Source organism: Odocoileus virginianus, chromosome 4 (genome assembly GCF_023699985.2).
Source record: "Odocoileus virginianus isolate 20LAN1187 ecotype Illinois chromosome 4, Ovbor_1.2, whole genome shotgun sequence".
NCBI classification, from domain to species: domain Eukaryota; kingdom Metazoa; phylum Chordata; class Mammalia; order Artiodactyla; family Cervidae; genus Odocoileus; species Odocoileus virginianus.
The window spans coordinates 69037845-69182023 of NC_069677.1; the positions used below are offsets into that span (position 1 = coordinate 69037845).

Consider the following 144179-nt stretch of genomic DNA (forward strand, 5'->3'; position numbering starts at 1 on the left):
GGTGGCGGGGCACCGGAAATGCAGAACGTCTGTGCAGGTGGTCATCTGCTAAGCTCCGGGCTTGAGTCCAGCGGGTGGTGGTGGGGAGTGGCATACAGAAAGAGAAGAGGAGAGGATGGAGGGGGAGCCTTGGGAGTGGGCACCTGTAAAGGAAAGGGGGCCACAGATGGCTGCAAAGGCTCCCGGAAGCCACAGTTACCCTAGGGCACTAGTCCTAGCTCTGAAATGCAGTCACTTCCCAGCCTCTCACTCATCAAGAATCCCAGGTTTTGAAAGCCAGTCCACATCATCTTCTAATGTTTCCTATTGTTCTAGATATTTGGAAAACAGACTCCTTTTTAGAAGTTGCCATGCTTTTTTCTTGGCTTTTATTAGCATGTGTTAAAATCATATTATCCAAACACTACCAGAAGAACATGGTTTGTTCTGCATAAAGTGCTTAAGGAAAAAAAATGCAACTTATTAAATTGGACATTCTTTTCTAGTTCATAAATTTTGGGTTACAATCAGGGCACAAAAGGAGAAACAGAATGCAGTATTAGAGAGAGCGAGAAGCTTAGTTAAGAACTTGGGTGGAGACACAAGCCCACGTTCCATTCCCCCCACTTCCTTGCAGACAGAACACTGCATCTGCATAAAGCAGCAAACAGCTTTGTTTTAATAAATACATTTTCCTTCATTCAAATCAGAAAAGTTAATTATCATAAAGCACTTTTCCTCTGACCATCTGTTTATAGCCACAGGCAAGATTTATCCACAGAGTTTAAGTGTCAAAGTGTCATTTCATTGGATTTTCAGCTTTCTAATGCTATCTGGGTTCAAGATTGTCTCAGCAATTCATTATTGGTTTATTTATATTTACCTGGTACTTAAAAATACCAACTCTATAGTGTTTTGTGTTACAAATGCCAACCAAGGATATTTTCTCAGTACTAGAAATGTCAGTGAGTGGGCCTAAATAAGGCTTTTATCCCCAGAACACTCCATTTTCTTTAAACTGGCTTCTGCACATTAGCACTCTGATGGTTGTACAAAACCCAAGCCCCTGTTGGGACAGATTTTTAAATCAGTAATGTTCTGAAAGAAAAAATACAACTTGGAAATCTCTGTGTTTGAATCTTGGGTGGTCATGTTGAAAACAGAAAAAAAATGGCGTTAAATACATTTTAAAAACATTCATTTGCAATCAAACATATTTAAATCTTCCAAGGAAGGAGCAGGTTGGTGATGGAGTGGCTGCACCGCCGGCAGCTCCGTCAGGAATGGCAGGCGGGTTTGGGAGCCCATCAGGTGCACACACTCAGGGCAAGCTTCTGAGCACAGACCCTGCTTCCTGGCCACGATGCCTCTGAAATTCTTATAGCCGAGGGACAAGGAAGGTTGGTTGTACCTTCAAACAGTCAGGAGTAATCATGTTGAGTTCACCTTGAAGCTGACCCAGAAGTTGGAGCAGGTACCAAGCTAAGGGCTGCCAAAGGGCAAAGCAGTCCTGACTGGAAAAAGCTGTCATCTTCGGTCCTCCCAAGGGGACCCCCTTCCCTTCTCTCAAACTTCAGTGCTTTGGGCTTCATGCAGGAAAAGATCTTAGCCACATCATTTACTAAAATTTCCATCTCACTTTACAAAAGCACACTGAATAGCAGTCCTGAGTGACAAGTATATAGAAGTTGCTGAGTACAGCCGAGAGAACGGCTTTTCTGTTCTCTGCTTCTTCCTACAGATGCATCTGTAGGACATTCTTTAGTTTCACAGTGATATATGCTGTTTCAGGAAGCACAAGGTGATTGGACTTTGTTTCCAGGAAGTGGTGACCTACTTCAGCTGGAGCACAAGTTTCCATGACTGGATCTAAATCCTGCCATCTATTGCTACACCAGTGACAGGGTTTAGGGCAGCTGGGAGGCTCTTGGTGCCCAGGTCCTGCCAAGTGTAGTCCACCAGTCATGGCTGGGTTTCCACTATCAGTAGTTACAATTCCCTTTGATGTCTGTATTTGTCGCCTCACTCCACTCCAACCTGTCCATCTGACTTGGAAGCCTGAGAGCTTATTGAATTAGGCTGAAAAGAGGCTCTGTACCTGCTGATATTGACGGCAGTAAGATGCTAGCTTACTATTTTGCACAGCACCATATGTCATGCCTGTTACTCAGGCCAACTATAGCCAACCTTTTCTTTTTCTTTTTAATTTTTTTTCTTTTTTTTGTTTTTTGTTTTTTTTATAAAGAAAATCTATGTAAGTTGAGGTTCAGAAATGCATATATTTTTTACTTACAAATATTTATCTGACCAAAATTCAACATAACCTTTATGGAACACTTAACAATTGTTTTGTTTTTAAAATAACATTTCATTCAAACTGTATATAATTCAGTAAATTTTTTTTTTTTTTATACAGCAAGCAATGCTTAAACCCTGGAAAATCTGTAGAAAAGAGATTTTCACACAAAATAAGAAAAGAAAACTCTGAGGTATCCCTCACACACACACATATTCATTCATTCTGACTTTTGTCCACACCGGCGCGCGCGCGCGCGCACACACACACACACACACACACACATACACATCCATTCTCACTCACAAAGTGGCTGCAGCATAGGCAAAAAACTGTAGGTCCAAAGGAAAATAATTGATTGTTCTAATAAAGAGTCCAGGTAGCTCAGAAAGAAACAAAACAAAACACAATAGTCCTCTGAGAAAATTACTACCTCAAAAAAAAATGTTCTCAAGATGAATTTGAGATCTAAGCCTACCAAATTGCTTTTGCAAAACAGCTCCCTGCAGTCCAAGGTGACTTGTGCAAATAGAAGGAATCAAATGAGGCTAGTTCCTGTACTTCCTTTAACAAGGATGTGGGATGCCCGCAGGTGCCCGGGGTGTTCTCATCACGCCAGGTACTGCTGCAGCGCTGTCTTTGCCCTGGAATCACAGAGTTTCTGTTAGCCATCATCTCAGAAGTGTGATCAAGGCTCAAAGATGGCAGCTGGGAAAGTAAAAAAATAGGTTCCCCCAAGGGAACTGGGGTGATGGAGTTGGTGCAGAATGCCTACTATATAAGGGACAAAGATCTGTGGTCAGCACACACTGCAAACTCATGCTGGCTACATCCCCTTCCTGTGGTCCTGCTCTTGTCCTTACAGCTGCTGCAACTCAGACATTCTATAGTTCTCCTTTGTCAAACCTGACCCAGGCAGGGGTGAGGAGGTGCTTATTAGAAAATGCGTGGGAGGAGCCAAGAGCTCAGGGGATGAGGCTGTCGCATGGCTCAAAACTGAAGTAGGGAGGTTACGATTTTATCTTGTCCACGACACTGACTGATGTGGGTTGTTATGGTGATTGGGGAAGGTAGTTAGTTGAAGAGGAAGCTCTGTAACATAGGCCATGCCTTAACCTGTCCTGATCCTTGCAGAAGTGCCTTCCTTTTGAGCTGGGACTGAGAAGGCCTCCTTTACTCTCCCATCATGCACTTGGTCAAGGCTGCAACTGTGGAAGTCAGGTTTTAGCAATGGTCTCTTTCCCCTTCAAAGTTATGGGAAGAAAAGGCTAAGATTTTCTGTCACTATTAGCTGTATACCAAAGCAGACAGGGCATGCAATAAGCAGGACTCAAGTAGTTTCTTTGGTTTAGTAATGGATATAATCCACAGTCTTAAAAGAGGTCAGCTCAGGGATACTCCTGTAATTATTTAAGACTCTATAAAGATGACTGTTGCAAGCAGTCCAATCTATTAGAATAGAAAGCTCCACAGAAACCATTCCAGGTTATGAGCAAGTCGGGTTCTATGAGGTCGTTTTCGTAGGAAACTGTTTCTGAATAATGCCACAGGCTAACTCTCATTGGCCATAACTTCACAAACCGAGGCCCTCTGAGCCTGGGGTGGAGAGGTCTAGTTGGCAATAGCTCCACATCTATTAAGTGTCTGAAAGTCTAAAGGTCACACAGCCTTGAAGACAGAAAGGACCTTAGAGATGCTGCTGTTAGGTCATAGACTGTGCAATGGTGGGAATGTCTGCGTGAGGGTCTTGATCAGAATTCTGCATTACTCTTTAAGTGGATCTTTCTAAGGGTTTGGCTATGTTTGATTATACTGGACCTCAGAGACTGTGCCCTCATGATCTTTCTGCTACCTATTACTATCTAAGGAGTCTTTCCAATGGATGGCTTTAAGGCAAGGTCACCTTTCCTTAAATGGACTGAGTTAGAGTAGCTTGGACCTTGATTCTTTTCATGGGGTTTAAGAAATGTTGACAACATATGCGCCACGCAGATTTTGGGCAACAATACTAGATTGGTCTAAGTAATGTTAGGTCAGAGCTTAAACCTACCCCACTTCATGCTGGTGAGGTCTCTTTTCAGGTCGTTCCAGAGAGGGTTTTAAGCAGAACTATTTTAATTTCTGAACAAACAAAAGAAAAAACCCTGGGAACAGCCTGGCTCTTGGCCAGAAGAGATGGGCTGACAGAGTCTGTTACTGCTGCTGTGGAGGCGGAGGTTCCTGCTCTCAAGGTGGAGCTCAAATCCTGCCTTCAGCATGAGCTGCCCTGACTTCAACGTGCCTTGGATGGGACACTCGTCTGAGCAGCAGCCTGGGGATCTATCTTCTTTAACCCCCTGGAGAGCAAGCTTCAGGGAGGCAGGAGCCCGGCTCTGTGTGCTCCATCTGGCCCAGCCATTTACTCGAGGAGCCGTTAAACAAGTGCCTCTTCCCTTCCCTGGAGCAGAGAAGCAAGCTGACAGCCGCGACACAGTGTGGTGTGTTCTCTGGGTGCTACGGGAGCACGGAGGGGTCCCTAGCAAAGTCTGGGGGCCAGGGTGGAGAATGGATCCAGCAAGACTTTTCCACAGAGGCGACAACCTGATTTGAAGGATGGTCACTGTCCAGGCATTCTCTGCCTTTGCTTTCAGGACACCTATGTGCCCAGGTCTCTGCCTCTCTCAGTGGTTGTTCTTTCTGACCTTTTGCTGGACTTTTTTCATTCTCTTCTAAGTGCTGGGGTGGAGGTGGGTTATCCCAGTCCATTGTCCTTAGCCCTTCTGTCTTCTCTCCTCTTGTTTATTCTCCCTAGGTGATTCCAGGCAGCTCCATGGTAGATATACCATCCCAATTCATATCTTCAGCCCCTCTCCTCTGAGTCCCATGGACAGCTAATAGCATCCAAAAGCTGTCACACCAAATGACAACTCTTGATTCTCCAAGACTTGATTATCCTTCTCTTCTGTTCTTCTTGGCATCTTGGCAAATGATCATCTTGGTAGACCTCTATTCAGTTGCTCAGGCTAAATAAAAACTCTAGGCATTTTTCCTTTCCTCTCTTTAACATCCTACATCAAATCCATGAGCAAATCTGTTGGCTCTGCCTTTATATTAAATCTTGAATCCAACCACTTCTCAATACTCCCACCACTACCCCCCTCCCTTCTCACCTAACACAGCTGCAACAGCCTTGACTGGTCTCCCTGCTTCCATTCCTGCCCTACTGTGAACCATTCTCCACAGAGTTACCAGAACCAGCTTCTAAAAATTCACATCAGATACTGTCTCTTCCATTCAAAACCCTCCATGACCTCCTATTAAACTCTGCATAAAAGCCAAAGTTCACGCTACAGCCTACAAGGCTCTTACTGCCTCCCTATGTCCACTTCCTCTCACTCTCCTGCCCGTTTATTTTTCCCCAGTCCCACTGGTCTTCTTGCTGTTTCTTGAATGCTCAAGCTTATTCCTGCCTCAGGACCTTGAACCCACTGTCCCCTCAGTCTGGAATACTATTCTTCTAAACATCTGCTGGGCAGACCCTCTCATTTCACCCAGGTCTTAGACCAAATGTCACATCCTTAGAGAGGCTTTTACTGACTAATCTATATGACAAGAGACTTTCTTACTTTCCATCCCCTCATCTTGGTTATACCTTCAGTACCTCTCATTATCTGTGATCACATTACATATTCATTTGCTTATTGTCTGTCTTCTGTACTAGAACGTAAGTTCCATGAGGGCAAGGCCTTCATCAATTTTATTCACCCTTGTATCTTTGAGGCCTGAAGCAATGACTGGCAGAGGTCAGTATTAAAAAAACAGTACTTGCTGAATGAATGGGAAGTCAGAGGAGATAGGACTGGGATGGCAAATCTGGTGGAACAGAATGTGTAAACACATGAAGGTGTGATCCTCTAAGAGGGCAGGTGTGGCTAGAGCACAGAGTAGGCACGGGGGCAGGGGGCATGAGGAAGGCAGGGCCAGACCATGGAGCACTCTGAGACCTGCTCAAGAGTCTGCAGGATGAAAGTGAGCTGGAAAGTGAAGGCTGTATTATAAGAAGTGTTCACAGCCAGGAAAAACATTCTTGGCTATCTAGAGGTTAGAGGGGTCTCAGACTGTGACTCTCACCTCCTCTAGTAAACAGTGAGCTCACTAAGGACAGGGACTCCCTACTGGTCACAGCTGCACCCCAAGCAGCCAGGCTGGGCTGGCACAAGGCAGGCACTTCGTGAGGTTCTGAGCTAATGAATGTTTTTATAATTAGCCCTCATTTCTGCTCTCCAAAAAACCACATGCATTTCTATTCTAAGGATCAAGAGACTGAAAGGGAATGGCCTCAGGATCCTTTCCAGATTCCCATTATGGTGGCCCAGGCTCACATTCATTCATAGTGAGATGAAAATCTTTAATAATCTGCCAATTATTGGTTTATCTCTTACTCAGATGTCACACAGTTGGCTCACAGATTACTAAAAAGGGAAGCCAAGAATCTAAAAGACTTTGAGTTTGATCCTGCGGCTTACTAAGCAATTTAAACTTTTTTATCAAAGAATTCAACATACCCTAAAGCAAGGACCTTTAACTTTGATACTCACTTGTCACAAAGGTTTGAATCTGGTGACTGACTCAGTTTGTGTAGAATATCTACGATGCCCATGTCTCGTAATTTATCCTGGCGTTCTTGTGAGCCTGAGAGATGAAAGCTAGCAGGTTACTGGGAACATTACCCAGGCCATTGCTCTTTTTAATGTACAGCCAATAGTCTGGAGCCTTACCAGTGTTCCTGCCCCCTCCATCCCCCCCAAACCGGCTCCCCCCAGTGTAACCCAATCTCCTCGTGCTGGGATTCTCCAACAGTGTTCTAACTGGTCAACTGGCCTCTTGGACCCTCCTCCCTGGGTTCTGCTCCTGGATCAGTTTCTCCATAGACCACAGGGTCAAGATCAGAGTCTTCAGCTGGGCACAAGGCCCTATCATCAGGTCTCATCTTCATCACTTTTCTTCTGCACAGACTTAGCCAGGCTCTTCCTACTTCAAACCAGTCTCGTTTCCCACCCCCCTCTATTCACTCCCACTCTCCTCTGATTTCCCAGCACTTCCTGCTGCCTCTGAGACCATGGCAGCTCCAACTCCACACTGCTTTGTCCTGTCTTCCAACTAGATTAGGCCCTCCTCGAGGGCAGCTTATTTCCCAGGCACCTGGGCTGGCACGTGGTCTCTTGGCCTGCACACTGAACCCAGCTCCTCTTTCTGCTTTGTTCTGGACCCACTGCAAAGTGTAATTCCTCCAGATTCTCTCTTCCTCACTGAGGAGCCCACAGTGACTCACTCACGCACTGACCTCCCTGAGACTCAGTGAACCAGAATCTCCAGGGGTGGTGCCGAGAAATCTGCATTTCACAAAGTCCCTCAGGTGATGCTCATGCAGCCAATCCAACACTGAGGCCCACTGCACTCCTCACTACCTTGGCTGTTCATTGGAATCACATGGGGAATTTAAAAAAACCACTTATGCCTGGAGCCCACTCCCAGAGATTCTGATTTAACTGGCTGATGCAAAATTTGTGGGTGGTTCTGATGCACATCAAGGTAGAGTGCTATAGAGGCTTCCTCACACACTGGTCGCCTCACCAGGCACGGTGTAGTTCTCCCTTCTCACCAACCACCCTCTTCTCCATTGAGCTTACCTGCATGTGGTCCTTCGATGTGCTCCCCCTGCACACAGTGAAAGGTCAACCCTCCCGCCCACTCTCACCTCTCATCTTCTTCAAGTGCATCTCACCATCCTCCTTCTCAGCTGTCTCAAGGGCAAGGGCTGTCACTTCTCTAGGGTCTCCTCCAATCCCCACGCTCAGTACTCTGGAACAGTGCTGACTCCAAGGTGGGGGCTCAATGTTAGCTAAGCCAGCAGATTCTCATTCATACCTAGGAGACTTTGTTGGGTGCTTAGGGCCCAATGAGTGGTGCCTCTACCCAGGATTTTGGAGCAGCTGATGCTGTCCCTGTTTGACACCTTCCTCTCCATAATTTTTTTCAGAACAAATCTCAACAATCTCTTACCTTCCTCTTCATTCCATACGAGGTTTGATATACAAAACATAGCGGCAAGCTGCAATTTGACATGTGAATGACCCTATTTGATGCAGAAACAGAAAAAAAAAAAAAAGGAGGTACTCTCATTTGAGGTAATTTTTTGTATCATACCACAGGCAATTCCAATAGCCTAATAAAAGTCTGAAGCAGGGGCCTCAAATCCAAATGTCTTGAGGGGTACAAAGTTAGTGCTAATGGGTGAACAGGTTGGGCTAAAGACAACAGAGAGTGGTGGGAAATCTGGTACACCAGGGAGTGAAGGCTTGCCAGGACTCCACACTCAAATTTTAGAGACCCTCAGGCTGGCCAAACAAAACACCTCAAGGGCCACAGGTGCAGTCTGCAAAACTCAACCCATACACACAGGAACACTGGCCGAGGTCAAGTCTATGCTTTTGACTATTCTCTGTCCACATCAGGAAGTGTTCAGGGCCAATAAACTAGATGGATGTGCACTTAATATTTATCCTTTTGGCTACTGATTATCTGATTCAAATTGCTCCTGTTTCTCTAGGAACAGCATAAAAAACTTGACTGAGTTTCTACTATTCTTAAGGAGGCTCCTTATTCTTCTAAAACACACTCTCATTTATTTCTCTTCATGTACTGAAAGTACAACCATATTTGCTGAAGTTATTATTTATCCATATAGGGTGCTTTTTCTTAAATGAAAGAGGACCCTAAACATCTTTAGATGATTTTTTTTTTTTGGCTGCACCATGTGGCATGTGGGATGTTAGTTCCCTGACTGGAGGTCAAATCTGCACCCTACAGTGGACAGATGGAGTCCTAACCACACAGGGAGTCCTTCCCTGGACTGCCAGGGAAGTTCATACAGATGATTTTTCAATTGGCCAATTAAAAAAATAAAGTTCTCATTACATTTAAATAACTCATGCATATCAGGAAATACCATAACACAATATATGCTCAACAGTTTCTTGAAGGCCGGGACAGACTTCTTGCCATGTAAAACTGTATCTGAACTAAGCAGAGACAAAGGACGTGGTTTCCTTCATCAGAATTCTATGGCTGGTGATTCTTTTTCCCTCCTGCCTGCCAAGGCTTTTACAGAGCTGTCCAGTTTGCGCTCCACTAAGACAAAACAGAATAAAACGCACCATCTACTCCCAGCATCAGGCCATGAATGAATATTTGCTGAATAAACAAACTTATTTATATTGCAACACTAAGTATTACATCCAGCATTCACTCAGTGAATTTTTTTTGAGAAAACAAATTGCTTGATAGAGAAAGCTGAAGGATGAAGTTTTCACTCATTTTAAGTGAAACACAGAAAAGATCTCTTTAAAGGAGGCAATACTTTTGCATAGGAAGAATAAAAAATAGGAAGGTGCCAGGTATACAAAGATCAAGAGGCACCAAGAAGAAGGGAAAGTTCCTGAAAGGGTTTGCGGTAAGAAGAAATTATAAAGCTGTGCATATTGAGAAGGAAAAGCAGAGTAAAATGTGGAGAAGCAGGCATGGCTAACTGTGGGTCCCTGTAGGCCAGAGTAAGGATGGATGTCACTGAGTTGACAGGAAGCCCTGAAGGATTTAAGCAGTGGAGGGCACCACATCTGATTTAAATTTTTAGAAGATCATCCAGGCTGAAGGGATTGGAATGATAGTGCAGAGGTGTCTAGGAGGCTATTATGGTCAATAGGGCATGAGAGGCTGTGGCCTGAACTAGGGTGAGGGTTGTGGTGACAGAAAAAATTCAACAGCATACAGATTGGTCTTGGGGAAGGGTAACAGGACCTACTGACAAACTGGATTAATGGGGTGAAGGAGCTGGAGAAATTAACATTGACTCCTAGATGTGAGCAACAGCGTAGATGGCAGAGCCACTATACTGAGACAGAAAAGTTCAGGATGGGGAAATTCAGGTTTAGGGGAGATACTTAAGAACTGATTTTTAAGCATCAAGGTCAAGAGGCTTCAGACAGCCACATGGAGATGTGGAGGAGGCAGGAGGATATGTGAGTCTGGAGCTCCGAAGAGAGGTCTAGGCTAGAGGTGTAACCCTCATGTGGCCCTTGGATCTTGCTCCCCTCATGAAGAAAAGAACCAGCATTTGTAAAACTGTAGACACCATCAGAGTAGCTTCTTGTCAAGGCTTAGGAAGGCCATGCTGTTGTGTTTTGCATTGCTTGGTATCAATGTAAATACTGTATGACTATAACACTATAATGACAGTGTAAAAACTATAATGTAAAAACTGTAATGACTAGTCTATCAGAACTGACTACTGAACTGGGGCCCAGAAACCAAACAAAGAATAGAGATGCCAGTAAAAGCCATGGGAGTGGATGAGGTTCCCTAAACCAGTGGTTCTCAACTCTGGTTAAACCTAAGAACTACTTGGGGGACTTTAAAAAAACAATGATGCCCAGGCTACACCCCACAACTATTAAGTCAGAATCTCATGAGGAAAGAGGCAAAACAACAGTCTTTGCAAACTCCCTCCACTATGCAACAGAGGTACTGAACCGTCAATCTCAGGACCATATGAGGAAGAGAAGAGAAGAGGGTCCAGGGTTAAGAAGGGAGGCATAGTGTCCTGGAAGCCAGGGGAAAAGAATGTTTCCAGGAGGAGGAGACAGCCAGCTAAGTTGAAATCTGCTGCAAGTGAGGTAAGATGAGGAAAGAAAACTAGCGTTGGACTTGACATCATGGAGTCAGTGGTAATGTTAACCAGAACAGTTTGAGTTGAGCAATGGGGATGGAGGCCAGAGGAAGAGGGCTAGAGAGTGAATTTAGAGGTGAGGAAGGAGGGAGCACATTCAGAAGATGCTCTTGAGAAGTCTGGCTCTGAACAGCAGCAGAGAGGCAGGTGTCCTTAATGGGCATGGGAATTCCATAGAAACATTTACAGCGATCCTACGTGGATCTGGTATTGGAAAGGTGGTGGAGTCCCTGGTTGAAGTTGTACTTTTCCATCAAACACTTACCAAGCATAAAATCTAGGCACTGTACAAGGTGACAGATATACAACTGAACACAGAACTGACACAATCCTTGCCCTCGTGAAGCTTATGCTCAGTAGGTTCACTAACAAACAACTGTAAGGGGTGATAATTGAGTTACATGCTCTGAAGGGAACAGAATGCAGTAACAAAGAATAACCTGTGCAGACAAGAGTCCAGGAGGAAATGTCAGCTGAGCTAAGATCCAACAGGTGAGAAGGCACCCCATGAAGGAATGGGGAGAAGAATGCTCCAGGCGGAGGGGCGGGCATGTGTGATGGGGCAGTCCTGAGGCAGTAAAGAACATGCATGGCCTCTCTGAAGAACAAAGAGAGGCCACACTAGTGAACAAAGGTATGAGGGGAAAGAAAGGAGCTGGGGGCACAGATGAGCCAGGTCATGTAGGTTTTCACAGACAGCAAAAGGTGGGGGGAGGATGGATTTTATTCAAGGTGCAATAGGGAACCACTGAAGGACTTTGGCTTCTATTCCCTTCATAAAACAAAAGGTGAGGTCACCCCCAGGAGTGATGAGGGAGTGAGGAGGTGAGATCTAAAGAATGAGAAGGTCTAAGAGCCCATTCTTGTTGAGAATGGAGGTCCCAGCGTGCTGAAGCAGAGGGGGACACCAAGCAGTGCAGAGTGCACACATGGGTGTGAATTTAACAAGAAACTAGTCCGTCTGGTTTTGTGCCTTTCTGTATGGTTGTTAACTCCGCCAGGCAGGCAAAGAGAAGACAGGTTCATCCACAGTTAGGGTTTCCCTAGGGGACACTGACAGAATAAAGAGAGGAAGCATGTCTAACTTCCAGATTTTGGCAAGGGGCAGTTTCTGGTGATGACAAGATCCCAGGTAAGGCTTTGGCAGTACATAGCTGAGGTGTCCACAAGTAGGTAGCAGATTATAATTGAAAGCAAACTGGTCAAAGAACAAGAGCCAGAGGTACCAGAAACTAGAGGGTTCATCTGCACAGGACTGAAGCTTTGAGATGGAAGACAGGATTGGGGCACTGAGAGAAGGCCAAGGGCCCAATTTCTTCACTGTGTAAGAAGGGTGCAATCAGATGACAGGGTGAAAAAAGGGGTGATGAGTGGGAACCCTGCCCAGTGGTGCAAGCCTCAAGGGCTTGGTGGTGTTTCATTTTTCAGGATGGAAGAGGATTTCTGGAATTGGTTACAGAGGAGTCTATTCTTTGTTTAATTTCTGCACAATTTGTTTTGAGCTAACAGCGCTACCCATCCTCACCTTCTAATGTGCAGCTAGTTTAGAGTCATGCAAGGGACAAAGGCCTACCATATAATACTTAATTTTCTGTAGGATGTCATCATTGGTCATAATAAGTTCTTTTGCCGTTGTTCCATCTGCTATGTTGGCTAAGATGCACAGTGTCTGGAAAAGAACAAAGGGCGGGAGGTCAGGAAAGTTCTGAAGTCCCCAGACTCAAGCTCTTTCAAGAACCTGGGCAATTTCCCACCTGCAGTACACGTTCCTGATTCTCACACGTTCCCCTCTGAATGCCCTGATTTCTTATCCCCTAAAGACACTGCCCAAAAAAGTAACCACACCTAAGAAAAAGTCTGCCTTAGGTAGACGAGAACCCAAATGTTTCAGAGGCTTCTTTCTGGGCATAAGCCATCACTGTTAGGCAAAGGCAGCCATGGTAATGTTATCACATAAATCAAAGGGAAAATGTAATTGATTATTATTTTCTTGGAAATTTCATTTTTTAAGAGGCACTCTTAGGGTACTAACCCACAAGGTTTCTTCAAAGCAGTAGGCTCTTGGGTAGAAGCTTGTAGGTGTTATAACTCCCTCTACCCCTCCTTTCAGATGCCACTTGTCTCCAAGCCCATGACCTTCTGGATAAAGGCCTGACCCTGTCCACTAGCCTCATGAGATGAGGACCTCTTGACTTTTTGGAATCCTACTGGAGGAACAGAAAGGGAAGCAAAATGTGAGCAGGAGCGGGTTGGCCTAATGTGGAGGGTGGAGGGAGCCTGTGCCACCTGGCACTCTTGAGGACACTGCCCACCTTGGTACTGGAAGAAGAGCCTGCTCTTGTCAGCTGTTATAGCCTCACAGCCAGACCAGCAGGTGGCAGGGATTAAGGTAAAGGTGAAGGGCCTGTGGCAGGGATACTGAGCCAGTGCCAGCCCCAGCAATTCCACAAACACTGGCTGAGCACCTGTAATGTGCCTGAACTCTGCCCACTCCACTGGAACAGGCTGACTTAGGATCAGGACACACCCCCAACTCCAAAGGCAAACACATGGTTACATTTCACTGTGGTGCAACTGAGGTGAAAACAGGACTGAGAAAGCACTAAGTCTATCTGTGATAACACGAGGGCAGGGGAGGGCCAGGGAAAGAAGCGACGCCAAGTCCTTGAGCACAGTAAAGAATCACTCAGAGAAAAGTGACCAGAGGTGGAGATGGGGTCTGAATTCAGATATATTTTCTCCAATTTTAACCTTTTTCTTTGCTAGACTCTAGTTAGTTAAGTTTACAGGTTATAGCTAATTGAGGATGTTTCCTTCCTATAGCCCAAACCCTCAGATATCTTAAAGGGTATATGGTCTTATTTTTCCTGGGTTAACAACACCACAGTGATTAGATTGTTAAGGAGTGAGTACTGAGGTTGTCCCTAGGATACAGGAAAACAGAAAATGGACCATTTATGATTCAAGGCACTGGGGGACTATTATTCTAGGGTGCTTAGATCATAATGAGGAGACCCTGATACGCCCCACATGTGGGAGAGAGATGACCTGAGGAAGACATCAGATTTCAGTGACCTGGTACATGGTGAGCCTGTCAGAAGTCTTGACAGGCACAACACCCTTAAATTTTTCAGGACTGAGGAGGCAGCAAAGGGGAAAAACAGGATTGGACTCTGTGAACAAGAATTTAGACTCACCTAGGGAAGAACTACCTCTCTCTTACCTACTAGGACAAGGGATAAGAGGGAGGATTTCAGGAAACAGCCCTCAGAATAGACTAGGCCAGCAAGATAGGCAAGTGATTCCCGTTCTTGCAGGTTAGAATACACCCATGCATCCTCAGGTTTGTCCAGCATGGCAGAGTGAACTACAGTTCTGCTCTCAAGCCCACACACTCCTACTGTGAGTATTCTGATGGAGACAAGAAACCAAATCTTAAAGAGAACTAATTAGTTCTTGGGCCAAGCCAATTTAACACATAAGCTAGGGAGCAGAGATAAAAGCAACACACACACACACACATACATGTTTTCATGTGAACAACTGGAAATCAATGATACAGAGTAATAATTGGCAAATTATGGCCTGTGGGCTGAATACAACCCAACCCAATACCTGTTTTGGTAAATAAAGTTTTACTGGAAGACAGCCACATCTACTTGCTTACATATTGTTCATACCTGATTCCAGGTTACAACATCGCAGTGAAGAAGTTGCTACAGAGACTGTATAGCCTGCAAACTTAAAATATTTACCTTGCCCTTTGTAGAAACAGTGTGCTAAACCCCTGAAATGGATAATGCAGTTTTAGTATGATGCTGAATAGAAGTGGTTAGAATGGAACACATCTTGTATTCCTGTTTTAAGGACAGATAGATATGTTCACTATCGTGATCACAGTGATTGTTTCATGGCATAGACATATGTCAACTTATCACACTGTATGCTTTAAATATATGTACCTTATTATATATCAATATACATTGGAAGGACTGATGCTGAAGCTGAAACTCCAATACTTTGGCCACCTCATGCGAAGAGTTGACTCACTGGAAAAGACCCTGATGCTGGGACGGATTGGGGGCAGGAGGAGAAGGGGACGACAGAGAGTGAGATGGCTGGGTGGCATCACTGACTCAATGGACATGAGTTTGAGTAAATTCCGGGAGTTGGTGATGGACAGGAGGCCTGGTGTGCTGCGATTCATGGGGTCGCAAAGAGTCGGACATGACTGAGCGACTGAACTCAACTGATACATCAATAAAATAGAAAAAGAGAATGTATCTTTGATTCTTTTGAGAAGAATTAAACTTCTAGCTAAAAAGCAGACAGTTTAAGCCTCCCCATAGTCACCCACACTTCCCATTACCCAAACCTGTGTGAGTGGGCATCACTGGATTCTGCTGAAACACCTTATTGTTGTTGGTCTTTTCTTTTGCCCCCATCCGAATCTTGCCTCACCTTTCTACCTTACTTCGCTTTTCAAGTTAGTGAAATTCTATCTAGGTGAACTGTCTTTATAGACAAATTTCTATGCTCTCCATGTAGAATAGTTTATTTTGAACACTGCGTCTTCTTTATAGAAACAAATCTCATCTACCCTAACTTTAGTGATGCCTACAAGATCATAGTTTTTCTGTGTTCAATTTTTGTTCATCAAAAAATATAGTTGTTCATTACTGAATTTGAATAAGAATCACCAAAAATGTCTGTCTAAAATCACTTTGTCAAATCTATCACCTTTTTTGCTCACAAATTCCAACAAGGCTCCCAAGTCCTACTACTCTTGCCTCCTGGACTGCTCTTCTGAAGCCTGATGAATTGCTTTAACTCAGGAACACAGAGGAAAAGGAAGTGGGCCCTGCAGTTAGACTTTGGGTCCAACTCTCCACAGACGACCTTGGGCAAGTTTCTTCCGTACATGTAAGTGTACAGCTCAATGAACTGTGAAATGAACATACCCATAGAGCCAATATTTAAGTCAGAAAGTTGAACATTACCATTATCTCAGATATTGTGTTAAAAATATGTGTGCAGGTGACTTTTTCTTATGTGACAAAATGTCATATATACTATGTTAAAAATCTTGTAATAAACTGCAGGAACTAGAGAAAAGTAATTCCCAAACTGTTCCCTAATGAACATACAGCTTCTGTATTTTCATGTCTATCCTAAACTTGCTCTATTGAAACACAACAGAAAGAAGGGGTATGGGATAGAAATAAGGAAGAGGGATGTATGAGAGTAAGGAAATAAAAGATGTCTCCAGCATAAGGGGTTTTTCATCAGGAAGCTGCAGGAATTTGGTTCAGAGCATAGTGATATGGAGGGCTAGAAATGTGAATCCTGGGAAAAGGATTCACTCTAAAATGGTCAGAGGTGTCCATCCCCCATAGTGACAGACAGTATGTATAGTGCATGATACAGAAGGTAAAACTATAGACTCTGGTCATGTCTTCTTCCATTCCAGGAGGAAGAATTCTTGAAAAGAGTTTCAGGGGTGGCTGAGGGTCTTTTCCTTCAGACCCTTCCCATGTCTATAGCATTTCTGAACTCAGCACAGTCTTTTGCGACAGAGTAAACTCAGGAGGTTCCTAACTACTATTCCTCTTGGTACTCACACTCAAAAGATATTCCTCAAAAAAGAAAAGGGAACACATACCTGCTCTTTGACTTCAATGTTATGCTCCCCTTCCAAAATAAGGGTGACGGCTTGCATAATTTGCTTTCCATGAGTACTCATTATTTTATCTATGTGCTGCAAAACAATGGGAAATCCACAATTATCATCTGGAGAACAAAGAAAAAGACAACAGGAAAGAACAGAAGGCTTCCAAAAGTTAAAGAATACAGTACAGTACACATCTGCTTCAAAGTGAACACCATGAGTATAGGACCAGAGGCCACAGAACCGTGTTTATAAGTATGTTTTTGCTGTTCAGTCATTAAGTTGTGTCCAACTCTTTGCAACCTCATGGACTGCAGCATGCCAGGCTTCTCTGTCTTCCACTATCTCCCAGAGTTTGCTCAAATTCAAGTCAATTTACTGCATGCTGCTGATATACTGTGGGGTTTTTTTTTTAATAAAAAAAAAAATTGAAGGTTTGTGGTAACTGTGTGGAGCAAGTCTATTGGTGCCATTTCCCCAACAGCATTATTTTTTAATTAGGGCATGTTAACAATATATTTTCTTCTTAAGACATAATGCTTATTACATGCTTAACAGACTGTAGTGCAGTGTAAATGTAACTTTTATATGCACTGGGAAATAAAAAAAAATTCTTGTGACTTGTTTTATTGCAGTGGTCTGGAAACCAAAACCAGCAGTATCTCCAAGGTGTGCCTATATTATGTTGTGAAGCTGTATTTTGCCTTCAATTTTTGCTGTTGATGACTTCAAGATGAAGATAGCAGAGACCTGGCCTGACAAAATATAGAACTGCAATCACTGAAGATTCTTGAGCCCAAAGATACTAAATAGAAAAGAAGCTAAAAAATGGATGGGGGAAGGGGAGAAGCCAGGGACCTGGAAAATATGGTGTAGCTTTACTAATACTCTTTTGGGGCACAAATGTACAGAAAGGACTCAGAACACAAGTGATGCACACAGAAGGGAACCACCCATGTTTCTTTATTTGCCTGAAGGCCACTGACCCTGCTGCTTAGGGAACATTATAGAGAACAGCAAGAAAGACCCCACAACAAGGCTCAGCCTCTCCGGCTCTGACATGTGCCCACCGCTCTCTATGCTGACACCTCTAGAGGTCAGTCCAGTCAATGTGGGCAAGGAGATGGCACTGGGTAGTCTCTCAAGGGACAGCAGCTCAGGCCCCAGAGATAAGTGATTTAGGCAGATGAGAAAACTCATTCTGGCCGGCAAACCAAGTCAGAATAAAGCAACAAAGGCAGGCTCCCATCCAGCACGTAGGACCAAGAGGGAGACAGGACAGGCAGTGCAGGATTGGAAGCCACATGGTGAAGCAGCTCCAGAACACCTAGGAAGGTGACGGGTCTAAATATCAACTCCTGGCTTCTCTGGCAAGGGGCAATCCTTGGATCATAACTTCTGGGCAGATGTTGATGGGAGCAGAGAGGCAGGGCAGTGCTCTGTAATGTATATGCCAGGCTAGTTAATCTGGAAACTGGGGTGATTTTACTTACAGGGCGAGTAGAGAGTAGGTTTCTAAGAAGTCCCAATGTCTTCATCAGCACATTCAAGTCTGAATCTGATAATAATCGGAAGAGCTGTTCAGTACTCAAGCTTCGCAAAATATCTGCTTTTATTTTTTGTTCAGCCTGAAATGCCATATTCTGGAAAGATTAAAGAAGTTTCAAGAATCACATCTACATTTGCTTTATTAAATTATATTTTAATAGTAATTTTCATAATTTTTGAAGTATAAACAGAATCTGCAGAACATCCTTAAGGATAAGCCACATTATTTTTCTAATTCCTGTTAATCACATATAATTCTGTCTGTCAAGAGAAAAGTTAACTGTCACTCCTATACATACTCCTCAATGAGAAATATGACCACTTTCTGACATGGCATTTTCATGTCTTAAGATTTCTCAAATAAATAACAAAATCTACTATTATAATTTTTTAAATTTCATTTATTTAGTTCAATTTATTTAAAGTACAAAAAAAAAAAAAGAACCAGTTCACCCATTTCTCCCATCCCCTCCCTCACCTCTGGAACCACCAATCTGTTCTCTGTATCTATGAGCTTGGTTATTATTTTCAAGAATACCCTTCTGGCTATCAAGTTGCTTTCTGTGCATTTCAATAACGAAATGACTTCTAACAACTATACTGTGACAAGTACTTTGAGAAACACTTAAAGCTACTCCTCTATTATGCATGAAAATAAACTGGGTTTTGTTAACTTTACTGGCACAAACTACCTACTGCATTCACAGTTCTCTGTTAGTGCTGTTACAGTTGGCCATACCATGCAGGAGGTTCTCGGGGGTGGAGATGTACCCAAGACCAGCAGCCCCAGATGGCCTTTGCTCTTTTTTCTCCTTTCTGGACATATTATAGCTTACCCTAGCTTAACCTGAAACTATAACAACATGTCTGAAGGGATTAAAAAAAAAAAAAAAGGCAAATTCCAAATAATTCATAAGTCAACTTCTGGTTTAAAAATCTCTTGTAAACTACAGACTTATACTATAATATGTGGTTATTGCCCTCCAGGAACTTTTTAAAATTAAGGATCTAAGACATATGAAAGATGAAATTCCAAATACAGGCAGCATGTCAGAGCAAAAAGAGTACTGGGTTGGGTGTCAAGAAACCCAGGCCAAAGAGAATTCCAAGGTTTTATATTCTGCGAATGAGAACATAACAGCTGGTAATAAGGAGATTGATGAGAATAAGACAGTTAATATGAATTTGAAGACTGGGGTAAGTTTAGTTTTCAGCATTAAAACTGTACTTGTTACAGAGCCCTCAAATGAAGTCCCGTTAGCCACTGAAGTGACGACCTGGGAAACAGGGAACAATTATTTCTGGATATGCATATTCCAAAGCAACCTCTTCTGTGAGGGGAGCTGAAACCATGAGAGTAGATGAAGACCCTGAAACTATAGTGTAAAGGAAAGTGGAAACTGGGAAATGAAACTTGGGGGAATGTCTCCTGAGAAAAGCTTGAAAAGGAGGCTGAGTACAAAGTGAGGGGGAAAAAAATTCCTGGGAAAGAGTTTCAAGAAAGAGAAAGTCCAAAAGCTGTTAAGAAGAAAAATAAATGAATCTGATACACTCAGTGCTTTCCTGAAAGATGATTATTTCCATTCCAAAATTTGGGTAAAAAGACAGCAAACACAGCACAGTACCAGAGGATGAACACAAGCCGGGGACAGGCCCAGAACCCATTTCTAGCATGTATTAGCTGTGAGGCCCTCTAAATTCCATTTTCCCAATTGCAAGGTGGATCTATACCAATACAACGTAAATAAAAATTACAGATAGCAAGTATAAACTCTTAGCTTAGTTTCTGGAATAATGGATTGAATTATAACTGCTATAATTATGTTTTAAAAATTCATGTAGAATTATGCTTTATTTTCAATTTCAATAGATTTTATTTTAAAAAATTTTAAGGAAAAATGGTTTTCTGACTTCATAGTTACACAGCTTTAGAATTCAGATTATTACAAGTTATTCACTAGAAACTGCTAAGAAATTATTAAGCATGTATACCCTAACTCTGTTACCTTGGGCAAGTTGTTCAACCACTCTGTGCTTAGTTTTATCATCTGTAAAATACGTATTCTCTAGCTTACTTCACCAAGACATTTTAAAGGAGACACAAAACCACCCTGTAAAGTATGTAGCTCTACACAGATATCAATGAGTTCATGATGAGGAAAACTTTTCCCCCAAAATTCTACTTTTCTTAATAAATAGCAGAACCAAGGAACACAGTGACCAAGCAACTTGCTTATATTCGAATCTGAAAGGTGAATGAAATCTTTTAGGTCCTAAGTCTTTAGAAAATTGAGCCAAAAGAGTTAAGATTTTTAAAAAAGAAAATTTCAGACATTTCAAATAACACATTCTTCAGTTTTAACTTCAGTAACTGCTTTCTCCTCTTTGTGAAACATACCATTAAAGCCCAAATTCCATTCACTCGTAAAGCAGGATTTTCACTTTGGGTTAGTCCACAAAGTAGCTCTACAGCTCCTGACTCTAAAATTGGCTGTGATTGGAAAGGAGAAAAAACAGTTTTAAAGTCAGGTTTGTAAATGAAGTGTATATAATACACACAGCCTGGCACTCTGCCTATGATTTCTTTCCTCCTCTTACCAATTCCAAGCAAACTTCACAAGGCAGGGAGCGATGGCCACAAAAAATCACCTTGAGAAGGGCAAGCGTAGGGACAATGACTCTCTCACAGATCCAAAAGCCAAAGTAAAGCCTGTTGTCTTTTTTCCTGTAGTCCTGAAAGACTCAGGAGATATCCTACTTCTGTGTACATTCACTCTTGCCCTTATGATCCGTTACCTAGTTCCACACTCTCCCCACCCTCCTCTGAGACAGCCACTCCCTGCTCTGTGCAGCATGTGTCCCAGTGTTCTTCACAAACTGTGACTACGAAGTGACATGGCTGGTTTAGAACAGAACTAACTTCTTTCCAAACTGTTACTCTTATTCATCAATGTGCTGCAGAATTCAGCTTTTGAAACTACTTTCGGGACTACCTATCAATCATACAAGCAAAATAGTCTTGTACTTTTATAGTCAAGTACAGGTATAAATATTAAGCCAAATATTTTAGGTATTAAAATACCTAAAATAGCATGTATTAGTCTGACAATTTGCTTTATTTATGATACTTGGCTGATAATAGGTTTTGATAGTTTCTAAAAAATTCAAATCTTAGAGGACTGATTTACCATCACCAACGAACGCTTAAAAGGTCTATTTTTGAAGTGGGTTCTAGAAATGTCTTAAGCAATTCAGACTTGCATACTAAGACAAAGGTCAGTGCCTTTCAAGATGACATTTTTGAAGAAAGATACATTTTACTAGTACAAACTGTACAGTTTTAAAAACCTTTTTATTTTAAAATAAGTTTAAACTTACAAGGTAGCAAGACCAATTTAAGGAACTTCCATATATTCTTTTCCCAGACTCACCTATCTTTAACATGTTGCCATATTTGTTTTATCATTATGTCTCTCATTCTATACACCCATATCCACATTATTTATCCTTTTTCTGAACCATTTAAAAGTAGAATGAAAACATCATGCCACTTTACCCTGAATACTTCAATGAGTATGTCCTAATAACAAGGATATTCTCTTAGATAACCACAGAACAGTTACCAAATTCAAAGAAACTGACAGTAAAACAGTACCTTTATTGAAACTATAGTCCATATTCCAATTGTGTCAACTAGCCCAATTAATGCTTATACTATTTCCTTCCCTTCCAGTTAAGAATCTAGTTTATTTTTAATACTAAAAAATCAATCATATTAATGACTCTACCCCAGAGCCCATCTACCTTCCTTTCTAGCTAGACCCTAAATATTCTGAAGGTAGCTGTTCAGGATGATTAAAAGCATCACACTGACTGCAACCACATCATCCTCAGCAGAGACAGGTGCTCTGGTGTCCTATCCTGCCTCTCCTTCCTTCAGAACAACTACCAGTCTCTCCCAATTTGTCCCAAGATTTCTACTTGCTGAATGATGGTCTCTGAACCGCCACCTCATTACTAATGTCTTCCTAAATACCGGTCCAAAGCCTGAAGTATTACAGTGCAGGAAAGAAATTCACCAAAATGGGACACTAAATGCACTTAATAACGGATGGTGTCCAAACTTAGTTCATGATTAGGCAGGCCAGAGATATTGCTGCAACACTGTAAAACTAATTCTATCAGGTAACCTCGTCCCTTTATTAAAGCTGATTTCCACTTTTTATTTCCATTTTCTCTATCATAAAAACAATGCATGCACAAACAATTTATAAAATGCATATAAGGGGGGAAAAAAATCCCAAATGTAAACCCTCCCTAAGTAAGTACCATTAACATTGAAAAGATTACTTTTCAAAATAAAGCTTTTAAAAAAAAAAGATTACTTTTCAGGGCCAGCAGTTATCTCCTTACAATGATACGTAATCTCGGTTTACAAAATTGGGTCTTAATTTATTCTTTAATAAATATAATTTGGAAATAGTCTATGACTTGTGTAATTATTTTCTACATTTACAATTTTAGATAGTTCAGAATGACTATAAGCTATAATATCTTTAAAATAAACTGTATATGCCAGGCAGAGAAGGGATAACAGGGAATGACAACTATATTTTAAAATTAATTTAATCCCCCCTCAACATCCAACATCCAAACAATTCAGAAGTAGTTTTAAACCCCAATCCTCAAATTTTAATGTCAACTACTGTGAAAATTATTTAACTAAGCTCTAGACTGGGCAGAAGTCATCTAGGAAGAGAAAATCAACACTAACCTCTTTGCTTGGAGAAAATTCAAGAAGAAGATTACATAGCATGGATGATGCTACTACTAGGATTTCATCTGGTGCATTTTGTAAAACCTACGGAATTAAAAAAAAGGATACTATTAATAGTTTGCAATCATGCAGGTGAAATCATTAGAATAAATGAAAACAAAAACAATTTATCTTTTGATCTGATTTCTCATCTTGGAGAGAGAGGAAAGATCCACTTGACACTGACTGAGTGAGACTTTGCCTAGTGGTGTCATTATGACTGACTGAGGCCCTCAGGTCTGTCTTGCTAGAGAACTACAGCTCACCGCTACACGGAAAAGGAGACAGACACGAGTCAGGGATGGGGTGCTCTATGTAAAAAGTTAGAAGACCAGAGAACTGCTCTGAGGCAAGTTAATCCAATTGATTCTACCACATCAGGCACTTATGAAACCACAGAACTGCCCGAGGGCCTGAGCCTTTCCATTGCTTCTGGAAGGACCTGTCTGAACAGCAATGTGGATGGATCAAACTATGACACAGGAAGAGCAAGGTGAAGGATTGGTCCTCAGGACTGGAGTCACGTAGTCCTGGCTCCAACCGTCACTCCTCCAGTTACCAGACGTGTGAACTTAAGCACATTTCCTAACCTCTCTGAGACCTCACATTGAAGAAAACAACACTTCCTGGATGGGAATATTTAAGATTAAATGTCATTTGCTGAATAATAAGGGAAGTGGCATAGCATGGAAATGAGAACACAGAATGCCTGAGTGCAAATTTCAGTTCAATTACTTAATAAGTTTATGAACTTCTTGCCTGTAAAATGGGATAATAACAGAGTCTGCTTCAGGGATTTGTACGAAAATTAATACATAAAAGGATTTTAGAGCAGTAACTATCACACAGTAATGGCTATACATAAGTAAGGTTTTAAAAAAGGTAACTCCTTGCCATAATTGCTACCAGGCACAATATCAGACTCATACAAGTTATACAGCAAACTATCATGGACTCTTGCTGAACTTAGAGAAGACAACACAGCATGATGACAAAGGTTAATTGCCATTAGCTATTATCAGAACCCCTTCCTTCTAGATTCAAAGAGAGAAGGCTTCATAAGCAGCACTTCAAAGAAATCCTTTGCACTTGGAATCAGACCAGGATCAGGCTTATGACCCCAAAAGGAATCCTAGGAGTTCTAGTTACACAAAATGGAAATGGATCATTAAAAAAAAAATTCAGAGAGTTAAATGATTATCTGCTCTCTGCAGCTAAATCAAGTCTGAAGTTCCCATGTTAAGAACAAACAAGAATTACAAAATCAAAGCAATTCTCCTAAAATACTGTGTTTTAACTCTCCTGTGAATTGTTAGCTGGATGATAAAGATCAAATCTCATATACTATGCTGGCCAATCTCTGTGTTCGCCATAATCTACCCTAAGACCCTGTTCACCCTTCCCTTCCCTTGTCATGTCCTTCCTACATCTCTATCCATGCTTTAAGGTCATCTTATTCCAGAAGCCTTCCTGAAACCCTTCCAAAAAGAAGTCATTCTATCTTCCTGAGTGTCCACTGCTACTGTCTGTGACCTTTCTTAGGGCCCGTATTACCGTCCACTACTCAAATTCTTTGTGCAGCCCTGCCAATCTCCTTTCCTACTTACAAACTAAAGCTTTTTGAAAAAATAATCTATAATAATATCTATAGTTTAATTTATCCAGGCCTAAGAGGCACCGCACAAAGTAGGCACTCAAAGAATGCTTATGAATTAAGAGAAATAATGATTTTCCAAAATTATACTACTTAGAATCATTGGTTGAAATAAGTGAGTGCCAAACAAGGCTTTAAAAAGTTGCTTTGTTTCTGGTCTATGTGTTCAGGAATTTACAATAATATGAATGCAGGGTAGTGTATTTTAGGAGGAGGGGACATTCTGTGCCTTGTTAAGAAAAAAAAATGACTTTCAAAATGTGTATTTTTTTTAAAAGAACCATTAGTAAATAGTTACTACTTGTTTTACAAAGTTGCTTTACTTTTATGATTCATTTTAAAAAATATTATTTGTTTTACAGAGATTCATGTGCTTTTACCAAGTTTTATTCTCAAATTAGATAACACTAAATGATAAAACAGAAGGGATGCTAGAAAAATTCAAGAAATTCTTGAAAGCATTTACTCAGTACAGTATCAGATATAACACATGAAATTTAGAAGCTGACATCCAACACTGACCAAACAGAATTTCACCAAAAAAAGAACAAAAAATAATCCACAAATGAAAGTTTTAGTTAAAATTGAATGCCTACTCTCCTATAGTTGGCTAATCAACACGTAAAAACACAGACAAGAAAAAGGGGGAAAAGAATCAATAGACATGCAAGCAATCTCTGAACTAAGAAAAACCTAAAAGTACCTGAAATAAATCATTCATTTACTTTCAGGCTTTTAATACTATACTTTAAATGTGCAACACAGTAATAATTTGATGGTAATTACACCCACATGTACCCAAGTGCACAAATCCTTTTAGACTGCTCACCCAAATTGTGCCCAGGCAGAACTAGTCAGAAACCACATGTTGCTCCATTTCTGATTCATATGATAGAGGGGTACTGAGCTAAGCAATCAGAAAATGGCTCCAGAGAAAATATCTAGAAGTTATTTTGGGAAATAGGAAAGCACTTTAAAAAAAATCTTGAATGGACAGAATCAATAAACTAAGGTTAAGTTGCTACAAAAAAGGTGCAATCTAAGAACAAGAAAGAGTGGCAACAGTAAAATCCCTTTCCTGGGGAGAGCACTGGTCCAACCCTTCCAGCTGGTGCCCACTGTGCACCCTCCACCACAGTCCTGAAGGCGAGCTCAGTCCTCCCTCACACACCACGTGTAATGCTCCTGCTCTTCAGGCTGTTCCTCTTGAGGAAATCCTCCTGCCTTCCTTCTGCCTTCAAAGTCACTTTATAATCTGACAGAAGCCTCCCCCAGCTATTCTGACTAAGTCTACCACACAGAAGCCTCTACTGTAACCGAGGTTTTAAGCTGAGGGCAAGAGCTCTGGAGTACAAATTTTTGGTAGACTTACTGTGCCCAGAGGCTTTCACAGTAGGTACTAAAAAGCAAAACAAAAAGCCAAAAACTTAGACAAAAAAAATCCGCAGATCAAACGCAAAGTATACAGTTGCTTTAAAAAAAAAAGAAAAAAGATACTGAGACCACAGTGACCTGTCGTTCTGTAATGTATGAGAAATAACATTATTAGCAGAAACCTGATGCATATTCTAAGTCTCAATTCAGAAAATTCTTTGACCTATACCATCCTTTTGTGTGTGTGTACCCTCAAAGGAAAGACCATTAGGTCTGAACAAAGAAGTCTTTCTGGAGTGGAGAGGCAGGAAGTAACAACTTTTAAAAAATATTAAGGGAGTGCCAAAAGAATAAGAACAGGTTATATCTGTAAATGGCTGATTCCTTTCTTTTTTATAACTAAAAATCACAAAGATGACTCTGGATATAAGTCTAAAGTGTAATACTAGTCACAAAGGGAGATCAATGAGTAACTGAAGTTTTATTTAATGGAAGAAAGCCAGCTGCCTACTTCCTTTGTCACACATGAGATGCTGACCTCAGAAACACAGTCCGCATGTTCTAAAGAGGCTGAGAACATCAGATCTGAGGAGATAAATGTTCACAACGCTTTAACATAAAAATCAGACACACTCCTAGATCAGGGAGAGCTGTCAGCTACCTCGCCCACTAATGGCTCTGCGGGAATAGGTGTGGACTTGATGTTTTCTTACCTTCATTAAAGGTTTCCACACAGCATGATCCTGGAAACTGGTTCGAAGCTGCTGCACAGATCTAGATAAACTGTGCAAACATCTACAAAGAATAATCAAAATTAGCTTCACAAGAAGCCAAAACTTTTCCTTTTAAAACACACTGCTGGGCATTCCACAATTACTAAATACATTTCAAGTTTATCTACACATATCGTTAATTCAACTACTTCAGGACTTCATGGGCTTTTCAAGCTAACTTCTTTGTTAAATAGTGTTACACACTGTATGAATTCACCTGAGAATACTGTCAAGTAACATTTGGATTCTGTGCTTACTCGGTGAAGGTCCGGAAAGGAAACAGGTTAAACACATGGCAAAGGATTTTTATTCAGGCCATTTAAAGCTCATACCTGACGGCAGCTAACCGCACCTTGACACTAGACTCAGACAAGCCAGTCACAATTCGGTCCATCATATTTTCAGTCTCAATGATCTGGAGAAAAAGGTTAATGCTGCATAAATAACAACACGAAGATGACAAATTTCACCGCTTGTAAATGCAAGTATGTTAATGTCCATTTTACGTTTAATGTTGTTTTTAGCAAGAGTTTTGGCCTCTGGAACAATCACTTTGCAGTGGGGGCAGACAGCTGATCAGAAAGGTGGGACTACCCCACCAAGGAACTGCCAGGCAGAATGGTAGGCGTAAGGGGCAGATTATGTTTTCTTTATTTTTAAAGACACTTAAAACAATAATTACATGTGAAAAATACTGTGATGGTGTTGCATAAATTGTTTTGAGAAAAAGCAAGATATAACTGAACTACCATTGGGCAGGTTCCTGCCAGAGTGAGTTTCTCGAAAAATCATAGTCCACACTCAGTCTTTAAGAAATCTGCGGGTTTTTGACAGAGCCACCCTGTGGCCACTCTCTTACCAAGCAAACTGAAACTAAGCTAAACATTTAGAAAAGTAATCTTTGCCAACTTTCATTGTAACACAAGTCCTGCTACTTGTAATCATCACAGTCATGAAGCTTTATTATTTTTTAAATTTAGAAAAAAGACAGCCTATGATTTTCCATCAAGGAACAATGTAGAGGCACAAAATAGTATGTGGAAGAAATTAATTTATGTGGTCCTATGGAAAAACAGCATAGTAGAAAAAGAGCTAATGCAATCACAACACAAATATTAACAAAAACAACTAATATATGTTGAGCACTTCTATGTGGCAGGCATTGTGCTAATAAGTATGTTACATGCTGAGAATTTAGCCTTTTGTAGGCATTATTATTCCCCATCATCAGCACATTAGGAAATTGAGGAGTCCAGATAATTCAGAGTTTGCCTAGGATCACAGAGCTGAGATAGGAATCCAGGCATCAGACTCTGGAGTCCTCATGAGCAGCCACACTTGTAGTACTGCCATGGTTAGAGAAGGGGTGGGTCTGGGCTCATCAGGTAGCTCCTAGTGCGGGCAACACAACTGGAGTCATTATTTTCACCCGGGAGAACACCTGGTTGGGGAAACATGTACAAAGATCACCTGTGGAGTTTAACAAATTCCCAGGCCAATTAAATCAGATTCTCTGTGCTGGGCCAGGCACTCGTATGTTTTTAAAAAGCTCCTCAGTTAGAGTCCAGTGTGCAGCGAGGTTGAGGGTCACTGACCTAGACTAAGACGAGAGGCGTTAGAAGCCTGACCTCAGAACAGGAGAGGATGGGAAATCTCAGAATGTTCAAGCCAAACGGGAAGAGAAGAAAACAGAATTGAAACGGACGGTGCCTGGGAGAGAGACCATCAACTATTAAAAACAGGCAACCACACTGCAGTCGTAGGGCAGGAGGAATACTCATTTAAAAAAGAAAAAAAGGGAAAAAAAGCAATGATTTGCAGGTTCCAAAGTGGTTGATGAAAACTTACATGTTGATCTATTTCTCACCCTAGACCAAATCTCATCTCATCCTTACCTTTGTGCACATCCACCCTCTGTCCTCACTGTCATCTCCAGCCCCTGAACACCACCCTTCTCACTGTTACTGATCAACCTGACCCTCATATATCTTCTCTTTGACCTGGATGTCATGCTCAGATACTCCATACGGTAGACTCCTTTCCACTGTCTCCCACCACTCAGTCCTGCTTCAAATCCCAAAATGCTGACTATTTACAATAGCTAGGACAGGGAAGCAACCTAGATGTTCACAGAAAGATGAATGGATAAAGAAGATATGGTACATATATACAATGGAATATTACTCAGCCATAAACAGGAATACATCTGAGTCTGTGGTAGTGAGGTGGATGAACCTAGAGCCTGTTATACAGAGTGAAGTAAGTCAGAAAGACAAAAACAAATATTGTATATTAACACATAAATATGGAATCTAGAAAAATGGTACTGATGAAAACTATTTGCAGGGAAGCAACGGAGATACAGATATAGAGAATAGACTTGCGGACCCAGCGAGGAAAGGAGCGGGTGGGACGAATGGGAAAAGTAACATTGACATGTATGTTCTATTATGTGTAAAACAGGTAACGAGTGGGAAGCTGCTGTATAGCACAGGGACCCCAGTCTGGCACTATGTGATGACTGAGGGGGTGGAATGCGGGGAGGAGAGAGAGGCTCAGGAGGGAGGCGACTTATGCACGGCCGATTCTTCTTGTTGTATGGCAGAAACTAACACAACGCTGTAAAGCAATTTTCCTCCAATTTAAAAAAACAAAAAACAAAACCCTGCTGATATTAGAATAGAAAAACCACCAACCCTGCCTGCCTGGTCCCAGGGCATGCCACCCTGCTCACTGTGGGCCCACGAGTCTCGCACTCCGCTGCAGGAGACACCATTTTTCTCATGATGTTTATCTCCTCCTTCTAGGACTTCTTATCTCCCTCACACCCTCAGTCCCTCTGCGCCCACCTCATTCTCCAGGGACACTGCTTTCTTTCTGGGACACAAGTTGCCTCAACTTCCCTCTTCTCATTAACATGTCTCCATACTTTTCTTCACTCCTGTTGAGGCTGGGTACTTCCGGCTCAAAGCCCTTCTTGCTTCTCCACTCCTCTTCTTGAATCTTTACTCTGCCCTACCCCACTGAGTCCTCTTCCTCAGTCTGCCCCACTTCCCATTCCCACTTCTATTTAAAAGACATAAGCGCCCAAACTTTAGACCTTTCACCCCTTCCCTTCCTTAAATGGACATGCATCCCAAAGCTCGGTTCATCCTCACTCTACATAAATGAAAAGGTTGTGACTTTGAAATCAGCTCGCTATGGATACTTCTTTTTCCCAAACTCTAGCTTCATATTCCCAACTGCCTGCTCAATGCAAACTTAAGTTCCATGAAGTCTAACCCATTATGTCCCATGCTGAGTTTATCTTCCCTCCTAAATGTGCTCTTTCTCCATGTCTGTCTGTCTGTCACTCTGTTAAGGGTGTTATTATTCTCCTGATCACCCAGGCACTACGTTTGTTAATTCTGACTCCATCTCTTACTGAACACCCAATCAAGTGATTTTGCACTCTACACCTTTTATTCATTCTCTTACTAATCTCACTCCAATAAACTTGTTAGGACCTTATTACTATTTCTTTGGGATTAGTCTTTCTCAAGTTATCTAATCTTCTGTGGTACAGCAAATGTCAAAGACTGCTTGACTGACAGGTTCCTTCAATCAAGCACTAGCCATTGTTCTTGAGAAAGGCAAGACCAAACCAGGACCTTTGGCACGGGAAGGAAATTAAAAGTTGGGGCAAAAGTCTCGGGCACTGAATAGCTAGATGCAGAAGTCTGAAAGCTCCTTCTCCATGACTTGGGAAATAATTCCTACTTAAGAATAAGAAGGGATAACTTGGGAGAAACAGTTCCCTGTATTGAGTGTAATCACATTACCAGAAAATAAAGTGTTGAGGGCTAGGGAAGGCGCAGGGGCAGGGACACCTGATTACGCTCCAAGAACTGAGAAATACTATTAGACTGGCTCTGATGCTTAAGAAACCTGGGCACAGTAAATACAGACTTGTGAGAGGCTCCTGGACAACATTTACTAGCCGCATCCCACCAAAGATGTAAATCTGCCAAGGCACAGGACAGGTGTAGCAATTATGTAGACATACAGATCCATTCCTGCGTGTGAGCAACTCGCTTGACCTCTCTGGGCCTTCAGTAAAACAAGGGGATATAGCAATAATTATCTTACCTCCAATTCTTTGCAGTCAAGGAAATAAAAATCATGTAAGTCTACCTGGGCAAAACTGCCATGATGTTCAGAAATGACATGGGGAGCCAGGTTGGTTAGAAGAGACCAGAGATAGTGCAGGACAGGGGGACAAAATCAGGGAGCAGGCAACGAAGGGCAAACAGGACAGAGCTCCTATTTACATGCCCACATTTACCTATTCAGCAAATATCTGTGTGCCCCCTGAGTGATAGGCATGGTTTTAAAACTTGAAGATACAGTGATGGGGGAGAGAGGGCCCTTGTTCCCAATAAACTTACAGTGTTGAATAAGCAAGTGCAATCAACTATTTAATGAGTGCTACGGCACTTGAATCTATGTCAGTAAGAGCACTTTAGGAATGACACAAGTCACGGGGCTAAGGCAAACAGAATGATATAAGTACAAAAGGTAAGTAGGAAAAATGCCCATTCTCAAGAATGGGAGTTCTATTATCAACTGGGAAGTGGACATTAATTCGAGAAGAAAATGTTCTGGCTCAGACCAGAGAACACTGGAGAACTGTGCTAGTGGTCAGTCAGTGAAACACAGAGTGGAGCTTTGAACTTTCTTTCAAGTTTTCTGGGGGTGTGGTGGCTGACGCTTCAGGGATAGAGGGGAACTATGGTAGATGGAAAACCTCACTCCTGATTTAGGATATAAAGTAGTAGAACTATCTGGAAGTACATTCCCTTCAGACTATTGGTCATAGTCTATCAACATGTCTGCAGTAGGAAGCCCAGATTTGTAACTAAATTCATCATAGTGGAATCCTGCTAGGGTTCCAGAAAGCACACTACTTAAGTGTCTGATCTACCTTTTCCATTAAGGTATCAGTCGGGGAGCAAGTGGGTAAAAATGATGCAAAGTCAGAAGGTGAATGAATCTAGATTTCAAACCCAAAAGAGTGCCCTGAAAGGCTACATGAATGAGAAACAGGATCTAACTTCAACTGTAGCCTTGAGCATACTGAGACATCTGTGCAGGGGTAAAAGGAGCACTGTGGTGAACACACTGACCAAAACGAGAGTTAAAGTATGATTCAGTTCAGTTGCTCAGTCGTGTCCGACTCTGCGACCCCATGGACTGCAGCACACCAGGATTCCCTATCCATCACCAACTCCCAGAGCTTGCTCAAACTCATGTCCATTGAGTCGGTGATAGCATGCAACCATCTCAACCTCTGTCGTCTCCTTCGCCTCCCAGCATCAAGGTCTTTTCCAGTGAGTTAGTTCTTCACATCAGGTGGCCAAAGTATTGGAGTTTCAACTTCAGCATCAGTCCTTCCAATGAATATTCACGACTCATCTCCTTTAGGATTGATGGGTTGTATTTCCTTGCTGTCCGAGGGACTCTCAAGAGTCTTCTCCAACAGCACAATTCAAAAGCCACAATTCTTCAGTGCTCAGCTTTCTTTATAGTCCAACTCTCACATCCATACATGATTACTGGAAAAACCATAGCTTTGACTAGATGGACCTTCATTGGCAAAGTAATATCTCTGCTTTAAAAAGCTATAGCTATATGCTGCCTAGGTTGGTCATAGCTTTTCTTCCAAAGAGTAAGCGTCTTTTAATTTCACGGCTGCAGTCACCATCTGCACTGATTTTGGAGCCCAAGAAAATAAAGTCTTTCACTGTTTCCATTGTGTCCCCATCTATTTGCCATGAAGTGATGGGACCGGATGCCATGATCTTTGTGTTTTGAATGTTGAGCTTTAAACTAGCTTTTTCACTCTCCTCTTTCACTTTCATCAAGAGGCTCTTTAATTCTTCACTTTCTGCCATAAGGGTGGTGTCATCTATATATTTGAGGTTATTGATATTTCTCCCAGCAGTCTCGATTCCAGCTTGGGCTTCATCCAGTCCAGTGTTTCTCATGATGTACTCTGCGTATAAGTTAAATAAGCAGGGTGACAATATACAGCCTTGATGTACTCCTTTCCCAATTTGGAACCAGTCTGTTGTTCCATGTACGGGTCTAACTGTTGCTTCTCGGAGGTAGGAAAAAGTTTGGAATCAAATCCAGAGAAACAATTTTCAGGTCACCTTAGAAGGAGTTGGCAGTGGCCACTGCCATAGTAGCTCTCTGACCCACGTGAAGGTCTAACAGAGCACTGGATAGCTTCTCAGATGTGGGGTTGGAAAGCCAAATACAATAAAACACATTCTCCAAGGTGTCTTTCAACGACCCTAGTACTGTGCTGTAGAGTTGATAATGATGGACAGCCAAGTCCTAGTCCCTGCAAAGGATCTTTAGGTCTTTCCAGGTATAAAAGCAATGCCAAGTGGGGTCTGAAGTTGTTCTGCCTCATGATTCTTGGAGATTCCTCACCATAGCTCAGCAAATATGCCCTGTGGCACAGCTTATTGAATCCGCTCTAAGAGAGAGAAACACAGACATTGCGTCTAGCCAGGAGGAATATTAGTAATGGACTGAATCCTCAGAATGGAGTCATCTCTCTTTCCCTGCTCTTCAACGGGACTGGTTTGTACATTTAACTACAGAATTAAGGCATATAAAAAATGCTGTACGCTAAACTGACCACATTTGAGGTCAGTGGGCTAGGTTCTATGTACCCTCTGCTCGTGTCTTCATCACTACATGCTTTTGGTAAGCTTTCTGTCTCTGACATTGGAGCTCTTGCAGGGGCAGATGAACATCTACTGGAATAGCATGTGAGGTCCCTGTTTTGGGACAGGAGATCCCTATGGCCTGGGGGAGAGAAGGGGTCAGCCTAGAGGGTCATGGGGAAAATGTAGAGCCCAGGTTATCCTAAGGCAGAGGTACATGGCATACATGGGAATATTACCAAGTTAAAGGTGAAAGTGAAAGTCGCTCAGTCGTTTCAGACTCTTCGCAATCCTATGTGGCCTTGGCTTAAAAGGGAATTCCCCAGCCCTCCATGAGCTCTAGTGGATCTATAACTTAGCTGTGGCCAAGTCATAAACCACCTCTTTCTCAGAAAACTGAAGAACTGAAGGGTCACAGAGCTAAAAACAAGACAAAAACAAAACAGGCACAGCTACTCTTCCAGCAAGACTCAGGATGAAGCATTTTCCAAGTACTACAAACTTCAGACTGGACTTCAAACTGTGATGAAACCAGATGAAGATGTGGAAATGGAAACCAGGCAGATTCTTAGTGGCGTCACCAAACTTCTTAGACAATTCAAAGCAGGTGGGCTCAGTTATTTATGCTAATGTGCACAATGGCCAGATAAAGTTAATTCCAAATGGGCTTCTATGAAAGGTTCCTAGAAAGAATTCCAACAGAGGATAACAAAACAGAACTGTCCAGAAAGAGTGAAGACTTGGAATCAAACTTTTAAGTCAGAAGAGACTGCCATCTAAGATGATAAGTATCAAACCTAGAAAGTCTAGTTAAAGCAGCAAGGACTAAGCAGTCGAGCAGACTGTAGCACAAGGAGGTCAGGGAGAAAGAGTGGGTCTGGCAAGGAAAAAGGATCTACAAGAGCCCTGAACCTGTTATGTCAACACTTCAGTCTCAAAGTGTCAGTCTCAGGGCACACACTTGGGCCTTCCTACTTGGGGCCACTTACATAAGGTCCAGCCCCTCATCTACATTATCTTTTTAAAAGATGAGCCCTGTGAACACAAGATCAGATGACAGTGCAGTTGACTGGCTTTGGAAACGAGGTAAAGGCTGGGAGGATGAAAAGGGGTTAAGAGACAACGAAGTAAACACTAGAGTGAGTTAAGTACAGCCAGCTGATCTGGTAGACTGAGTAGCATTTGCAGCGGACTAGGGAGGGATCTATTCTTACAAGTAGAATATCAAACTTCTCCTAGGCTTTAGGATGTGAGCATACTGATTTTGCCACAGAATACTTAACTAAAGGATATGCTGCCATGCATATCATGGAAATGTTGAGCACTTAATATTTATAACTCCTGAGTACATCCTCATGCCATTACTCCTTTATTAAAACAAAGCAAAACAAACAAACCCCCCCAACAGTACATGGCCTGCCATGAATCAAGCAATGGCAGCTTACAGTGCCAGCTCTTAAACAGGTTCAACTGGAAACCTGACCCTCCTACTGCATTCTTCTGCATGGCATTAATGGCAGCAGACATAACTCTCTGAAAGAACTAAATGAATTGATGGATGTTAATTTTTACTTGAATAATATTCAAATCTACACAGGTTTTAGAAATAAACTCTACAAAGGTTTTTAAATCTATAGAGGTCTTAGAAATAAACTTCTTTATTGACAATGAGGTCTTCAAAGTTCAGAAAGATTAAGCCACTGATTCAGGTTCTCTAGGCAAATTTGGGGCAGAGCTGGCAAGTCAACTCCACCTGATTTTCTGACTTCTAGTTTGAGGTCCTTTCTGCTCACTGTGCTTAAGGATGAGATATTTGCTTAGCCTCAGTTATGAAGTTGAGGCCTGAGTTTGAAAATTAGAAATGAAGAGAACTTAAAAGTCTTCAGGGTTGTAGGAACTACAGATAACATATTGACATCCTAGGCCAATAAAGATTAACACATACTATACAAGGCAAGAGAGGGCACTGTTAATAAGCCAGACAAAGAAAACAGAAAAGGTCCAATTCACAACACCTACACAAAAGCAATATGACAAATCATTCAGCCTGGGTTGGGAGTATAAATGCCAAAGGTCAGAGAGGTTGCAAGTCAAAGAAGAAAAGTTTAGAAAACACTGTGAAGAAACCATCAGAGTGAGTTCCAATGACTGAAATTCAATTCCCTTATAATCTGATCTCCATTCTAGAATCAAGACCCAGCTTCAGCAGATACCAACTAAACAGACTAATATGCTACTGTACTCAAGCTGCAAGCCCTATGTGCTCTGGATGAGACCTGCAGGTTTTCCCCAACTACAGCCTATTCTGTCATATTTTTGCCAGTGTTCCAATACAAGATTTTTTGACATTTTCCTCCAGCAAATATTTAAAGAATAAAGGGTAATTTTTGCCAGAGACTTTTTTTTCTCTAAAAGATACACAGTTTCTCTGAAGACAGATTACTGATGAAAACATTATATCCTGGAGTCTCAGTAAACATTTTATAAGGCATTTCTTCCCTTCTCTCAGTCTTCCATTGCTCTTCATTTCCACATTCATACCAAACTTCTCTAACTCCACAATCTTGGGAGGCAGGGGGTTTGGGGAAATAGTGTATGTCCTCTCGGCCAGAGAAGCTGAAAAACCAAACATTGTAAGAGCTGACCTGCAGGGCCTCCTTTTAGTCCTTTCTCTTGAAGGCACTGAACTAAATTAACATCTAAGCTCTCCTGCAGGTCCAAGCCTGGGAACAGTATCACTGCTTTAGGGGTGGAGGACAAAGAGGAGGGGCTTCTTAGGGTGGGCCTTCCGTATTTCATTCTTGCTTTTAAGTCTCTTTAAGTGGCATTTTGTAATTTCTACCTCTGGCCCTTTTTATCTTCTTAACGTGAAAGTAGCTCATCATGTCCGACTCTTTGTGACCCCATGGGTTGTAGCCCACAAGGTTCCAGTGTCCATGGAATTCTCTGGGCAAGAATACTGGAGTGGGTAGCTGTTTCATTCTCCAAGGGATCTTCCCAGCCCAGGGACAGAACCCAGGTCTCTCACACTGCAGGCAGATTCTTTACCATCTGAGCCACCAGTGAAGCCCAAGAATACCGGAATGGATAACCTATCCCTTCTCCAGGGAATCTTCCCTACCCAGCAATTGAGCCAGGATCTCCTGCATTGCAGGCAGATTCTTAATAGCTGGGAAACTTCATTTATGTTAAGTGTTTAAGAGAAACACTCAAAAGTTCTAAACTTTTCTATACTATAGAGAAAAAAATAGGAGAACTCTCTTGGCCCAAACTGTCCTTCTCTTGAAACCAAAAATATAAATACAGTGTGTGAGAAATACTTATAACATCTAAAAATCGATCAACACTTCCTCAGTCAAAAACATATTTCTCTATACATGAGTTCAATTTTAAAAGTTCAACCACTAGCTTTATGGCAGAACAAAACCTAAACAGTTGCTTAGTTACACTTTTATTTTAGCACACAGACAAAATCATTATAAGTGACTATTCAAACAACGGAACTAGAAACTTCCCCTCCATCTCCTACTGTTTTTCCGGGGTCTGAATGATGTGCTGCCCCAAGAACCATGCAACACAATGGCTTGCTCAGCCCCTGCTCCTCAGAACAAAGCTGTGCACACAACAGTTTTAAATATCCTACAGGTTGGCTGGCTGACTTCTGATGTCCAGACATACACAATTTACTCAATAAATACAAGCATAGCTATCTATCAAGTACTGCGTTTATGGAGCTTACATTCAGGTTATGAACATTATAGCTTGATAAGAGATAACCACTAAAAGAAGATTTCAAAATGCTGCCTCAAGTTCAAATCTATCCCATAAGGAAGCTGTCTACAAAATAAAATTCTGAGGTGACATCATTAACTCTGGATGCTTCCTTTCCAGAATATTAATTTACAGTGTAGTCATATCAAGATAGTGGCCTTAGAAACTAACATCTTCAATGGATGCAGAAGGAAAACAGATATGAAGATCTTTCAGTTCTTAATATCTTAGAAGGGAAAGATGAGAATGCTTTTAAGTAAACTTCTTTATAATATATAAATGGACTTCAACTACAGCCTTATTTTAAACATATCTCAGTGGATCACAGCAAAACTGGCTTTCAATGTAGATGAGACTTTTTACACACACACGAGGCACTAGAATTACTACACAGCAATTTAGTGTCTCATTCCTTAACTGCTTTAAATTGTAGGCTCCCACAAGCTACACATGAGTCCAGTGCTTCATTCTTGGGAATACAGGAGGAGGTATATCATAAATGCCACATGAATAAATGGATGTGATTAATGCATCTCATTAGCCACTCTGTACCAAAAACTACGTGAGAGAAAAAACACATTTTCTGAATCTTATACTTTGCAACCACTTAATACAGATGATTAAGTTTTCTGAATTCATAGCACTTTTTTTTTCAGACTATCACACATCTCCCAGTGAAATTTCTTGCCATTTCATAATTTGGCTTTAGTGGGCATTTAACTTTAGATGAGTAAAGTAATGAAGTGGTTAACAGCACAGGCTTTGGAGTGAGAGAGCCTGGAACACAATTTAGGGGCTACCACTTATTGGCAGGATGGTCTTGGTCAAACCACTTGTTTCCTGATCTGCAACAGCTTAACTTACAAGGTTGTATAAGGTTAAAGGGAGATAATGCGCTAATGCACCTTTATCAGCACAGTGCCCAGCACACAGTAAGTGCTCAATAAATGGTAGTTCTGCTAAGTTTGGTTTCCCAAACAGATTATCTCTTGATGTAAATGTCTGAATTACATGATTTTAACATGCCCCCATACCACTGTGCTGCAGTCCATGGTGGTGCAAAGAGTCAGACACGACTGGGTGACTGAACACCACCACCTAACACAATGCTTCAAATGTAGTAAAGGCTAAATAGATATTTACTTAATAATGGAACTGGATGGATCTTAATTTTTCTCTTTGGCAAGGTGAAAAATCTTATTCTGACAACTTTGCTAATCAATACACAGAATCTAAGGTTTCCTACCATAACCAAAAGCTATAATTATCATCCAATTTGTCTGGGATCTGTCACATGCCAAAATCATTCAAACAAGGGAAACAGCATGTAGGACAGCATCCAGTGACAATGTCACACTGTCAACACTTGACAACGCCTCTCTTTCAGGAAGTCAGACAACTGATCTCCAAGTCCCCCCGCCCCCCGCCTCTCCTCTGGTTTTGGTAGGCCCCATTTCTTTCTACAGTCTGATACAAAAAGGCGAATGAGAAATACAGTTTTTCATCAAACTGGTTTATGGGTGTTTCTATTTAGCTATGCAGTTTTAGCACATGGTGGGCAAAGTTTTTCTGCAAAGGGTCAAACAGTAAACTTTTAGGCTGTGTGGGCCATGTGATTGTGCAGAAGAGCCACAGGCAATGCATAAACAAATCAACATGGCTATATTCCAATAAAACTTGATAGATATTTCATCAATTATACCTCAATAAAGCTGAAAAAAGATACAGAGGAAGAAAAACTTTATGGACACAAATTAGAATTTAATTTACTTTTCATGTCAGGAAATATTACTCTTCTTCTGGTTTTCTTCTTCCAACCATTTAAAAATGCAAAAACCATTTTTAGCTCACAGGCTACAGAATTATTACACAGGTGATAAGTACCCACAGGATATAATTTGCCGACTCCTGTGCTAGCATCAATATATGGAAGTGTGAAGCACTGATTCTGGTTCTTCATCACAAACTCAATCTTCTCAAGGTCTGCTGCTGCTGCTGCTGATGCTAAGTCGCTTCAGTCGTGTCTGACTCTGTGCGACCCCATAGACGGCAGCCCATAGGGCTCCTCTGTCTTGGGATTCTCCAGGCAAGAACACTGGAGTGGGTTGCCATTTCCTTCTCCATTCTCAAGATCTACTTCTCCACAAATATTTTATCATCCTAAACAATTCATTCATTTCCAGATAGAACATTCTTGAAAATCCAACCAAGTCATTAATTTTAGCTCTACACAGACCATAATATGGTCTTTAATATATACCATATTTTAGCCCATTTCTTGGTTTATTAGACATCTATCTTAATTATAAACAACTAATGAAAAAACAAGTCTGTACTTCTTATTTAAAAAAAGAACAAGAACTGTAATTCAATGATTTATGCAACTATAATACCACAAAAACAGTATAACTCTCAATTTTATGTCTCCATTTAATGACACTCTAAACTATAAGTTCATTACTTGATTGTATAAATACCTCTATTCTGTATATAGCATTTTTGCTCTCAGGTTTGCTTCTTTCAGTATGTTGAAGGCCAAGGGTCTTAATACTGTGGGCAAGTGGCAAAACCTGGTCCTGTCATGGTGAACTCTTTACAAATACTTACCATCATGAATCAGTGTTGCAGAGTTCATTTAAAATTCTTTAGTAGATTAGCTTTCAGATGATAACTAACAATTTAACCACAGATTAAATCAAGTAATTCTGAATTCTGAATGAATTTGTTGTTATTCAGTAGCAGAACCAAGTCCTGAAGGGTGCTATTTCTGTGGTACCGTCGAAAACCTTCAAATGTTCAAGGCATTTGTTTCAACATGCAGACTAAGGCTTAGAAAGAATTCTCTGCATCTGCCTGATTTCATGGCAGAGACAAATACAGAATTTTGACAGTGTAGTACGTTTTAGATAACCATTTAAAATTACTTAACTTCACAAAATATTTAAAAATATAAACTCATGGTACAATTATACTGTTATACAGAAGACCAATAATAAAATCAAGCTACAACAAATGATTAAAAAAGTTCAAAGTGAAACGCTTATTAAATTTTTGAGATATTTGAAAGATAGTAAGAAAAACTGGACTAAATTTACAAACATACTTTAAAATCATATAACTTCAAAAACACAGAAGATTTACATTTGTTCAAAATTTGAATATGTGCATCTGTGACATGGTTTCAGAATGATGACTCTTTGGAGAAATGACATCTATGGCAATCATAGTAATAATTAATACTTAGATAAAGTTAGATAGAATTTGGCCTCCTTACTTTGCTCAAGACATCTACTACCTATGATTTTAACCAATTATTGATTTATATTGTAAATACTATTTCATTCCAAGAAAATCAAGTGTATTTGTGCTTCAGAGGGCATGGTATAGCAACAAGAAAGTTTTGAAAATTGAGTATTTTAAATATATTTTAAATTATCATTATAAGAGTAGGAAGACAACTCAGTAATAAAAGATAAACTAAGGAAAGAACCTATGCTTCTGAATTATAAATATTCTTTTTACTAAAACAAATAACTAGTAGTCTTAGAAATTTATAGCATAAAAGCAGTCTTCACTATAAACCTTTTTATTTATGCCTCAATATCATTCAATTTTTTCCCATAATACACTTATAAATATATTTATCTTTAATCTTCCAATAAAATTATTCATGGAAGGTATTCTAACAAATGCTTCAATTTACTAAGCACCTACATGCACCATGCTAGATATTTCAAATACATTATATCTCAAACTAAAATGTCCTTGCAGATAAAACTTCCTCTGCTAGGAAAAAGAGGGTATAAGACAAAGTCTCAATCTTCTTTGCTTTCCTTTCCTCATTTTTCTCTGCCTATACTTCTCAAAAAAATTGTTCAGTTTATGAAGAAAATATATCTCACCCTTGGCTACCTTCTTCACATATGTTTTGTAAAAAGCACTGTGACTAGTCTTTTTCCCCTTGCAAAGAACAGAAAATTAAGATTTCATGTTTTTGATTCTTGAAGACAGAATAGGCATTTAGAAAACATCAAAATATTATTCATTTCCAAGTTGATTCAAGGATAGGTCCACTGATATCACCATGTCCACTTTAATTGGTTCCAAATAATTCTTTGAGCCCCTTGCAAATTCTAACTGGCATTTCCTTACTTTTCTCTGACTTACTAAGGTTTTATTATAAATTCTGAATATTAAGGCTGTGTCTTTACTTCTCTTTATCATACCTGCTGTTTTTCCCCCTCTCTCCACCCACCTGACATTATTCATACAATGTAGGGCAGTTCAATCAATCTATGTAGAATTAAATTACTGACCTTCATTAATTATGATTTTCATAAAAATCTGATGTTCATTAATTGGGAATTATTTTATCCAGTTGTATGTCACTTTACAGACTAGGTTGATTTCTAAGAATTGGGCTAATTTCTATAAACCAAATCATACTTTTATCCCTAGGGGAAAAAATTGTGCAGATTCATGTTTCAGAGTGCTAGACATCTTTAAAAATCAGACATTTAGAAAGGAAAAAACTAAGAAATGGTAAAAATTATTTAAAAATTAAATAAGTACCATATCATAAAACATGTTCTCTTTGATCTGTATTAAAGTAAGCAGAAGACATGCCCTTGGAATTGTCTGCCTCTTGAAAATAGAAAATTTCTATATCCTCTCTACGCTAAGTATAGTGAAACCCCTTGCCTATATGATCAGATGTAGGTTTTCTCTATTTTAAATCTCCTCTCTTCACATACCTGTAGAATTGCTAGTAAAGTTATGAAAGTTCTTAATGCAGAGAGGCCCATTTATAATACAATTAACAGTGCTTAACAATGCAATTTTGCAATATGGTTCAATTATCTGCTTGTCTTTTTTTTTCCCATTCATCCATTTATTCTTCAAATACTAGTTAAGTGTCAACTATGAACTCAATAGTATTGTAGATGCTGGGAATACAGTGAGGAACAAAATATTTAAAAAACCCCTGCCCTCGTGGGGCTTACAGTCTAGTTCCTCAAAGGGGGATCTCTAGCTAAAATAAAAGTATCCAAAATCCAAGAGGAAAGCTTTCTGAAAGGCTCCATTAGTCTGATATCTCAAAGGAGCAAAGGCTACAATAAGTACTACATTAACATTTGTAACGTGTTTTATTTTAATTAAAAATAAAAATAACATCTAGTTAAGTTTATTAATTTCCTTAAATTTTAATTTATTCATATTTAATATACTCCTAATTTTCCTCAATTTACACTTCCTAGCTGTTTCTGTTAAATTCTATAACCTCCTTGAAGAAAGTGAGACAATCCTTTTAAATTTCCAACCTAATTGATGATCAATAGGTACCAATCAAGAGGTGGTCTTCAAAAAAGCAACTCTTTGTTATAAAACAATGGACTTCACAATTACGGGACTGTTTGCCACTGCTGCTTCTGCATGACTTAATCAACTGACTGGGGTTTTGATTGGGATACCAGTACTTGAAATAATTTGTTCGTTTCCTAACTTCTTTGTTACCATCCCATTAACTGAACTTATACTTCTTAGACAGCATTACTGTGTGGCAAAGGTTATCATTAGAAACTAGACTTTACCCATGGCAAAGATTACCTGGCATTTTACTTAATTTTTACCTGGCACAGTTGTCAGTGCAGGCACTGATAATGTGCTCTGGACCCTTCTTTTACCGAGCTCTCAATTCCTACTCTGCCCTTGCTTTCTCTAACCAAAATTGTGAATTATCTAAGTTTAATATGGCCAGGCCACATCTGTTGTCAAGCTGAGCAGTCCTTCATCTTTTCTTGGGCTTCTTCTCCCTCTTCATGTCACAGCTAGTGGTAATGTTTTCCACTTTCAACGCAGGACACTTTCCACCCTCTTTCACTGACAGGACACCATAGGAAATCAGGGAATTTGTAGGTATGCCACAGTGATAAAGGATGCCAAGCTAGGAATAAAGATACCAACTTTGTTCTGCATAGGATACCGAAAGATCCAGAGGTATTAAAGGAAATGTCACTCTGCATATGATTTCTGCATTTTCATTTCTATATTTCTCTCTATATACTCATTCAACAATATTAAACATTGAGTGCTTATGAGGTTCTGGGACTGTTACACAGTTAGTTACTTTACATGGGAACACACCAACACTGCTTCAAAGCAGGACTGGTAAATCTCTGGCCTATAGGTCATATTCAGTCTTCAGCTTAATTTTGTGTAGCCCAGAGAGAAGGTATCAAGAAATTAAATCACAGCAGGCCTTAAGAAGTCTTTAGAAGCAGTAAGATAGAGAGAACCCTAATTCCATGGAGAGAGAAGGCCTGTGTCTTTCTCCTTTACTTCTGTGTATACCTCTCACTGCCTCTAGTTTTCTCTTCTTCATTCTCCCTCATTTCCTCAACTGGTCATAAAAAGTCAATGGGATGTATGTTACTTCCTATATTTATTGAATTGCATTGCTATATTCAATTTAAAGGGCAGACCAATCGAACACCTCTTATTTGTATCCTGGAGCAAACATAAAGCCTTTTTGTTGCTTTTGTTTGGGGAGAGGGAAAAGGAGAGGGTGGAAATAGGTCTATAGTCCTTGTAATCTCTTTCAGAGATTACCTACTCATTAACTCAGTAAACTAAAATTTCATCTTGGCATGTATGAAAAGTGCATTAAAAAAAAACCAATGTTAAACATTGTACTTCAAGAATCTACACCGAAAAATGAAATACAATCAAAAGTTCATTAAGGCATAAGTGTAAAAAGTAAATAAATATTTCATAGAGAAAGTAAATAAAAATCTATCCAAATAATTATTTCAACAAAAAATAGAATAGAAATAAATGCATTCAAAGGAAGAGTTATCATTTATCATTTTTTATACACTGACAATAAGAATTCTCCACTAGGAACTGTTTTCATGCAGATTTTATCACAGAATTATTTTATGTTTTTCAGTTTACAATTTCTCTCTTCAGTAGTTGCTATAAACTGTAAATTATTCACTTAATTCCCCACAAATTAAATATCTTCCTAAAAACCCTATAGAATCCCCATTACATCAGCATACCATAGTATCTTTTCTTCAGCACACACAAAAAAAACTAAAATAATTATAACTTATTCTTTATTTGTCATCTTTCTACAGAAATTATCAGGATTTAGCCTTACCAGGAAATTATACACATTATAAATACAAGTTTAGACTACTAATCACCAGACTGTTACGTTGTATTTCTAGAACACGATATCACAAATTAAAGTCATTAATTCCAAAACAACAGTTTATTAACAAAAAAGTACAAAGAAGTACAAATGGACATCCTATTTCCCCCTCATTACGGTCCATCTATCTATCTCCCTTTCAGTCCATGGCATGGCCTTCTTGAGCTAAAAGAACGGGTAAAATACTTCTCTTTCCATTGGGCCCTACTAAACCACCCCCAAATAAACCATTATGTATTTAAGTTACACAGTCCATGTCAATTTTTAAAATGCTTTATCTATATGAATTGCCATAAAGCCTCTCCCCTTGGCAACATACCATGTTCCTAAACTGAATGAAACATATGAACATCAATATCCATAAATCATGCTTAGACAGAGGGAATATCGTATCACTAGTATGTCTGCCTTGAAGTAACAGTTTACAAATTAAAGCTTAGAGGTGTTGAAAAGGATTTTCATAGGTATTTGCTAAAACATATCAGGTCAAAACATCTTGTTAACTAAACTAAATTGAGGTACATGGAAAACATTCAGCTTAGTTGTGTTTTCTGCACAGATTTTAAATCAAAGCTACTTACATATCTAATCTTACTGCTATTAATTTCAATTTTCTTCAACAGTGGTCCAATTTATTTTAATAAACCTAGAGGTAATTCCATACTTCTCTCTCTACAAGCCCAAAGTACCTCTCTAAATCATTTTAAAGTCCCAACACTTGTGATTTCTCTCTCAGGGCTCCTTAAAATACCAATACAGGACGGGAAGATTTAGTAAACTGCCACATTTCGCTTTCTGCTATGGTTCATCAAGACAGAACATATGAATTAATTTATTGATGTTCCTAAAGTTTTGTGTATAATTTATTAGATTATACATTTTTTTGTGTAGTAAGCTCCAGCCTTTTGGTCTGCAGAGGAAGCCAGATCAGAGCTTACAATACTTTACTCTCTGCTTAGAACTATTCTCATGAAGAACATGAGCTCAGTGTTGGACTAGACTGAAATAACATAAGGTGCTATACCAGTGATACATTTTTGGGAGCTGGAAAATTCAGATGACCACTCACTAAACATAAAATCATTATTCCACAAAGATTTTATTCACATCAAACTTGCACAGTAGCAAAAAAAATCAAAACATAACTAAGCCACATATCAAAGAACAATATACAATAGAGATTTGAATTTCTCAATGGCATTGGAAAGGATTTCCATAAATAACATTTACAATTCTAGTGTTAGGTCTTTCAAGGTATCTGAAGCTTCACAGTGCTAGAATTGATTTTTATCAGAACACATGCAAAAATGTGCAACATAATAATCCATATTAATGACACAAAAAAGCACGCCGGTTATTTGTCATTCCAGCACGGCCATGCCACTCTATGTTCTAAAAAAAACAAACAACCCCCCAAATCCGGGTCCCATTCATTCTTCAATTATGCCTTTAGTCACTCTGTTTTATTATATTCAAACAGTCACTGTTAGTGCTCTTCACCACGACTTTCAGGTTGACGTCACTCCCTGCCTGCTGGCTGTCAGGACTGGGGGACGCCCCTCTCCCAGACTCACCTTCTTCCGGATGTCTTCATCGTTTGCTCCGAGAGAGGCATAGAGCTTGAATGCAGCCTGGCGAAGTTCATGAGCATGCTTTAAGTCATGATCAAGCTACAGGAGGAAAAAAAGATGTGTTCCAACCCAATCCACAAATTAAATTTTCAATAAAACTAACAGAGTTGAAGAAAAAAAAATGCTTAACAGTTACTAACATATTAGTGCTGGTTATTTTGGGGTTTGGCTCACATATGACTGAGACCTTGCTGTGTCTGTGTCAGGAAGACCTGGAATTCTTGCAGTTTGCTTCTGTCTAAAATGTGATAACACTGGTATATGAAAAACCTTTGTGATCTTTGAGCCCTAAAAATTCAATGTTTCTTTAGTGGCACCGATGCTTGCTTGCACCAGTTGGGTTTTTTTGGCCATGGCATATGGAATCTTAGTTCCCCAACTAGAGATTTGAATTTGTGCCCCCAGCAATGGAAGCATGAAGTTCTAACCACTGGACCAGCAGGGAATTCCCCAACCAGCTCTTTGAAATGCTCTCACAAACATGGCATACTCAGGCCTTTCCAGCCCTAGAATATAGCTGATAACTTGAGTGCTGCTGCAATCTTTGAGAAGGTTTTCCCAAACATTAATAGCTAGCCAAATTTTAGCATTTAAAAAGCTTTTTAGAAGTAGGGAAATCTTTGTAAAAATACTTAATAAACAACAGAAAATGGTAATCATTACTATCTGTCTATTGCAGCTATCTGACAGTTGTTTTCAGGAGACTTTTTTGGGATAAATTTATTAAAATTACGGGTATGAAATAATTAATGCTGTCTTTCACATACATAATTGGCTTTCTCAGTTATGAGTTCTTCCAAGTACATGATTTATCACCAAACTACCGAAAAGATAAAAAAGAAGTATGTTCTTAGGACACTTTCAGTGACTAAACTATGAACCAGTAAATTTATAAGGCATAATCAATAAATAATTTCACAACTAAGAGATATAACTTACTCATCCAAATGACAGCAACTTTTTCCAAATGAGTTGCCTTGGAAAACTTCACCCTTATGCAAAGATGTAGGTGTTGTTCATAATATTCTGAGACCCTCTTTTGAAAATTCCTAAAGAACTGAATGGCATACTAGCAAGAAAACCTTGACAATAACACAGTTTCATCAACTAAGAGAGTTTTAACTGTCACTGGTGTGTGAAGGTGGAGAAACCCAGCTGGGTAATGTCATTTAGAGTAACAACAAAAACTCCACAGTAAAAAAAACTGAAACTCAGATGGGGTGGTTCTAAAGGCAATTCTTAAGCGTAGCTCCAAAAATATCTTGATCAAAGCAGGCACAGATGGTTTATGGGAGGAATCTCCCAATATACAACATTCATTTTGATGTGTAAGGTCTAAAATATGTGTTCTTATGTCTTAACTACTTTCCAGTCATAACTTACTAGAATACTGACTTGGACTTAAATAAAGTATCATGAAAATCACACATTTATTAACATGCAAAAAGTCCCTTTTCAGTCTAGTATCCACGCTTGTATGTCAGAAACCACTGGATACTCTCTCATCAAAAATAAAGATGACAAAACAAACTAATATTCAAGTTTAGGAGATTTTTAAAAGTCATCATTATTCCAGTTTTACTGTGATGGAGAAACCCTAGGAGAAGGGATAATCTATATACCAGTTAAATGTTTTGCACATATGTAGGCTAGAAGTTCTTGTAACTGTGTCTTCACTCTCATATCCATCAAAGTGTTCTATTTGCCTTGCTGGGATGGTCAACTAAAGGGGTACAAGAGGCTACAGTTAGGACTTGCTCATATATCCTTGTACTGGGAAGTACTGTGTCAGTTTGAGCAAGTTGTCACAGGGAAAATAGACAAGGCAAGCTGGTTCAATATAACCTACCACTTCTACTAGAAAAACAGTACTATTGAAGGAAGTGAAAGTGAAAGTGGCTCAGTCGTGTCCGACTCTTTGCAACCCCATGGATTATACAGTTCATGTAATTCTCCAGGCCAGAATACTGGAGTGGGTAGCCTTTCCCTTCTCCAGGGGATCTTCCCAACCCAGGGATCGAACCCAGGTCTGCCACATTGCAGGTGGATTTTTTATCAGCTGAGCCACGAGGGAAACCCAAGAATACTGGAGTGGGTAGCCTATCCCTTTTTCCAGTGGATCTTCCTGATCCAGGAACTGAACTGGGGTCTTGTGCAATGCAGGCGAATTCTTTACCAACTGAGCTATATTGAAGGAAGGGTAGGCACAAAACTTTAATATATAAAGGGCAGAGTACATTAATACAAATATTAATGAAAGTTATTCTAGGCCCTTTCTGAGACAGAGAAGGTACACCCTTAATAGTTTGTTTTATTTTCAGTGTTAAATGCCAGAAGAACAGTTGCCTGCCAGAGGAAGTTTTTTGGAACCCGAGGGCATGGGAGAGGTCAAAAGAATAGTTTTAAAAATTTACCACTGGGACCAGTGGCATCAAAAACACAGCCACATATGTGAAACAGTACTGGTTACTATTTAAGAGGCAATGCTCTCTCTACTATGACCTCCTTAAATAAACCTTCTCTAGCAGAATGTTTATCTCTCATTCTTAGAGAAGTGCATATAACAAACAGGTTGAGAAAAACAAAGCCAAAAAGAATATCTACCATTCCAAGGAACTGATAGTTTGAGAAAAACTTAACACAATTTGGTCCTTGATGCTTTTAGGTGGTGCTTTACTGTCAACTACCAGGCCCAAAACACAGTATGAAACTGCAGAAAAGAAAGAGGAGATGGCAAAAATTGGAAGAAAAGATAGGAAAAAATAGTGACAGAGAGTCAAATAAAGCCACTCAGTCTCCTGGAACAGAAGATTACCTATGTTCTAAAGAATGAGAATATAGCAACAGAGATGACTCTGGAACCTTGAAAAGGATTAGAGGATGTTGATATAACATCAATAACCCTAGCTTAGAGACCCTGCTATTTCGGGGCCAGGTGGGAATCAGGGATGAAATTTCTTGATTACCTCCTTACTAAAAAACTTAACAAACTAAATTCAAAAACTCACAAAGCAACATCATCTTCGTTACCAAAAGTAAAAGATTTATTTAAAAGGGCTTTGAACTGTAATTTATCAAGTGGTTCAAAGTGGTGAACACTAAGAAAATCTTTTTAAAAACCCCTCTCTTGAGCTGCTGAAAAGGAAAAGAGAACATACCCTTTTAATATCAGTGATGGCACTCACAGAGCTGGGATACTTGAAGTAATCAGCAAGCATGGCAATGAGGTGATCAGTAATGCTAGCAATTCTCTGCAGCTCAACATCTGGTTCAATCAGATAGGCGAGTGTCTCAGCTCCTTCAACTCTCTCCTCTAGTAACCTCTCCTTACTGCACATTCGAACCAAACAAGGCAATGTCTGGAAGGAGTGAAATTAATTATTTGCTTTTTTTGGTAAAGGGAAAAGCACGATGGAGATCATATAGTAACTAAATCGACCCAATGGTTTTTACTGGGAGTCATGTTTGTAATCAAATATTTCAATAAAGACTTTCAGAGAATAAAAGGATTTTTTTTGGAATGTAAAAACAAAATTCAGTGCGCATTAATCATTTACACTGGCACACTAAACTCACATATATTCAAAGCACTTCAGGCTTCTGTGATTGATGAGACTGAAGCTTTATCATACAACCTTACAAAAGACATTCAAGAATCCCTAATATATCACTGCTGATGCTTCTGCCCTATGTATTTATTTACCTAAAATTATTCAGCACTTTAATTAGGAAAAATTTTGCCTTAGAAAAAGCATGCTATCTTTTCCTTGTGCTCAGTTGCTCAGCCGTGTCCAACTCTTTGTGACCCCATGGACTGCAGTCTGCCAGGCTCCTCTCTCCATGGAATTTTCTGGGCAAGAATACTGGAGTGGGTTGCCATTTCCTACTCCAGAATCTTTTCCTTAATGAGTGTGATATGGCTGGGATGACTTTCAATTTTTTGTTTAGAGACTGCAAAAACAAAATACAGCTTTAAAAATTCAGTGATCTTCCCATTGCTCAGATTCTACCAGTTCTCCTCTAATCCAAGTAAAATGCACCAATCACAGTTCCTTGGTTCTCCAAAGAACTCCCTGGAATGACTGTGATATCAGTTTTACTTCTGAGGTCCTTTGAAAATCTTGGCTTGGTAATTAACCTACCTTAAGATAAAGATACGGAGTAGGCAATGGCACCCCACTCCAGTACTCTTGCCTGGAAAATCCCATGGATGGAGGAGCCTGGTAGGCTGCAGTCCATGGGGTCGGCTAAGAGTCGGACACGACTAAGCGACTTCACTTTCACGCATTGGAGAAGGAAATGGCAACCCACTCCAGTGTTCTTGCCTGGAGAATCCCAGGGACAGCGGAGCCTGGTGGGCTGACATCTATGGGGTTGCACAGAGTCGGACATGACTGAAGTGACTTAGCAGCAAGATAAAGATAAAGACAGTGCTAAGTATGTCCAACTCTTCCAATCCCATGAACTGTATGTAGCCTGCCAGGCTCCTCTGTCCATGGGGTTCTCCAGGCAAGAATACTGGAGTAGGTTGCCATTTCCTTCTCCAGGGGAACTTCCTGACGCAGGAATTGAACTCAGGTCTCCCACATTGCAAGCAGATGCTTTACTGACTGAGCTATGTGGGAAGCCCTACATTAGGTTCTCATTAAAAATATCCCATGTTTATATTTCTAAGGCTGAAGAATTAACTGCAAAGGTTGATGTGGAAACTGAAATGTTAGAATTATATGAAGCTTTCCTCTACAATCACAGTCAACTAGGTTTTATTCTAAGTTCCTATCATAGCTTTAGCACAGAGTTCAACACTTCATTGTTCACTATTGGTTTCTTATCAGGCTGGTTCCATCTTTAAGATACAACCTAGGCTTCCAAGAAGAAAGCCTTATTCTTATTTTCCTTTGAATAGTTACCAACATTTATCAATACCATAAATTCATGGATTATTGAATTTAATGTTCACAACTACTACCCAAAGAAGAAACTATTAACCTAGTTTATCAATGAGAAAGAAAAGTAGGGATAGAGCAGTTAAGTAAGGATGTGGAAGCACTCAGTGCTCTATGCAGAGCTACCTACTCAGGGCTCCTCAGGTCTCATTACACCAACTGTCTGCTTCACCAAAGACTAAAGGAAACATTAATCTTAATGGTCTTTTATCCTTGGGTTCATTTTGAACACAGATAATGAGAGATTTCACACTCATAAAATGACACACTATTTACAATTGTTCTGTTCTTTAAAATTAATAAGACATTTAATGCATTTAATATATTATTATTATTCTCAATAACACTGTGGAATAGATGAGCAGGAATTATTGCTTCCATTTTCATAATTAGGAATCTGAGGCACCAAAAGAATAAGGGATGTGCCCAAGGCTACCAACCCAGTCACTGGTGGAAGTGCTAAAACCAGAATCCAGGTCTTAGGACTTTTAGGGCTAGTCTTTCATTTGGGCTTTTCTGAGTTCTAGTTGCATCTGACACACCACAATAATGATGATTGCTTTCAAGTGTTATTTACTTATTCTTTCTCATTATGCCTTTTTATTATCTGCCATGAGGGTGAAATTAAGTCTTCATCTGAAGAGTTAGAAAGCTGCTTGCCTACAAAACTGTGTTGAAAACAATGAATATCAAGTATTAAAATATATTTTCTATTTAATTTGAATCTTACGTATTTTTATAGTATTTACATCCTTCTAAATATGATAAAAGTGAAAAAAGTTTGACAAGTAAAGATTTACTTTGACTTTCAAAACACATCTAAAATCAATTTTTAAAAACTACAAGTCATCCCGTTGAAGAGCATGATGTTTTAATATTATTTCTTGCAGTGTTCAAATGCCATAGTGATAAATATGTAAAAGGAAAAAGGAACATCAATATTTATAGTCAATGCTTAAATAGCTGGGTAATTTTCACATGTTTTTAGAAAGAATTAATTAGCTCACCTTTAATACAATACAGTTGTCATCTGTCCGAATTGCTCCAGCTCTACACATGTAAGTTAAACTGGAATAAGATGGCAAAAAGTAAGTTTTTGCTCGTATTTTAAAACTTAAAAAAAAAAAAAACCTCTACTTGCTTTTAAGATATTATAGAGAAAAAAAAAAGATATTATAGAGGAGAAAAAGGACAACTACTCTTATCGTGAGGGAGAAGGTTTTTACACTTTCTTACCTGAGATTCTGTTAATTAAACAAAGAAAACTATTTGATATATGCAGATGGTAAGCCAGATATTTTTTAAATACCTACAAAATTGTTTTAAAATTGAATGGCCAAATTAGTGGGTAAACATTAAAGTGAGGTATTGGGCACACTCGAGTCCTTTATACCTTTCTCTATACTTTTATGTTTGAAATTTTCCTTAACAAAAAGGAAAAAATTTTTAAGTAAAATATAAAGTTAACAAAGTATCTAAGTTTAAATGAGGTTAAATTGGGATATTTCAAATCTAACAGCAGTAGAATTATCACAGAAGCATTTAACTTGTAATACTTACAGGTATCCCTAAGATATTAACTAACTAGTCAGATGTTTCCAGTAGTGGCTTTGAGAATTAGTTAATGATTTGTTTCTTTTGAAGAAAAATTTACCTTCACAATTATATCTGACTTTGAATATGAATAAAATTACTTTCTCCTCTCTAAGCAAGTACTGAAGATTAAGCACTTAAATTAATGAATTTCCATTTTGAATTAGATTTCTTTTCAGGAAGGAAAAAATATAAAATAAAATACCTCATGTTATGGCTTTGAGGGAAAGCTTTAAACAAACCAGTCAAATTCCTTAATTATATTGTAGGAGTTAAATTCTTTATTACTGTTATCATATCTTAAGATCTGTTACAGTATTGTTTTTTGAAGCCAGTTCCATGAGACCATTACCTTACTAAAAAAAGGCAAATGCTGTTTTGAAGACAAAAAGCAGATGAACAAAAAATACAAACCTCATAAATAAATAGAAAACAGAAAATTCATGATGCAAGGATGGTTCACTGAAAACTCCTCATCTGGGCCAAAATATTAGAGTCATAGCTTCATAAATATTGGAACTAAACCATTCATTTAGCACAGAACCCTATACAACAGGTATTAAGTCTATCTGGTAATGAATTGATAATTACAGAATTAACATGTATTGAGTGCTTACATGAGCCGGGAACTGTGGTAATAAGAACTTCAAATAACTATCTTATAAATGGTCTCTATGAGGAATCCTTGTTTTGTTTTTCTGAAGATGAGGAAGTCATATTCTCTGAAATTATACCTTGGTTATCAACTTCAACTAATTCTGTTTCTTTATATTCTCCTGACAATACTTAGCATAATCTGTTTAAATCTGATCTAATTCTGTATTATTTCAACTGAAATACAAGGAGAAGGGAATATACTGAAGTAATTTTCTGTAGGCAGCCTTAGATATTATGAGAGTTCTTGCTTTGAATGCAAACTGAGTACAAAACTCATAACCGTTTAAGAAGATGTGACATAATCCCATGACTGTCAAACTTCAAAATCCCAAACAAGATGGGGATTCAGAGTGAGCTGACTAGGCCGTCCGCAGTAGACAGGTAAAGTGCTGTCTCTCTCCCCACAGTAGATAGGTAAAGCTGTGTTTTTCTCCCACACCATCTTCACTTTTACCATTTTGCCGATGTCAGCTGCATCTCAATGGGCTTATCCCTTTGTAACATCTTCACAAAAATCTGTGGTAACAACTCTCCATCAACCAAAACTAGAAATAAAACAAATAACAAGGAGTAAGGAATTTTTTAAATCTACAAAGTTCATAAATTAAATCATGTAGGTGCCACTGAAAGTTCCAGCCTACCATTTACCAGGGTCATCGATACCTGGGGGTTTTCAAAAGCTAAAACTGAGAAGCATTTCAGTGCTTGCATTCGAACCTATAAAAATAAACAAAGCATTTATTTTAATTTTGCAAATATGAATTTTAATCTCTCAGATTCTAAACTCTTCTGAAGAAATAACTATTTAAATCTGCTTAAAGTACTAAAGGAAGGGTTTGAGGGAATAAAAATAAGACTTGTATATCTGAAGAGTACAGTAAACTAAAATTAATTATAAAAAGTTAAAATTAATTTTGAAATAATGGAAAAGAAAGAACAGGAAAGAAGTAGCAACTAAAACTGAACTAGATAAATCCTAATTAAATTTAAAAGAATGCTGTAAAAAATACAATGTTGATAAGGCAAAGGGAACTTAATAACAATAATAACTAATTGTTTTTCAAGTGAGACATTTCTTCTCCCAAAACTGCAAACCAGAGAACTGAAGAGAAGACCAAAAAAGTACTCTTATAGTTGTGTATGGCATGGGAAGTGGGGGAAGAGAACAGGAAAGATATAAAAAAGTTCAAAAAAGGACTAATTCAGCTTTAGAAATACTTATGAATTGTGTATTGTTGTTTTTGTTTGATTGCTAAGTCATGTCCGACTCTTTGCAACCCCATAGACAGTAGCCCGACAGGCTCCTCTGTCCATGGGATTTCCCAGATAAGAATACTGGAATGGGTTGCCATTTCCTTCTCCACGGGATCTTCCCAACTCAGGGATCAAACTTGTATCTTCTTTATTAGCAGGTGGATTCTTTACCACTGAGCCAACAGGAAAACCTGTATGAATTATGCTACTATACCTCAAAACTAGGTTATTGGCCTGGGATGACACCACGGCTCAAATTCTTGACCAAACACAACATAGTTTATTAAGCTGTTGTTTCCATTCTTTCTGTTCAGTTTTCACCAGATGACCTAATCCTGAATCCTAAGCCTGAGTAAGGGTCTTGTGTGGAGCCCGAGAGTGGCAGAATAGGCAGCTGGGGTGTGAGGAAGCCCTGGTCCTCATCCGGGTGATGCTCTGCCGCACAAACACAAGCCCACAGATGGGACTGAGAATATGCTCACGACACTGTCAGTGGAGCAAACCTTGGCAAGAGTAGTTATTCAAATCTTCTTCCTTCCACAACCTGTAACTTGTCATGGTAGGTAAGGAAGTCTAGTGTGGAAAATGAAAGAAATGGAGGAAGAACTAGGGGAATTAATGAAGCTAGAGGATGGAGAAGAAGAACAATAGATCACAACCCCAACAACTGTTTGTTGATGTGCAGGTGCTGACTGGTCTCAGCCTACAACGCTCTGTGCAGAGCAGAGGGAGCAGTTCTAGCATATACTTCTTCCCCTTGCCTCTAGCCAGTTTCAAGCTGGTTCCAGTCCCCATTACTATCCTTGTGAGATCTTCACCAAGATCTATTAATAACTTTGGTTGTCTGGGATAGGGAAAACATACATATTAGCAGGCCATACCTGCAATAAAGCTAAGGACCACAACAGCAGACTAGATCAGCATAAATGGATAGAAGACAAGAATGACTGACTGCTTCTCTGCTCTAAAGGAAATTCCTACCATACTTAGTTCTAATGTGACACAAGAAAGACAATGTCCCAGTATTTGCTACAACTTACTAGTGGGACAATAATGAAATGATCAAAGTTTTAACTAAATGCCTGATAGAATATCATGACACTGCTTACCTATATATAAAAGATAGTAAAGAAATTAAATGAACACACCTAAAAACCCTTAATTTTTTTAAACTCAAAATACAAAATAGAACACATTTTAAATGTTGATGTATATGTGGGTATATGCTATAAGTTTTGGAGAAGGAAACAGCAACCCACTTCAGTATGCCTGCCTAGGAAATCCCACATATACAGGAGCCTGGCAGGCCACAGCCTGTGGGGTTGCAAGAGTTGGACATGACTGAGCGATTAAACTACCATCACCATGCTGGAAGTTTGAGTCAATGTGGTTAAATAAAGGTTTCAAATAGGAAATCAATCCAAAGTCTTTCCTGATCTAGCAAGCGAGCCACTGCTCCTACATACTTCAAGGTACATGCAACTTTGGCACTGACACCATACCAGAAGAGACTACTAATGATCACAAGTAAAAATCAATAGCAATTTATACCACAACCATATCCTAAAAAAAGAAAGAAAAAAAAAAAAAGGAAAAGCAAGGTAGACTGTTTTTAAAAGCATTCTATAGGAAAAACAATTCCTCACAACATTTTACTGATAAAATACAATTCTTGATCACAATATCTATCAAAGAAACAACAAAATATGTGGGCCTCTTTCCAGACCAAGACTCTAGAAACCAAAAATAAAATATAAAAATCTGGCCATAATTTTTAACATCTTACTTTGTAAGATACTGAGGTTAGTAGGTGAGCAATATTCTGAACTGCGCCATGGTTAAATAAAATTGTTTGATGATCTGGACCCTGTAAGAAAAGAGAAAACACATTAAGAAGAGTAATAATTCATTCAATACATTTACTTAAATGGAGAAAACCACATTCACTGCAATGTAGAATTTTCAGTTCTACATTTGTATAAACCCATTCCCAAGGACAGACACTGTTTTTAGTCTTGTAAAGGGCTGTCACAGTTTACCTCTCATCTCAGTTCTCTAGAACGGCTTGCTGGCCCCTTACCTCCCCAGAATAAGGAAGGGGGCACAGAATATTCTGACATAGGCCCTCACATCATCACAGCAATAGAAGCACTCCAAATTCTGCATTTCACTTGCACACCCTTATCCCCTATGCCCAAGGAGACAGTGTAGTCATTCTTACAATTTAGGACTGATGACTTAGTCAGAGGAAGTCTAAAACTACTTAACTGCAAGAGAAACTGGACCAGAGCCCAAGCTACCTCAACATATCAGGGAGGTCTGAGCAGTGGATGGTGGGAAACAACACTCTGTAACTGGGAAGTAAATATGTTTTAGTTCTCTCTCATTTCTTTTAAAATTACCACTTCTTAGAGTCAGTAGGTGAAGAAATAGGAAAATTCAGGTATTTTATTCTTTACTGACTCTGTTTTCTACTGATCAATTTACCAAAGATCTTCAAAGTGACTAAAGGTTAACGCAAGGCTTCAATTTTCCCAGTACTTAATTCATTTCTTTTATGTCCCACCCATCCACTCAAATAATGAAAAGCCAATTAAAGCCAAGACAAGGATGGTATTTCATGTTTATTATTATTAAGGAGATAAAAGTGTAGCATCAAAAAGGAGGCTATCTGTCTGGGTTCAACAGAAGAAACCAACTCGTAGTGTAGAAAAAGAGCTCTCAGACCAGCTTCTCCAATTCAGTTTAGCTAATAACGATCTTGCAGATGCTCATTCTTTCTTAGACCAAAATATCCATCATTTGAAGGGGGAAGATTAGCATTTTCTTACCTCTGAGTAGTAAGAGAGCCATATTCTATTTTATAGGCTCCTAAACATTTTATCTATTATTAAGAGTACTTTTAAAAAAGAAAAAACACAGCAATTTCTCTCTTAATTTCCACACATTTAAAAAATTGAAGTTTAATTGATCCTATACATTTTCTAACTTCTATTCTAATCGCCACATAATATTCCACAGTTCACTCATGCAAACCCCCACTACATATTTTAAGTAGTTTCTAATGTCTCACTATTATAAACAATGTTTTGTTGAATATTAAAGCTGCATCTCAGTGCAGATCCTTAGGGTATGAGGACAAATTCCCAGAGTACAATTTCTTGATATTATTTATCAGTATATATCCATTCAGAACAGTACAAACTTGCTTTTATAATAACTGAAAAATACTGACATTCCCAGGGCACAGGCTTGAAGTGTACTCTTTTCCTACCTCATTCTCATCCATGCATCTGCAGTTATAATTACAGGCACTCCTTACTGGGTACCTGCTACATGCGGGGCCCTGCTCTAAATGCTCTACTTGAATTGACTCATTTGAAACATGAGTCTCTGGCTTATTCATTATAAGGGTAGTGGTGGAGACTATGATGGGGAAGCCAAGGAAAAGAAGGGTCTCCTAAGAACCTGATCCATTTTTTTCTTATGCATTAATAAATTAGTAAATACATAACTAGAATAAATTACAAAGATAAGCCTCAGCCTCAGCTTACAAATTTTAACCTGCTGACTCATATACAGGTAAAGGTAATGCTCAGCAGACAGCGACGTGAGCAGGGGGCTGCCTTTATCCCCTGCACTTCACTGCTCTCCCACTGTAGTCAGCAAATCTGCTCCCACTTTCAGGTGACCTAATACTAATAGATTATTTAATATTCTTCAAGACATTTTACATGTATACAAACAAATACCCAAGTATATTCTTTCCTCCATTTTAATACAAATGGTAAACTAATACTATATATTTATACATAAAAAATACTATATATAAATACTTGTATAGTTGCTAAGTTGTGTCTGACTCTTGTGACCCCATGGACTGTAGCCTGCCAGACTCCTCTGTCCATTGGATTTCCCAGGCAAGAAAACTGGAATGGTTGCCATTTCCTTCTCCAGGGGACCTTCTCAACCCAGAGATTGAACCCGTGACGCATGCATTGACACTTGGATTCTTTACCACTGAGCCACCAGGGAGGCCCCATATAAATACTACATATATACACATATAGTTAGACATTTAGATTGCTTGCAGTCTTGGAGTTATGTTTAGAAATTATGGTGAAACACAAAGCAATTCTCTGTACATAACTGTTCTCCATCACTTACAAGGTATTGTACCTTTTAATTCCTCACATTCTTTGTCCAAATTGCAGCAAATATGTTACAAAAGAACCTCTTCCTTCTCTCTGTGGTTGTAGACAGGATTGTGTAAAAACAATTACAATGAAGGAATTAGTGGCTGAGCCAACTAAAGAGGAGGAACTATTGTTCTATTCTTATTAAGTCTTTCTTGAATCTCTCCAAATCAACCTGCATGAACCTGGAGTTAGTAAAGCAGTCTCCTCAGGGTAGGACGTACATAAGCCCTCACGTTCCTAAACTAAACTCCAAACAATTGGTCTCAAAATTTGAATAACTGCTTAGGAAGTGGCAACAATTTAGAAGTTAGGATTTCAATCAATATTATTACTAGCCTTCTTTTGCTTCTTAATATATCAAGGAGAGAATTTCAAAACTTTAATGATGATTAGCTTAGAGCACAAATGTTTTAGAAACCTCTTTCTTTATCTCCCCTGCCCAAAGTATGTAAATTTATTTCATATTGCTACTAGTATATACAAATTTGTAGATCAGTCTTAAAATGCTATTGCAAATTTTACTTGGGGCTTGTATGTAAACAATACAAAAATAAAAATTTTTTATAATTAATGACAATACAGAGATCATCAGATCAGTTGTTTTCAAAGACACATGTTGTTAGTGTATCACTAGGGAAATCAATATTGTATTTTTATTTTTCACTATTGTCACTGCTATATGGGTTTATTCATGCTACGTTTCCTGAAGTCTAGTTATATTTAACTACTTAAACTGATGGATAATCCTGAACAGAGCTGGCAAATGCTACTTATCAGGCTAAGAGAAAGCTGAGTTCTGTCAGGGGCATGAGGGTGCTTGTAAATTATAAAAACGTCTTGCATACAGGGTATTTGCTGCAGCACTGGCTGCACAAGACTGGAAACAAGCTAAATGCCCAAAAGTAGAAAAAAAGTTGAATAAATTATTGTACATACAAAAAAAAAAAAAAATTTTCCTGGAGAAGGAAATGGCAACCCACTCCAGTATTCTTGCCTGGAGAATCCCACAGAAAGAGGAGCCTGGTAGGCTACAGTCCATGGGATTGCAAAGTCAGACACAACTGAGCGACTTCACTTTCACTTTCATACAATAAAATACTATTCATCTCTTTCTAAAAAAGAAAGAGGAAGCTCCTTATGTACTGATATGGAATATCCCTCAAAATGTTAAGTAAAAAATGCAAGGTACAGAACAATATGTATGGTCTGTACTGTTTGTGTCAAAAAAAAAAAAGGGGGGGGGGAATTATATACATAGGTCTGCTTATATGTGTATAGATTAGCTCCAAGAGGACATACCAAGAAGGCACAGCTCCTGAGGGCATAGAAGTGTTTACATTATAGAGAACAGTTATCCTGGTTCTTACTTTACAGCAGTGTGAGAAGATCTGACAGATGTACTCCTGGGTGTAGCGGGACCTGCTAAGCAGTGCCATGAGGTGTGGTATCACCGTGGCATCCTGGAGTGAAAGGGAAGAAGAGCAGAGCAACAGGGAACTCAGACTTGGTGAGTGTCCTTAACACTGATTTCCAAGGACAGATACACATGTAAGCTTCTTATCTTAATGACAGTAAATCAAGTCTGTTTAAGGAACACAGCAACACAAAAGCAACATGTAATCAAAACTGTCTAGGCAAAGGACAAGGAAAGCAATTTTCATGCTTGATAATAAAATACAAGAACAGGAAATTCTCAATTTATCTCCCATAAACATCCCCACAATAAAACAAAATCATTTCAATAAGACTTGACATAATCTATTCCAAAACCAAAATGTGACATAATTAATAAGATAAATACTTACTACATAGCTTATAAGAAGGAATTATTGTATTAAAATAAAAGTTGACAATTTTGAAGTCTGAGATATTATGGTAAGTATCAGTAACAGATTAACACTTCTAATAACTGTAGTGAGCTAATTTCAGTCTTCACAAGACAAGACAGTTTATATAATGCAGCTTCTCACTTACAGCCCACTCTCTGCCTACTATTGACACTTCACAACACACATGATGGTACAGAAGAAAGAAGAATCCACCCAATCTGCCTCAGGGCTTTCCAAAAATCTCCTCTTTCTTTTTTTATTTATTTTTTTTATCCTTTCAAAAATCTCCTCTTTCATGATTTAAACATTCAGAAGATATTTGGCCCAAACCACAGATGGAAAAGGAGACTTAGCTCGAGTGCCCTAGTCAATGCTGTCATAAGTCCTACAGCAATGCTTTTCAGATATGAACATGCATTGCATATGTATGGATTGATTCTGTAAGTTTGAAGTAGGACTTATGATTTGGCATTCTATCAAACTCCCAACTAATGGTTGATGTTGCTGGTCCACAGACCACACTTTGACAAAAGACAACAGAGGGCGAGGAAGGAAACTTAACAGAATACCACTGTTGGGATAAACAAGGTTTGGGGTTTCCCTCAGTACGAAAAGAAGGCCCAAGATACATAAAAGCTAAGTAGGAAAATAGTAGGCTATTTTTGTAGAAGATGTCTACAAATAGAATCTTTTCCCCTTGCTTGTTATAACTCTGTGTTGTCATAAACAGTTTAAACACCAAATGAGGGAATTTCCTGGCAGTCCAGTGGTTATGACTCAGGGCGTTCACTACTGTGGGCCCAAGGTTCAATCCCTGGCCAGGGAACTAAAATACTGCAAGCTGCTGTGTTCCATATCTGCAGTTTCTGGTTGATCAAACAAGGCAAAGAACAGTTACATAATCTCTCCAAAGTCACTCATCTGATAAACAATTTCAAACTAGACATTCTGCCCTCTTCAACAGGATTGTGTGCTCATTAGTTTAGTGCCTGAGTTGCTATGGCAGCTGGTCTCTATACAATCCTACCCACAGATGTCAGTTAGTTACACTGAAATACTACTCTCTGTCATTATCCCACCCAACATTTTTCAGAGTCTCCATGGTCTCTGAGGCAAAAAATTGTTTCATAATTTAGATATCCTATGAAAGTCCCTTAGTCTTAATTTTTCTTGCAAAAAGAAGTTAACTTGGTATATAACAGCATTCTCCAAATTATGCACCAAAATCCATTAGTGGATCATGAAAGTCAATTTAGAGAGAGAGAAGGAAGGAGCTGAATCAATTTACCAGGGTCAATTCCTTCCCCATTATTGGGCTGAGGGTTGGGGAAAAACTTCTAGGGTAAAGAATATGAGTGACTGACTTAATTTCTTTGTAAAAATGATGATCGGAAATCCTTACATAAACAGACTGATATTCAGATGGAGAGTTCTATACAGAATGCTGTGAGAATGCTTCCTCAATTTATAAGTGCTTACGGTAAACCAGTGGTTCTCAAAGAGTGGTCCATGGACCAGCAGCATCTCAGTTACTGGGAAACTTGTTAGAAATGCATATTCTCAGGCCCCATACCACACTGACTGAATCATAAACTCTGGAGGTAGGGTCCAGGATTCTGTGTTTAATAAGCTCTCCAGGTAATTTTGGTGCATGCTCAAGTTTGAGAACCACTGTAGTAAATGGTCTATGGATTTATGAGGCATGGTTTCCCAAAGAATGTTACACAAATCCTTGAGGTATAAAATCGAGATGCTTTATAATTTAGAGGCTTCCTGCTGTGTGAGATGACCCACAAGCCTCATTTACAGACCTTAGGCGTCAATACAGGCCAGAGGAGCAAGTGTCTAATGTAGGAAAAACAAACTCTGGAGGCACATGGCATGTCCCTCTCTCTCTGTTTGCTTTGCCTGTGCCTCTTGACTACTTATATTCTTGGAGTATTTCTAGAACATGACCCTGGACAAGATCTCTAATACATATGTGTCCACTTTGAAACTACAATTCTGCATCTCAGCTCAGAGAATCACAACCAGCATTTTTTAAATTGAAAAAGGAAAGAATTCAAGTCAGAAGGCACCACATCATTTATGCAATTGTTTTGTGAAGACTATCTCAAGATACTCCCACCACCACTCTGCGTCCCCACCTCCACCCCCCACACACAGTGTGGCAGTGGAAAATATAATTCTTACTGTGAATTGTGGATAAGAGAATTTGAAAAATACTAGCCTTGATAATTTTATTAAGAAAGCCCCAGATAAATAACAGATAAAAATACACTCTAATAATCCCTGAAGTTTTTGAAAACCAATGAATGACTCCGAAGATCTTTAGATTCTCTCACATGTATTCTCTGATTCTAGCCTGGTAAGTAAGCCTCTAACAAGTGCTCTGGTTCACCTCTCCAGCTGAAATGAACAATGATTCCCTTCCTGCATTAAACTATTCTGTCCACTGTCCTGCATATTCTCTTTTTCAAAGATGTGTCCTAGAACAGCTTCTTTTCTCTACACTTCTTGAAATCTTACCCATTATTCAAGACCAGGTCAAATTCTACCTTCTCTATAAAGACTTCTCTACCAGATTTAACCTACAGTGAGTGCATTACATGTGTTTCCTTTATGTGTACATATTAAGAAATTAAGAAGGGTCTTTACAAAACAAAAAACAAAAAACCCCAGCTTATATATTTCTCAAGGTCTGAGACTATCTTTCACTGCTTTACAAAGCCTAGAACATTTGATATTTGCAAATTAGCAATTCAAATACTTCCTGAGACTTTTCTATAACACAGTTATCACAGCTAAGATCAGTTATGAGATGCTAAGTAAATCAGAAGTATGCTGTCAGTAAAAATGTAACTTGATGACTGAAAAACACCTAAAACTCACTGTATACAGTAGTTCCTCTGGAGTGACGGGACTGGTGAAGATGGTGCGCAGGCACCGGAGGCAAGCTTCAATGAACTTCAGGTCTGGGGACAGTAGTCCTGTTAAGAGAAAACAGATTTGAGACTCATGCTTCCAACTCATATTTAAAACGCTGCAAACTGATTCTACTTTTTACCTGTATAAAAATGACTTCCTTACATACCTTGCAGTAAGGCAGGGATAATATGGCAATCTAGTAGAGACTTAACATTGTTTTCAGTACCCATAGCAAGACTTCCCAATACCACTGCACATTCAGTTTTCAATTCTGTGCTTGAGGTTTCTTGCTGAAGCAAGTACAATAATCTAAAAAGAAAGAACTTGATAAACAGAAGAGACTAAAAAACTTAAAAGTAAACATTAGCTAAAAGTAATGTTACAGAAAAAGGCTACCAATACATCCCACACACTGAAAATATGGTAGGTGAGTTTACAGGCTGCTAGGAAATGGTCATATCTTTATATAAGCTATAAATTTAATAAAGGAATATCAGCAGTGGAGAGAAATAAAAGAGATTTTCTTCTTTTTGAACAACAGAATTATCATATAATCTTAGTGTATCAGAACTTTGAATCTGAGAATTGTCCACAAGCAATGTCTGTGGAAACAGCCAGCACAACAGTCCACATTATCTGCCACTCCAAGATATGAAGACTCCCAAAGCCAAGTGCTGGTGGATCTTAAAGACTCTGAATATCCACTACTAAAGTTCAGAGATCACAGAGGTCTAGCCTAGAGGGAATACTCAGAGTCCTGGTGCAGCTCTTCAAACAAGGGAATTTCTCTTCTTTCTCTAGTTCTCCTATTTGGAGCATCAAAAGATCCTATCTCTATTCTAGGCTAGCCTGTCAAAAAACTACTCCCCAAATTCCAATTGTCTACAACATATGACTATCTCCTTCATGTTCTAAGGTACATCCTTCATGCTCCCTAAAGCATATTTATATATACTGAGCACTAGTCCCCTAAGAAAGGCTGCTGACAGCTTTACAGTTACCAATGGTTGATTATAATAAAAACAACCAAACCATTAATAATCCTACATTAAAAGACAGAAAAGAAAAAAGAGAAGAGAGAAGACCAAAACATTTAAAAATTCTGAATGAAAAGTTTATAACTGCACATAAAACTTAGTTGTGGGTAGCAAAGGCAAAGAAGCAGTTACACAATTGTCACTGTCTGCCAAAAAGATGCTTAACAGTTTCATCAGAAGACATGAAACTTTCTATGTTAACTTAAAAGCCAGCAAATTCGAAAACTAGAAAAGCAGGGTTAAAAAAAATTTTTTTTTTTCTAAAATTTCAAAAGAGGTTTTGAGAATCCTAAGAAATTATTATCCAATCATATAAAAGTTGCCAAAGCTCTGAGGAGACAGGGAAGAATCAGGTCGATGTACACTGCTTATCTACCCAACGTGTCTTTTTATGGCAGGGTCAATGATCTTCCCAAACATCTAAAAAGTATTCATATATTTGCTTCATATTCCATTCCCTGGTATCTTAATTTTTTTTAAAGAGATGCTTCATATACTTTATTTAAAAAAAAAAGTAGGACAGACAACACAGAAAAAAGATGGGTCTTATGATTGAGAATGAGAACACACTTGAAACTTCATATGAATAGCAGAAAAGAGAATGACAGCAAACTTACCTTGGAACAGCTCCTAAAACAATGAGGTTGGCTTTCTGCTTGTTGTTTCCAATTACAGCATTTTTCATGTCTCTGAATTCAAGGAAAAGAGAAAAGGGTAAGATGTGTTGAGATATTAATTTATCTTTATTTGACAGCATCTCGGATTGTCAAGTACAGATGTCAATGACCAAGTAAAACCCTGATGCTTCTCCACGTGGAGTGCTAAAGAGAAGGGACAGAGACGGGGCTGTGTAAACCTGGGGCTATGAAACAGGAGAGCAGCAGTGGAGGGGGGGTGAGAGATAGCTTGCGTATCAGCAAAAGACTTTCTTTTTTTTTTGTTTGTTTCTGTATCCTTTTTATTTTATTATTACTTTTTTCTTTTATTTTTATTAGTTGGAGGCTAATTACTTTACAATATTGTAGTGGTTTTTGCCATACATTGACATGAATCAGCCATGGATTTACATGTGTTCCCCATCCTGAACCCCCCTCCCACCTCCATCCCCATCCCATCCCTCTGGGTCATCCCAGTGCACCAGCCCTGAGCACCTGTCTCGTGCATCCAACCTGGACTGGTGCTCTGTTTCACACTTGATAATATACATGTTTCGATGCTATTCTCTCAGATCATCAATACAAAGAAAGCTGAGTTCTTAAAAAAAGGCAACCAATCCTTTGAATAAAAAGAAATACAGGCCATCTTCTCATGCATAGCTCTGGGAGTAGGCAGTAAAAGCAGCCAGCCCAAGGAATGGACCTGACCTTGTTTCAGGGACCATGATTTTACTTTCCTCTTTTTCTGACTTCCCTGGACTGAATATTTCTGTGATTCCATTTTATCTCCATTATTTTCTGACTAGCTGTACCTCTTTGGGTTTTGTTTTGCTGTTTTGTAGTGGTAGATTTACAACTTACAATATGTACCTTTTAACTTATCACAGTCTTCAAGGGATAGTGTCCTACTTCATGTGAACTATAAGAGCCTTGCAAACATACTTCCATCTTCCCATTCATTCTTTGACCTGTTATTATACATTTTTAAACTAGTTAGAAACAACATGATATATCGTACTATTTTTTTGGCTGCATCATGAGGTTTGTGGGATTGTAGTTTCCCCACCAGGGACTGGACCCATGACCCCTGCATTCCAGGCCTAACCACTGGACAGCCAGGGAATTCTTTATATTGTACAATTTTTGCTTAAACAGTCACTTATCTTTTAAGGAGATTTAACAACATGAAAACATCTTTTATTTACATTTTAAAGATATTTATTTATTTGGCTGCACCAGGTCTTCGTTGTGGCATGTGAGATCAAGTTCCCTGAATAGGTATTGAACCCCAGCCCCCTGCATTAAGAGCACAGAGTCTTAGCCACTGGACCACCAGGGAAGTCCCAGAAAATATCTTTTATATTTCCCATTTATTCATCAGTATTTTTTACTTTTGCTACATTCAGATCTCCATTTCTCTGGGAGTGAAACTCTTTTCCACAATAAGAGTATCTCTATCAATGACCAGTTGGTTCACAAACACATTTATTCTCAAAGGACAGGCAGAGGAAAAATAAATAGCTCAAAATAAGCCCAGTACTTGGAGAAGGAATGTCAACCCACTCCAGTATTCCTGCCTAGAGAATCCTGTAGATGCAGGAGCCTGATGGGCTGCTGTCCATAGGAATGCACAGAGTTGGACACGACTGCAGCGACTTAGCATGCATGCATGCATTGGAGAAGGAAATGGCAACCCACTCCAGTATTCCTGCCTGGAGAATCCCCGGGACAGGGGAGCCTGGTAGGCTGCTGTCTATGGGGTCACACAGAGTCGGACACAACTGAAGCGACTTAGCAGCAGCAGCAGCAAACCCAGTATTACTAAAATGTTTAATTAAAAAAAAAAAAACTTAAGGTAATTGGTCAGTAGTGCTATCTTAATATAAAAACACTATGGTTCTCAAACCTTCTTCTTCCTGTGGAAGAAGGCATCAGAGCCTCCCAGGGACATTTCAGAAGTTTATGAAGATGTCTGGAAATTTCTGGCCATAGTTTTAAAACAGAAAGCAGTTTCTGCACAATCTTCAAGAAAACTGTACTTTTTAGTATTGTACCTACCTTGTAAATAAAAGGGAGATTAAACTTTTTATCAAAAGTTACTTCATTTTGGAAAATCAAATAAGTGGCACTCATGGTAGATGGGGTCAGCAATACCATACCAATATTAGTCCACAGTTTCAGCTCTTGCTTTCATACCTCATTAAGTTTTCTAACATAATCATGTTTAAGCACTAACATATTGAAACATTTTAAGTCATCTTTCTTTCATATGCCAAAATGCATTCCCCTAGTTGCTTGCTGAGCATCTCTCCTGAGTTCTCTTTTAGGTGGCAGAGCTCTACAACATATAGAAAGTTTTTGTCAACCATTAAAGTTATACTCCTAAAAAAGTCCTGTAATTGGCAAACTATGATCTTATAGAAAAACAGGATAGAAAACCAGGAGGTAGGGTTGGGGGAGTGGGGGTGGAGAGGGAGTTATTAAAATCAATGACTTAATGTTATTGTCAGCTTGTGTTTCCAATACCAACCAATTTCATCAGCATTAAAAACCTTGGTAACGATAATACCCCTCTCCTTAACTATCTTTTTTGATTATTACAGGAAAGTGCTGTTACGATGTGGTGGTCTGCTGAAAGTTGAGCCTCCCCATAAGGTTTTGAATAGCATTTTCACAAGTCTTGAGCCAAACATTGTACTTGTTAGGCTTCTTCCTTCAGCTCAGTGCTTTAGGGCCTTCTCTCCCTCTCTCTCTCTAAATATCCCTCAGATCTTCCATATGGTTTATAGTGGATAAGCAGGAGTATTTTGTTTGTTTGTTTGCTCATGAGGACTAAATTGAATGAAGCTTACTATGGTTTTAACCAAGCTCTGATATATGATTTTAAAATTCTTGTGATATCGAAACTTCACTGAGCAAAACACAGTCAATGAGAGACTGTACATCTAGGCTCCTGCCTCCTTATAGATGCCTGCTGTTTTCTTAGAGACTTACTTCCCAACTGTCAGTTTATAGACTCTAACCTAGCAGTCTGTCATTTTCTTTCTTCTTCCCTTCTCTTAATGTGTTCTGCCTATAGTAACGCAGCACATTTCATTCATCCAGTAGCTTACTGAAAGTTTACTTTTGCCAGGTGCCATTCTAGAGGCTATTATGGAATTTCTAGTTCTAACATTTTCCCAGATTTCTCCCCATTCTTCCTAAACTGAGCAGAAATTAGTGTCCCTAACCTTATAAATACAACCCAAATATCTAAAACCATGCCAGAGTAAATGTTTTTACAGACAAAAGCAAACAAAACTCCTCCAAAACCAATTTTCCAATTTCCTTACTAATTTGCAAAATGGACATGAAGGAGGCAGCTGGTAATTATAGGGTAACTGCAGACTAAAGAGAACACAATTAATAAAATGTGCCAATGGGGCTTCTCTGGTGGTCCAGTGGTTGAGACTCAGCCGGCCAATACAGCAGACATGGGTTCGATCCCTGGTCTGGGAAGATCCCACATGCCAGGGGGCAACCAAGCCCATGTGCCACAACTACTGAGCCTGCATGCTGCAACTACTGAAACCTCTGCACCTAGAGCCTGTGGTCAGCAACAACAGAAGCCACTGCAATGAGAAGCCCACGCACTGTGATGAAGAGCAGTCCCCGCTCACCACAACTAGCAAAAGCCCAAGTGCAACAATGAAGACTCAGTATAGCCAAAAATTGAATAAATAAATAAATTTAAAAATAATTAAATGGACCAATGTCTAAAGAAAACAATTCTTGCTCTGGCTCTAATAAGTAAAATATTATCTATACTAAAGAAGAGATGTTAATGCCCTGCAAATAAATTCTATTCAGTCATTAATATAAAAGGATACCAGATCATTCCTATGAAAGAGTTAAAAACTGCAAGAGACAATAATCAACACATATACTCATTTTTAGCAGACCTCTTAGGTCTTACAGTGTTAGATTTGATTTCAGAGCTGGCCAAATGAAGCTTCTTTCTGTTTCCAGAGTGTAGCTATTCTCTCTCTCATTCCCTATCCCATCCCTCATATCATTCCTTGGCTAACTTTACTCATCTTTCAGGTCTGAGCTTATATGTCAGTGTCATCCTCCAGGAAGCATGCCCTCACAGTTCCCAGGTCTGGGGAGGTATCCTTCCTAGTGCACTTTATCATAGCACACTCATTACTTTTTTCCTCTTCAGGGGCAAGAAACCAGTATGACCTGGAAATATCAGAGAAGTTACTATCAATGGATCACAAAACATACCATAGAGAAATCCGTATTTTTGTAAACTAGAAACTCACAACTATAAAGATGGGAGCACAACAAAACTATACATGATTTATACACTGCTTTGAAGTTTACAAAGCATTCCATATCTATTATTTAATCTTCATCACATCCTTAAGTAATATTAACCCCACTTTACAGATGAGGAAGCTAAGACTCAGGTTTGGGGCACTTCTCAGAGCCCCATAATAAATAACAAAGCCATTCTCAACCCATGTCTTTTATGCCAAGTGCTTTTTCCATCAACTCCAGCATATCAGGCATTCAGAACAAACTGACTGAAAAGACAAAAGAATTCAGTAAATGTATTTCTTTTTTCTCCTGTCTTTCAATTTATACAAAATAAAAGCCTGTCTTTTAGTCAAAGACATTCTTTTCCCAATAGATCAAAAAATATATAATCTCACACCCACCAGTCTTTAATACTGATGGTGGGAGGGGAATGTCCTGCTTATACACTATTGAAATTCAATGATTATTTTTTTTGGCTCAGCACTGTGCAAGGCTCTATGAAGGACACAAAAGCATCACATAATGAGATGCCTGACTTGAAGAGTTTACAATCTTCTTGAAGAGACAAAAGTAACACTAACCACTTAAGGCAGTGCTGTTTTATAAACACTGGGCTTCGAGGGTTGAGAAAAGGAGATAAGACAAGCTTAACAGGTTTTGAGGCAATGGTAGGAACTAAGATGAACTAGCCTAGGAAATGGCTAGGATTTAAATAAGTGGATGAGGAGGGCAAAAGGACTCATATTGGAAAAGGAATATGGCATATTTCTGGGGCAGTACTAGGAGCCAGGACTGAAAAGAAGATTCCCTTTAAGGTGGGAACATTAAGTCTGGAACAAAGTTAGAAAAGTGACAGGGAGAAGAGACAAACTAAAGGGAGATAGATTAAAGAGAAATCATGTTCTTGATCAGAAAAAGGACATGAAGGAAGCAATGACAAAGGAGGATAAGCTGAATGTAGACCAGATTGGAATACAATAATTCTAGAGTCAAGAGTGGCAACTAAATGGCTGACGCCCTTCCTTTGTGGTCCCAAGACCCTCTGTGCTTATCATTTTCATAGCATTCACTAATCAAACTGTAGTGAACTATCTCTTTAGCTATCTGGTTCCTGCATTAGACACTCCCCAGAGCAGAGACTACATTATTTCACCCTTACATATTCCCACATTAGCACAATGCCTGCCTAGCACCTGATTGGCACTCAATGTTTGTTACAGAAACTACTCCACCCAGGTATCTGGTTATATGAGACTGACTAAGTAACAGACACACGAATCATTAATAGAGAGGACATTTTAAGGAAGCAGATAACAAGATGATTTTATAAGCAGAGAAAAAGTGACATATGACATGTCTTAAATGACTACTTCAAGTCTGGGTGCCTGGGTGCAGGGAACACAGGAAGCTTGGAGAATAATTCCCTTCGCAAGACAAGGATCTATCTTGATTTTATACATATTGAATTATCTTTGAAGATAAGAATATCCAGATAGAAAAGCTAAAATATAAGCCTTGGGGATAGTCTACTCTTTGAGGATGGGAGAAAAGGAGCCAATATTAAGATGTTATAGAAATGCATTTATCAGGGAACATTTTCAGCTAACATCTAGCTAAAATCTTAAACCTGCCCACTAATAAGCAGACTCAAAATGTGCCCACTTTTACATGGAGGCTAACCTTTCAAATTCCTTTCTTTGCTCTTTCTGTGAATAATTTTTAGTGTGGTAGAGAAAAAGATCTTGAATATGAAAGCAACATGTATAATGCCTACTATAGCATACATGTAAACCAGAGTATTATGATTTGTGATCAAAACCAAGAGAGAAAGTAAAACCACATGTTGCCATTAAAATAGTAGAAAAAGAAAAATAATAATAATAATTGGAATCTAGACCCGTTGGAAAAACAAAGTCTAAGTCAATCAACTATGAGCACATTTAGTCCTAAAAAGTCAAAATAGCATAAATTTTAACTGAAAACCTAATTAGCATCTAAAAACAGAAAATTATCTTTAAAATCATTGAAGGCTAGAGCCAAAACCTAAAGATCAATGATGTCATTTTCATTCTGAACCAGTATGACTTTTCACTTACCTGAAAGCAGCTCTTATTTGGAATATGTACATTCATTCTTGATCTAATTGGTGTGAAATCGCAAAAAAGTACAGTAGATATGGAAAACTACAATCTCAGTATAAAGTCTGACCTAGTTATGAAAACTAACTTTTCACAAGACATAAGGAAAAAAATACATATTTGTGGGTAGCTACAATAAGGTAAAACATACTCACTGTTCTGACCCTGTAATAATAATTGCTATGATGTTCTTTCTGGAGAATGTAACATCCAAATATCCAAGTACAGTAAGCATTCTAACAACCAACATGGTTAAGGAATGAGATTCTTCATATTCCAATTAGAATCACCATTACCATATGTAAACTGTCAATTTTAAAAGGATTAGATAATGATGATCTATTATTCAAACTAAAGTTATTTTTAATATAAGGCTTTGATTCAGTAGGCACTTGAGACTTATAGTGAACTTCAAGTCAAGGTATTTATTATGCAACTACTGTATATATAAACTGAACAGAATTAAGAATTGACAGTAATTTATTTCATTCTTATAAACAAATTAATCTTAGGTGTATATTTTTGGAATGTAAGGAGTATCAGTTACAGTTTTGATTTGTATAAACACTAGTTCAGAAATTAGGAGCTGTATTTAACTATGTCTTGTCAATATATGGTCACAAATCACCTTACATTCTCCAAAAATGAAAAGTGCAATGTAATAACTGCACTAATAAATGCCAAAATATTTTTACAGTACATTAATATTTTTAATGTATGTAATCATGCCAAAGAACATAAAAAATGTGTTAGAACATTATGAATATGCAAGCATACAGTTAAGTGGCTTATAAATATGAAAAGATATATATACACATATGCATACAAATATTCCACTATTTTTTATGTTCAAAGTTAACATAACATACATATATAAATGGCTTAAATATCTGGACACAAAACTATGTCAATTTGTTCTAATAATGTCTGGAAAATCTTGCTACTCTTTTAACCAGACTAAACTTTCTCAGAATACAAAGTTTTAAACAAGTAACTCTCAGGAATCACTCCATTTCATTTGGTATTAAGGTCATCTTCATTTGTGTTTACCTGTAACACCTTTAAAAGTTAAAAGTTAACTTTTAACTGTTAGATTAACAGGATATTTCTTTTGAATTATCCTAAAACTTATCCTCTAACTTGAAATTTCCAAAAGCCAGAGGCTTCATTTTTATGGCAGCTCATATTTTTAGCTCATGCAAGAAAATGAAAAGTATTTATAGTCTACTGAAACCAGAGGTATTTATTTCCCTGAAACCAGAAAATGATGTACAGAAAAATCATTACCAAATGATTTCATCAGTACAGTAAAACACTTCAGATGATACTTTTTCAAAACAGATACTTGGTGAAAACCACACAATTCTACAGTATCCACAACTGCCTGCCTTAGTTTATCAGGAAGAGTTTGATTATCTAGTTATCTAGTTCTCTACTTTGATTCAACTTTGAAACTATAAAGTTAGCCACATTTGCTTATACTATCTTTTGCCTTTCAACATAGGGAATATCAACATAAGGCCACAGAGGGATACCAATTTTTTTCATGGAGAATCACTAATATAAAAACAAGATTCAGGTGCTCTAACTTAGGTATGTCAAAAAGCACAATGTTTAAGCAGCTTTGACCTAAGATCTACAAAAATATTTCAACAGCTATTCGTCTACAACTATGAGATTTAACATTGGTTGAGCTAACACCAGAGTAACTGCACCAAAAATATCTCTTAACTGTTTTAAGTCACACACAGATCACCACACTAGAGGAAGCTCAAAATCTGCAATGCAGTGTAGCTTATCTGATGTACCCACTCTCTGCTGTAGCTGCAAAGGCTATATAGATTTATGACCTACACAGCTGACCTCCCTGTTCTCTCTGAGCATATCTGTCTGACTCCTATCTTACTTCACAACTACTCAGTTATGCATTTGAAACCTTGCTTTTCAGGACCTAATTCTGTTTTCAACACTTTAATATACCGTCATGGGTGGTCTAGTGGTCTAGTGCTCTCAACCTTTAATATAATAGGACCATTCAAATATATGCTAAATACTGTGCTATTAACCAAAAGAAAGTTGTTCTATGATAAATCCTCAATCATCACTAACTAGGTAAAATGGTCCTTCATAACACAGGTTATTTACAAAGTTCCCTCTGTTTACAAGTAGGGCTACGGCCCTAACTTTACAGAGTAAATTAGCTACTGGTCATGATGAAAAGTTATAATTCATCTTTAATTTCTTCAATTTTGTTTTTCCTACTAATGAAAAATCAGATGAATATTGCTAGAAAAATGATAGAACTCTTATAGCTAAAGCTAGTCAATTCTTTTATGTCTTTCTCATTGGATATTTTAGATTCAAAGCAGACTACTTCAGCCTCTGTTCTTTTCCTTCTCTAAAATTAGAAATCTACCTTTGGTTGTTTACAATCTGTGGTCACCTCCCTTCTACCTGCTTATTTTGGTCTAGTGATGGTCTCTGTGTGAATGACTCAACAGGGGCTGTGTAATGTGTATTAAAAGAAAAGAACTGGTCAACTCTCTATTCCTAAACATCATTTCGGTCCCCTCTTTTTGTCAATCAATACTGTATTATTCTTATATTAGATGAGGTTACTTAAAAATGAATAGAATGTTTAAAATGTAATTCAGTTTTCATTCTCTTGACTATGCACAATTAATTTTCAGGCAGTAACAAAGTTCAGGCAAGAATTAGTCAGAAAAAATAATTTTTTCTCTCTGGAGTAAAGAAAGCTTTATCAAATCATACTACACACACCTCTAGAAGGCCATAAAGTGAAAGGAGTTGGGTTGATCTGTCCATTTCAAACTTAAAATAGATTTAAGAATTATAGGTAGCAATCATGTTTACTGGAAAATGTTATCACTCACATTTTCTTATCTGAATCAAAACTTCTAGCTCTCTCTCTTCTTTCAGTGGGAATTGTTTTATCTCTTTGATATTTTTTGAATTTTTCTTTCTCTTCTTTAAAAAGAATCATCTTACTTTTGAAGTTGTTTTAAATTAGGGCTGATAACTACTAACTACTGAAGTGCCAATTTGTGGGTATCTACAACATACCAGGTACTGAATTTTATATTTCTGACTTAATCCTTAACGACTTGACAAAATGGGCAGTATTACTTTCCCTTTACAGATGATAAAGTTGAGACCCAAGGAAATGAGATAATTTGCCTAAACATTACACTTGGAAAGGACTCTACTACTAAATATCAGAGGCAGGTATTTAACTTACAGTTGTCCAGCCTGAAAGCCCATATCCTTTCCACTCCACTATCCCTCCCTCCCCCAAAATCTTTCTTATCTTCTTAGCTGACAGCTAAGTGTCTGAGACTTGACAATTTCTTAAGAGGCACTAAGTTTATCAAACTGTATGTTACTTGGTTTGTAATAATACACTCTCACCAGTGTTTTTTATGCTTTATTTGATATTTTATCACCTTTCAAGAAGCTATGGTATTTTTGGGTAAATGAGAAATTTCTAACAGTGACAATTAACACTTGAATTAGCTACATATATCAGACACAACTCAAGATACAAGACTTTCATGAAGAATCCTTAACTTAGAAATTTAGCTTTTCTCCTAAACAACCATAGTAGCAGAAATAACGAAAACAACAACAATAACATCTTTATCATTTACTGAACACTTAATGAGTTTGACATTTCCAACTGAACTGTTTATTAAGGAACCTTAAGTGATATCTAGGAGTATCAATTGGCTTTGTACAGGGGGAGTGTCTGCTTGTCTAAGAAAGCATGTCAATTTGACCTATCCCTTCAACTAATTGGTGCGTGTAGGTACACCCAAACTGATTTAACAGATGGATGTAATACCACTTATCCTGGTATTAATCAAACTGACTTAAAGGGGTTGATTAAACCATTATAAAGTCTCCTAGCCTAGTTAAGAAGATAAAGGCAAAGTTAACATAATGAGAAAACAAGAACTATCATCTCCTGTCTCTGTAAACTGAGAAGACGTGAAAAGAAGGTGTCAAATATCCCACGTGGGTCTCTATTCAGCTCCTCCTCACCTTTCCTTTTAGCTCAGTTTGAATGGTTAAGCAGCCTTGCTTGTTTATCTTGCCTCTAGTTTAGAAATAAACCCCCCCCAACCCCCCCCCACTCAAGACATCCCTTATATAGAGCCCTTTTGTTTTTTAGAAAGTGGGGGGGGGGGGTGAGCACTGAATAAAAATTATGGTCCGTAGAAACTTTCATAAACAAAGCATCCTAGCCGTTGAGCAAGAGTTAAGCTAAAGATGCTATCTTGCTGATAACACTAACAGGGTAAGAAGAAGAAAGGGACAAATGAGTGCCCTCACTGCTATTCCAAATATATCTCATCCTGATATTTTTGGGGTCCTCCTTCCCCAGGACACAGCTCACCCCTGTGGATGCTCTGTGTTTCCCAACCCAATGAGTTGTCTTAGGCTAGACCTTTAATGCAAGAGATCTGGGTTTGATCCCTGGGTTGGGAAGAATATCTGGAGAAGGGAAAGGCTACCCACTCCAGTATTCTGGCCTGGAGAATTCCATGGACTACAGAGTCCATGGGGTCGCAAAGAGTCAGACACGACTGAGTGACTTTCACTTTCACTTTTTTCTTTCTTAGAAGTAATGTGACAAGAGCATAAAAACCTGCTCTTAGAAGAGAGAATTCTTTCAATCATTTGCAATCTTACTGCACTTGTACCACTTAACTATTTTAAAGTATAATCACCTCAGATATGTTGCTTAAAAACGTTTCCTCTCTTTAAACATGAGGCAATTCTGGAGAAAAGAAGGACATTAAGGTTATCAAGAGTTTACTTAAATTTTCTAATGACTGCTTTCTAAATCCTGATATTTAAAACATCACTAGGAAATCCAAACCTTAGAGACCATCAGTGAGTAAACCAAAAACAAAACAAAACAAAACCACCTCTAACCCCAATGACCTATTCTCCCACCCTTTTCAAATGATAAAAAATCACCAATTTTACTCTCTTGCTTTTACTGGATAGTAAAGTAACAAAAGCCTGCTCCAAACTAAACATTTTAAAAAACGTAAAGCAAGTATTATACAAAAAATGAAGCTAACCATGTCAGTTAACTACCCAACAGACAATTCTTTACAGGATCATATTAAAGTCATGAATGTCAACGGGTCTTTCCAAAACAGAAAAGTTATAACCCTGCATTTTCAGAATTATAATACTTAACAGATTCAAACATAAAACAAACAAGATTTTTTGATAGACTCTTAAATACATACTACTTACATGACACCTTGTAGAACTTTCTGGGGATCAGGGTCAAATAGCCTGTCAACATAGTGGCGACTGCTAGCTGTTACTTCCTAGAAAGTGGGGGGAAAAATTATGACATCTGAAGCCATGCAAGTCACAAATTCACAGTATCACCTATAACATCAAATAGCTATATAATCTAACTTAAAGCAGAGGCATTCAAATTTTTATATATACTTATCATATTAAATCAATCTGAGAAAATCTTGTGACAAGATAAAAAATAAGATGAGCAAGAAATAGATACCCGGTTCTCTCTAACATAACTAGACAGTGGGACCTTTGTGGTGAGCACTGCAAGCTTTGCCAACAGAACTGGGCCTAAGTATTAAGAAGCAAGCTAAGTTTCTTAATTAAGTGCTGGATGTCACCTACATACGAAAAAAAGATCCGGATGTTGTTTCTGTTTATATCCACTAAAGGGAGGGAAAATCTGATCTCAGCAAGGAAAAATGGGAAAGGACTTCATGAACAGTTTATGAAGGGTAGTCTCAGTGCAAGAGGAAGACCCTCGGAGTGACACAGAGAAGCTCTACTGCTAAGAAGCAGACATATGTAAAAAATAAAAACTAACATAAAGGAGTTGCCACACTTTCTGTGAGGGAAAAAAAAAATTAAAAATTAGGGTGATTTATCAAGTCCAAAAGAGTTACCCAGTCTGAATTGGCTAAAGCTGACCAGAAGAGGGAGGAATTAGAATATGAAGAACAAGGGAGACACTTACCTCCTTTTATTTGTATTTTGGGGTTTGCTCTATTATGTTATTTCCTATAATACTTATTTGGGGGCATACTTATTTTTATATTTAGTTTTCAATGCTTAACATTATTTAAAACAAAGAATATATGTTTAAGAACCAGAGAGAAAGAACTTTTATCCCTTGCTGTTTCTTTCTGATGCCTGCTGGAATATGCTGCTCATATACTATCAACCATTAGCAATAAATTTTTATAGAGAGGAAATAGTTTTCCAGTTTACCCAGAATCCCTGATCAGAAAAGAGTTAACTGCCAAGACACAGTGTCAGCTTAAAATTCTGAGTCTCCAAAATAACTCTGGAAAAAATTTCAGACAACATATAGTGAAGCTAAAATCAAAGTGTATTTTCATATTATGGGTTTGCAATAAAAATATCCTTATAGGCAATTCAAATACCTATTTTTAATACATACTCCATTTATAAAGAACAAACTGGCAGCAAATAAGACAAACTGATGAAAATTCTTATGCCTAATAGGTAACATAAAGTACTTGTTAACGGGTCGGTTTCCTCAAAATAATATACTCTAGAGCAAAATCCAGGATAAAACTGAAAACAGCATTCCCATAATACAGATATATCTTCTCACTTCATCTGAGCACATGTGCTTTCTTGGCTTTCCAACAATGCTAAGTCCGTCTGAGAACTTCAGACTCTTAAGATTCCCTGCTATGTAAGGACTGATCTTTGATTTTACTGTTTGTCTCCACACACTCTTCCATAGCTCTATGTCTCTTGCCTCTCAATGTGGTTTTTAAAAAGGTATTTGGGTTTAAAACCTATATTTTAAATAAATTTCTCCCATTAACAGCAAGTTTACTTCTCTGTACTACTTCTCTGTACATTCATTTAATAAGCACTGCCTATCTATTAATAAGATATGCAAGGTACTGAGGAAAGTGTTAAAGTTAAAAAAAAAAGGTACAGTCTCTCCCTTCAAGAATTCATATTCTATTGTAACTATGCTTACATGTTTATATTCCCTATTAGAATACAAAAGAGAAGTATACACACATAAAGGTAGCACTTAGGAGAGTATTAATAAACTGGGAGAATCAGTGAAGACTTCTTAGAGAAGTTGGTTTTAGAAGATGAGTAAGAGTGCACAAGAATAGATAAGGAAAAAATCAGGGTCACAACCACAGCCATAAGGCAAGTGAAGCCAACACACAAACACCATCAGCAAGGATACCAGTTGCTGGCACTGAAAAAGAAGGCCAGAGGGTAGAAAGGCAAGGGCAGACTATAAAGCAGAAAAAGTTAACCAATAGGTAGCCAATAATTGAAACATTAGATTGCCTTTGGGTCAAAGTTCTATGCTAGGTGCCAAAGGGATACAGGAGGAAGTTAAGGCAGAATTGTATAGAGCTTACACCTACAAAGGGGTCAGTCATTAAGTACAAAAATGGATCCTCTGAGCTGCCTACATAGTAGCAAGCTGAGAGGATATAGTCAGTTTTTCAAAGTGATTTTACTCTATGCTTCTGCTTAACATATTCATTTAATTGTTTGTACAGGACATTTCTCATATTTCACTGCTTTCCTTTGTAGATCAGGCCATCTCTCCACTTTCAGCCCTCTTCTCTTGTCTTTCAAAAGGCAGCCTGGAGGGACTCCGTTGGTGGTCCAGTGGCTAAGACTCTTGAGCTCTCTCAATGCTGGGACCCTGGGTTTGATCCCTGGTTGGGGAACTAGATCCCACACGCCACAACTAAGACCCTGCATAGCCAAATAAATAAATAAATAAATAATACACATATATATTTAAAAAAAAAAAAAGGAAGTCTGAAAATAAAAGACTTTGAGAGAGAAGGCAATTGGTACAGATACTAAATAGGCACTCAGAGAAAAAGTGACACTTGAGCAAAGAGTTTAAAAATGTCAAGGAGTAAGTCATGCAGCTATCTGGGAGCAAAGCTTGTTAAGCAAAGAGAACAACAAATACAAAGGCTCTGAAATTCAAAGTGTCTGAGGGGATCAAAGAACAGGAGGCTGTGACAGCTGGAGCAGAATGAGCAAAGGAGAAAACAGTAGGAGATGAGTTCAGAGAAGAGGGGCCAGATGGTAAAGAGCTGCGATGTCCAATATGATAGCCACTAGCCTCATATGGCTATTGGACATTTGAAATGTGGCTAGAAATTGAATTAAAATTTTTTTAATTTTAATTAATTAAAATTAAATATTTAAAAATTAATGCTGGATTCAATTATTAGAAAACTTTTAAGACTGTTTAGAAATACTTGCGTATGTAAATCTACTTTCAACTGTAAATTTCATGAAACCTAAATACCAATCAAGTATTTCCAAGCAAAATACAAATCAAGTATTTCCAACCAAAATTTGGCATCAAAATTGTGTAAAATACATACCATATTTTTGAAGACTTGATATAAAAAAGTAAAACAATTTCCTACATTAATTGCATATTCAAATAATATTCTTATATAGGTTTAAATTAGGTTTAACATTAAAATTAACGTCATCTGTTTTTTTCACTTTTACAGCATGGTTGCTAGAAAATTTTAAATTATGTACATCCTTGCATTATTTTTCCACTGGACAACATTGGTATAGAATCTTGTTAGTCATTTTAAGAATTTTTATTTTTATGGTGTGAGTTGGGAAGCCATTAGACATGAATTGACTTGCCATAAAAGGACTGCTCTAGTTGCAATTATAGAAACACAAATATGTGGAGTGGGCTAGGGAACAAAGCAAGGAGACTAGGTAGGAGACTGTTTCAATGATCAGAAATGCTATTATTTCAGAGAGATGAAGGAAGCCTGGACTAGGGCAAGAGTTTTGGAGGTAGTAAGAGTCACTCAGATTCCAGATAAATCTTAAAGTTGAAATGACTATCAAATTGGATATGCTGTTGGAATAGATGAGGGATGTGAAAGAATAGAGGAGTCAAGGATAATACTTAAAAGTTTCTGCCTGAGCACCCAGAAAGACTGAGCTGCCAGTTACTGAGATGGGGAAGACTGGGAGATGCAACTGAGTGAGAGATCAAAAGTTCAGTTTTTGTTAGGACTGAAAATGTCATTAGCCTTCCAAGTGAGAATGTCAAGTTACAGCTGAATAGATGTCGAGAGGTTAGGAGAGACCTAAGAGTGGGAGATACAAATTAGGGAGATGAGTATAAACAGGAGTAGTATAAACAAGATAAGTTCACTTAGGATAAGGCAGAGCCAGACGACTGAACCCTGAAGCACCTGAACAAGTAGCCAGTGTGATGGGAAGAAGTCTAAGAAGCCAGATAAGGTAATGTTTTTAAAAAGGGAGTAATCAATTATGCCAAATGCTATGGATGTGTAGCATAAGATAATAACTAAGACCTAAACGTTGGATTGATGAGCTGACTGTGGCTCAGAGCATCAGCTTCTCATAGCAAGACTCAGGCTTAAACTTAAAGACAGTGGGGAAAACCACTAGGCCAGCCAGATACAACTTAAATCAAATACCCTATGAATATGCAGTGGAGGAGACAAATAGATTCAAGGGGTTAGATTTAGTAAACAGTGTGCCTGAAGAACTATGGATGGAGATTCATAATACTGTACAGGAGGCATCGAACAAAACCATCCCAAAGAAAAAGAAAAGCAAGAAGGCAAAGTGGTCATCTGAGGAGGCTTTACAAATAGCTGAAGAAAGAGGAGACGCAAAGAGCAAGGGAGAAAGGGAAAGGTACATCCAACTAAATGCAGAGTTCCAAAGCATAACAATGAGAGACAAGAAGGCCTTCTTCAAAGAATAGTGCATAAAAACAGAGGAAAACAACAGAAGCGGAGAGACTAGAGATCTCTTCAGGAAAACTGGAGATATCAAGGGAACATTTTGCCCAGAGATGGGCACAATAAAGGACAGAAACAGTAGAGATCTGGTAGACACTGAAGAGATCAGGAAGAAATGGTAAGAATACACAGAACTGTACAAAAAAAAAATCTTACTGAACCAGATAACTAGGACGGTGTGGTTAGTCACCCAGAGCCAGACATCAGGGAGTGTGAAGTCAAATGGGCACTGCTGTTAATAAAGCTAGTGGATGTGATGAATTCCAGGAGAGCTATTCAAAACCCTAAAGATGATGTTATCAAAGTGCTGCACTCAATGTCAGCGAATCTGGAAGACCCAACAGTGGTCACAGGACTGGAAAAGGTCAATCATCATCCTAAATCCCAAGAAGAGTAGTACTAAAGAATGTGCTGACCATTGAACAATTGCACTCATTTCCCATGCTAATAAGGTCATGCCGAAAATACTGCATGCTAGGCTGCAGCACTATGCGAACCAAGAACCTCCAGATGTCCAAGCTGGGTTTAGAAATGGAAGAGGAACCAGAGATCAATTGCCAATACTCACTGGATCACAGAGAAAGCAAGGGAATTCCAGAAAAACATCTACCTGTTTCATCAATGATGCCAAAGCCTTTGACTGTGTGGATCGTAACAAACTTCAGAAAGCTCTTAAAGAGATGGGAATGCCAGACCATCTTACCTGTCTCCTGAGAAACCTATAAGTGGGTCAAGAAGCAACAGTTAGAACTCTGTATAGAACAACTGATTGGTTCAGGACTGAGAAAGGAATACAACAAGGCTGTCTGCTGTCACCCTGTTTATTTAACCTATATGCTAAATACATCATGAGACATGCTGGGCTGGATGAGTTACAAGCTGGAATCGAGATACACGGGAGAAACATCAATAACCTCAGATATGCAGAAATGGCAGAAAGCGACGAGGAACTAAAAAGCCTCTTGATGAGAGTGAAGGAGGAGAGTGAAAGAGTCTGCTTAAAACTAAATATTAAGAAAACTAAGATCATGGCATCTGGCCCCATTACTTCATGGCAAATAGAAGGGGAAAAGGTAGAAAATAGTGACAGATTTCCTTTTGGGCTCTAAAATCACTGCAGATGGTGACTGCAGCCATGAAATTAGAGATGATTGCTTCTCGGCAGGAAAGTTATGACAAACCTAGACAATGCATTGAAAAAAAGAGACATTACTCTGCTGACAAAGGTCTGTATAATCAAGGCTATGATCTTCCCAGTGGTCACATACAGTTGTGAGAGCTGGACTGGGAAGAAGGCAGAGCACCAAAGAATCGGTACCTTTGAACTCTGGTGCTGGAGAAGACTCCTGAGAGTCCCTTGGACAAGAAGGAGACCAAACCAGTCAATCTTTAAGTGAAATCAACCCTGAATATTCACTGAAAGGACTGATGCTGAAGCTGAAGCTCCAGTATTCTGGTCACCTGATGCAAACAGCTGACTCACTGGAAAAGTCCCTGATGCTGGGAAAGACTGAGGGCAGAAGAAGGAGAGGGCATCCGAAGATGAGATGGCTGGATGGCATCACTGATGCAATGGACATGAACTTGGGCAAACTTCAGGAGATGGTGAAGGACAGGGAAACCTGGCGTGCTGCAGTCCATGGGGTAGCAAAGAGTCAGACATGACTGGGTAACTGAACAACAATAACAAAAGTTGGATTCAGGAACATGGAGATTATCAGTGATCTTGACAACAACAGTATGTGCAGAGTGGTGGGGCCAAAGCTTACTTGGGGAGGGTTAAGAGAGAATGGGTAAAGAGGAATTAGAGAAAGTAAACACAGACAACTCTTTCAAGGAGTTTCACTGTAATGGAGAGAGAAGAGAGAAGTAGTTAGAGAGGTGAAGTCAGGAGTTTTTTTTTTAAGATGGAATAAATTAAAGCACATTTATTCATTGAGGGAATTTTTTTGATATAAAGAAAAACATGCTGCATTGGGGTAGGGGGAGAACTTCTGGAACAATGTTCATGAATAACTGAGAAGAAAGTGGATTTACTGACCGAGTGGAGCATGGGAAGTACAATAGCCAGAGGCCACTAATGAGGTGGACATGGTGGTGAAGCGTGTGGACATTCTCTCTGATTATCTCTATTTTTTTAAAGTTAAAATGGCAGGGATGGATGTGAGGGTGGGTGAAGAGAGACAAGAATAAGACATTGTATGGGCCAGAAAATGTATCAGCGCTGCCAGGCAGCACTTAACCTTCCTGAGGCTCATGATTATGAATTTAAAGTGAGACCAGTCAGCATGGCTGTGTTTTTCTCCAACTACATTTAAATATACAAAAGTAGGCATGAATAAGAGAGCTGGGTTTAACCAGAGCTGGAATTTCACCAGGCAAGGATGACAAAGCCAGAGGAAGAGGTCAGCTGAGTTGAGAGTACACGCAAGGTTGTGATTATGACAGGCCTACTGAAGATCAGTGAAAATGTGGGAGAATTAATAAAATGCAGGTAACAAGGGAATTGAAGAAGGGTTGCAGGTGTTCAGGTAGTAGGAGGAATGGTTAGCGAGGACAGAAGGTGGTGGCCAGGATGTGAAAAATTGAGATTATGAAGGGATTTTAGTTAGTGAAGTGATTTAGTTATTATATGAAGATCAAGGTCTAGGAAAAAACCATGAGAACAATACCTCAAGGTAGGACAGAGGATATGATCACTGGAGAAGTCCAGAATTTTAGAAAAATTGTCTATATAGTTAGTGAAATTTGCATAAATTACCACAGAAATAGTGCTAGGGAAAAAGGGATCATGAGCTAGAAGCTCAAATCTTAAAAGAAATGAGGGGGAATGATCCAGAGGATCTATGCTCATGCTCAGTCACTCAGTCGTGTCCGACTCTTTGTAACCCCATGACCTGTGGCCCACCAGGCTCCTCTGTCCATGGAATTTTCCAGGCAAGAATACTGGAGTGGGTAGCCATTCCCTTCTCCAGGGGATCTTCCCAACCCAGGGATGAAACCCACATCCCCTGTGTCTCCTACATGGGCAGGAGGATTCTTTAGCACTGTGCCACCTGGGAAGCCAGGGGATCTAGCGATGACTACAACAAGGTAGAATCTGATGAGATTCAGAGCTGGAATGTTTGGAAAAAGGGAAGAGAGAGGTCTGAAAAGAGCCAAGGGAACAATTCTCTCCTGCACCTCCTAGAGATATGAGGGGCATGGGAAGGAAAAAGAGCCACTAGCTGAGAAGACGGCAGGAGAAAACTGAGGAAAGGGATGTCAACAAGTGAAAAGCTCAGTTTCAGTCTAAACAGAAAGATGAGGGAAATGTTTAGAGAAGAGGCTAAGGATAAGGGAAATCCCATGAAAGAAGGATATCCCGTGAAAGAAGAGGCAAGGAATCTGGCTAGAAAAGTAAATGGACAGAGACACATGGGCAAGAGGAAGGACCCTAGAGTCCTGGGCTTCACGTGAAGATTAATGTAAACAGAGAATAAGAGTTTAATCTCGATGAGGACAAGTGAGGCTGTGATACTGGGGTAGGCAGGGGTGAAGAGAACTTGGGGGCTCTTTCATTTTTGCCAGCAACAGTGTGGATTTTGGTGATGAACAGTTTCATCTGGGCATTTATTTACTCCTGAAATATGAAAAGCACTAGAGTTCCTTCCTCCCTCCTGCCCATAGAGGCGAAAAGGCTAGGAGAGTTTCCAATGATCTGTCCTTTCAAGAAGTGGCTTCACGCTCACTTCAAAACACCAATACCCTTTCAACTGTAGTTATAGCTTTCAGGAGCTGGAAAGGATTGTACACAGTGATCCTCCACCCTCCCAACCAAGAGAGCGGATGTGCCAAGGAGCCAGCTGAAGCTCACGGTGCAGTCTGTGCCCATGAAGGAAAGCAATGCTGGCCAGGCTCACACTATGACCTCTGCCTTTTGGCACAAGTCTTCAAACAAATGACCTAGTTAGCCCTCAAAACCAAGCTCTAAACTCCGTTTACCCATTCAAAGCTCCAGAAGCCACCGCAAATGTATGTATTAAAAACCTGTTCCATTTCTATGCTTAATAGCACCCCTCCAAATTATTTGAATATGTACACAGATCCCTTCAAGCAGAAAGTTTATATATGCCAAATCTGTGAATTAGTGCTAATTCTAAGTAGAGCTGAATGTACATATGTATACACAGGTAATAAACATTAAAGAAAGATGAGACACTTGAAGCAAATTTCTTTTTGAAGGAAGCCAGAAACAAATAACAAGTTGCATTCCACTGTGGAGAACTATTATGTGGAAGCAATTTCCGTTTTATTCGTGATAGGCAGTCTCTGAGATGGCCCCAGTGATCCCCATCTTCTGGTATTCAAGTCCTGTGTGATGTTTCCCCTTGAGTGAAGACTGGTCATAGTGACTTGATTCTAGCAAGAAAACAGCAGAGGTGATATAATCTCATTGCAGAGCCCTCCCTCTCTCTGTGTCCATGTCTGTGTCTGTCTGTCCCTCCCTCTGTCAAAAGCCAGCTGCCATGTTGTAAGCTGCCCCATGGAGAGAGCCACATGGCATGGAACTAAGGGGAGCCCCTGGCCAAGAGCCAGCAAGGAATTGAGGCCCTCAGTTCAACAGCCCATGTGGAACTAAATCCTGCCCCAAACTCTGTGAGTGAGCTTGGAAATGCATGCCCCTTCAACTCAGTCTTCAGGTGAGAAGAGGTGCTCCTGTTGACACCCTGACTGCAGCCTCACAAGGAACTCTGGGGCAGAGGCACTAGCTAAACCACATCTGAATCCTGACCTACAGAAACTGAAATAACAAATGTTTTAAGCAGATAAGTTTTAGGGTAATTTGTTACATAACAATAAATAGACAATGAATAGACCTTCAAATTTATCATCCAAACCAGGATAATTTTAGGACTGAAAGAGAGCACTATTAATACTTGTCACAGATAACACACAAAAATGAAGAGTGTTGGGGACAAACCAGGCTATATGCTCACCCTACCTTTTATTCCTCTTTAGTAGCACAAAAGAGGGAAAACTTAATGATAGCTCAGAAAACTGGTCAGACATGCTGAAAAGCCTCACTAGAACATTCTCTACTTGCCCTTCTGAATAAACTACCCATGGCTGGGGTGAATAAAACCCTAACTTTTGGGGGAAAAAAATTCTTTGGGAAAGGTCTTGAATACTAAATTACTAAGTCCTAGACTTGAACAGGATTTAACTAAAAGATTAGAAGTAAATGTGTTCAACTGAAGTTTTAAAACCTGAAATGAAGTGACAGGTTTATTAGACAACGAACAGTGTGAGTTTAAGTGTTAATAAGAAAATACCAAACAAATTCATTTAATTAAAATCTTGTTCTATGTATATTTCAATAAAATAGTATGTTCTTTATTTCTACCATATTCAGGCATTGAGTGGTAGAAAAGAACACATGATCTGGCATTAGAAGATGGGTTTGAAACTTAGTTCTGCTACTTCATGACTCAGGGCAAAAACAAAATTTTGAGATTGTTGTCTTCACGTATAAAATGGTGATGTCACCACATAGTTCAGAGTATGGAGCAAATGAGATAATACATTTGTATATATTACAGGAAAAACCCCTGTAATGATCCATACAAATATTGATTTCAGGAAAATTCTATTTTTGTATAAAAAAATATAATTTTTTCAAGTGTGACAAATGCTCTTCTCGGGTATTTATATTCATATTCATGGTTAAAGCTTAATTATTCAGATAGATGGGCTTCCGTGGTGGCTCAGATGGTAAAGAATCCGCCTGCAATGTGGGAGACCTGGGTTCAATTCCTGGGTTGGGAAAATCCCCTGCAGGAGGGCATGGTAACCCACTCCAGTATTCTTGCCTGGAGAATCCCCATGGACAGAGGAGCCTAGCAGGCTACAATCCATGGGGTTTCAAAGAGTGAGACACGACTGAGTGACCAAGCACAACACATTTAGACAGATACCGGTCCTCACCTGATAACAGCCTTTTTCTCAGAGCAAAGTAAGCACTTAGGAAGAAATAAATATGCATTCGAGTGCTGAACTTAAAACTCTAACCTTTCATTACTTGAGATTTTTTAAAAACTTAAAAATGTAGAAAAGAATCATTAAAAGTAATCATTAGTGTACTTTTTATTACTTTCATTATAACTGCAGGTATAACAAAAGACTCAGAAAATATTTGATCACAGTTAAGAATATCAATACATAGGTCAAGGAGTAATCTTTCTTTTTTTTTGGGCACAGTGCACAGCATGCAGGATCTTAGTTCCCTGAACAGAAACCAAACCTGCACACGCTGCAGTCTTAACCATGGGACCAGCTGGGAAGCTCCAAGGAGGAACCATCTCTAGTGTTCTCGTTCCCATACAACAACCCAGAAAGAAAAGGTAGACAGAATACAAATATTTTTATAATACCTGACACTTGTTTAGCAAGTTATAGTTTACAAAGCATTTTCATATCCATTTTCTCATTTAATTCATGTGTTCTTTAGAAACTAAAATATTCTAATTCTCAATGCGGAATTCTGACCCCTAAGAAATGAATTTTAAACTGGTTATTGCCAATCAAAATTTAGTATGTCAATTATTCCACAAACTACTAGGAACTTCAAGATAAAATTGTTCATAATGTTGATCATTCAGCATGTCAGGGAAAACCTTGGTTTAGGGGAGAGATGAAAGGAATACAACCCCAAAAATAGAATGTCTGAGCTCTACAAAGATTCATTTAAAAACTATTTCATGCTGAAATTCAACATGTAAATATCTTTAATTTACTAGGTGCTGACAATAGAGATAAGATATAGTCCCTTACCCTCAAGACATTCACAACACAGAAACAGGTAAATAAGTTACAGTTGTTATTTCTACCACAGGATAAGTGCAACTATAAAAATGAACACAAAATAAAAAGAAAGTTGAAGATATAATTAACTTAAGTACAGAAGTTAGAGGTGGAATGGGAGACGGTATCTAAGCAGCAGGATGATTAATCTGAAAGACTAATATTATTCTGTTAGGTGAAAAGGGAAGGAAAAAAGACAAGGACTTGAGGTAGAGAGTATAGCACATGCAAAAGAGTTCTGAAGCAATGTGGTGTGTTTGAGAAACGCAATTTAGTACGACAGTGACCATAGTATACACTTGGGAACACAAGACAAAGCTAAAGTTGTACTCTTTAATTCAGCCAACAAAGAGTTAAACAACGATACAGCCTAGGCAATGACCAAAAAATGTCCACCTTTGCTGAACTGACATTTCAGCAAGGGGAGAATGATAAAAAGCAATAAACATAGTAAATAAATGATGCAGGATATTAGAGGGCTAAACATTCTATGGGGGGAAATGTTTAACAGCACATTTTCTTTCCACCTCCTTATACTATACACTGCACAAGCTGGGGGGAGGGAAGAGTGCAGAAGAGAAAGAGGGAGGCATACTGATACACATGCATCACCAGAGAACCCCATACCCTCATCATCTCAGTGGTTCTCAACAGGGACAGCACTACTGCCTAAAATACGTTCTGTAAATCTATGGAAGTGATTTGGGACTGTCAAAACGACAGTAGATGCTACTAATATCTAGTGGGCAAGGACCAAGGGCGCTACATGTCCTGTGAGTGGGACAATAGGTCCACATTCCAAAAGTCTTTCCATTATAGAGTCACATAGCAAAATAAACTTTAATATCCTGAGCCTAGACTCTAACTCCATTTTACATATAAACACAATATATGTTCAGCATCATTTTACTATAACATTTTCCAAAAATGCAATTCCCAAAAGAATATAGAAAAGGCTGGACTTGAACTTTGTCTTATTAGGTACTTTACCAAAAGTACCATTTGTTTCAGAAAGTCACATCAAAATTAATATCATTTATTATACTTAAGTAACATATATACCTATACCTACCATATATACACACCATACCTATACAGCTGTCATATTTATAGCTAAACTAACCTTACTTGCAAATATATCACTACTTTATTGGGCTTCCTCGGTAGCTCAGCTTGTAAAAAAATCCACCTGCAATGCAGGAGACCCCAGCTAGATTCCCGGACCAGGAAGTTCCCCTGGAGAAGGGATAGGCTACCCACTCCAGTGTTCTTGGGCTTCCCTGGTGGTTCAGACAGTAAAGAATCTGGCTGCAATGTGGGAGACCTGCGTCCAATCCCTGGGTTGGGAAGATCCTCTGAAGGAGGACATGGCAACCCACTCTAGTATTCTTGCCTGGAGAATCCCAATGGACAAAGGAGCCTGGTGGGCTACAGTCCATGGGGTCACAAAGAGTCAAACATGACTAAGCACAGCACAGCACTACTTTATTACTTCTCTCCAGGATCTGAGTATTTACTCATTTAAATGGCATAGTTTCCTACTCTTTCTCCCTTAACACAGCTGTGGCATCACGCCAACCCTTAAAAATTTATACATGAGAACAGTTACCAATGAATTTCACTTCAGGACTGCCAAAGAGGTGCTTCTAAATATGTTTTAAGAAGAGGGTATGGAGTCTGGTAGGGTTGAGAACCACTAAGTGAAACGGCTCTTAACATTCCAGTCAACTGCAAGCTTCAGAACCTCTTCTCCATCCCAATTTAAAGCCAAGATATGATTTTCTGATGTCTCCAAAACTCTCAGTCCAAACAAATGCTTCCCAATTTTCTGAACTCCCAAATAACTGTACTGCTTAGATCAGTCACAGATTCACAATTATTCATTTTGAAGTCCAAGAACACTTGATGTGTTTGTGCACACATGTGTGCTAAGTCCCTTCACTCGTGTCCGACTCTTTGCAACCCTATGGACTGTAGCCAGCCAGGCTCATCTGTCCATGGGATTCTCCAGGGAAGAATCCTGGAGTGGGTTGCCATGCCCTCCCCCAGGGGATCTTCCTGATCCCAGGGATCGAACCAGTGTCTCCTAGGTCTCCTGCATTGGCAGGTGGGTTCTTTACCACTAGCACCACCTGGGAAGTCCCTGATGTGTTTGTATATTGTCACTAAAGAGATTCGGGCTGTCAGAATCCAGAACGTCAGAAATCTGATACTTTGAAATTGTACTCAACTGTGCTTTACTATCAAATCATATGCCACCCCTTCCCCACATTCTGACTGTGTTCTGGTGAGATAAAGTCACAATATCCTAAATACTGCCTCATTGCTACTTGAAGAGTTCTAATGACACTATATTTCTCTGCCATAGAGTTAATTTCACCATTAAAGGAAACGAACTGCTGGAGAATTTTTTTCCCTAATATTGACGGGGTAAAATCTACCTCCTTCTGGAGCAATACAAAAAAGGATAATATCAACAGTTCAGTTCCGTCGCTCAGTCATGTCCAACTCTTTGCGACCCTATGGACTGCAGCATACCAGGCATCCCTGTCTCCCAGAGTTTACTCGAACTCATGTCCATTGAGTTAGTGAAACCATCCAACCATCTCATCCTCTGTCGTTCCCTTCTCTTCCCGCCTTCAATCTTTCCCAGAATCTGGGTCTTTTCAAATGAGTCAGTTCTTCGAATCAGGTGGCAAAAGTATTGGAGTTTCAGCTCTAATCAACAAAGACTGACTTTTTCCTTGCAGCTATCATACCCTCCTGTATATTAAAAAATTCCCACCTGCCTCCAAAAGGAATAAAAATTAGAAGAAAATGCCTAAGTAAACTCAAAATTTTGTAGCTATTTTGGTTTTTCTTTTACTTTTCTGTATTCTAGTAAAGTTTTAGCCTGATTAGGACTAAATCAGATTCTCAGTCAATTTTTGCAGATCACATAGTATTTTTTAAACTACTTTTATCTTTACTTTTTAAAAAATCATGGGATTCATTCTTCGGTGATTCTAGAGGTTTGAAGCACCCTCCCTCCCAAAATTCACCAAAGCCCTTCTTTTCTGCAGTCTCTAGCAACTTTCAAAGTTTGTAAAATGGCACTTGAGTCTGGCCAGATCCCATCCACATAGAACATAACACACTTATGACAGCCAAAATTCCTAGAATATAGTCTGTTTCAATCTCATAAATGCAATCATGAAAATACTTAAATATATAATTTTTAACTTAACCTACTTGGATAAGAGGCAGCCTGAATTCTTAGTAAATTATTAAGACTGAAAATCAGATTTTACATGTTAAAAGAACTTATTTTAAGATAAGTAGCAAGTAAGTCAGTACTCACAGAAAGTCTGAAAATAAAATACTAAAATGTAAGGTCGTGCACACAAAATATTTTTCTAACTATGTGTTTGGAAACCTGACTCTGACACTTTATAGATAATAGTATATGACAGTGGATAGGTCAACTTCTCTGGTTCTCAGTTTTTTCCCAATAAGAAAGTAACTAGGACAAAGTCTGCAGGCTTCTTTCACACCAAGATTCCATAATTTTACTCACACAAAGAGGATTTTTTTTTCACAATAAGAAAATCAGAAGACAGTTTAAAAGAAATATGAAGAACAGCCTCTACTTTTTCTGCAGTGAGTTTCTAATGTAATAAAATATTATTACAGCTCTTGCATATAGTATCAAAATGTTATAAGTATGCTTAGGTGGTCTGAAGAACTGGAAGCAATTTAATATGCATGCTTCTTTCTAATCAGGTACTGCAATGTTTTTAAAGTATGGTACAAATTACAAACAGCTACTTGAGTCTCAGTTCAGTTCAGTTGCTCAGTCGTGTCCAACTCTGTGACCCCATGGACTATAGTACGCCAGGTTTCCCTATCCATCACTAACTCCCGGAGCTTACTCAAACTCATGTCCATTGAGTCGGTGATGCCACCCAACCATCTCATCCTCTGTTGTCCCCTTCTCCTCCCGCCTTCAATCTTTCCCAGCATCAGGGTCTTTTCCAATGAGTCAGTTCTTCACATCAGGCAGCCAAAGTATTGGAGTTTCAGCTTCAGCATCAGTCCTTCCAATGAATATTCAGGACTGACTTCCTTTAGGATGAACTGGCTGGATCTCCATGCAGTCCAAACGACTCTCAAGAGTCTTCTCCAACACCACAGTTCAAAAGCATCAATTCTTCGGCACTCAGCTTTCTTTATATATTTGAGTCTATATGATTTTTAAGATTCCTTCTCATTATTAAATTCTATTCATTTACTCTTCAGTGTAGACAAAAATGTCTGAAGACTGAGGGCCAAGAAGAGATCCCTCTGGATAGAATAAATGAATCATGTAACAATTTATGGTGCCAAACAGGAGAATCTGGAAGTTCAAGGGAGCAAGAACCTTCTCACTGGAGTGACAAGGGTTGTGAGGAGTTTTACAGAGATTGAGATATCCTCTGAGTTGGCAAAGGTTTATTTAGATGCCTTCTAAAATGTTAAGATATGGAGGAGGAAATGGCAACCCACTCCAGTATTCTTGCCTGGGAAATCCCATGGACAGAGGAGCCTGGTGGGGCTATACTGTGCATGGGGCCGCACAGAGTTGGATATCACTGAGGGACTAGACACACGCTCACTTTTTGCTTGTTCTATAGAAGCTTAATATGAGAGATACTAAGTAAAGAGAAATTGAGATGTAACTAAAGAAAAATAAAATAAAATAAGATGTTAAGATAGCCCAGGAAATCCACTAGGGGGCATTGAAATGCCTACTTCTCAATCCTGACATAACAGAGTGAGGCTACTCAGACATGGGTGTGATATTGTCCTTGACCATAAGAATAGTTTGAATTATTCAAGAATAAAGTCATGTAATGACTTAGAGATCCAAGGTACCATCTTTCAAGGTACACCTCAGAGATGATACAGTCCAGACAGGCTACCTGCCTCCTTATTTAAAAAAGAAAAAAAAAAGGCTTTGTTTGTTTCAGAGTTTTAGAGGTAGTAAATACCCTTGCCTTGGAGCTATCCATGGTGCTTGACCCATACTCAGTCTGTCCCTTCCATCAACTGCTGCATTAACTTTCCTATCATAGTACCACTCAGGATCTGCCTGACCATCACCCACATTGAGGCCTGTGACTATTATGCCAATATCACGGGCCACTTGTAACTTCAATCTATTCCACTTTGCCTGAGTCCAGAACTTACTTTATCCCACTGAAATTTCTCATCTAGCTCTGTCTCCCAGGTCTGCTACACCATCTGCTACAACAAAGTCCTTTCTGCAGATACAGTACACCTTGGGGAAGATCACTGGCATATTCTGGGCAAAAGAGTATAGTTCTTCAGAGCCAAGTCTCCCATATGGTACCTTACATGACTTTTAAAACCCTGTGTTATAATTTTTTACCATTCTAAAATTATTTTAAATGAGTTTTAAATTTTGTGATATGTTTTTCTGACTGACTGGAATGAATAAAGAATAGGAACTGTTAACTCAAGATTTATGTGTGGGTTTCAGGGAATTAATGAGACTCTTGAAATTATGTGATTCTTTAGGCAGATGCATGCTTTTCTGGGGAAGATGGTGTTGAGCCTCTTAAACCTAAAAGGTTAAGATCCACAGATCAATGTACTGATGACTCCCAATAATAATCATCTCCCCAGGTTTAAGCACTAGACCTTTAAGTATGCTCAATCGTGTCCGACTCTTTGTGACCCCATGAACTGTAGCCCACCAAGTTCATCTGTCCACAGGATTTTCCCGGCAATATTGGACTTGGTTGCCATTTTCTTCTCCAGGAAATCTTTCCAACCCAGGGATCAAACCCATGTCTCCTGCATCGCCTGCACTGGCAGGCGGATTCTTTACCACTGTGCCACCTGGAAAGCCCACTAGACCTTTATATCTGTAGCTTAATAAATAATGGGTTAACCAAAAAGTTCATTCAATTTTCCATTCCTGAATGAACTTTTGGGTCAGCCCAGTATATCCAGTCTTTCTTCCAGTTCCTGGCACAAAGCTCCTAAAACTCTTGAAAAATTTCCTGCATTATATGAGTGTCTTTACTTATTCATAAGGAATACCTTTCAAGAGCTTATGCTAATGAATGATCAGGCTGGGGCCCTAGATAGCCTCAAGATGGGACTGGTTACCAAAAAGACCAAGTGATTAGAGGGCTGGAACTTTCAGTCCCATCCACCAACCTCTGAGAAATGGAAGAGACGGAGGCTGGAGATTAAAGCTCTATAAACATTCCTGAATAAAACATGATGAATTTCCAGGTAGGTGAATGGATTCACAGGCCAGGAAGATTTTGCACCCCAGTTCCACAGGGACAGAAGTTCCTGAACTTGGGACCTTTCTAGATCTTGACCTATGTACTTCTTCACCTGGCTATTTATTCATCTATCCTTTATAATAAACTGGTTAACATGTTTTGCTGAGTTTTGTGAACCATTCTGACAAATAACTGAATCCAAGAAGGGAACAGTACAATCCCTTGATTTATATCTGGTCAGTCAGAGGACAGGAGAACAATGTGGACTTACAACTGCTGTCTGAAGTGGGGACAGTCTTGCAGGATTAACCTGTGGAATCTGATACTATTTCCATGTAAACAGTACCAGAATTGGGCTAAACTGTAGGGCACCTAGCTGATATCCACAGAGGACTGAAGAAAACTGCTGTGGAAAACATTCCAGAATATCCAACTGCCTATTGGACACCTCTAAATGAATTTCCAGAAAACACTTCAAATGCAGCATGTCCAAAATGAAACTCATTTTCCTTCCTTATTCCTCTAACACAGGCTTCTATGGTAGCTCAGCTGGTAAAGAATCTGCCTACAATGCAGGAGACTCTGGTTCAATTCCTGGGTCGGGAAGATCCACTGGAAAAGGCATAGGCTACCCACTCCAGTATTTCTGGGCTTTCCCAGTGGCTCAGCTGGCAAAGAATTCACCTGCAATGTGGGAGACCTGGGTTTGATTCCTGGGTTGGGAAGATTCCCTGGAGAAGGGAACAGCTACCCACTCCAGTATTCTGGCCTGGAGTATTCCAGGGACTATATAGTTTATGGGGTCGCAAAGAGTCGGACACCACTGAGTGGCTTTCACTTTCACTTTCCTCTAACATGTTCTGCTTCTAATCCTCACCATCTCAGTACAGGATATCACCTAGATATAAAGCTAAAAATCTTGCCAATCATATTTGATCATGATTATGACTCTTTCCTTTTCTTCATTCCCCTTATTCAATCAGTCATGTCTTACAACTTATTGAAAGCCTAATAAATTCTTCCTGAAACAAAATAATTGTGTATTCTGTAATCATTTTGCAGGTGGTAAAGACTTCCAAATGTTAATAGATTCTACAGGCTGGAATCTGAACTTTTCATTTTTAATAGAAAGCACAACTCTGTCTCATCATTCCCCTCCCCCAATAACTTTTTTATGACTATACCACAGAACGCAGCTAACTCTTTTTCTTCTGAGTTTATGAAATGAGATCAAAACAGTTTTCTTTTACTGAAGTGACAAGTGGGAGCTGTTTCTGCAAAACAGCTCTTATTTGGAATACTTTTCATTCCTATCTAAACAGTCCTAAGGATCACAGCACCACTGCTCAGTGAAGGTAGCTGTTCTCCAATTTCCAGAAAATAACAGAAATCCTCCTTTGTCAATAATTCCACACCTTTACTTAGAAGCCAACACGATACATAGCACTGCAAAACAACTGTTGAAATAAAAAAGCTAAAAATCAAAGTAACTGAAATTCCTGGCTCTTGGCACTACTTTAAAAATTCTTGATGAGGATAGGAGGAAATAAGACCAGATCTCTAAGTGAAACTGGAAGACCCTACCTAATTCTTGGTAAAGCATAAATGACTTCTTGAGCATTTGATGTCTGAATTCAGGTGGCAATCTTTCCTTAAAAAGATAGCAAGATGTCCAAAAACATACAATGAGCATCTTCTGTTCTTCACACATTCCTATTAAAGATTAGGAAGTTCATAGTGATTTTCTTTTAGCACCAACTCCTGACATACCCTGTGCTCACTGGTGTTTTGTAGAGTAAACAAAGAGAAAACTTTAAAATGCATTTATGAGATTTTACTTTGCATTTACTACTAAAAATCAAGAGAGACCAAATTCATACTTATAGGATGGTTGGGCTTAACTTCACAGAAAAGAACTTTTTAAAATTCTTGTCAGTTGTCCACGTAAGAAAGCAAATCACTATGCACTTTTAGACCAACAAATGTTTATAATCATAAGGAACAGAACAAAATCAAGGAATATCCCGACTTGGAATATCCTATACAGTTCAAATAGCTGCTTATCAAATAGGCATAATGGCAATGGAAAAAGAATGTAAGGAAGGCCTTAGCTGTCTATACAGCCTACGGTATGATTCAAAGGTATTTTATCATTTTGTCTCTTAAAGCATTACAAAGTGACCACAGCGTAATCATCCTCTTAACAGGGTCTTTCAAAAAGCATAAATTTTCATTTTAAGTCCAGTTATCAATTAAAAAAAAAAATAGATCATGCTTTTGATGTTATATCTAAGAATTCTTTACCAAACCCAAGGTTCTGGAAATTTTCTGTTTATTCTAGAAGTGTTATTTTATATATTTTACAATTAAATCTATGATCCATTTTGAATTAATTTCTGCTGTGAAATTGGGATCAAAGTTCATTTTATAAGCTATAAGAGGATGCAAAGATAAGCTACACATTGGGAGAAAATATTTCTGAAGCACCTATCTGACCAAGGACTCATATCTAGAATATACAAAGAACTTTCAAAACTCTACAGTCAAAATCCAAACAGTCCAATTAGAAAGTGGGCAAAAGGACACGAAAAAATACTTCACTACAATATTTTATTAATATTTCAATAAAATATGAATGGCAAGTAATAAAAATATATTTGACATTACAGAAATGCATATTAAAGACCATGATGAGATATCACTATACATCTATTAGAACAGCTAAAATAAAAACTAATGATGTGCCAAATGCTAGTGAGCACACAAAGAAACTGGGTCCCTTCCTACATTACCGGTGGGAATGTAAAATGGTACAGTCACTCTGGAAAAGTTTGTCAGTTTCTTTAAGAACTAAACATACATTGACAACACAACCTAAAATTGCACCACTGGGCATTTATCTCAGAGATACAAAAAGTTATGCCCACAGAAAAGCCTGTATATGTTTGTTCATAGCAGGCTTTAACAACCAAAAACTACAAACAACCGAAATTTCTAATAGTACAGTTAAGCAAACTATCTTTCAGACATCCATATTATAAATTCATATCATGGGATGCTACTCAGCAATTAAAAGGAAGGAACTATTGATACATACACAACAGCTTAGATGGATCTTCAGGGCATTACACTCAATGACAAAAGACAATCTCAAAAAGTCACACGCCATATGACTCCACTTAAGTAACGTTATAGAAAAATGACAAAATCATAGAGATGGAGAAGAGTTTAACTGTTGCCCAGGGTTAGAGATACTGGGTGTGGGGGAGTAGGAAGGTGTGACTATAAAGAAGTAGCATGAGGGAGATCTTGACTGTGTTGTTACACAAATATACACATGTGATAATACAATACAGAAGTACATACATATTTATACCAACAACAGTTATGTGGTTTTGATATTATACAACACTTAAATAAAATGTGACCAAACGGGGAGGTGGGCAGAGTACACACAACCATCTCTGTCTACTATCTGTGCAACTTCCTGTGAATCTGTAGCTATCTCAAAATAAAAACTTTTAAAAACGCAATCAATGTAAAACCACCCCAAAAGTTTGGGAAAATGTATAAATGGTGTTGAAAACAGTGACGTTGTAATGCTAAATGCAAACCAAAGAGGGATAGGGTGATCATGGCCATGACCAAGAAAGACACCTGGAGATTTCGTTCAATTCCTCCAAATAAACAGTTCAATCAAATATTTATTGAGAATCTAGCATACAAAAGACACAGTGCTATAGAAAGTGAAAGTGTGTCAGTGGCTCAGTTGTGTGGTGGCTCTTTGCCACCACACTGACTGTAGACCACTAGGTTCCTCTGTCCATGGGGTTGTCCAGGCAAGAATATTGGAGTGTGTTGCCATGCCCTCCTCCAGGGGATCTTCCCTACCCAGGGATTGAACTTGGGTGTCCGGCAGTGCCGTCAGATTCTTCACCATCTGAGCCACCAAGGAAACTCTATAAAGGATAGCTGGATTAAAAAGAAGGCAAGGTCCAGCATTTACCTCTGAATTACTTTACTCTCTAAGAAGATAAAACAGAATAATTACTAAAAGCCTCAGGACTCCTGAAACACAAGTTTCCTTTGCCTGGAATCAGTTCAGTTCAGTCACTTAGTCATGTCCGACTCTTTACGACCCCGTGGACTGCAGCACACCAGGCTTCCCTGTCCATCACCAACTCCCGGAGTTTACTCAAACTCATGTCCATTGAGTCAGTGATGCCATCCAACCATCTCATTCTCTGTCACCCCCTTCTCTTGCTGCCTTCACTCTTTCCCAGCATCAAGGTCTTTTCCAATGGGTCAGTTCTTTGCATCAGGTGGCCAAAGTACTGGAGTTTCAGCTTCAGCATCAGTCCTTCCAATGAAAATTCAGGACTGATTTCCTTTAGGATTGACTGGTTTGATCTCCTTGCAGTCCAGGGACTCTCAAGAGTTTCTCCAACACCACAGTTCAAAAGCATCAATTCTTTGGTGCTCAGCTTTCTTTACAGTCCAACTCTCACATCCATACATGACTACTGGAAAAACCATAGCTTTGACTAGACGACCTTTGTTGGCAAAGTAATGTCTCTGCTTTTTAATATGCTGTCTTGGTTGGTCATAGCTTTTCTTCCAAGGAACAAGTGTCTTTTAATTTCATGGTTGCAGTCACCATCTGCAGTGATTTTGGAGCCCAAGAAAATAAAGTTTGTCACTGTTTACATTGTTTCCCCATCTATTTGTTATGAAGTGGCGGGACCAGATGCCATGATCTTAGTTTTTTGAATGTTGAGTTTTAAGCCAACTTTTTCACTCTCCTCTTTCACTTTTATCAAGAGACTCTTTAGTTCTTCTTTGCTTTTTGCCATAAAGTGAAAGTCACTCAGTCGTGTATGACACTTTATGACCCCATGGGCTATACAGCCCATGGAATTCTCCAGGCCAGAATACTGCAGTGGGTAGCCTTTCCCTTCTCCAGGGGATCTTCCCAACCCGGGGATCGAACCCAGGTCTCCTGCATTGCAGGCAGATTCTTTACCAGCTGAGCCACAAGGGAAGCCCAAGAATACTGGAGTGGGTAGCCTATCCCTTCTCCAGTGGATCTTCCCAACCCAGGAATTGAACCAGGGTTTCCTGCATTGCAGGTGGATTCTTTACCAACTGAACTATCAGGAAGCTGATGTCATCTGCGTATCTGAGGTTATTGATATTTCTCCTGGCAATCTTGATTCCAGCTTGATTTCAATCTTGATTTCAGCTGGATTCCAGCTTGCCTGGAATGCTCTTCTGTTATTCGAGTTAGTTCTTACTTGTCCTTGAACTATTAGCTCATTGTCACTTCTTCAGGGAAACCTTTCCTAGCTCACTGACCTCCATATTTGAACACATTCCTCTATTACATGTTGGTACAGCACCCTATATTTTTCATTTGTAACACTAATCATCGTTCACAAAGAACTCTGTGACATTTTGATATCTCTTTCCCCCATTAGACTAATCTCCAAGAAGGCAGAGACAGTCTGTGCAGTTCACCACTGTATTCCCAAACCCAATGCCATGCTCAGCAAATGACAGAAGCTCAAAATGTGTTACATACAAAGCTAGAATTCATGTGTGCAAATGAGCAGGCAGACAAGGGCTACTGGGGTTTGTAAGAATCCAGACCACTTTAACTTGAGAAAGCCAGTTTATATGGGATAGGAGGTTCATGCAGAGGAGAAAGAATCTTATATCCAAAACTGAATAGGAATAGCATCCTTTCATCAACAGGAATCCACTGAAGAATTGAAACAAGGAAACTGTGTGTCCTGTGTGCTGTATAGGAAAATTAATGTGGAGAACTGGACTACTAGAGGCAGTAAAATAAACTGCAAGGAACTGTGGTAATGCAGGCATAAAATGATAAGGTCCTGAAAGAGAAGGTGATCACAGGAACAGACAGATGTGAGAAACACTGAGAATGAAGAGCCAAAAGAACTTAAGGACTGATTAGCTCTAGAGGCATGAAGAGGGAAGAGTCAAAGATGATTCAAGCAGTTTAATGGTGGGTGATCCATGAAAGACAGTACCATTAACAGAAATGGGAAGTCAGAAGGAATGTGCTTTGTTGGAAGTGATGGCTAACATCCACACAACTGAAGACATGAGACCAGATGGAGAACAGCCAAGGCTGACAATGCAGATGTGTGAGTTGACTACAGTTAACATTTTAGAATGAATAATATCTCTCAGAGAGGTTGTGGTTAGTTGCTCAGTTATGTCTGACTCTTTGTGACCCCATGGACTGTATCCCACCAGGCTCCTCTGTCTATGGAATTCTCCAGGCAAGAATATTGGAGTGGGTTGCCATTCCTTTCTCCAGGGGATCTTCCCAACCCAGGGATCGAACCCGGGTCTCATGCCTTGCAGGTAGAGTTCTTTACCATCTAAGCCACCAGAAAGAAGAAGATATAAAGGGACTTGAAGGGAAATTCTCTAAACCATTTGATCTGCCCCTGGTGTGAATTATGTTTTTCAAGCTATGGAGTCATTCAGACCAGTGAGTTCCCTGAGGGTACAGCTGAGCTCAATCAAGCATACCCTAAAGCATATATTAAACAGTGTTGTACACAGCTGGTGCAAAATAAGTAGCCTATTAAGGCGGTCAATTATTTTCAAGATAATTTTTCATTATTAATTCCTGGTCCATCTGCACTTTGTATTTCAAAAAGTGGTGCCCTAGGTAAAACTTTGAAAGATCCAGGCTTCAGTTGAAACTATTATAATCAATAAGTCTGGACAGCTTAAATCATTTATCCAAAGCTCTGCTTTCCCAAGGCACCAGAACTGATGAACTGAAAGACCAGACCCTAGGACTCTGAAAACCTTAAAAAAAAAAAAAAAAAGGTGGCTGGAGGTGAAAGGGAAGAGAGGCCCAGTGAGACTGGGGCTAAAGCAAATCCCCACAAGAAATAGAGAACACTCTTCAAGAAGTTTTTGCACAAAGTTAAATAGGAAATATTACTAAGGGGGTGAAAACAAAAAACAACAACAACAACAAAATTCAACTGTACACTATACGAGTTGACAATGTACAAAAATAAAAAAGCTTCAAGTGAAGTTAAGGATAAATGAGAATAATTAAAGGGAACTGAGAAAAGTGACTTCCAAACAACAACAGCATAATGACGTTAAAGTCATTGGCCTGTTCTCCCATAAAATGTTACTAGGTGTCAGTCAGAGGTGTGGTAACTCAATCTAATTCAATGCTTAGGTGAACAGTATTTCCCCAGTCACAGTTTAAAAATTAAAAAAGGGATTACTAAAATGGATCAGAGAAAATATTTCTGTACAGCTCACCCCCTTCCAAAAACAAAAAATCAAAGTGGAATATAGCACAATTCTGTAACTGCAACAATGGTCTAACCGCAACAATGCTCTAACCGCGAATTGTTGCAAATGAGCTAACTGCCTCCAGACAGGTGAGTGTGTTTGTGGGAGAAGTCACTGAAGAGAAAAGAAACCAGCTGGAGCCACAGGCTCAAGGAATCTGACAAGTCATGTACAATCCAGCCACCGTCTCAACATCAGACTGACTTCCACGAGAAGTTTAAAAGATGGTCAACCAGTCTTTGCCGGCTGGTTTCCAACTACAACAAATGGGCCTCTGGTAAACTGACAATTCTCAGTTGGACAGCTCTCATTTGTTGCAAAATCCTTCTAAGGTACCTTCTAGTAACTTTCACCCCTGGTCCTGGTTCTCTCAAAAGCAACACAGTAAACGGTGAAAGTCGCGATTTGGTTTTATTTTGAAACTTCAACAAGCAAACTAGGTTTGCTTGTTGGCATGTCAATACATTCCTTTTTAACGTTTGACTCCTCTTGAAGGAAAAAGGAACGCCAGGCACAGGTTCCTGCAGACTCACAGGGCTGAGACCGTCACAGTAGAGCGGAGAAAGGGGGCTTAAATAACTATACACACTAGGAGACGTTGCAACTGATATGAAATCTCCGTTGCCAAGAAGCAAGCAGCTCCAACCCGTAACCGGGTGCTGGGAAGCGATAGAAGCCACACAGATCTGGCGTGGTAGCCCCGAGTCTGTGGGGGCCAAGGAGCCTCTATCTTTTTTTGCCACAGCGGTTGGGGGTGGGGAGGATGGGGTGGCTAAGTGGGCACTCATCCCCAGGTCAGCGGCAAGCCCGGCGCCTCACGGAGCAGAGTGCTCGGCCCCGGGGAAGCGGCATCGCTAAGAGGAGGGCTCGGTGAAACAACTGGCAAAGCCCAAGCCGCGCCGCTGGGCCGCTGCCCGTATGCCCAACCACCCCGCCCGCCGGACGCCGTCAGAGAACCAGCACCGGTGAGCGCTCCCGGAGTTGGAGACGTCTCGGGCTCGGCTGGGATCCAGTCTATCCCGCCCGCCCACCCTCTCTCACTCCCCGGCCCAGAGCTGAGCCAGAGGCCACCCCAAGGGGTGATGCCCAAGAGGCAGACGGCGTTGCTGGTGAATGGCGCGGGCTGGGCCCGAGCTCCCGCGCGGGCAAGCGAGCGGCTGCGGCGGGTCACTCACCGAGAGGACGCTCATGCGGATTGGGGTCTCCAACAGGCACGCCATCTTGAGCCTTCCCACCCGGCTGCAGCCGGCGCCGGCGCGGGGGCCGGCACTTTCGACAGCCGACTACTGGGCCAACCACAGGTACCTCTGCAGAAGGTCTGGCAGGTAGACGAGGACAGACCACCCTCTAGACACCGCTGAACTATGGCCAAAGCCAGCAGAGGGACGAGCAATGGGAAACCGCGCCAGGGGTCTCCTTACGAATCGTCCTCTCAGAAACGGCAGCTACTCTCAGCCTGGGATAGAGGTGGGAGCGGGCAGCAGTTCCCGCATGCGCAAAGAAGATCGGCCGGCCCCACCTGCGGCTCGCAGTGGGAGGAGCGTCAGGGGCGGAGTCTCGCTACAAGATTCGTAGATTGATTCGTTACAATTTCTTGAGTTCCCGTTCTCATTATTCCAAAAGACTGGTGTGTGGAGCCACCTACATAATTTGAAGTTCACTTTCGCATTCATTATCTCACTCCTTCTTTGCACCAAACTCCTAGCGTCGTTATCTCCATCTTACAGAAGGAGAAACTGTGATCCCAGAGCCAAGTGTTCTGCCACCAGTAAGAGTGTTTCACAATCCGATGCTGAAGGGTGAGCTGTTTCAGCATTATCCGACTCTTTCATTCTAGTGTAAAGAATAGATACTCTAGAGCCAGAACGCCTGAGTTTAATCCTTGCTGTTTCACAGAGATGCATTACCTGAGCACCTCCTATGCTTCAGTTTCCTCTTGTGTCAAATAAAGGGTTAGAAGAATGGAAAATGTAAAGCTTTTAGAACATGCCTGAGACATAGAAAGCGCTGTATATATGTTAGCGTTTCTCGAGCCTCTGAGTCAAGTACAAAAAAAAAAAAAGGAATGGGGGCAAGAATCTGACTTAATTCACACTACCACTCTGATCGTTGAAGCCAAATAAAAATGTGCTTCTAATTCTATTTTCTGAGTGACGAATTCAGCTCTGTCATTCCATTTGTGTGGTTGTGTATATATGTGGACAATGCTGCTCTGGATTTGGCTGAACAGGTTTCAACTTCATGCTGTTCGCAACTAGCGAGGTTTTCACAGGATGATTGCAATGAACCTATTATGTTACTCGTCCTTATGCCGTTGTTGAAGACACTCCCTAACGCAGGCTAGTATTACCTCTCCCCTGGACTAGAGTAATAGCCTTCCGATGGAGGTTGTAGCTCTAGTATAGCCTTCTCTTTGCTCCTCACTATTTTCCTATCTTCTCCCTGTATTTGGTTTCCAAATTTATTGTGGTACTAATCATTCTTGTTTGTGGCCCGGTGTTCCCTCACTGTTGACCTTCTAGAAAGCAGGGATTTCATTTCAGGTTTCCTTCCTGCAGAACACTATTTCCCAAATTTCATTACCCTGCATACCACCCACACAATGTTTGCCAGTCTGCACCCAAGTATTATTCCCTCAGTGTTTTTCTTTAAAACCAATTTCAACTCATTAATTTTAGCCTCATCTTAAACCATAAGGCTCTGAAAAGTCAAGTGTTATTTTTAGTCTAGTACACATTAACATAATAACTACAAAAATGTTTAAATGTCCATCCATGTATCACCTAGGTTCATATCATGTACCACTACAAACCACAAAAGAGCAGAGCATAACCCTTGTAGAGAGCGTGCTTGCTAAGCTACTTCAGTCGTGTCCAACTGTTTGCAACCCTATGGACTGCAGACTGCCAGGCTCCTCTGTCCACAGGATTCTCCAGGCAAGAATACTGGAATGGGTTGCCATGCCTCCTCCAGGAGATCTTCCCGACCCAGGGATTCAACCAGCATCTCCCGCACCTCCTGCGTTGGCAGGCAGGTTCTTTACCACTAGCAACACCTGGGAAGCCCTATACAGAGCATACAAAGGTATCAACTCAATAGTTGTCATTTGCATGGTATACAGTTGTTGATGTATATTTGATTCACATTTCATTAATTAGCTCATTCGTTAATTCATTAATTATACTGACTCTTTCTTTTTTCTTGTCTTACTCTTGCTGATCCATCAATCCTGTTCTGCGGAAACACTTTCCAAATAAACTACCCTATGTCTTCATGCATAATTCTGTTCTTGCCTCTAACATAGCATCTCCAACAACAGAAGGTAACTTTGAGGTAAGGTTCTACTTTTGTGTCTCCCTGTTATACACTTCAGAGCAGGCACTAGTGTGTCATAGACTAGTCATTTACTGGCTTCCCTGGTGGCTCAATGGTAAATAATCTGCCTGTAATGCAAGAGACATGGGTTGGATTCCTGGGTTGTGAAGATATCCTGGGGAAGAGAATGGCAACCCACTCCAGTATTCTATACTGGGAAATCCTGTAGACAGAGGAGCCTGGTGGGCTACAGCCCATGGGGTGGGTGGCAAGAGTCAGACATGACTGGGTGATTAAACAACAACAAAGTCATTTAGTAAATGTTTGTTGAATGAATTGTTGGCTTAGTTTGCATTCATATTATATCCGACTCTTTGTGACCCCATGGACTGTAGCCACCAGGCTTCTCTGTCCATGGACTTCTCCAGGCAAGAAAACTGGAGTGGGTTGCCTTGCCCTCCTCCAGGTGGCTTAGTTTGGGCACTCCCAAAGGTAGATCTTGGGGACAATGATTTGGGTGCATCTAGTTTATTTGGAAAGTATTTCCGTGGAATTGATGGATCAGCAAGAATGAGACGAGAAAGAAGAAAAAGTCGGTATAAGGGTCCATTGTTGAAGTCACCGCTTATTCCTTAAGGACCCCTGAGAAACATACAGCATGCCCCCAATCCTGGATAGCCATCGTGAGGTTGGAGCATTAATCCACCACTCCCATCCTGTATTGGTTGAGGGTTTCCCACAGCTTTTAATTCTCTACCCTCCTGGATTGTACTTCTGCACAGAACAGAAAGGAATTCCCTAACCTTATGTAGAAAAGCAGAATGTGCAGGCTCACATTTGGGGTAGAATGTGGAGAACATCTCCCTGGTGGGTTAGCCATAAAGAATCTGCCTGCAGTGAAGGAGATGAAGGAGTCATAGATTTGATCCCTTGGTCGGGACATTCCTCTGGAGGAGGGCCTGACAACCCACTCCAGTATTCTTGCCTGGAGAATCCTGTGGACAGAGGAGGCTGGTGAGCTATAGTCCATGGGGTCACAAAGAGTTGGACATGACTGAATCGACTGAGCATGCATGCATTTAGATAGCGTGCATCTAAACTTGCAACAGAACCCTCATTACAGCTGCAGCTAAAATCAAAGCATCCAGGCTTTTCTGTTTTATTTCTAGAATATGACATGGCTGTTTTACAGGAAGGCAGTATTGATTAGCAAAGCCCTAAGCTTGGGGATCAGGCATCCCATTTCTAGTCCAAACTTTGCTAATAAATAATCTTAAGCGAGGGGAGAAAGGGATGACAGAGGATGAGATAGTTGGATGGCATTACTGACTTAATGGACATGAGTTTGAGTAAGCTCTGGGAGTTGGTGATGGACAGGGAAGCCTGGCATGCTGCAGTCCACAGGGTCATAGTCACACACGAGTAAGCAGCTGAACTGAATCTTAAGTACATCCTTCAAACGTAAATAATGAGTAGAAATTTAGGGGTAATTTAAAAAATTTGTTTCAGCCTCCATGGAACAGCAACAACAAAACAGTTAACTTTGGGAATAGCCACACAGACTCCTCAACAAACAGGAATGAAATTTTACCCCTTCCTTCCCTTTTTCAGAACAATATTAATTTATGAAAAAAAAATTGCAACAACGTGTGAGTTTAATAAAGAAAAAGTAGGAATACACAACCGAAAATAAGGGTGGCTCAGCTGGTAAAGCATCCTCCTGCAATGCAGGAGACCCTGGTTCAATTCTTGGGTCAGGAAGTTCCCCTGGAGAAGGGATAGGCTACTCACTCCGGTATTCTTGGGTTTCCCAGGTGATGGTAAAGAATCTGCTTGCAATGCGGCTTGATCTCTGGGTTGGGAAGATACCCTGGAGGAGGCATGGCAACCCACTCCAGTATTCTTGCCTGGGGAATCCCCGGGGACAGAGAAACTTGGTGGGCTACAGTCCACGGGATCAGAAAGAGTCGGACATGACTGAGTAACTAAGCACAGCACAGCAGGAATGAAATCTGAAAAGTTATCTATAAACATCTAAAGCGAATTCCCAGGGTAGAAAAATTAAGCCATATTTTTGAAAGTAGAATCATACCTATGCGAAAGAAAAAAAAATAATAAGGAAAGCTTATGGTGTAGAAAGATCTTCCCTCATAGCTCAGCTGGTAAATAATCTGCCTGCAATCCAGGAGACCTGGGTTTAATTCCTGGGTCGGGAAGATCCCCTGGAGAAGGAAATGGCAACCCACTCAAGTATTCTTGCCTGGAGAATCCTGTGGACAGAGGAGCCTGGCAGGCTACAGTCCATGGGGCTGCAAGAATCAAACACGACTTAGCGACTAAACAAAAAAGGAATGATCCCAAAAGGAATTTAGAAGACCCTTTAAAAGATTTGAAAACAGGAGAGATTTCTTAAATCAATTAAAAAGAAAAAAAATGGACTAACAGTGGTACAGAGGAGATACAGTTCAGTTCCACAGACACTAACTGTAGGTTTACTGGTGCACACATTGTCCTAGGGATTCAAAGTGGAATAAAGATGTGGCTCCTGCTTTCATGCAGACAGCAAAAAGAGTGAGTCTCTGAGAGGTTCAGTACTTTGCTCTGTAATACATAAGTCCTCTGGGACCCAATAGGACTCTCCCACATGGGATTACAGAGCACTTAAGCAAGCAACCAATTAAAGAAAATCTACAAGAGCTTTGCAATGAGAAATAATGTATCCATAATTCAGGTGCTTGGAGGATGTAAAACATGTATACACATAAAGCAGAATTAGTAAGACATTTAAAAAGTCCCTTAATAGAAACAACAGTAAAAAAGAAAATGCACTTTTTGTTTTTTTCTGTATTTATTTGGTTGTGCTGGGTCTTAGTTGTGGCATGTGGAATCTTTTAGGTGTGGCCTGTGGAATCTTGTTCCCTAGCCACAGATTGAACCCAGGCCCCCTGCACTGGGATCACAGTCTTAGCCCCTGGACAACCAGGGAAGTCCACAAAATGCACTTTTTATAACTAGGTAACTGCTATGGCTAAATTTCAACTTACAAATATAGAAGAAATGATGAATTTGAAAACCACTCTTTTGACAACCATAGGAGTTATAATTGAGGCAAGAGTCAACAATGAATGCTCAAACTAATAGGGAGAAATACGATGAGAAACAGAACCTCCCCACAAGTTACTAATGATAGTAGAGAAACTTGGTAGATACCACTTTATTATAGTGATTATAATCAATAATACCACTAGTGGGATAAATGGACATCCCATGGTATTATTCACTGAAAGGGATATAACATCAGTTCTGTGGTATTCCTGCCAACATCAGACAAACTTTGAGGGATACACAATAAAACAATACATCTACATCCTTCAAAACTGGCATGAAAGACAAGAAAAACTGAAAAACTGTTATAGATTAAAGGAAACTAAACTGACATGACACTTACTAAATGCAATTTGTGTTCTAGGATTGAATCCTGAAAAAATAAAATTTCCCTCTTGCTACATAGCACATAAACGGGAACACTGGCTAAGTGGGAACAAATTCTGTGGATGAGGTATCATTGTTAATGTACTGATTTTGATAACTGTACTGTTATGAAGAAAATATCTTTGTTCTTAGGGAGTGAAGAATTTAAGTGTAAAAACGGAGTCACTGTGGGTTAAGCAACTGTTTTTTCTTTAATAATGAAAAAGGAACTCATTTAGAGAATAATAATCAGAAGACCAAGGATCCTGGAAATTAATTCACTCAACAAAATGTATTTACTAGGTACCTACTATGTGCCAGGAACTGTGGTCAGGGGTGGTAATACAATGAACAAGAGAGACACATTCCCTGTTATCACAGAGCTTTCAAAAAAGGAAAAGAGAGGAACTTCCCGGCGGTCCAGTGGTTAGGACTCTGCTTCTACTTTCCACTGCAGGGGGCATGGGTTAAATCCTTGGTCAGGGAACTAAGATCATACTTGTGGCACTGTCTGGGGGAGGGTGGAGAAGAAGAGAGACAAGTCATTAGAATGTAGGATGACTAGTGAAAGGGTGTGGGGCTAAGAGAGGGTCTACAAGGAAACCTCATCAGGACTAAAGTCATAAGACGTCCTTCTGGTAGAGGTGGCTCCCAAGCTCTGACCTAAAGGGTAAACAGAAATAGACCAGGCAAAGCTCTATGTGCTGCTCCACACAGAGCATGACTTTTCCATAGATATTAGTCTAATGAAACAATTAAGACACCATTTCTCTGCATATAGCTGTGGAAACACTGACAGATCTTCCAAGATCGATGCTAGGACAAGAACCTCAATTATTTATAGAAAAGAGACACTATAAAACCAGCAGAGCTTCAAATGGCTTACCATCTTCTGGATTACTGGGGACTAAAAGACACCCACACCCCCACCCCAAGCAATAATGACCATAGTAGGCAAATGAGTTTGAAAATGGAGATGTAAAGGTGACAAGTTAGGCAAAGTCAATCCAATCTTCACCATTTACAAGACAGGAATGGAATCTGGAAGTCATCAAACCTATAAACAAGAGATATTGCTAGCTTTAAATAAAGAAGTCCGATGAAATCAGGAAGTCGGATGGAATGTCTGACAAGTTAAAAATGCAGAGCCTAGAGTCGCCACAGAGCTCTTTTTATTAATATATCTCTGTGATGTTTGCCTCTCTAGTTTTCCCACTACAGACTTGCTCACTTGTTTCTTGTACACTTGTAGTGTATTGCCATCAGGTCTGGTATGTGCCACAATCACCTAGTTCAATTACAAGATGCAGATAGCAGGGATGGATGTTTTATCTCAATGTCTATAACATTTTATTTATAAACTGACTAGAAAACTCATTGCCCAGATAGCTCCATAGCTCATTCCCTCATTTCATGAGGCTCAATGTCACCCTATCAACATAGTCTTGCAGAACCACCCTATATTCATTAAGTGCCCTACCCCTACCACAGCATTTCTGATTCCCTCACTCTGTTCTAAATCATCCCTCTTTTTAATACAGTTCTTCCTTGCTGTGTCATTTATTTTTATTCAGTTCTTATCTGGCTGGATTTCATTGTCAAGTCATTTTTTTTCAAGAGGGGCTCGTGGGTATTGTCTCCTTGGAGGCCTTTCATGGCTGAAAATATCTTGCTTGTTGCCTTTAACTTGAATGATATCTAGGCTGGTATAACATACAAGAATACAGAACCTATTTTAGGTATTTTAAGCAAAAAGATTACAAAATTATTGGGTAAACAGGGAGGGAATAGATTACTCGAGATCAGGAACAGCGAGAAGTTTACCATCACTAAATGAGCTTGGGGTGCTGAGCTGCCGCAGCTGTTGCCAGAGCCAGAAGAGAAAAGAAACAGTTTTTACTTCTCTTCTACCTTCTAACTTTGCACAAATGTTTCTCATTTGCAAAACCTAATCCAGACTTCAGCTGGCAAGGGATTCTTAAGAAATGTAGTTTTTTAGCTTCTAGCCCCTGCAACACAGGAATGGGCAGATACATATGTTTCTAAATATTTCAGTGTGTGTTTTCTAAAAACAAGGGAATCCTTATGTAGCCATAGTAAAATGATCAAGATCAGGAAATTAACACTGATACAGTGCTATCTAATTTACCGATTTTATTCTACATAGAAAACCCTAAAGACTCTACCAGAAAATTACTAGAGCTAATCAACGAATACAGTAAAGTTGCAGGATATAAAATTAACACACAGAAATCTCTTGCATTCCTATACACTAACAATGAGAAAACAGAAAGAGAAATTAAGGAAACAATACCACTCACCATTGCAACAAAAAGAATAAAATACTTAGGAGTATATCTACCTAAAGAAACAAAAGACCTATACATAGAAAACTGTAAAACACTGATGAAAGAAATCAAAGAGGACACAAACAGATGGAGAAACATACCGTGTTCATGGATTGGAAGAATCAATATTGTCAAAATGGCTATACTACCCAAAGCAATCTATAGCTTCAATGCAATCCCTATCAAACTACCAACAGTATTCTTCACAGAACTAGAACAAATAATTTCACAATTTGTATGGAAATACAAAAAACCTCGACTAGCCAAAGTAACCTTGAGAAAGAAGAATGGAACTGGAGGAGTCAACCTGCCTGACTTCAGACTATACTACAAAGCCACAGTCATCAAGACAGTATGGTACTGGCACAAAGACAGAAATATAGATCAATGGAACAGAATAGAAAGCCCAGAGATAAATCCACGAACCTATGGTCACCTTATCTTCAACAAAGGAGGCAAGGATATACAATGGAAAAAAGACAACCTCTTTAACAAGTGGTGCTGGGAAAACTGGTCAACCACCTGTAAAAGAATGAAACTAGAACACTTTCTAACACCATACACAAAAATTAACTCAAAATGGATTAAAGATCTAAATGTAAGACCAGAAACTATCAAACTCCTAGAGGAGAACATAGGCAAAACACTCTCCGACATAAATCACAGCAGGATCCTCTATGACCCACATCCCAGAATTTTAGAAACAAAAGCAAATATAAACAAATGGGACCTAATGAAACTTAAAAGCTTTTGCAATTATCCTAATAATGTATTTTTATAGCAGCACATAGCATTCAGTTCTCACAAACCTTCAGTATCCTTTAGTTTTTAATCTTTCTCAGTCTGTCCTTGTATTTCACAACAATCATATTAAAAATAAAAGACAGGCAAGGTAGTTTAATATTTTTTGTCAATTTCAATTTATCTCCTATTTTTCAAGGTTAGATTCAGGTTATGTATTTTTTGTAGGAATACCACAGAAATAATGTAAGTCATCTCAGGAGGCACATGATATGGATTTGTCCAAAGGCTATGGTTTTTCCAGTAGTCATGTATGGATGTGAGAGTTGGACTGTGAAGAAAGCTGAACACCGAAGAATTTATGCTTTTGAACTGTGGTGTTGGAGAAGACTCTTGAGAGTCCCTTGGACTGCAAGGAGATCCAACCAGTCCATCCTAAAGGAGATCAGTCCTGGGTGTTCATTGGAAGGACTGATGTTGAGGCTGAAACTCCAATACTTTGGCCACCTCATGCAAAGAGTTGACTCATTGAAAAGACCCTGATGCTGGGAGGGGTTGGGGGCAGGAGGAGAAGGGGACGACAGAGGATGAGATGGCTGGATGGCATCACCAACTCGATGGGCATGAGTTTGGGTAAACTCCGGGAGTTTATGATAGACAGGGAGGCCTGGAGTGCTGCGATTCATGGGGTCGCAAAGAGTCAGACATGACTGAGCGACTAAACTGAGCTGAACTGAGATTAACTTTGATCACTGTATTAAGTGGTGTCTGTCAGTTTCCTCTCGTGTAAAACCCCTATTTGTCTCTTTGTTAAAAAAAAAAAAAAAGTATGTTTTGGAAAGATACTTTCAGATTATATAAGTGAAGTGAAAGTTGCTCAGTCCTGTCAGACTCTTTGTGACCCCATGGATTGCAGCCTGTTAGGCTCCTCTGTTCATGAAATTCTCCAGGCAAGAATAAATGAGTGGGTTGCCATTTCCTTCTCCAATAATTGGGATCATATAAATAGCTTCAAATAATAGATATGTTGAGACTATATAAGTATCCTGTGTGTGTGTATGTGCGTGTGTGCTCAGTCACTTCAGTTGTGTCTGACTCTTCGCGACCTCATGGACGGTAGCTCCCCAGGCTCCTCTGTCCATGGCATCCTCCAGGGAAGAATACTGGAGTAGGTTGCCATGCCCTCCTCCAGGGGATCTTCCCAACCTAGGGATTGAACCTGGGTCTCCTGGGTCTCCTGTATTGTAGGTGGATTCTTTACTGCCGAGTTACCAGGGAAGCCCTATAAGTATCCTATTACTCTGCAATGTTTTTCCCAGTTGTTTTAACATTCATTGAAAATTCTTGCTTGAAACAGTGATGATGATGATGGTAAATGGTAATTTTTAACTCCAACTTTCCTTCTATACTTATCAATCAGCTTTCTTATGTAAGTAAGCGTTCTCTTTTCCTACTCATTTGTTTATTTACTTACTTCTGCCAGGATGAAATAGTGTATTCTTACTTTATTCAATAAGCTAATGTCTGTTACTATAATTTCATTTTGATGCTGAAATTGTTTCAGATTTGGCCTGTAAGAAAGCCTTCAGTCAATGTCATTTTGCTATTCCAGATTCTTTGAGAACTTCCTGTTTTCATTTTCTTTTTGTTTCTTTCTTTTTTATTTTTTAAATTATGAAAGTATGATAACACATTTATGGGAGACTTGGAAAATACAGAACAGAGTTACATACAGTTCCACTATATATTACAATTATTTTTTAAGTAGATAAATTAAGACTTTTAGTTGGAATTTCACTATCAAACTCTTAAAAACTATTAGAGTGAATATACAGAAACATAGAAGGATACAGTAGGCCTAAAAAGCACAATTAAGTGAAAATACAATTTTCATACAACAGTAGGATACAAATTCTATTCAAGTTCCCATATACTATAAAATAGGGGACATATCCAGGGACATAAAACAAGGTGCAAAAATTTCATGGTCTAAAGGTGTTGAAATCCTACAGAGTCTGTTCTCCTATCACTGTGGAATTATGTTAGAAATTAATATCAAAAGATATTTGAAAATAACTCACATATTTTCAAGGAGCACACCTTTGTTTTGTGGCACAAGATGATCCAGACTCATGTACTTTCTCTGCCTTGGAATCAACCGCTTCAACAAGCAGACTTGATTTAGAGGAGAAAGGTCTGGTTGTATCTACAAAGTTTTAATTAATATCTGCTCAGCTTTACCCTAGATTAGGTTCTTTTTAGCATGTTTCCATAGTTCACATGTGGTTTCTTTTTTCATTTTGCTCATCATTGAGTATTGGCTTACCTGGTGGCTCAGAGGCAAAGAATCTGCCTGCCAAGCAGGAGACACAGGTGTGATCCTTGGGTCAGGAAGATCCCCTGGAGAAGGAAATGGCAACCCACTCCAGTATTCTTGCCTGGGAAATTCCATGAACAGAGGAGCCTGGTGGCTACGGTCCATTGAGTCACAAAAGAATGGACATGACTTAGTGACTAAACAAAATTAGTGCCTCTATCTAGATACTGTCTTTGATCTGACAGAATCAGTATTCTTGACTGGAGAACTCCCCTGGTAGGCTACAGTCCATGGGGTCGCAAAGAGTCGGACATAACTGAGGGACTAATATATACCTATCACATTACTCAGAGCTTACATTCCTGGCCATAATCCAAGGAGAAAAAGTGGTATGTCCACCAAAAGATTTTACAAAAATGTGAATGGTGGCTTTATTCATAACAGCCCCAAGTTAGAAACAATCCAAATGTCCTTCAGCAGAAAAATAGATCCATGAACTGTGGTATGTTCAAACAATGGAATGCTACACAGTACTATAAGATAGCAGACTACAGCTGTATCTATCCATAGTAAAGATGATACCAAACCAAACTTGGGTCTGCTTGCCCATTTCTAGTAAAGCCAAATCTATTGGTTGTGAGGAAGGAAAGAGCAGCAATTATTGCAGAGTGCCAAGCCAGGAGTCCAGATAGCTAGTGCTCAAAAGATCCGAACTCCCTGATGGCTTTCAGGGAAAGGTTTTTAAAGACAGGGTGAGGGAGAGGGTTGTGGGGTGCATGATTAGCTCAAGGACATTCTGACTGGTTGGTGGTGAAGCAATCAGGAGACATATCATCAACCTTCTGGTTCCAACCAGCCTGAGGTCTCTGTGCTTGTGGGCAGCATACAGCTAACCTCTTCCACCTGGGGTTTCAGTAGCTGCAAAACAGTTCAAAAGGTATGGCTCAAGATATTATCTATAATGGTCCTTGAGGAACTAAAGGTCCTTGACTTTGCTTAACAGCTAACCAATTATTATTTTGTCTTGTTTGATTGCTTCCCTTTGCTTCCACATTTTCTCACTTTAATTAAATGTATTCTTTGGAATTTGGGGTAGACCTAGGAGGCTAGCATCTCTACAAGCAAGGTGCAGGTGGAGGACATTGTGGGGGTTGGGGGTGGGGTGGTTGTGGGGTGGTCCTCTGCCCTAGGAAGACCCCATAGTGTCTTGCTTGGTTACATGAGATTCATGAATGAATTTCACATGTATTAAGTGAAAGAAGCCAGACTTAAAAGAACACATAATATACACTAACATTTCTATCAAATTTAAAAACAAGTAAAGCTGATCCATGGTGATAGAGGTTAGAATAGAGTCTTAACTACTGGATCACCAGAGAAGTTCGAATAGATTAATTTTTTGATTAAATTTGCCATAAAGGATTTGTTTGTTTACTTGTTTCTGCCTTGGGAAGATCCCCTGGAAAAGGGGTAGACCACCCACTCCAGTATTCTTGGGCTTCCTTGGTGGCTCAGATGATAGGGAATCCTCCTGCAATGCAGGAAACCTGGGTTTGATCTCGGGAAGTTAGATTCTTTTTTGATTAAATTTGCCATAAGGGTTTTATTTGTTTACTTGTTTCTGCCTTGGCCACTAATTCATCAATTGTCAATCTGGTCCTTTTCCCTCCTGGATATTTTTGAGACATTCTTCCGCTTTCATTGAGCTTGCTATCTAGTTATGCAAACAACTGGTAGGAAAATGAGTCTCCGGTGCCCTTAAAAACTGATAATTTTAGAAACTCTTAGAAGAGATAATTTCAAAATCGTTGGTGGGTTTTTAAGTGTTATTTTAAATCTGTTTTTATTTTGGAGTGTCTTAGAAACCTTTTAATTTCTAATCACTTTAGGGCAATTATCTTTGCCGTGAGGGGTACATAAGTTTGGTTTCATATTATCAAACTACACTATTTCCGGGAATGTTTATTTTACTATTCTGGTTTTAATTTCTAACATCTGTCAATCTGTTCGGACTCAAAAACCCGCCAAGACAGGCAAAATCCGAATCTATTTGAAAGTTCCCTGGAATCCCTGAGTGGATCTTGCCCTTCCGATCCCTTTCTCGCGAGATTTGGAAACCGGAAGTGAATTATACTACTGGAGACTCAATTGCTGGAGGCGGCATGTCAGGAAAGGCGGGCGGGTGCTCAGCTCAGTCTGGTCTTCGCCGTCTGTCCTGGGCTGTCTCTGATTAAGAGGTTGCGGGCAGCGCTCCCCTCTTCGGACCGGCAGGATGCGCGTGGCTGTGGCCGGTTGCTGCCACGGCGAGCTGGACAAGATCTATGAGACCCTGGCGTTGGCGGAGCGGCGCGGCCCGGGGCCGATAGACCTTCTGCTCTGCTGCGGCGATTTCCAGGCAGTGCGCAACGAGGCCGACCTGCGCTGCATGGCCGTGCCGCCCAAGTACCGCCACATGCAAACCTTCTACAGGTGAGGGACGCGGTCCGGCCCGCGGTACGAGGTGTGGGGCAGCAGCGGTCGGGGCTGGGTTCCGATCTCGTCTGCCTACCACTGACCAGCTGTCTCTTTTAGTTCTCATTTCTCGTCTTTGTTCACGCTGTGTATCTAGGAAGTGGCGCTTAGTAAATGTCACTTTTCTTCTTTCCGTTCATCTGTTTTATTTGTTTCGAAAGGAATCGCAGCCTGAGAGGGACACCTGAAGAAAGAAATTGACAGGTTCATCTACCTTAATGCATAAGATTCTGGGACTTGTTCATTTAATGATCCAAGAGTTTTTATTGGACTCTTGCTGTGTGCTAGTCCTCATTCAGGGCTTGCTCTATGGCTCAGACGGTAAAGCATCTGCCCGGAATGCAGGAGACCTGGGTTCGATCTCTGGGTTGGGAAGATCCCCTGGAGGAGGGCATGGCAATTCGCTCCATTATTCTTGCCTGGAGAATTCCATGGACAGAGGAGCCTGGCGGGCTACAGTCCATGGGGTCACAAAGAGTCGGACACGGCTGAGGACTAAACACAGCACAGTCCTCATTCTGGAAACAAAGGTTTTAGCAGTGAACTGACAAAAGTTTTTGACCTCACTGAACATACGTTGGCTTGAAACCCAAAGTGGCAGCTCTTCATTCTTAAGGATGGGGAATTCGTTTAGGAAGAGCTTTTAGAGTTTTTATGATGAGCTCAGATTTTTTTCCTTGAGATCATTTTGCTTTTGTGCTGTGACTAATTGTATAAGGCATGCCCACTTGCTTTTCTCTGTGTCTCTTTTCTGCAATACCAATTGACAACTTTTACCTTTATGTTCTAGGTATTACTCTGGGGAGAAAAAGGCCCCAGTTCTCACGATTTTCATTGGGGGAAACCACGAAGCCTCAAATCATTTGCAAGAGTTACCCTATGGTGGCTGGGTAGCACCAAACATTTATTATTTAGGTATGTATTTATAGGTAATTTCTTGGTCTGATGGCATGGAGGAGCCTGCCAGGATTTGTATATCAGTTGATCAACATCTTGAGATGTGTGGTGTTTGGGGACTCTCTTGATTTAAATAGTTAATTATGAAAATTTAACTAAAATATTTCACATAAGTAGGCAATCTTGAGAATATGCCCGTGCATCATTTAGTGTTTTAAGCAATACTTAATGTAACTGCCAAGAGCTTCCACACTATTTGCATTTTCTTTATATTTTTCCTATTCCTCTTATTAAATTAAAAAAGCAAATTTTTAATAATGGAAATTGCTAAACATTCATAAAATAGAGAACAGTATAATGAATCTCTGTACCTGTTAACCAGCTTTAACAATGATTATCATTCTGTGTTCCTTCTTTCAACACACTCCCCACTGAACTCTTTTGTGGGAGGAGGTGATTGGAGTATTTTAAAGCAAATCTTAGCCATCAGATTATTTCACCTGTAAATACTTTAGCACATATTTTTAAGTGATGAAGATTTTTATAAATGCCACTACTACAGTACCAGGATTATACCAGTTTTCTATTATTATCTGTTACCTAGTTTATGTTCATATTTCCCTGATTATCACAAAGAAGTCTGTTTTACAGTTGACTTATTCACATAGGATCTAAACAAGGTCGCACATTTTATTTGATTGTCATGATTCTGAAATCTCATAACTGTCCCTTTTCACTTTCCTCCCCACCCCCCATGCTATTTATTTGTTGAAGAAAATGGGGAATTTATCTGGCTGTAATAGACTTTCCTGCTTTCTAGGTTTAGCTGATTGGATTCCCTCGTGTTGTTTAGCACTCGTTTTATCCTGTGTGTTTCCTGTAATTTGCATTTAGGTTTATAGTCCTGATTAGGTTCAGGTTCATTTTTAATCCTTTTGAACTATACAGTCCTTTCATGTCTTTATTTAAATGTTTACAGGTGTTTCTAAACTTTAGAAACTTCATTATTCTTTATTACTGATTGATCTTCTTTTGACAATTGTAGTATTGTGAAAAGGTGCAATTGAAGATGATCAATCAGAAATGAAATATAGAAACTGCAGGTTCTTTATACTTTACACCTTTGACTTTCAGGTTTATAACATATAAATCCATCATAGAACATTTCCCCTATTTCTCCCACCCCATCCCCATATTCCATTAGGTACCAAGCTTCCCAGGTGACTCAGTGGTAAAGAATCTGCCTGCCAATGCAGGAGACATGAATTTGATCCCTGGGTGAGAAAGACCCCTTGGAGAAGGAAATGGCAACCTACTACAGTATTCTTGCCTGGAAAATCATATGGACAGAGGAGTCTGGCAGGCTTCAGTCCATGGGGTCACAAAACAGTCGATGAGGACTTAATGACGATACAACAAAACAGCAATTTCCCTCTTCACACACCCTGTCTCGTTTGTTCCTTTCTCTCTGCTCAGTTTCTTGCCTGGTTTGCTTCTAGTCCCCTCTCCCTAGTCCACCTTATATATTGTTTGCATATTTCTATGTAAAAGAGTAACCTTGTCATGATACTTAATTTTCACATAATTTTAGGACTGAATGGTATTCTTGGCCTCTAAACCGTTCAGTTAGTAAAGAGATTGCTTTTTCCCATAGTAATTTTATTTAATTGTGTAATTTTTCAGGTTTGGCAGGAGTAGTAAAATACCGAGGAGTAAGGATTGGTGGAATCTCTGGTATCTTTAAGTCTCATGACTATCGAAAAGGTATTATTATCCTTTAAAAAAAAACAACAACAGAAAACGTTACATTCTTTTTTTAAAAATTGAAGTATACTTGACTTACATTGTTACATTAATTTCAGGTGTACAGCTAAGTGGGTATTGTTATTCTGAAAATTGTTTTAATTTCTTCTTATTTATTTTTATTATTATTTTAAAATTTTTATTTTATTTTTTGGCTGCTCTAGTCTTTGTTGTGGTGTGAGGGTGTCTCTAGTTTCATTGTGGGGGCTTCTCTAGTTGTGGCTTGTGGACTTAGTTGCCTCGTGGCTGTGAGGCCTTAGTTCCCCAACCAGGGATCAAACCTATGTCTCCTGCTTTGAAAGGTGGATTCTTAACCACTGGACCACTAGGGTGGTCCCTTGAGAATTGTTTTTACACTTTAGAACTTGTATGCTGCAGAGTAACTTAAATGTAATATATAGTTTGACTTTTTCATTGAATTTCTTCTATGAACAGATTTATTGTTAAATTTATAAAATATCATATACATATGAAAACATACAGAACATTAGAATGTATCATCTGTGTATCCACCATTTAGTTTTATTTGGTATTTTGCCATTTTCAGTTTTGATTTTTAAGAAAAAAAAGGAGTGCAGATACAATCAAAATTCATTCTTTGTCTGTCATCAGTCCCATCTCTCCCCTTTATTCCTCTCTTACTTCACCAGGGAGTCACTATTCTGAATTTGGTGTTTATCATTCACTTGATATTTTATGTCATTACCATATCAGTTAATAGCTTTAAACAATATATTATATAGCATACTTTAAACTTCATTATAAGTGTATCATTTTACATACATTTTTCTGCAATGTGTTTGTTTATATGTTTTTGAAATCCATGTTGATACATGTAACTGTATTCATTTTAATTTGTGAATAGTATTTCACTGTATAAATATACCACACTGTATCTGAATGAATCATACCTTGATTTTAAAGAAATAGCTTGGATTCCCATTGATTTAAACTTTCATGAATTAGGTTGGCAGCTAAAATTTATATCCTCAGTGTAATTGTTAAGTTCAAGTCTGTTCCTTGCTGCCCTGCTCCCTGTTCTAAACTGTTGGAACAGGTCTACAAAAATAGGCCATCTCATATGTAGCAGGTGTAGTGCAAATAGAAACCATTCTTTGGAGGATAATTGGTAATATCTGTGGAAATTATACAAGTATTTTGACCAAGGAATTCTACTTCTAGGAACTTATCTACAGATATAGTCCACAAGTGCAAAATGATATAAACAAATTTATTTATTTCAGTCTTCTTTGTAATAGCAAAAGATGGGAACTAGTTAAGTATATCATGATATAGGGACTTCTTTGGCGATCCAGTGGTTAAGACTCCAAGCTTCCACTGCAGGGGGCTTAGGTTTAATCCATGGTCAGGGAACTAAGATCCCACATGCCATATGCCAAATTCCCCATCCATCCTTCCCTTACTTCTCTTTCGCCTTCCCCTATACCTTTCATGTGGTATCTTTCAAATCTTAAACTATGTGAATAAACAGTGTCAGTGTATTCCAAAATTAAATATAATTTAATTTAAAAATCAGAAGCCCCTCTAATCATTTAGATTTACACTTTGTGGTTACTTATTAGAAAATACCAGCATTTTGAGAGCCAGGGTTTTTCAAATTAAATTTTTAAGAACCAAAAGTATTGATGACAAACATCAGTTTTGGAGAAGTATATGTATGTATTTATATTTTCAGTATTTAAAGGAGTGAATACAACGTCTCTTCTTTAAGGTCATTTTGAGTGCCCCCCTTATAATGCAGCTACAATAAGGAGTATATATCATGTGAGAAATATTGAAGTCTACAAATTAAAACAGGTATGTAAAAACTACACTATGGCAGACTTGAAAAAATGTAAAGAAATTGTGTACCAGAATGTATTTTGATCAGTTTAGTCTACTACTTCCAAGAAGAGCTTAATTCTGTATTTCTAAAATTTGGATCTTGAGTTATTTTTAGGAGGTTCACAGATGAACATTTATAAATTTTTAACGGCTATACATTTATTTTAGTGATTAATAATAAAATATTTGATCCATGATTTCAGCTACTATTCCTTAAGGTAAGGTTGAAGAATATATATTGGAAAAAAGTGATAGTTTACAGAAAGTATTGCTTTTTTATTTTAAATAGTGATATTAAATAGAAAATAATAGTGATAATAGAGGATATGGGAAAATCGTGAAGGTCGTATTGAAACATTGGCTTAATTGGATAGTGGGTGAAACTAGCTTTTTGTTTGTGATCCCATTCAGTGCCTGGGCTTCCCCTTGTGGCTCAGCTGGTAAAGAATCTGCCTGAAATTCAGGAGACCTGGGTTTGATCCCTGGGTTGGGAGGATCCCCTGGAGAAGGGAAAGGCTACCCACTCCAGTATTCTGGCCTGGAGAATGCCATGGGCTGTGTAGCCTATGGGGTCACAAAGAGTTGGACACGACTGAGCTGACTTTCACTTTCACTTTTCAGTGCTTGACACTGGGCTAGCAATTTTCATCTGTGATAGTTCATATAAATGTCACTCAGATTCTGTGAGATAGATATTACTCAACTTTGTCACACTAAGGGTGAGAGGCCAAGGCTCAGTTAGGTAAAGTCACCTGCCGGAGACTTCCCGCACTGTTAAGTGGTAGTCTGCTAGGCTGAACTGAGCCTGGCAGTCTAATCAAAGTGTGTCTCTACTGAGCTGCCTTGCCATAGAAAATAAGGATCATTTATGAGGTAGAGAGAAAGTTATTTCTCTTTGCCTTGATGAGTGAGTAGCTCAGTATTTCTGAAACTTCATTAAAGTGTCCCTAGGATGAATTAAACTGAAACCTAGAGAACTCCGTGGGTAAGTGGTTGTGTGGTAGCAGAAGGAAGGCAGGGAATTCCTTTTGTTTAATCTCCTTTTAAGAGCTTGCTTTCTTTTCTTTTTCTGTTAAAGCTGAAGCAGCCTATGGACATATTCTTATCTCATGATTGGCCGAGAAGTATCTATCATTATGGAAACAAGAAGCAACTTCTTAAGACTAAATCTTTTTTCCGACAAGAAGTGGAAAATAACACACTAGGAAGTCCTGCTGCCTCCGAGCTTTTAGAGCACTTAAAACCTACTTACTGGTTTTCTGCCCACCTCCACGTAAAGTTTGCAGCCTTGATGCAGCACCAGGTAGGAACCAAAATGTTTATTCTTTGATTTAATAAGCGCTTACTGAACATCTGTGGGCACAGTTGGGAAGTTAGTGAAAGAAATCAAAGATAAGTTTCCTTTTGTGAGTAACTCAGCATCCAATCGGGAGAAGGGACAAGCAGTCAATTATAGAATAGTGTAGTAAGTCTGTGACAAAAAGTGCTAGGGTACTGTGGGAACTCCTAAACCAGGCCATGGTAAGATGAGGATTCGGACAGAGAGATGAAGGGATAGAGGAGGTTTTCTAAAGGAATTGATGTTGCCAGGAAGAAGCAGGTTATCAGGGTAATCTAGGCCGAAGGGTCAGTGTGTGCACAGGCTGTAAGTCTGAGAGTGTGGTGTCTTTGGGGAAGTGCAATTTGTCTCTAGGGCTGAGGCACAGGGCAAGATAGAGCTGGAGCTAGATCATAGCTGCCTTCCAGCCATGCCCTGGAGTTTGGGAAAGTTGGGAGATAATGACATCAGAGTTTCATTTCAGAAGGATTAGTTTGGCAACAGTTTTGTGTGTGGCTTGGAGTATGTAAAGTGGGAGACAGAGGGGGCTATATAAGTAAAAGATGAGGTTCTAACCTATGGCAAAAAGGGAACGCAGAACGAAACAGGCTCCAGAGAGATTTTGGAAGCAGAATCATCAGGATTTAGTGACAGAGGAAGGAAAACTCCCAGAGTGCTCCTTGGGTAACTGCATAGCTGATTGTGCCTGATGGCAGGTAGATAATATAGACTTCAGAGCTAGGCTTTTATGGAAATACATGGTTCTTCCTTTCACTTCCAATTCTGACTTAATTCTGACTTTCCCATAAAGTATTCCCTAGGGAAAATGTTTAGAAAACACTGGGTTAACACAGATACCTTCTCAGAAGCTTCTCTAGAATTTCTGAGCATCTTTATTATTTATTTGGCTGCACTGGGTTTTAGTTGCAACACGTGGGATTGTGCATGGCACTTGGACTTCTCTCTGGTTTATGGTTCATGGGCCCCAGAGCATGCTCTCAGGCTCAGTAGTTGCAATGTGGGCTTAGTTGCCCCATGCACGTGGGATCTTATTTCCCTAACCCTAACCCTAACCCTAACCCCTGTGTCCCTTGCATTGGAAGGTGGATTTTTTAACCACTGGACCACCTGGGAAGTCAACCTGAGAGTCCTTAATGTCCTAATGGGCATCACCTTTCTCCAGGATCAGGGATGGGGTGTGCAGCGCTTCCTGAACTTACTGGACCAAATCTTCTTCTATGGTAGAGGCGTACTTCAGTGATGCTCGTCAAACACAGTCTGGAAGGTTCTGTCTGAAAACATGCCTGTGGGCCCTCTCTTCGTATTCCCAGCTTCACTGGGGGAAGGAGGCGAGGTGACCTCTTTCATTTTCCTTTGGGCTGTTGCCAACGTGATTATCCTCACCTCCAAGTCTTCTGTTTCTGTCAGTCACCTGCCCCGCATCGCTGTTAATCTCTTCTGGGCTTGTGACTTTTTTGGATTGTTACTGAAGCACCTGGCTTGATACTCCATCCCTGCCCCCACCTGCCCAACTCAGTCTTCTGGTATCAACCTCAGGAGCTTGTGTCTCTGAATTAAAGCTATGTTTGATATCCTTTTTCTTGGCACCTCTGACTTTACTAGTCTTCTGTTTGAGCTCTTTAACCAATACCAGAGATCATCCTTCCTCAGAACCACCCTACCTCACGGATCTGCCCATGGTCTCCGTGCTTCCCACCACCCACTCCCTCCCCACCAGGAAATCAAAACTCTCAGCAGGGTGTCGAAGAGCTTGCTTCCTTGCTGTTCTTAGTGAGTCACTTTTTACTTTTTCCAGTGTGACTTTCATGGTTGTGATCCCCCCATGTTGCTTTCTGCCAGTTCACTTTTTAAAAAGAGCTTTATTGGATTTTTATTTCCATATAAAAAAATTCACCTATTTTAAGTGTAGAATTCAGTGATTCTTAGTAAATTTTCAGAGTTGTGCAAACATCATATATAATCCAATTTTAGAACATTTCCATCACCCCAGAAGATCCTTTGTGCCTCTTTGATGTCAGTCTGTGTTCCTGCCCTCAGCTGCAGCCAACCACTTTTTATCTCTGTGGATTTATCTTTTCTGAACATTTCATTTAAGTGGAATCATAAAATATATAGTCTTTGGTTTCTGGTTTCTTTCTTTTGCTTGCTTTGAGGATCATTCCTGTAGCGTGTGTCACTCTTTCTATCATTTTTATTGGTGAATAATATTTTATTGTATGGATATATATACATATATATATCTACTTTGGTGTTATATCTAAGAATCTTTGCCTAACCCAGGATTACAAAAATTTTCTATTAATTCTTCTACAAGTTTTATGGTTTTAGCTCTGCCAGTTTACTTTTAAGCTCTTCTCTTGTCTGGTCTTTAACCTTTGTGTTATATGCTTTTGGTTTGTGAGTGTTATTTGCTTTAACGTTATCGTTACCACCGTTACTTTCTGCTTTGACTACTGTAAGGACTTTTTTTTCTTTTGGCTGTGCTGGGTCTTCGTTGCTTTTCCTGGATTCCTCGCGGTGTGTGGGCTTCAGTGGTTGCAGTGTGTGGGCTCAGTAACTGGAACACCCCGGCTTAGTTGCTCTGTGGCATGTGGGATCTTCCTGGGCCAGGAATCAAACCTGTGTCCCCAGCACTGGCAGGCAGACTTTTAACCACTGGACCACCAGGGAAGTCCTGTTGTAAGGAAATTGAAGCCCAGAGAATGTAAGTGCCTTGCTTGCCATTGTACAAGTAGAAATAGAGCTAACTTGTTTTTGGAAAAGTGACAGTTGTTCCTTTAACACACAACTTAGAGGTATGGGTAATAAAGATTATTTCCGTCCTATTCAATGTATGACTTGCCTTGGATGTTTTTTTAATATTTAATTGGAGGGTAATTGCTCTACAATGTTGTGTTGGTTTCTGCCATACATGATCATGAATCAACCGTAGGTATACATGTGACCTCTCCCTCCCCACCCCACCCACCTGAGGTGATGTGTTAACATTCTTTATTAAATCATGGTTCATATTTTCTAGACCATGGATAAAGGACAGTCAACCAGAGCAACCAAATTTCTAGCCCTGGACAAGTGCTTACCACACAGAGACTTTCTTCAGGTAAAGAGAAAATGAAATAGCTTTGCCATGTAGTTTGCTCTTCTAATGATTAAAAAAAAAAAATTACTATTCTTTCAGAATTTATTGTTGTTCTTTGTAATTTATATATTCTGAGATTTCTTTGGGAATGTTTAAGTTATGTTAATGTTTTTAAGCTACTAAATTAAATTCCTAAACTGTATTGTTATATTGATATTCCTAGAATATAAGAATAGGTATGTATTTCTTAAAATACCTATTTCTTCCTGTAGGTAATAGAAGTAGAACATGACCCCAGTGCTCCTGATTACTTGGAATATGATGCTGAATGGCTCACTATTCTCAGGGCTACTAATGATCTTATTAATGTGACTGAACGCCTGTGGAATATGCCTGAAAATAATGGCCTGCATACAAGGTAGGTCTGGCCTTATTCAAGATTTGCTGTCTCCAGTGTATGCACAGTTTTTGTCCCCTCCACCTTGTTATAATTTTTTTAATCAAAGGAGTTATTGTTAAACGACTGTCAGAACAATTCAGAGTTTACCGACTGGTATGAAAACTGCGCATTTTCCATCTAAGAAATCCAAGAAAATGGACTGCTGAGCACCAGCTCTAACAAGTGTATAAATGCATCAGACTGTAAGATGGTGGAGATTTGGTTCACACATTAAAATAATTTGTACTTGTTTTAGGGTGTGAGTTAAGGACAACTTTTTCTAAGAACGGTTTTAATTTCAAAAATGGCCCTTTGCTAAGTTAACTATAATTTTATTAATTTTGAACTGTGGTTAATTTTTTAATTCTTGCACCTGCAGTCTATAGTTAGATCTCATCGTTTATTGCTGAAGTTGATAAAATGTAAAAAGCTATTGTTTTGGACTTTTTAGATGGGATTACAGTGCCACAAAAGAAGCTATTAACGAAGTATTGGAGAAATTAAATCATGATCTCAAAGTTCCAAATAACTTTAGTATAACAGCTGCTTGTTATGACCCTAGCAAGCCACAGACACAGATGCAGTTGGTTCATAGGATCAATCCTCAGACAACTGAATTTTGTGCCCAACTTGGCATCACAGACATTAACGTCAGGCTTCAGAAGGCCAAGGAAGACCAACACTTGTGTGGTGACTATGAAGGGCAGGATGACGTGGAGGGTAATGACTCTGGAGAAGAGCCTAGTGAATATAACACAGACACATCTGCCCTGTCCTCTATTAATCCAGATGAGATCATGTTAGATGAAGAAGAGGAATATGATGACAGTATTGTAAGTGCACAGAGTGACTTGAATATACCATCTGTAGAACTGTCTTCTGAACAAGCTTCTGACTTTTCTGCAAGCTTCTCTGACATCAGGATCTTGCCAAGTTCCATGACTGTATCTTCTGACGATACATCAGGTTCCCCAGTGTGCAAGGAGGGGAATTCCGGTGACCCTGTGGACTTGGGGGATGGAAAGGACTTAACCACGGTGCCATTGAAGAGGCTGAGTGATGAACATGAACCTGAACAAAGAAAGAAAATCAAGAGAAGGAATCAAGCCATCTATGCTGCAGTGGATGATAATGATACAGCCTGAGACAGTTTACTTGTCTTAGTATTATATGTAGATACATGATTTTTAAGACTATATTTTTAGATTTGGATCTTTGACTCAAGACTTAAGTTTGTAATGATGAAGTTACATAAGAAGATTTTAATTAGGTATTGACTTTATCTTTAGAACTTTGTATGTTTCAGATGAAAAAGATATTAAAATTTCATTTATTTACTTGATTGAGTACCCCTTTTTTCTGAGAACTTATTCACTTTTATTTTTTTTCAGCAAGCACTTACTGAACACATACTTTGTACCAGGTACTTTTCTATAAGATGGCACTACAAGGATGAGTAAGACAAGGATTCTTGCCTTCATAGAGTTACTACCACTATAAGTATTTTGGTGTATAAAATATGGCATATTTATATTTTGTTTTACAGAGTTAAGTCATTATTGTATCTATACTTATATGTGCTCTCTTTTCATTTGTTATAAATATTTTCTCTGGTCAGCTCTTCATTTCAGTTCAGTTCATTTGCTCAGTCGTGTCTGACTCTTTGCGACCCCATGGACTGCAGCACACCAGGCCTCCCTGTCCATCATCAACTCCTGGAGTTTACTCAAACTCATGTCCATTGAGTCGGTGATGCCATCCAACCATCTCATCCTCTGTCATCCCCTTCTCTTCTCGCCTTTAATCTTTCGCAGCATCAGGGTCTTTTCAAATGAGTCAAGGCGCCTGACTAGCTCAGTCGGTAGAACGTGGGACTCTTAATCCCAGGGTCAAATGAGTCAGTTCTTTGCATCAGGTGGCCAAAGTATTGGAGTTTCAGCTTCAACATCAGTCCTTCCAGTGAACACTCAGGACTGATTTGCTTAAGGATGGAATGGTTGGATCTTCTTGCAGTCCAAGGGACTCTCAAGAGTCTTCTCCAACACCACAGTTCAAAAGCATCAATTCTTTGGTGCTCAGCTTTCTTTATGGTCCAACTCTCACATCCATACATGACTACTGGAAAAACCATAGCTTTGATTAGATGGACTTTTGTTGGCAAGTAATGCCTCTGCTTTTTAATATGCTGTCTAGGTTGGTCATAACTTTTCTTCCAAGGAGTAAGCATCTTTGAATTTCATGGCTGCAGTCACCATCTGCAGTGATTTTGGAGCTCCCCCCCCCCAAAATAAAGTCTGCCACTGTTTCCCCATTAATGTCTGTCAAATATAATTGAAACTGAAGAGGGTAGATAAGATTTCAGGAAATAAGTACTCAACATTGGCAAACATAAAATCGTATACTTATTTGCTGAGATTAATATAAACCTGTTGACATTTACATATTATATTTAACTTTAGCTTTAATTTTAATGTAACTAAGCTCATGTGCTACAAATATTGAGCTTATGCTTTAGAGCCTGGGAGCTGCAACTACTGAAGTCGGTGTGTCCTAGAGCCCATACTCTGCAACTAGAGAAGCCACCACAATGAGAAGCCCTTGCACTGTAACTATAGAGTGGCTCCCACTCTCCACAACTAGAGAAAAAAGCCTGCCCAACAAAGACCTCACAGCCAAAAATAAAATTATTTAGAAAAAATTTTTGTAATAACGTAGAAAGGAATTTTAAATAGATGTATGTATGTACATACATGAAGTGAAGTGAAAATCACTCAGTCGTGTCTGACTGTTTGCAACCCCATGAACTATACAGTCCATGGAATTCTCCAGGCCAGAATGCTGGAGTTGGTATCCTTTCCCTTCTCCAGGGGATCGTTCCAACCCAGGGATCAAACCCAGGTCTCCTGCATTGCAGGCGGATTCTTTACCAGCTAAGCCACAAGGGAAGCATATATATATATATAACTGAATCACTGTGTTGTATACCTGAAACTAACATGACATTGTAAATCAACTATACTTAAATTTAAAAAATTAAAAAATTTATGATCTAACATCACATTTAAAAAGACAGATGTTATTAGTAGAGATCAAGTTGCATCAGTGCTGCCTCTCATGCTGCGTAATGGGTTACTAATATTAAAGAGTGTGTAAAGATCCATGTGGAGAAACTGCATTCTGTTCTGTCTCTGGTTAGAATGCCTGGGCCACCAGAGGAGATTGTCACCCAGCACCTGGGTCAGAACTCATGGAATCCAAAGACTGTTCCAGAATTCCATCCTCCCACAGCAGTTGAAATTCAGGAGCTAATCAAAGAGAATGTGCTGGCACTTGCTTCTGTCTTGTCAACATCGGATTTGAAAAAGGTCTTACTTTGGGGGTTTTATCTTTATTGCTTTCCATCTTCTTGTTTACTTTCTTTTTTGAGTTGAATAATTCACTGATTTTAATTCTCACATAAAATAATTAAAAACTATGGATTTCCCCCATCACTGATTTAATTGAATTTCCATAAACTCTGACAATTATTCTTTTTCAGAAATTTTTAATAAACTTTAAAGCAGAAAGTAATTAGATATAAAATAAGTAATAGAGTTGATAAGTGCTGGTTCTCAAGGAAAAAAAGAAAAAGATAATCCCTAGCTTACCCAATCAAGAAAGAGTAAGCACAAATACCAAAAGAATAAATAAAAGGGAGAAATGGCCACTGAAACAGAATATTCAAGCAAACTAATAGAATTACTATACATAGCTTGGTACAAGTGAATTTTTTAAATAAATGATTAATTTCGTAGAAAAATAGAATATACTGAAGTCCTAGTAGAGGCAGAAAGTGAAAATAATTTCTGAAGAGGGAATAGAGTTATCAAGGGACTACTTGTTACGTGGTTTCAGGAGAATCTACCAAATATTTTAAAGGCCAGGTAATCCCTAACATTATGTAAAGTGTTCCAAAACATAGAAAATGAAGGAAAATTCAGTTTCTTTTCATGAAGCTAATATAACATTGATACCTAAATCTGACAAAGATTGCACAAAAATACTACAAACCAATCTTACATATGAATATTGAGTACTAAGTAAAGTCCTAAATAAAATATTAATAAACAGAATCTATAGCACATTTTTAAGATACAGCATGACTGATACAAAGATGGTTCAATATTAGGAAGTCTGTTGATAGAATTTACATAGTAATATTAATAGATCTAAGGACAAATATAATCATGGATGATGAAAAGGCCTTTGACAAAGGTGAACACTGATTTTTTAAAAAGTAAAATCTGGCATCTTGTTTAACAGGGAAATACTATAAGCATTCCCATCAAAGGAAAGTAAGAACGAAATAAAGGAATAAGATACCTACTATCTCTGTTATATTTTAATATTGGTGAAAAGAGCAAAGTAATCAGATAAAACAATGAGGGGAATCAGAATTGCAAAGGCAAAAACATCTTTATATGGATGACTTGAATGTTTCCATGGAATATCAAAACATCAGAATATCAAAACTAAGCCTAATATATCAATACCACTAAAGTAATATGTAAATAAAGCAGGACAGCAAAGTAATAAGATATAAAATTAACTTGCAAATCAATGGTTTTCACATATGAAATTACCAATGAGTGGCATGGTATAAGCAAAACAATAAAAAGAAATACTTAATGAGAAATGTGCAAAGCCTACAATGAAACCCTTAAAATGTACCTCAAAAATGCAAAAGTTGACTTGAATACAAAACCATTTCTTATTCTTGGATAGATAAACTCAGTACTGTAAAAATGCTAATTCTCAATACATAAATTTAACTTTAGTTAGAAATCAAAATAATACATGCTTTTTTGTTTGCTTTTCTGTAGCTAGACAAGTTGATTTTAAAGTGCATATGGATAAATAAGTTAAAATAGATAGGAAAATCCCACCCCTCAAAGAGTAATAGATGTATCCTGGCCACATCAGTTATTAAAACATACCATAAAGCCTTTATAGTAATTAAACAATGCAGTACTATTCCATTAGTGGACAGGCCAGTGGAACAGAAAGACAAGAAATAGGCCCAAACATATATAAGAGTTTAATATATTATTCAAATGGCATCTCAAATCAGTGAGGAAAAAGGTGACATTTTAAATAAATAAGATTGGCTCTCCAGATATCCATTTGGAAAGAAACATGTTTTTTTTTTTTAATATAGCAAAATTAAATCCAAAAATATGAGAGGTAAATGTAAAGAATCAAACCATAAAAATATCAGATGAAAACATGGGTACATTTTCTTATAGTCTGGAACTGAGGAAAACCTTTGTAACTCTCTGAATCCAGAAACAAAGACTGACACATGTGACTATATACAAAAATAGATTCCTTTCTCATGGCAAACAAAACAAAGCACCATAAACAATGTTAAAAGAAAAATGACAGGCTGGAAGAATATATTTACAGCTCATATCACAGATAAAGGGGTCATCTTTGCAAAATATAAAGAACTCTTTATATAAACCCAGTAATTACACTTGTAGGATAGGTTCTAAAGATGTAGTTTAGTCGATAAGTTGTACGTCTGACTCTTTGTGACCCCATGGACTGTAACCTGCCATGCTCCTTTGTCCATGGGCTTCCCAGACAAGAATACTTGAGTGGGCTGCCATTCTGTCTTCAAAATAAAGAAGCATAAGGAGTGTTCATTGTAGCATTATTTGTAATAACAAACTATTGGAAACAGTCTAAATGTTCACCAGAAGAGGACTGACTGGACAAATACTCAATGGAGTAATCAGTCAGTTCAGTCACTCAGTAGTGTCGACTCTTTGCAACCCCATGAATCCCAGCACACCAGGCCTCCCTATCCATCACAAACTCCTGGAGCTTACCCAAACTCATGCCCATCGAGTCAGTGATGCCATCCAGCCATCTTATCCTCTGTCGTCCCCTTCTCCTCCTGACCCCAATCCCTCCCAGCATTAGGGTCTTTTCAATGAGTCAACTCTTCGCATGAGGTGGCCACAGTATTGGAGTTTCAGCTTCAGCATCAGTCCTTCCAATGAACACCCAGGACTTATCTCCTTTAGGATGGACTGGCTGGATCTCCTTGCAGTCCAAGGGACTCTCAAGAGTCTTCTCCAACACCACAGTTCAAAAGCATCAATTTTTCGGCACTCAGCTTTCTTCACAGTCCAACTCTCACATCCATACATGACCACTGGAAAAACCATAGCCTTGACTAGATGGACCTTTGTTGGCAATGCTTTTTAATATGCTATCTAGGTTGGTCATAACTTTCCTTCCAAGGAGGAAGCGTCTTTTAATTTCATGGCTGCAGTCACCATCTGCAGTGATTTGGGAGTGCAAAAAAAATAAAGTCTGACACAGTTTCCACTGTCTCCCCATCTATTTCCCATGAGGTAATGGGACCAGATGCCATGATCTTAGTTTTCTGAATGTTAAGCTTTAAGCCAACTTTTTCACTATCCTCTTTCACTTTCATCAAGAGGCTTTTTAGTTCCTCTTTACTTTCTGCCATAAGGGTGGTGTCATCTGCATATCTGAGGTTATTGATATTTCTCCCAGCATCTTGATTCCAGCTTGTGCTTCTTCCAGCCCAGTGTTTCTCATGATGTACTCTGCATATAAGTTAAATAAGCAGGGTGACACTATACAGCCTTGATGTACTCCTTTTCTTATTTGGAACCAGTCTGTTGTTCTATGTCCAGTTCTAACTTGCTTCCTGATCTGCATACAGGTTTCCCAAGAGGCAGGTCAGGTGGTCTGGTATGCCCATTCTTTCAGAATTTTCCACAGTTTATTGTGATCCACACAGTCGAAGGTTTTGGCGTAGTCAGTAAAGCAGAAATAGATGTTTTTCTGGAACTCTCTAGCCTTTTCGATGATCCAGCGGATATTGGCAATTTGATCTCTGGTTCCTCTGCCTTTTCTAAAACCAGCTTGAACATCTGGAAGTTCTCGGCTCACGTGTTGCTGAAGCCTGGCTTGGAGAATTTTGAGCATTACTTTACTAGTGTGTGAGATGAGTGCAATTGTGCGGTAGTCTGAGCAATCTTTGGGATTGCCTTTCTTAGGGATTGGAGTGAAAACTGACCTTTTCCAGTTCTGTGGCCACTGCTGAGTTTTCCAAATTTGCTGGCGTATTCAGTGCAGCACTTTCACAGCATCATCTTTCAGGATTTGAAATAGCTCAACTGGATTTCTATCACCTCCACTAGCTTTGTTTGTAGTAATGCTTTCTAAGGCCCACTTGACTTCACATTCCAGGATGTCTGGCTCTAGGTGAATGATCACACCATTGTGATTATCTGGGTCATGAAGATCTTTTTTGTACAGTTCTTCTGTGTATTCTTGCCACCTCTTCTTAATGTCTTCCGCTTCTCTGTTAGGTCCATACCATTTCTGTCCTTTATTGAACCCATTTTTGCATGAAATGTTCCCTTGGTATCTCTAATTTTCCTGAAGAAATCTCTAGTCTTTCCCATTCTATTGTTTTCCTCTATTTCTTTGCATTGATGGCTGAGGAAGGCTTTCTTATTTCTCTTTGCTATTCTTTGGAACTCTGCATTCAAATGGGAATATCTTTCCTTTTTTCCTTTGCTTTTCACTTCCCTTCATTTCACAGCCATTTGTAAGGCCTCCTCAGACAACCATTCTGCCTTTTTGCATTTCTTTTCCATGGGGGTGGTCTTGATCCCTGTCTCCTGTACAATGTCACGAACCTCCCGTCCATAGTTCATCAGGCTCTCTGTCTATCAGATCTAGTCCCTTAAATCTATTTCTCACTTCCACTGTATAGTCATAAGGGATTTGATTTAGGTCATACCTGAATGGTCTAGTAGTTATCCCTACTTTCTTCAGTTTAAGGTCTGAATTTGACAATAAGGAGTTCATGATCTGAGCCACAGTCAGCTCCCGGTCTTGTTTTTGCTGACTGTATAGAGCTTCTCCTTCTTTGGCTGCAAAGAATATAATCTATCTGATTTCGGTGTTGACCATCTGGTGATGTCCATGTGTATGTACAGTCTTCTCTTGTGTTGTTGGAAGAGGGTGTTTGCTATGACCAGTGCGTTCTCTTGGCAAAACTCTATTAGCCTTTGCCCTGCTTCATTCCGTACTCCAAGGCCAAATTTGGCTGTTACTCCAGGTGTTTCTTGACTTCCTACTTTTGCATTCCAGTCCCCTATAATGAAAAGGAAGTCTTTTTTGGGTGTTAATTCTAAAAGATCTTGTAGGTCTTCATAGAACTGTTCCACTTCAGCTTCTTCAGCATTACTGGTTGGGGCATAGGCTTGGATTACCGTGATATATACACAGGTTTAAAAAAGAATGTGACTCTATTGATATGATGATATGGTTTTTATTCTTCAAATTGTTGGTATAGTGTATTACACACTGATTTGAGGATACTGAAAAATCTTTGCATCCCTGGGGATGAATCTCACTTGATCATGGTGTATGATCCTTTTAATGTGTTGTTGGATTCAGTTTGCTAGTATTTTGTTGAAGATTTTTGCATCTATATAATGGATACAGAGGCTTCCCTGGTGGCTCAGATGGTAAAGAATCAATATGGTACACATACAGTGAACTATTCCTCAGCCATTGAAAGGAAAGAAATAATGCCATTTACACCAACATGGATGGACCCAGAGTTTGTCATATTAAATGAAGTGAAAATGAAAGTGAAAGCTGCTCAGTCACGTTCATCTGACTCTTCCTGACCCCATGAACTATACAGTCCATGGAATTCGCCAGGCCAGAATACTGGAGCGGGCAGCTCTTCTCCAGGGGATCTTCCCAACCCAGGGATCGAAACCAGGTCTCCCGCATTGCAGGCAGATTCTTTACCAACTGAGCCACCCAAGAATACTGGAGTGGGTAGCCTATCCCTTCTCCAGCAGATCTTCCCTACCCAGGAATCGAACCAGTCTCCTGAATTGCAAGCGGATTGTTTACCAGCTGAGCTACAGGGAAACCCCACGAAGTGAAATAAGCCAGACAAAGAGAAATATTGTATCGCTTATATGGAAAAGGTAAAATAAAAATGATACAAATGAACTTATTTACAAAACAGAAACAGACTCACAGACTTAGAGAATGAATTTATGGTTGGAGGGAGGGGGTAATAATTAGGGAGTTTGAGATTGACATGTGATTCTGTGTGTGCTCAGTCACTAAAGTTGTGTCCAACTCATTGTGACTCCTTGAACTGTATCCCACCAGGATCCTGTGTCCGTAGGATTTTCACAGAATACTGGAGCAGGTTGCCATTTCCTTCTCCAGAGGATCTTCTTGATGCAGGGATCAAATCCACATCTCCTGCATTGGCAGGCGAGCTTTTTACCACTGAGCCACCAGGGAAGCTGACATATACACACTGTTGTATTTAAAATAAATAAACCAACAAGACCTACTGTATAGCACAGAGGACTCTGCTCCATATTATATAACAACCTAAATGGGAAGAGAATTTGAAAAATAGATACAAGTATATATATAACTGAATCACTTTGCTGTACACTGGAAACTAACACAACATTGTTAATCAACTACAATATAAAATAAAAAGCTTAAAAAATCTGTTTCACTAATAAAAGTTTGAGAGATTAGTACAAAAAAAAACGTGGAACACAAAACATGTACACAAATGTTTATAGCAACATTATTCATGATAGCCAGAAGTAGAGATCACCCAAATGTCCATCAACTGATGAATGAATACATAAAATACATATCAACACAATGGAATAGTATTCATCAATAAAGAGGAATGAAGTACTGACATATGCTACAACATGGGTGAAACTTGAAAACATTATGATAAATGAAAGACACCAGATACAAAAAGAATTGTTTGTTAATTGATTTCCATTTATATGAGATGTCCTCAATAGACAAATCATAGAAACAGAAAGTAGATTATTGGTTGCCTAGGACTTGCGGGGAGAAGGCAATGGCACCCCACTCCAGTACGCTTGCCTAGAAAAATCCCATGGACGGAGGAGCCTGGTGGGCTGCAGTCCATGGAGTCGCTACAAGTGGGACACAATTGAGCAACTTCCCTTTCACTTTTCACTTTCACGCATCGGCGAAGGAAATGGCAACCCACTCCAGTGTTCTTGCCTGGGGAATCCCAAGGACGGCAGAGCCTGGTGGGCTGCCGTCTATAGCGTTGCACAGAATGGGACACAACTGAAGCGAATTAGCAGCAGCTAATTGGGGAATGGAGTCTGTAATAATGAGGAATGACTGCTAATGGAGATATGATTTCTTTCTGGGGTGACAGAAGTGTTCTAAAATTAGAGTATGGTAACATTTACACAACTCTGTGAATATGCTGTGAATATAAAAACTATTGAATTGTACACTAAAAAAAGGGAGATTCATGAACTGATACAGAGTGAATTTTAGGTTATATTAAGTTAAAAAAAAATCAAAGTAGAGAGCAGTATATATTTTCGTGTGAGAAGGAAAATTTCACTCCCTTGCTTCCTTGATTCTCTTTTAGGTTTGAATTTGTAAAACATTTACATGTCTCAAAAGTCAACACATTTTAAAAAAAATTGAAGTGTAGTTGATTTACAATATTGTGTTAGTTTCAGGTGCATAGCAAAGTGATTTTTATATATGTATATATTCAGATTATTTTCCATTGTAGGTTATTATAAGATACTGAATATAGTTTCCTATGCTATATAGTAAATCCTTGTTATTTATTTTACATATAGTAGTGTGTGTCTGTTAATCCTATACTCTTAACTTATCCCTCCCCACTCCCTCCTTTTCCCTTTGATAAACATAAATTTGTTTTCTGTATCTGTGAGTTTGTTTCTGTTTTGTCAATAAATTAATTTGTATTATTTTTTAGATTCCACCTGTAAGTAATATCATATAACATTTGTCATTCTCTGTCTGACTTATTTCACTTGGTATATTTTCTAGGTGCATCACTTATTGCAAATGGCAGTATTTCATTCTTTTTCTGTGGCTGAGTAATATTCCATTATATATATATCACATCTTCTTTATCCATTCATCTGTTTGTCCTGGCTATTGTAGTGATGTTATGAACATTGGGGTGCATATATCTTTTTGAATTGAAGCTTTCATCTTTTCTGGATATATGCCCAGGAGTGGAATTGCTGGATCATATGTAGCTGTTTTTAGTTTTTTAAGGAACCTCCATACTGTCTTCTATAGTGATTGCACCAATTTGTATTCTCACCAACAGTATAGGAAGGTTCTCTTTTCTCCACACCCTCTCTAGCATTTATTACTGATAGACTTTGATAATGGCCATTCTGACCAGTGCGAGGTGACACCTTAATGTAGTTGTCAAACTATATTTAAAAGGTATACTCAGAGGTGTCTTCCTTCAATCCTGAGCCTCTTCACTCTGTTACTCCCTCCCCAACTCTTTTTTTTTTTCTTTCCCAACTCTTTTTGTTATTTCCTATTTTATCCTAGTGTCTGAAATGGTGATATTCCAGGTAGATCTTTAAAGTGGTAGACACCCAAAACTTGTAAGTTGTGGAGACCATTGATTTATGGCCTGCAAGGATCACTTCCTCTTTCTGGTAGTAGCACCACACATTATTTCTTTGGGAATCACCACTACTGCACTGGTGCCCTGCCCTCGCCTGTCCACAGATAGTCATGTGACTCAAGTTACACTAGTTGGATGCTCCCTCCTTGGAATATGGTTCTTGATTAGAGAGATAAAAGGAAGAAAATAGTTGTTCCAGTGGCAGTACCCAGACAATACTCTGGAGCAGTTTCTACTATCTGCTCCACACCCTCAGAATTACTCTTTTCTTAACCTAGTGTTTCAGCCTTCCTTTCATCTTCTAATCCCAACCCTGTATTTGATCTTCTTCCACTAAATTCTCCTCTCATTTAATTTAGTCAGTATGAGGTTTGGTGCTTGCAATGCAAATATACCGACTGATACATATGCTCTTGGATGTTAATGGGGTTGTAACTGGAATAGGTGAAGAAAAAGCAAAATAAGAAAAGTCAGGCCATCTATTATACATTTCTTTATCAACTTATGCCATTTATTTATTTATTCATTCAAGAAATATTTATTGAAATAAATATGTCCCAGTCCCTACACTAGGGATATATGTCCCAGTCACTACACCTGGTTATAACTCCAGCTTTCATGGAGCTTAAAGTACAATGAGGGAATTTAACATTAATTAAATAATCACATCAATAACTGAGTTCCAACTATGGCAGTATGACAAATGAGAGGAACACAGAACCATAAGAGCAAATCAAAAGGACAGATATATTCACAGTATAATATAAATGACCAGGGTCTTGGTTCAAGCTATAAAATAAGGAAAGTTGTATAACATTGGGAATATAGCCAATATTTTGTAATGACTGTAAATGGAAAGTAACCTTTAAAATTTATATTAAAAAAAAAGCTTTGCCATATAGCAAAAGGTAAGCAAGTGAATGTATATTTATGCTTTAATAGATATAAAATAATAAGATGTATCTTTAAAAAATGAAAAGAAAATATATGAAGTTTGGAAAAGAAACATCATTATTTGCAGACCATCTATATCTAGATCATCTATACAGAAAGGAAAAAAGCAAAATAAAATAGAAAGATTTACAGAAATGAACAAGATTGATGAAAGTTGCCAGTTCAAAGAAAACTTTAAAAATCATAGCAAAACAAACAAACAAACAAAAAAAAATAAATAAAAATCATAGCATTAGGTGGGAGGGGGGATCAGGATGGGGAGCACATGTAAATCCATGACTGATTCATGTCAATGTATGGCAAAAACCACTACAATATTGTAAAGTAATTAGCCTCCAACTAATAAAAATAAATGAAAAAAAATTTTTTTATGTTTTAAAAAAATAAATAAAAATCATAGCATTTAAAAAAAATTTTTTTGGCTGTGTGGCATATGGGATCCCACTTCTCCAGCTGTGCTCCCTGCATTGGGAGCATGGAGTCTTAACCACCAGACTGCCAGTGTTTATTTTCTAAAATAGCAATAATCAGTAAGCAAAAGTGATAGATAGATATAACAGCACAGCAACAAGAAAAATGAAAACATTTATGAAAAATAATTTATCAAAATTGCACAAGGCTTCAGTAGGGAAAAACCAAAAACTTTTAAAAGTAAATAATTTAAGACTTAAATGAATGAGGGAATGGTCTAGGATTCCAGATGTGATAGCTTAATATTGTAAAGCTGTCAATTTTTGCTGTATCAACAGGTACCAATTATCCCAAACCACTGGGAGAAAATATTGACTCCATCCTGGGAATTTAACAAATCTGGAAAATTAAATTTTAATATAAATTATAGTACTGAAATTATAAAGAAGATTCAGAATCAGCTCCTAACAGTATATAAAAGTATGGTAACAAGAAAGAATGCTGTGAATTATTGATGTGACCATTATTTTTATTTTTAATGTACAAAATGTGAAGAGGAAAGGTTCAGTTCAGTTACTCAGTTGTGTACGACTCTTTGTGACCCCATGGACTGCAGCATGCCAGGCTTCCCTGTCCATCACCAATTCCTGGAGTTTACTCAAACTCATCTCCATTGAGTCAGTGATGCCATCTAACCATCTCATCCTCTTTTGTCCCCTTCTCTTCCCACCTTCAATCTTTCCCAGCATCAGGGTCTTTTCCAATTAGTTGGTTCTTTGCATCAGGTGGCCAAAGTATTGGAGTTTCAGCTTCAACATCAGTCCTTTCAAAGAATATTCAGGACTCATTTCCTTTTGGATTGACAGGTTGGATTTCCTTGCAGTCCAAGGGACTCTCACAAGTCTTGTCCAACACCACAGTTCAAAATCATCAATTCATTGGCACTCAGCTTTCTTTATAGTCCAACTCTCACATCCATACATGACTACTACTGAAAAAACCATAGCTTTGACTAGATGGACTTTGGTTGGCAAAGTGATGTCTCTACTTTTTAATAGCTGTCTAGGTTGGTCATAACTTTTCTTCCAAGGAACAAGTGTCTTTTAATTTCATGGCTGCAGTCACCATCTGCAGTGATTTTGGAGCCCCCCAAAATAGTCTGTCACTGTTTCCATTGTTTCCCCATCTATTTGCCATGAAGTGATGAGGCCAGATGCCATATCTTAGTTTTCTGAATGTTGAGTTTTAAGCCAGCTTTTTCACTCTCCTCTTTCACTTTCATCAAGAGGCTCTTTAGTTCTTCGCTTTCTGCCATAGTGTGGTGTCATCTGCATATCTGAGGTTATTGATATTTCTCCCGGCAATCTTGATTCCAGCTTGTGCTTCATCCAGCCCAGCATTTTGCATGATGTACTCTGCATATAATTTAAATAAGCAGGGTGACACTATACAGTCTTGACATATTCCTTCCCGATTTGGAACCAGTCTGCTGAGGAAAGGTTAGGGAAGAATATCAAAGGATTCCAAAGCATTTCAGTTACTTTCCTTTGTCCACTTTGGACTTCTCTACCTATTGACTTACTGAATCCAAGATAGGAAGTTCCTGATGATTTCCTGAATTCTTCACTAGTAATTGTACCAAACTTTTGAACCCTTATCATAAAATCCATTTATCACTCTGTTGAGATGCTCAATTGCTCTTACTCAAACTTTTTTTGGGGGAATTGCTTGTATATTCATATAGAATTGAATTCCAATAGTACTAGATGCATATGATGAAAAATCTTTGTGTGTCTATTTCCGGGTCACTTGATTGCTTTCTTTTAAGAATGATAGTGGTTCTCTTCTTTACCGTGTTTTTTTTTTTTAGTCACTTAAAGTATATATCTTGGAGATGATTCCATGTCTCTATATAAAATGTTTTCCTTGTTTTTTTATGGAAGCTCTTTATTCCATTGTATGTGTGTGTGCTCAGTCATGTCCAATTCTGTGACACCATGGACTGTAGCCCACCAGGCTCCTCTGTCCATGGGATTTCACAGAAAAGAATACTGAAGCAGTTTGCCATTTCCTCCTCCAATTCCGTTGTGTCGATGCATCTAAATTTACAAAAGTGAAAGTGAAAGTGTTTTGCTCAGTCGTTTCTGACTCTTTGCGGCCCCATGGACTCTAGCCCACCAGGCTTCTCTGTCCATGGAATTCTCTAGGCAAGAATACTGGAGTGGATTGCCATTTCCTTCTCCAGGGGATCTTCCCAACCCAGGGATCGAGCGCTGGTCTCCTGCACTGCAGGCAGATTCTTTACTGTCTGAGCCACCAGGTCATTTGATGGACATTAAGTTTTTCACAACCCTTTGAACATAAACTCAACAAAAATGAAAACATATCATTTCTCTCAGGTACAACTAGATCTCTAGGACAAATTCCTGGAAATAGAATTCCTGGACATAAGATACATTGGTTTATAATTTTGATAAGTAGAACTTGACTGTCCTCTGCTGAAGCTATACAGATTTATGCTCCCAGCAATTTGTGAGTGACTGTTTCTCCACACATTTCCCAACACCTTATGTTATTAAACTTAATAGGCATTGAGAGATGAAAAATGGTATCTCAGGGCAGCTTTTAATTATCTTATAAGTAAGACTGTCTTCATATATTGCAATCTATTTGAATTTCTCTTACTGTAGATTTCCTGGTCATAGTTTTTCCCTAATTTTCTACTGAATTGAAGTTTAATTTCTTACTTATTTATAAAATTTTTATATAACAGGCAATTTTTAACTTTACAATTTGATTATTTCTGACTTATTATTAAGGAGTTTGTAATCACTGTAGGGTCTGTAGGTCTTTCTATAAAATAAAATTATAAAATCAAATAAAACACAGAATCAGAATACCTCATAAGACAAAGGTGTTGTTACTGAATTATTGTTAGGTGAACACCCTTATAAGTATAATCTAGGACACTCAGGTGACTAGAACTTTGCCATTCGCCCCAGAAGCTCCATTCCATGGCTCCATTCTGATCTCAATACCCTTTCTTCTTCCAAAAGTATCCCTTATCCTGTCTTTTATAGTAATCACTCTATTGTGTTTCTTTGTAGTTTTTCATCTGTGAGCAATCCTTGATACTACAGTTTTGTCCATTCAAAAATTATGTGTTTAAGGGGCTTTCAATCTTCAGGACTTCAGTCTATTTTTTCTTTTATTTAGATATTTCAGATGAAAAATATATGACTTTGATGTGTAGTTTCCCACAGTGTGGATTTGGTTTTTGGTGCAGTTCAACATACACACCTATCTGTTTTTCCTGCAAATAGGCAGCTGAGGCCAGATGCTTTATCAGACTTAGGGGAAATTCCTTTGAAAAGACCATAGGTGGTGCTGTGTTCCTTCATCAGCAGGTACACATGTCTGGTTTTCATTCTTTTGTGATATTAGCAGTGTTTCATGCCCAGTGCGTAGATCCAGTCATTTATTGAGTGTTGAAAAATAGTGATATTCTAATTCAATAATGTATTTTTCACTTATTAGTTGGAATATCTTTTATAACAATGCTATCTATATAGCCAGTAACCAATAGTGCAATTTTATATGGGAAATATAGGATGAATATTTGATTCTTTCTTTTACAAATCTTCACATAGTGATTAGATTCCCTGTCACAATCTAAAGTAGAAGTAGAAGCATTGATAGACTTTATTTTCTTGGGCTCCAAAATCACTGCAGACAGTGACTGTAGCCATGAAATTAAAAAACACTTGCTCCTTGGAAGGAAAGTTCTGACAAACCTGGACAGTGTATTAAAAAGCAGAGACATCACTTTACTGACGAAGGGCTGTATAGTCAAAGTTATTTCCAGTAGTCATGTATGAATGTGAGAGCTAGACCATAGAAAAGACTGAATGCTTTTTCTATGAAAGAATTGGTGCTTTCAAATTGTGGTGGTGGAGAAGACTCTTGAGAGTCTCTTGGTCTGCAAGGAGATCAAACCAGTCAATCCTAAAGGAATTAATTCTGAATATTCATTGGCAGGACTGATGCTAAAGTTGAAATTCTGATACTTTGGCCACCTGATGGGAAGAGCTGACTCATTGGAAAAGACCCTAATGCTGCAAATGATTGAGGACAGAAAAAGAAGAGGAGCACAGATAACTAGATGGTTAGAGAGCATCACTGACTCAATGGACGTGAGTTTGAGCAAACTCTGGGAGATAGTGAAGTACAGGGAAGCCTGGTGTGCTGCAGTCCATGGAGATGCAAAGAATTGGACATGACTCAGTGACTGAACAACAACAACACAATCTAAAACTGGTCAATAAATTTAAAACCTATGGGTTAAAACATACTGAGTTTCAATCAGTTTCATTTATGCCTTGTAAATACAAGAGTATCCAATTTCTGTCAGTAGAAACCCCTATCACTGAATCATCTTACATGACTCTTTCCTTGCTATCTGGTGTGAAAATATATTTCAGACTTACCTTATACGTTTTTCTGCCTCAGGCATGAAATGAATCACTTTCCCCCAAAAGTCCTTGTTTCTCTTGGTGAGACATGATATTTCAAGACCATAATCTGAGTACAAGGATAGTTACTTATGATTGAATTGGTCATTATTTCTAGGCCTCTTAAATGGATAGAGCTAGGAAAAGTGTATACACACACATACACATCAAAACACCTCACACATTCACACTGATACTTCCAATTCAAAGTCAAGGATTGCAGGATGTTTCCCTTAACCTCTTGGATGTAGGTTTTTTTCTCTTGTTAGTTTGATTTTCTAATGCCACTCCCTTCTGTCCTATAAAGTCTCTGCTGAAAAGTCAGCTAATTGGAGTTTCCATGTATATTGTCGTTTCTGTTCAGTAGCTCAGTAGTGTCTCTTTGCGACCTGGTAGATGCAGCACACTCCAGGCTTCCCTGTTCTTCACCATCTCTTGGAGCTTGTTCAAACTCATGTCCATTGAGTTGGTGGTGCCATCCAACCATCTCATCCTCTGTTGTCTCCTTCTTCTCCTGCCTTCAGTCTTTCCGAGAATCAAG

At 39.1% G+C, this 144179-nt stretch overlaps 2 protein-coding genes across 10 annotated transcripts; one reads left to right on the forward strand and one right to left on the reverse strand.

Annotated features, from left to right (window-relative positions):
- Window positions 1-351: 351 nt before the first annotated feature.
- ARMC8 (armadillo repeat containing 8) lies at window positions 352-103539 on the reverse strand. Of its 8 annotated transcripts, none has more exons than XM_020911649.2 (22): window positions 103279-103535; window positions 77044-77120; window positions 65270-65341; window positions 63782-63924; window positions 63580-63677; window positions 60226-60318; window positions 56446-56526; window positions 54047-54122; window positions 53860-53950; window positions 52163-52223; window positions 49368-49568; window positions 46153-46248; window positions 27205-27287; window positions 26813-26894; window positions 23030-23116; window positions 20654-20746; window positions 18201-18350; window positions 16702-16797; window positions 12613-12708; window positions 8318-8390; window positions 6853-6946; window positions 352-2919 (listed from the first exon to the last, which is right to left on the reverse strand). In XM_020911649.2, exons 1-22 carry the CDS (start codon window positions 103321-103323, stop codon window positions 2886-2888), a joined length of 2022 nt encoding a protein of 673 aa, XP_020767308.1. In that variant the 5' UTR covers window positions 103324-103535; the 3' UTR covers window positions 352-2885. The 8 variants fall into 8 exon arrangements, 7 of the variants coding, with proteins under 7 accessions (XP_020767308.1, XP_070322793.1, XP_070322788.1 ...); XR_011487353.1 differs by lacking the exon at window positions 352-2919 and adding an exon at window positions 8013-8127 and having other exon boundaries at window positions 6871-6946; XM_070466692.1 differs by lacking the exon at window positions 49368-49568 and having other exon boundaries at window positions 103279-103536.
- Window positions 103540-116238: 12699 nt separating this feature from the next.
- Window positions 116239-127550, forward strand: DBR1 (debranching RNA lariats 1). 2 transcript variants are annotated; one of them, XM_070466693.1, is made up of 8 exons: window positions 116246-116764; window positions 117597-117721; window positions 119387-119467; window positions 121239-121324; window positions 122430-122654; window positions 125710-125790; window positions 126042-126187; window positions 126660-127550. In XM_070466693.1, exons 1-8 carry the CDS (start codon window positions 116568-116570, stop codon window positions 127351-127353), a joined length of 1635 nt encoding a protein of 544 aa, XP_070322794.1. In that variant the 5' UTR covers window positions 116246-116567; the 3' UTR covers window positions 127354-127550. The 2 variants fall into 2 exon arrangements, with proteins under 2 accessions (XP_070322795.1, XP_070322794.1); XM_070466694.1 differs by lacking the exon at window positions 119387-119467 and having other exon boundaries at window positions 116239-116764.
- The last annotated feature ends 16629 nt before the right edge of the window (window positions 127551-144179 follow it).

Coding starts and splice junctions, on each gene's coding strand:
- DBR1 (XM_070466693.1), top strand. CDS start 116,568: ATGCGCGTGGCTGTGGCCGGTTGCTGCCACGGCGAGCTGGACAAGATC. Junction 116,765..117,596: donor CACATGCAAACCTTCTACAG/GTGAGGGACGCG, acceptor TTTATGTTCTAG/GTATTACTCTGGGGAGAAAA. Junction 125,791..126,041: donor CACACAGAGACTTTCTTCAG/GTAAAGAGAAAA, acceptor TTCTTCCTGTAG/GTAATAGAAGTAGAACATGA.
- ARMC8 (XM_070466687.1), bottom strand. CDS start 103,323: ATGGCGTGCCTGTTGGAGACCCCAATCCGCATGAGCGTCCTCTCG. Junction 49,569..52,162: donor ACAACTGTATTGTATTAAAG/GTGAGCTAATTA, acceptor CACTCCTTCCAG/ACATTGCCTTGTTTGGTTCG. Junction 27,288..46,152: donor ATGAAGACATCCGGAAGAAG/GTGAGTCTGGGA, acceptor CTTTTTCTCCAG/ATCATTGAGACTGAAAATAT.